Source organism: Lipophrys pholis (genome assembly GCF_963383615.2).
Source record: "Lipophrys pholis genome assembly, chromosome: 21".
Classification (NCBI taxonomy): domain Eukaryota; kingdom Metazoa; phylum Chordata; class Actinopteri; order Blenniiformes; family Blenniidae; genus Lipophrys; species Lipophrys pholis.
The window spans coordinates 17,495,278-17,635,736 of record NC_137649.1 but is presented as its reverse complement, the minus strand read 5'-3'; the positions used below and the strand labels follow the sequence as shown (position 1 = coordinate 17,635,736).

Sequence of the window (140,459 nt, the reverse complement as noted above, 5' to 3'; positions counted from 1 at the left end):
TTTGAAATGAATTGCAAATACTTGACTCTGACAAACACACCTGAACTCCTTAGCCTCTGCAGGTCATTTCCTTAACCTGCAACTGCAGAGAAAATGAGAAATCCAGAGAAATCCAATTCACTGACTGATTTTTCTTGACTTTCTTTTATGTGAGTCACAAAGCGACTTCCTTAAAGGAGCCCTTTCAGGTGCAGCCGGGACTTGAACCTGCACCTCCAAGAAGCAGGTCGTAAATCTGCCTCCCTCCCAACTCCTGACTCCCTCCTCGCTGCAGACGTCATTGTCAATCTGCTGCAACATATTGGCCTCCTTTCACTTAAAACAAGATTTATGATACATTTACGATAAAGCCCAGCTGGACTTCAAACATGAGCTGCGCCGAGGACAGCGTATATGACCGGGGCCTCCTGATCAATATAGCAGCTGGTCCATCAAGCAGCTTAACAGGGTCAGATAAATATGACCAACCAAGTACATGTGTAGTGTAACACCAGCTAAATCTGCTGTCATTTATACAGAGATCTAAATCTATTTCACCCAACGTGCCTCGAGTACTGCTGCATCCCTTTGAAGAAGCGTAAAATGCTCAGAGCTTTAAATGGCTGCATGTGCCTTCTTGTATTTTCCTCTCCTGGCAATCTGACGTGAAAATCTGAGGACATTGCTGTCCACATGAAAAATGATTTTAATTTGTTATTCGGAATATAGCTAATGGCTTAAGTAAATACAGAAACATTTTGGGCAAACAGGATTTGACTAATTGCTTTCAGTTACAAGACAACAACGCAAGTGCTTTGAACTTGTGGACAGCTGCAAATGGTACTTCTAATGGGAAAGTTAAGATCAGAAGTAAGACTAGAGCAAAAAAACCTGCTCACAAGCAGGGGACCAGGTAAGAAATCGAACCCCTAAAGGGACTGATGCGTGCAAAACATTACAAAGAAGTAAAATGCCAATTTACAGATAAAATGCCACTATTTTCTCCAAATGCATTCTGGGTAAAATGCATATTTACCCACGCAAGGGGGGGGCAAAGTGCATATTATAAAATGAGCAGCTGACATCAGAGCCGCATTCTTGCTTCATATTTAAAATGGCATTCTTCACATTCCACCGACAACAATAGATATCTCATGTCCGCTCTGACAATCAACCTGTTTACACTTCCTTGTCAGATCATGGTTTATTCATGAAAACTGGCCTGAATGGTGAGAACGGGAACTGTGGTTTATCCACACTGTCCCATCCAGTTTGCAAACAAGAACCTCTGGGAAGGCATCCGAGAAGTGGACGGAAAAACCACGTGAAGCGCACCAGAAAAAAAAACCCTCGTCCCCTCTCGGTCGAGGTAGCGAGTCCCCTTGCAAAGGGGAAGCAGAGTAGACATGAGCTTATACGCTCTCCTCAACTCCCGCGACGTGTCGAAGTCACAGACATGCAAACATCAAGGCCGTCGGGTGAAGGCCTGAACGTGAACTAGTCTGGACAGTTTCACCCTGCTGTGTTGCTGAAAGTATAGACCTTTGATGCGAACGTCTTAATAGATGCAAGGTCCCCAGCTTGAGGTTCAGAGAATCGGTCCAAATAGCTCCGGTATGACCCGCGCCAAAGCAGTTGGTTTGTTGCAGGCTCAAGTTGTTGCCTGGCATTGCATAAGAGTGTAGGAATACAATGCTTTTTCGGCACGGCATGTTATAAATAAAACCATAGAAAGCGTTTGTTGACAGCAGCTTAACTCACCCTCAGCTTCCCTGCTGGAGAGGTTTGTGGCTAGAGACATCGCGTGACATTGTGTATACATTTTTATAATCGGCGCCTTGCAAGTTCCCTCATTATCGTCTAAATAATGCAATTCCTAACTGCTTTTGACAAAATAAATAGTTCCCGGTAAGTGAACGAGCCACTCTGTGTTAAATCAAAATGTGAAATGTGTGTTTAGTGCAGCTACGGTAATAAAGCTAAAGATCACTGACAGTATTATGATAAGGTACATCTGGTGTGTATGATTTGTGCCAGCTGTGTAAAAAAAACAACATGCAACCCACATGACAGTTTCTTGTCGCCACAACGCGGCGAGCTGGTCGTTATCGGCTGCACTCACCTGTCCAGCCTCATATAAACCGCAGTTGTCGCATTTTTTATTGCTGTTTCATGCTAGCAGGACTGGGGACATATGGCTATAAAACGAGATAAGCGGCGTGATGTTCCACAATTATTGATTGGACATTTGACGCTGCGATGAAGGCAACCCTGGAATCACAATCAGCCAGGGCACAACGCAAACATATAAAGAGCAAATGGATATGGCACCCTGCAAAGCACACAGGCAGCAATGCCCAAAGAATCCGTCTTCAGTCGACTCATCAAAATCACAAAGAATCGCCAACATTGTAATGCCAACAAGTAACAGAATTAGCAGCTGAAGGCACATAGACACACGGGGTGAGCTGCGTGGCATACGGCCGACAGAGCCAATGCCATTGTGTCTCTGTGGACCCTTTAGAGACGCAACAGGTGTGTCAATATGACAAGCATTCAACAGATCCTTTGTGTCTACTTCATATAAACACTGAATAAATATAGATGCTCTCCGTTTTCACTCTCAGCAGTGCACAGCCACCGCATGAAAACAACAGATGAAATGCAAATACTCCGGGATCATGTGGAGGTCAAGGGAGAATCACAAAGAGAAAGGCATTAGAACTATTTACTCCATGGAAAAATTGGCTTTCATGTCTTTCTTTTTTTTTTTTTTTTTATGCATACTGGCATATACTTGCAAATCATTCAGATTACATCTTCTGCAAGTAGCCTTATGGCTATTGAATTAACATAAACAAGCAAAATTAAGAGTCTTACTATTTCAATTTAGTTATAAACAGATGTTTCAAAATAGAACAGGTGTTTTGTAATATTATATGCTACCTTTCAAAAATTCCATTATGATGAAGGAAAACATGTACTCAAGTATATGTTCATTTACAGGCTGCAAAGTGTTTTAGTGGTTAGTAGTCTCACTTTGTCGCAAGAAGGTCCTCATTTTGAGTCCAGTTTGAGGATGGAAGCGTTTCTATATGGAGTTTGCATGTTCTTTCTCTGCGTGGGTTTCATCAAAGTACTCCAGCTTCCCTCTCCAGTACAAAAAACATGCATTTCAGGTCAATTTGATTGACTTGCCTGTTGTGTGTGGTTGTCTCTGTGTTTCACCCTTTAATGGACTGATGAACTGCCTTCACCCGTAGTCAACTACAAACCCATGTTGGATAGAAGCAGTAGAACATATGCATGTATGCTATTTCCACTTTTACTCTCTTTATTTGAACAGATTCAGTGAGGGTTCATTTAATCTTGTTCACTTGTTTTAAAAGGTCCCTGCAATGTTTGTCTCTCAACTTCTCGCATGGCTTCATTTTACTAAATGTGATATTCCATTTGAAACATTAAACATGAAAGAAATAAAAGCAGGAAACTGGGAACAGATTTGTGAATCAGGAATTAGTTTGCTCTTCTCATTCCTCTCCAATAATTGTCAGAGGCGTCCTTAGATCAGCCTGAAAGTCCCTGTGTTTAATCAAAAAATGCATAATGAGCATGCTGGTGAACTTTAGTAATCATATGAATGTGACAAAAGATAAAAGAGTTTTACTAAGACAGAATTGTTCCCTTTCAATTTTTTGAAGGGTCTTTTTTACATTGTTCAAATGTGTACGTTAAAAAAAAATAATACTTACATCTATACTTCTAATTGCAGTACTCAGAGTTTTGTTTTATGTCTGCAGTAATCTGTTCATATCACATAGGCTTTGTGTTTTCGCACTGCATGTTTTGGTGGATTCCCAACGCTCGCTGCAACCTGGAAAATAATGTTGTTACATATACTGGAGGTCCCTTTTTCCCCAAAACGCACAACTAATGCCAGACAGAATGTAGATGAACAGGTTGGAGAAAGTTGGCTTGTCCCCTCCGCGAACAGACGACAGAAAACGGTGCGTCGGTCTGCCAGTCTCCCACCAGATGGTAAATGAGAGAGACACGGGCGATCGAATAACAAATACAACCAATCAGACGGTCAAAAACAAGCCAATGTATATAGGGGGAAACCGTATGGAAAGGCTTTTATTTGCCAAAAGAAACTACACAATGTAATTCTTCAAACATATTGTCTATATAGAACTCAATTGTTTCTTTAACTATTGATATTGTTTAAAAAGTAAATATAGTTGATTATTATTGTTATTACGTCAATTTAAGAAATGTTCTTTTCTTTTTGTGTTGTGGCGTTATTCATCCAGTGCATATATTTTTCTAAAGGAGGGGGTATTGTGATCCTATTATTCAGTTTCAAGCCATTAAATGAAACCTTCCACCTCCATCATGGGAACCTCGGGCCCGGTGTCATTGCTGTTGGCTCCTTAAGGCCAAGGGTAGAATAAAACAGCATTTACGGGCGCAGGGATAAAGAGGGGTGTAGGGGGGGGGGGGGGGGGGGGGGTAATTTGCATACAGCTGAATAGTTATAGCTCTAGACCCGCACATTACACCCGCATGAGGGCGAGAGTGGGACACGCGCCGCAACAATAGGAGGCACGCTGCCATTAACCGTAAAACGCATGGGTGGCCATGAAGGGGCACACGCCGCCAATGAGATGAAGCACACCCAAACCAATATGTTAGAATAAAACCTGAGCTTTGACACAACACTCCGTACTCATCGCGAAGTGTCTTTTTATTTCTTATTCTATCCAGCATATTTCAAATCATAGTCAAAATGTGTTGTTTTGATGTATTTGTTGTTTATTAGAACTGTATTATAGGTAAATCGTCAAGAAAGTGAAAATTTGATTCATCGGCAATTAAAAGAACTGAAAAGCTTTCCCCTGTAATCGCATTTCTGGTTTCATTGTTTGTGAAAGGTGCATCCCGGGGGAGACTCACATTTGATCCCACTGAGAGTGACGCGTCTGAGAGGACAGTGCGCACGGCTCCGACGCAGTAGTAAGGCTAATTAGGCGTGCAATTGAGTGGAACCGAGGACAAATGCGCACACGGAGGAAGACTGTAATTGATTTCCCCTTATATTCTTAAAGTTTCATCCCTCCTGCATTGTCCCTTCTTATCGTGTGGTTGTGCGTCAGGCGCATTGTGCGCTAAAAATAAGTCAACAGATGTTGGGGCTTGTTAATAATCGCCCAGTATCCATGGTGGTCAGTTATCCCAGTGCCAGTGGGTATTAAATCTGGATAATTGTTGTTGGGGTGGAAGAGAAGGTTGAATATGTAAAGTGGGCGTGGTCAGCAGAGTGAGTGACAGTTTATGTAATGAGCAGCGCAGTGGAAGTCTATATATCTGGGAGAAGGCACACTACGGTTCATTCACTAGTAATAAGACGAGTGATGAACATCCGTGGCGCACTGACGCACTGAGTTCAGCACCAAAACAAGCTCCGAGCCGCTCTCACACAGCGGAGTGACCATTGTGGAGTACAGTACCATGAGAGGAGAGGACGCCTGCTGACAGAAAGACGCACGGCTGTGGATATAGGTCTTCCCTCACCTTTGGATAACTTGGGAGATTGGAAACGCTTCCCCCGGACACTTTTGACGCACACCAACAAGGAGCTACTGGAAACTCCCGGGGAGTGGAGGATTTATGTGTGTTTTCAGAGATTTGATGTTTCATTTGTTTCTCCTCGGAGTGAATACTTCGGAATAAGAAGGTTTTACTGCCTTGTTGGTTGGTGACGCGGCTGCCCTGGAGAATCGAGAAGGATGGCAGCCTGGTTCACCTTTACCATCGCCTTCAGCACCACGTTGATATCACAGGTATGAAGGAGAATCTACATCTCCCTGGTGGTCCTGAAACTGAGGCGAAAGCAGATGGAGAATCAGTTATTTTATAGTTTTTTTTTTTTCTCTTTTAGCAGAATGATATAGCCGCACCACGTCTTCATAAATAATATCTCTTGTCTTTTAGGTATTTGGATCCGGAGTTTTTGAGCTCGATCTGCACGAATTTAAGAACCACAAAGGTCTGCTTGCAAATGGAAACGCGTGCAAACCCAACTGCAGGACTTATTTCAGAATTTGCTTGAAGAACTATCAGGCTGTGGTGTCGCCAGGTGACTGCATCTTTGGAAGTACAATGACACCGGTGCTGGGGACAAACTCTTTCAGCGCCAAGGGCAGTGGCACTTTTCCTAGACCGATTCAAATACCGTTCAACTTTGGATGGCCGGTAAGGGCGTCAGGCAAAAGGACATGCACTTTCATTTGTTTTTATGCCAGCGGCTCCGCTGTTAGGTTGTTTACAGATGGCTGCTATGCATTTTGGGAGCGCACCGGTTATTGGTCAGCGCGCTTCTAATCCACATCATTAGGTAATACTCTGCAGACAAACAGATTGGGCTGATGCGACGTAGTTCGTTTCAAAATCCAGAAGGCCACGGACTGATCAGAGTATTCTTTGATGCACGCATAAGTGATATTGAAACTCCACTTTTCAATGCGCAAAAAAGTCCATTAAATATTCCAGAAAAACGCGCAAAAATGTTCTCCCAACATCCAGAGCGCTCTTCAAAAGCAATACATGTCTTGAGTCCGATTAGTTGTATTAAGTGCCTGTCTTTTCTTTTCTTCTTAGGGGTCATTTTCATTAATAATTGAAGCCTGGCATTCACCTTATGGAAATCTACCTGTAGGTAAGTGGAACATTTTTTTTTTTTTTTTTTTTTTTTTTTTTTTACCACAGGAGGGAGCTCTGTACATTTTACACAGGAGACTCCAGGCAGTTTACCATGTATGCACGGTCTCTAAAAAACACACACCAAAAAATGGGGAAAATCTGAGATATTAAACGATTTTCAGACACACACCACTTCCCCCGTCACCCCCACATTAATTGTTCATACTTTCAGACAATTTTCACGCCTATTCATTCCTTTGTTATGAACTTCAGAACACCTTTTTCATTCTTATACCCAATACAATTGAACTTCCTCTAGTTTATTTTTGGCGTGGGAAAGAGCTGTGGGCTTTGGTGAGAATACGCAGTGCCTGCCAAAACCCCTGACTACATCTTCCTGTATTTTACACCTTACTCTGTTCCGCCCTTTGGAAGAGGGGACTGGGCCTGGGAATGTTTTTGCTGACGGAAAGAAAGAGGAAATTTCAACCTGAGTTTATCTTTCATCTAAACTGTATGGGATTTGATAAGGGATGCAGCTTGGTGCTGGGCAGATTAATAAACCAAAAGTAGTTGACTTTTGATCCCATAAGTCATTTACGATACAATTCTTTACATAATCGTCACAGAACATAAGCACTCGCTACAATAAATCTGATTTCCTCTTCCTTATTTTTTTCCTCCAGATACCAGCAACCCAGACCTTCTGATCAGCTTGTTTGCCATCCAAAGACAGCTGGGTGTAGGAGCTGAATGGTCTCAGTTCACACAAAATGAAAACCAGACAGAGCTGAAGTATTCCTACAGGTTCATCTGCAATGAAAGCTACTATGGAGAAAGTTGTTCCAAGAAATGCACACCGCGGGATGACCGATTCGGCCACTACACCTGCACCCGAGACGGGCAGTTATCCTGTCTGCCTGGCTGGAAGGGGAAATACTGTGAAGAACGTAAGCAGTCAGCTTCCAAAGAACTTCAAACCTTTCTGGCTCATTTTGTATAAATAGTCTGTTTTGGAGATGGTGGCCCCACTGTCTGAAATTGTTTCAAATATTTTCAGTGTGAGCTGGTGAGGTGGGTTTATCATGGTTGCATGCAGATGTTTGCAAATGTCCACTAAACAACCTGGTGGACAGGTCCCTACCTTAAGATAATTCTCTGACGCTCTCATATGTTTCCCGACAGTGGTCTTCATTTTTATCATTTGTGCCTAAAGAAGGTGATCAGTTTTGACAGGCAGAAATTGCAGATCTAACGAGGCACATTTGATCAAGCATAGGTCGTCCTCATTAAGGCGACAGATTGTTAAGTAGTATAACTAGACATGGCCTAACGATTTCTGGCAAGTGTGACGGGCGATTTTGGTGTGGGTTGCATTTCTCACAAATGTCATCATATAATTTGGAATTATATATTTCTGACTTGTAATTGGCTGCGGTCTTGCAAACACACTGGATATGGGTTTTGTGGGACAGACGGCTTAGCATGACAACAGACGCATTATACTTGAGCAAACCCCACTTGGCCAAATCAGAGAGCAACTCTTGCATGTTTTGGAAAGCTCTGAATGAGCCTATGAAGAGGCCCGATGCCATTTGGCTCCATAATACCAAGGGCCCCCTTTCACCAAAACAAATTAATCAAAGAGTAGATTGGAGAGTAATAGTTACCATGTGCTCGATATGTGACCACATGGGTGATGGCGGATCTGTCATCCATGTCACTTGGCGGTGAGAGAGAAATTGGCATGTGCTATTTTGACTGTGGCGCCAAATTCTAACCAGATGGGCTCACGTGTTGCAATTACAGACACATCAATCGCCACTGACTACAGAAAATATACATGAGAAAGACAGATTGAGCATCTTTCAGACGCCATAATTTCCCCCTTCTTACTCTCTCACGCCCATACGTCAGTTTAACCCTTTATAGGACACCCGTTAAAATACTTGACTAAATGGACTTTTACATCCCAGCGTGATGTTCAGGTACATTTCAAGACATTCTAGAACTTCTCATACCACCCATCTCAGTGTTTAACCCACCTGTGTGAGTTTGGAGGAAACAAGTAGTTGCCAAATATGGTCACTTGCTCCATAGAGGGTTAAAGGTGACTGCTCAATTGGGCTCTATTCATTCATTTACATACAATGTTTGTTTCAGGATGTGGATCTGCAAACACATAAACAAGAAACCTTGCACTTTCGCAAGCGATTCATATATATTCATGAATAATTGGATTTCTAAATCTGTATTTTTGTACCTCAGAAGCAGTGTAGCTGGTGCGCGTGACCAGTAACTTAATCTGGGGAAGGAGGGGCAGTGTGCGAGCATTGATAGGAGGAGCTCGAGTGACTGCACGCGCCAAGGTTAATCGTGGCATTATTATCTGCCACGCGCCATCAATGTTTAGTCCCCTCCATTGTCAGGCACGCAGTAGTGGCAGCTGCAAATATGGTTCTGGCAGACCACAAACAACAATAGTGACAGCTGTCTGCTATTGAGAGCAAGCATCTGTTCTGGACTAAACCGGCCGCTTACTGTCAGTCGGCTGATATGTTGTCCTGCGAATCAGTGTCATGGAAGAACCGGTACACTTAAAACACAGGACAAACAAACTCTCAGCCATTTTTTTTTTTTTTTTTTTAAACCCCTGTGAGGCAGCTGTGGGTGTGTCGGACAGGTTTAGATCACATGAAGGTTTCTGTGGAAAATTGAGACAGACTAAGACCTCACGTACTTCAACATACTTGGCTATTTCAAGAAAACGAAGCCTATGTAACCTTGGTTGTTCCTATAGAGGAAGAAGTGGTTGACTTATTTCAACCCTCTAAATGTGCTGGTCAACAATTCGCATGAACAAATTTAGTGTTGGAGGTCTTTACTATAAACCTCGTAAATGTAAATGGTTTGTTTAAAGTGTGTCGCCTCAATAGTCTGGTTATACTTAAAAAGAATATGGGTGTGCTGGGAAGAATTTGTGTTTTTTTTCTAAATAGTCTGGAAAGACTGTAGTTTAAAAAAAGATTCCAGGTGTGGTTTGGTGAACTCAGGTGTTACTTGACATGTTAAAGAACCCAGGTCTGGTTTTTGAGGAAGTTTAACAACATTTCAAACAGAAGAGTCCTGGTTTCTAACTTCAGAGTCTGTGTAGGATGTTAAAGAGTTAAAACAAATCAACAGTATTTTAACTCCTTATTTGATCATCATTGTTAACATGTTGATGTGCAACAGCACTAAAAGAACAACAGGCTTATTGTATGTTTGTCTTTTTCCTGTAGCTATCTGTCTGGAGGGCTGCAGCGAGAGGAACGGAAACTGCTCCAAACCCGGCGAGTGTGTGTAAGTATTAATAATAATTAAGAGGTGTTGAAATATGTGTTAGCTGTTGTGTAGGAAGGGATGCTTATGGGAACCGTTACAGCTCCTTTCACACGGACAGCCTCTGAAGTCATGCTGATGTAGGACTAAATCAGCTTCATCATCTGAGGATTCAAATCAGCTCTGTCCGTATATGATTCATTAAGAGAGGTCCAAGTTCACAAAGTCAACACAATCCCAGCCCGTACCCCTCTGCTGTTTTCCCTGAATCACTCACTGAGTTTTCGGCTTTTCATGTTCCCTCCTTGTCACTGGCCCATCTCGTTCACTCTCATTCACTCACCAGTGAGGGTAACATGCACATGCACTCTGCTGTGAGAAACTCCTCCCGAATTCTTATTTCGCCCTCTTTTTAGACACAAATCCATCATTCCCACCGCTAAAACAAACCCAAATTGAGGTCAAACCATCATGCATACCCAAAACAGTAAAGCTGCCCTCATGTGTTTTGCTCACTAAGCAAAGAAGAAGAAAAAAAAAAAAAAGGGTCTTAAATCCTGTAATCTCGTGGTTTGTTCAGGATGCAGCACACTGCGCTGAGAAATAGATATTCCAGACAAAGTTCAGAAAAACACTTCAGCCTATGGCTTACAGTCAAAAACTCTTAAAGCAAAAGTATTTATAGTGATTTATGATTACTGTGCTATATAGTGCTATTTCATCATTTAGACTTAATACTGGCTTGTTCTATCCTGAAGTCACTCTGTTCATGTGGTACAGAATATAGACAGTGTTTGCATTGTTATTTTTTTAAAAGCATACAATTAACTGTGTTCTGTGGATGATATATAAGTTAAGGAAAATTATATCTAATCATGTGTTTTCTACTTATTTTTGCAAGATATAATCTCTGGATGTATCGCCAACTTTACAACATTTCATATTTCTTTAAATGATAATTCAACAATTGTATTCAACTGTTTCACAGCAGCTAATATTGCTGTGTGCTACGATTGACCACAGATGTTCATATTTCTTATTAAACCTTGTACAATCTTGTAGTGTTCCTAACTGATCCCAGTCAGTCTGTTGGGATGTTCATTTCGAATATGTTTTAAAAGCTTTTTTTTCTCATCTCTCAGGTGCAGAGATGGTTGGCAGGGCACGTTCTGCGATGAGTGTAAGAAGTACCCGGCCTGCAAGCACGGCACCTGCCAGCTGCCGTGGCAGTGTAACTGCCAGGAGGGCTGGGGAGGCCTATTATGTGACCAAGGTACACCAGACAACTTGGACCACTGCTGCTGTCCCTTTTTAAAAGATCGTCTCATATTACTTGCTCACTGTTTTCATTTGAATTAACTTGAAAGCATTAGTGAATTGGGTTTCCTCTGAAGTGTTCTATTCATAGCTTTATACACATCCGGGGTAGACGGTCTCTCTCTTTTTTTTTTCTTTTCTTTTTTTTATCCTCCTGCAGGCACCCTGTAAACAAACACTCTTCTTTGTCCCCCACAGACCTGAACTTCTGCACCCATCACCATCCCTGCGTGAACGGCGCCACCTGCATGAACACGGGCCAGGGGAGCTATACGTGCACTTGTTTGCCAGGTTTCACAGGGGTCAACTGTGAGCTGGAGATGCAGGAGTGTGACAGCAACCCCTGCAGGAACGGAGGGATATGCACAGTAAGTCAAAAATTGCCTGGTTGTATTCACAATTCGCACTGTTGCTTTGATGTGCTCACTCATTTTTCCTCCCTTTCCTTCACACCCAGAATTTGGAGAGCGGCTACAAGTGCACATGTCCCCAAGACTTTGAGGGCTCCCACTGTGAGCACAGCCTGCTGACATGCGCCGACTCCCCCTGCTTTCACAGCGGCAAGTGCTGGGAGAAGGACAATGGCCGCAGCTACATGTGCGAGTGTCCCCGCGGCTTCACTGGACTCAACTGTGAGAAGAGAGTGGACAAGTGCACGTCGCTTCCCTGCGATAATGGTACGGTCTTCCTCTCCTCTTTGCCCCTCCACCTCCCACCTTTCTGAACTTCCCCTCGCTCTTTCTGACCCCCCCTTCTTCAAATTCCTGCAACTGGAAGCAGTGTGGAACAACAGGAATTGGTGGGAACTTGGTGTCTATTGTCCTCCATATAAACACTCGGCAGCTCAGAGCAGCAGCTTGTAAATGTCACCACAGCTTGCTGCGGTTGTTGATAAAAGGGGACAAATATCCAGCGCAGTTCAATTTCTGTCCTCCTGTAAACATGGAGGGCTTTGGGATTGTTCGGCGTCGGGAGAACAATGCACAGTCTTGCGGTTATTCTTTGGATTCGATGGAGATGTGTGAACTCGAAAGGCCTCGTGAGGACGGCTTGTGGAGATCGCGCGCTTGATGTTGAAATCTTCCTCTGTCTGGATGTGTTCACAAACTGTATTTGTTGACGCTTACTCTCCTCCTCCGTTGTAGGTGGTCTGTGCCTGATCCACGGCGGTGTCCGCATGTGCAGCTGCCGTGCAGGATTCACCGGCCAGCGCTGTGAAATCAACATCAACGAATGTGCCGGCAACCCGTGCCTCAACAGTGGCACCTGTCAGGACGGAATCACCGACTACACCTGCGTCTGTCCCGCCGGTTACAGCGGCCGCAACTGCGAGAAAGTCCTTGATGAGTGTTCTCTTCTGCCGTGCCTCAACGGTGGTCTCTGCACTGGAGGTGGCGGGCCTGGCAAGCCGCCGGCGACGTGCAACTGCCCATCTGGCTTCACTGGACCGCGGTGTGACTTTTTCGCCGCTGTCACCTCCTCTGTGGCCAATGGGGAGATTCAAGATGGCTTCCAGTGGGTGGCGATCTCTCTGGCCGTGGGGCTGGTGGCCCTGTTGGTGCTCCTGTGTATGGTGGGCTTGGCCTTGAGGCACATCCACAGGCAGGCCCAAAGGCAGAGAGGGGAAACAGAGACTATGAACAACTTGTCCAACGTGCAGAGGGACAACCTGATCCCAGCGTCGCAGCTGAAAAACACCAACCAGAAGATCAGCCTGGAAGTAGACTGTGATTCGGAGAAATCGAACTTTATCCATAAAAACTATCACTTGGACTCATACAACTCAAAATCAAAAGAGTTCAAGGATGAAAAGTCGCAAGAGGATAAAAGTCTTATTTATGACAAGTGTTTAGAAAATAAAATGCCCTTGAGTAGAATGTACAGGTGAGGACAAAGCTCATCATTCATTCATTTAACTCACATTTTTCACAAGTACACTCTTCTTGTTTTTATGTATACAAAAAATGTCTAAGCTATAAACAACTGTTTCTTTCATGCTCCCCTTCCCATGTGCTTCTCGTTTAAGTTAACAGAAAATGTGATTTGTGTTTGCAGTGAAAAGCCAGAGTGTAGGATATCTACGATATGTTCCTCAAGAGACTCCATGTACCAGTCGGTATTTGTAATAGCAGAGGAGAGGAGGGAATGCGTCATAGCAACAGAGGTAAGCCAAAAAAAAAAAATCACATCTTCATCAGCACTTCCTCCGATCCTCCGTTTGAAAAGCATTACCTTCTCCCAAGTGCACCATTCCTCATGAGAAATAAAACCCAACATTCATGACAAGGGAAGATGCTATTTGTGGAAATCTGCAGTGAAAGCTGGAGAAAGTCACGTTTTTTATATTATTGGTTTGTGTAAACTATGCGGGCTGTTCTTTGTCTTGGCCATTCAGCGGCCTAAAATGAGAACTTTGAATGATTCCTCGCACATGTTTGGCTGGGCTTGGTCTCAAAGGTGCTATGTTTTACTGCTGTGGCATTCAGAGGGAATTTCGAACCTGTTTACTTTCAAGCTAAACATCTATGCAATGCTAAAACATTTGGGATAGAAAAACTCAAAGAGTTGGGAGGGGTAATTTCTGTTTTAAATGATTTACATTGAACTAATCACTTTCTTTCCTTGCAGGTATAAAACTGTGAGGGGTCAGAAGGCCAGGAAGATTGAGGAAAAAGACACAATCATGGCAGAATATAATATTCTGGAGTGTTTACAAATGCTGAGAAGAGACTTGAGATCATCTTAGATGGTCACTGCTGCTCTGGGACACTTGAGAACTGGAGAGGGCAGAACAACCTCTGCTCTACAAAGAAAAAAAAGAAAAAAAAAAATACAACAAAACAAGAACAGAACTGAGAAACTATATGCGTTGACCGAGTGTTTGTATGCAAAACCTGTACAGTGAAGGACCTCTCTCAGTTGTGACAGTGGCTATTCGGACTGGCAAACGGACTGTCTACACGAGGTGTGAAAAGCCCACAGAGCATCGGTGGAACAAAAATTAACAATCTCAGCCATCTTGGACGGTGGTAGGAGCTGAACGTGGATCATTGCCCCTCGTACCCGACCCGGCCTTGTGTGATAATCATGAAGACTTTGACAGCCAACCAATCAGTAACAAAAGGTGCCTAAGATTTGACCATCCACCCCCACCCCCACCCCCACCGCCACCCCTCACACTCACTCCTGCCAGCTTCGCCTGCTATGCAAGACTCAGGGTCGAGATGAGTGAACTGACTCACCATCGCAATCCAACCTCACCAACGCTGAAGAGCTATGAATGTCTGAAAATGATTCTTCGACTGTCAGTCACATGAAAAAGACCGGTTGGACATGTCAATGCAAGGGTGAAGATTGTATGCAGTCCAAATTTCACTAGAAGCCTTAAAAGAGGGGGTTTGAATGCTAAATTTGTGCCCTTGTCTGTTCTTGGATCATTTGCACTACCAAAAAAAAAAAAAAAAAAAAAAAAAAAAGAAAGAAAGAAAAGGGAAAAAAAAAACAGCAGGGAGGAGACTTTAATCATTGGGGATTTGAAGAGAAAACCACAGGAGCGCAATATTCTGTGCCGTGCCAGATCCAAGAGAAAACAAAAGTGCGCATAGAAAGTTGTTTTTTTTTATGCAACACAACTGAGAAAAACAAAGAGACTCAAAACAAGAAGAGACTGTCACACCACTGCCTGCCTATAATAAATTTCAAAAGTACAGAACCAATAATGTAATTTTTTAAAAGTGATTATTTCCAGAGTTTAATTTAAATATGACACACTGCTCTTTATATGTTTTATAATATTATTTTGTATATAATGCATATTTATAAGGACCAAACTTCTGAAGAATAAAACTTCTTTGAAAACTGTTTGTCAGTAAATGAAAAAGAAAATTATTTCTGGTGGGTTTTCCTGGTTGTTTGTTGCACACGTGCTGTTGTTACACAGTCAGAATTTAGTTTTGATGGAATATTGTGTCTAATGTTTTGGACAAAGCCCCACTTGACTGTAGCATCTCTACCTCCAGTAATTCCTGGAAACGCTGTTGGCCCCAGTCACACACCCCTTGTTTTCTCTCTCTCTCTCTCTGGCCCTAAATTGGCTTGAAATTCAAATCCGTTTCCACGGATACCACCCCCTCAAGCTGAAAATGGTGAAACAAAGCCAGGCACGCGGGGCAAAGGGGAACGCCCCCAGCTCCCCCAACTCCCCCCTGTGCCTCCCAACTCCTCATAATACTCGCACAAGCATCCGTGCGCACGCACACACACACACACACACACACACACACACACACACACACACACACACACACACACACACACACACACACACACACACACACACACACACACACACACACACACACACACACACACACACACCGCCAAACCAAACAGATGCCGTGGGGGAAGCACAGAGCCGGTCTGCAAGTGCCATAAAAACAGCAGCATATGCCAGGCCTCTCGCCCCATGTACATGACCCACAGAGTGCACAGGCCTCCTCCCATAAAAATACACTCAGGCACTCGGCGGCTCCCAAACCGCCTGCCTGCCTGCCTCCCCTTCAGGGTTAAGAGCAATATTTCAATGCCCCGGTTCTGTACCACCCACTCTGGCTAACAAAGCTTTGGAGAGGAACTGGCACTACAGCCTCCAGTGGAGGAGAGAGTGAACCAGATGGGAGCGGTGGATCCGCTCAAAATCCACATAAATAAAAAACAAAAAGGTCTTTATTATAGTAAAGTTGCCCTGTCAGAGGGCTCTGATCAATCTTTTTGCCCTTTGGCTTCCTTGTCTTTTGGAAATGTGCTACTTTTATAGTGCATTTCCACACGTAAGATGCAATTAAATTTCTTTCTAGGATCATGAAATTTGTCATTTGCATTATCAAAATGTTTCTTGCCTCCAATTAACAGAAATCCTGCAACAGTCAACACCCCGTAATCAGCAGCAATCAACACTTGGCAAAGAATCTGGCTGGCTTTTCCCTCACACACATCCTGTCAGCCTGTTGACCTAGGTCTCCTCATCTCAGAGCCTGTGTGTGCATGTATGAGAAAAAAACAAAAAGTTTGGATAGGGGAGCTTCCAGCCTGGCTCAGGAAAAACATACACCTTATCACAATGATTAATCATCTGGTTAAAGGCCCTCGCGCTTTGGTCTGTTACCTGACCCAGCCTGACAGCACTTAAGAGTTTCTTCCCACTCTTGTTGGACTCACACCTATAAGCAAGACGCACACCCTCATTCGCACTTAATTGCACATGCTAAGCACTCTGCTCTTTGGCCTCTGGGTGTCCATAACATAGCCAGGCATTTTCATTGTGTTATAATCACAGCATCCTGTTTGTGACCCAGTGACATCAGTTCCTGCTTCCTCCCTGATTAAAAAATGCAGAACATGCCGGCGTAGGCCAACCACTTTTCTCACGCATCAAACTCCGCGTTCTGCACTTGTTGGCATGCATGACTTCGGTTTTCAGGAAACAACCTCAAAACAAGTGAAGATAAACACTTCAATCACCATTATTTATTATGATTCTGGGGGGGGGACGATGAATTGTAAATTACTATCACAGCTGCTGCCTTCCAGTTTGTCTTGATTTCTATGCACCATAGAACTTTTTTGACGCAACCTTTCTTTTTCATCCAAAAACTGCGCAGCTCAGTCAAAACCACGAAACTAAACCTTGTTGTTACTTTCTGTCAACTGCAACTCTTGTTCGCCTCCCATAATTTGGATTGACATAAAGAGACTAATGCATTTAAAAATGTAAGTGTGTTCACATATCAGATGCTGTTTGCTTTCCAGTAGCCTTGCCTCCCCCTGCCCTGCCCTCTCCTTATAGCTGTCTCATTAATTAACACTAGGTGTCAGTAAGCATCTCCAGTCTGCCTAAAAGCTATCTTTCCAAACTGTAATCCCTGCTACCATCAAGTTATTTAAGAGCAGCGCATTGTTTCGACATCCACGAAGCGACTTGCCCGTCTACATTGATATCAAAGTGATTTAAGCCACAAATCAACTGTAATAATAGTTTTCATAAATCCCCAGAAGACCCTTACATTTCTCTCGGGCTACAATTAACTTGTTTGGCAGGTATCACCACATACAGTAAGTGCTTTCCCACCCTGCACGATCCACTTTTAGATCCGACCCGTCACACTGATCTGGCCTTGAGCTCCTGACCCACAAACAAATGGGTATGCTGGCCTCAAAAACACTTCACAGCGACAGAAGTGATATATGCAGCGCCGACCCAAATCCCAGCCTTATCAGTAACGTTCTGTGTAGCGAAAAGAAAAACAGGGGCTGAAAAAGTTTTCTATCTGGACTAATTCAACATAGGTTTGTGACTTGATTAAGATTCTTGAATTGGCTTGACTCCAAAAGCCAAATACATATGATGCATTTGCAGGACATAACGTTTAAAGACATTCCGTTATGGAAGGCTTTGATTCTGTGTTGAGCCAGAGCAGATACTGGATACATGAAAGGCCGTGGCATAATGTGATGGAAGCCTGTGCATGATGCACCGTCGCTCAAAGGCATGGATCATGTGGTGCTTTAGACTTATGAGAAGCGGGTACAGTTGTCTGCCCTCTTATCAAGACCGATAATGCTACCTATTTATAGATAATCTATTTATTGAGCACAGATGAGCCTCTACTATTACAGCTTCAAATCTACCAAGAGGAGTTGGCATTTCTATATATTTATAAGTAGATAAGCAGTCCTTTCTGGTAATCTCTTTGACTATGTGCACCTTCATTCACTTTGCCTTTTCTTTCGTTACTTACTTCCCCCTCCGCCTTCTTTTTTTTTTTTTTCTAGAAAACTGTACCCCTTCAGAAGTTTGAAAACACTTGGTGCATCTCTGACCATCACACATTTGGCTGCCCAATTCTTTGTGAGTGTAAATAAAACAGCCCAATTGCTTGTGTTTACAAAACTGGAATAACTTCATATGTTTCCTGATCACAACAGGCCGACTTATTAGGATCGCTGTACATAGCGTGTCAAAGTAACCCTGCTGGTTAGCTTAATGCGGAAACACTCATAATCGTTTGGGTTTTTTTCTTTTGTTTTTCTTTAATTTGTGTTTGTTTGTTCGAGATAAAGATTCATACTTGTCATTTAAAATAAAGCAAAAACACAAAAACAAAAAAAAACCTGCATTTTGATTCAGCTTTATATTCCAGCTCACAGTGGGTCAGCAAAACACAAGATCAGCAATCAGTGACCTCTCCCTTAACCCGGGATCCCTGAGCTGTGGGATTAAAATTGATGCTTTGGATCATATAAACACCTACATTGTGATGATTCACTCCCTAAGTGGTCAGCTTGATTTCCACTACTGCAGTGTTAATTACCGTCAGAAAAACGCATCTGTGCTCTCACTTTCACCTAGAATGAATCTGTTGATTTGCTTTATGAATGATGTTATAGAGTGAAATGTTTGGCTCCTATTGGGTTTCCTCTCGTTATCTGATGCAACGTCTTGGTATGTTGCTTGGCTGTTGGTCCAGCTCTGAAACGCTGGTAGAAATTGCATCAGCCACCTTCATCCCGACACACATTAAGTGACTGACAACGCCGCCAACCAATCATACACTGAGTTGAACAGACGGGCAGTCTATTGTCCAATAAGGTTGAAAGACGATGGACCAATAATATACGAGTTTAAGGTTTAAATCACGCCTCATTTGGCGCACAAAAATCTGATTGGCTGGAAGGATGAGGCGGGTAATATCTTATAGAATTCTATTGGTCCAAAACACTACATTGGTCCCGCCTACCAGCTCCAGGCTGTATAAATACAAGAGCGTCGGTTCGCCATGTTATCGAGGAAACGCGATTCGGCGGAGACACACAACATCATACTACAACGCGTTTGTTTTTTTTTTTTATAAGGTAACATCACCGAAACCTCGATCGTTCTTATTAATCGTTTTAAATCCACACTATCTGTTCTCGGCTGGCGTAGCAGCTGGCCAGAGCTTTTGATTTTTTCCCCTCCCCCACTGACCGACCGGCCGAATCGGCTGCCATGGATTTTTAAGGCATAATGCGGCACCTGTAATGCAATGGCTATGCATCGTGCAAGGCAAAACCAACTGCGAAACTCCATCTTCGCAACTGCTAAGCAGTCGGGCTCGAGTACCGTCCGCGGTATACCCACGAGCCAGCCGGTACCACTGCTCCTGGACCGGAGGAAGCTAACGCTAGCCAGCTAGTCCTCGGCGCTAGTCGACAACGTATTGATCCATCATCGATTCATTTTAACGTCGTAAACAACTACCGATCCAAAATGAAACCTCAAGACATCATCGGCGGGAAGGCCAGCCTGTGGATCTTCGGGTACGGGTCACTGGTGTGGAGGCCCGACTTCAAGTACAAGAGGAGCAAGGTCGGCTACATTCAAGGCTACAAGAGACGTTTCTGGCACGGAGACAACTTCCACCGGGGAAACGACGAGTTGGTGAGATTAATGTTTTATTTTTGTTGCGTTGTAAAGCCTCATTATAGTGATGCTGAGTGTAGCCGTGTCAGGCGTTGCCCATGACGTGACCTATTTTTTTTATTTCCCCCTCGTCTGCAGCCCGGAAGAGTGGTGACGCTCATCGAGGAGGATGACGTAAGTGGAAAGCTTTTTTCTGATTGGCTCACGGACTCCCCGTTTGAGTTTCCATACCTGAGGACATTGGTTTGCAGTCATTAATGATCTTTCCTTCTCACAGGCGAGCACTTGGGGTGTGGCCTTCGAGGTGACGGGCTCGCAGATGGAGGAGTCTCTGGGCTACCTGAACGTGCGGGAGACCGCCTGCGGTGGCTACGCCACCAAGATGGTGGACTTCTTCCCTGATGGGGAGAGCCACGCCCCGGTTCAGGCCCTGGTGTACATCGCCACTCCTGACAACCCCCGTTACCTGGGGCCGGCCAGCCCAGAGGAGATCGGCGCCCAGATCGCCGTGAGCAGAGGGAAGACGGGCCACAACCTCGAGTACTTGCTCCGCCTGGCCGAGTTCATGAGGAGCAGCTGCCCGCACGTGGAGGACCACCACCTGTTCTCCATCGAGGCGGCAGCGCTGACCATGGTGTCCTATCTGTTGGCGGCTCAGTAGCTCGTACCCTTTTTTGTTTCACTCATAAATGAATGCAGTACAAATGAGGCTTTTATCTGTCATGTTTTGTGTTCAGTCGCTTTACAAACTCCCATCAAAGGTTTCTGTTTACACTAAGTCCAGCAGGAGTGGGCAAGAATAAAAAGGAAATGACTTGTCTTGGGAAACCACTATTCATGTAACGCGTTTGTATTAAAATGTTATCCAAGGAAAAAAAGTCTGTGGTTTAACGTTTTAAAAATGCATGAACAATTTTCGTTTGCACGGTTTCGATTCCGTCCACATCACTCAAAAGGAACGAGAGTGTTGTGCTGTTAAAAATGTGGTTGCTGCTGTGACATGTCCTCAAAGATCAAAACCTGTTTTTGGAAAAGTTGGTTGTGACAACTTCTTCATCTACTGTAATGTGAAACGCCAATAAAAATGAGTTAAAAGAAGCTGCTTTTGTTCTGATTTATTTTTAGCTCCAGATGTAAAATATTGTCTGACTCGAACATGGATGAATTAGAATTTCAAGCCGGTATAGGTACTGATTATACATACAATGAAACCACTTAAAGTACTGTAAGATCACACACTACCACATGTTTAGCACTTCCATAAATTGCATCAACAGTCCTACAATACATGGACTAGAACAAATCATAGTGTTTCTGTTATAAATACTACAGAAGCACCATTGTTCTCAAATGGCACAATTGCTTCATTTCAGATGTGGCTACTTGCACAGTAAAGGGTTAACTTAAGATTTGTACGCATACCACACATTTCAACCATACATGACTCGAGGCCTGTTTGAAACGAAGCAGGTTTGCTGAAAGAAGTTGTAAAGCCAGGTTCCTGCTGGGCAGCGACATCCTAAAGCTGTTTTTCACGCAGCAGGCCCCCGGAGTGCACATATACAAACATACATCGGACACGCCCAAACGGTGGCCGGAGCAGCTTGTACCTTGGACGGGGTTCAAGTGGAGAGCCGATCTAGGTGTACGGGCTTATATAACGGACGGGCTGGGAACAAAACCAAAAGCTGGGCGTCCTGTGTTCACAAGTATGCTGGAGAGGTCATGTCAGAGAGCAGCGATACAAACATGCTGCTGAGCCCGCTCATCTAGTGTGTGTGTTCAGGTCAAAATATAAATACATGAAGTATTTATTCAATCTACAAGGAGGGAATACAGACAGATGCGTCTTTTTTTTTTTTTTTGGGGGGACATTTCTGTTAATATAGTTCACCTCTTTTGAGCTGGTATTATGGAAAGTTGATTGAAACTAGCACCAGGAGTCTCATAGTGATCGGCAGCGCTGTTATCACAGCAACACAAACAACAAAACTGATTAATTTCAAGATATCTGTTGAACTTCAAACCTTTGGGCTGCGGGATTAAACCAGAAACGACATGCACACAGAAAGGATCCCAAACACACCTGAGCCACTGCTGTTCTTGCTGTAAGACAGAAACTACGACACTAAACACAGCATGTTTCTCTACCAGACATTCAGTTAAAATGTCATTTGAAAATGATCCAAGGGACATTTTAACTGAATAAAACTGCTTGTGAGTCTCGCGCCACCCGTCTCTACTAACTCTGTTGTTCTGAATATGTTTTTGAGATGTCTGTTTAAATGTCAGCAGGCGTATTTCTTCAATATTGAGACGCTCCAATAAAAGCGCTCCACAACATCTTCTGTGAAAAATGATCTCAAGAAGCAGAGACTTCGCTTCTGGAAGGACTACCGCTGAATTTTACAAATGTAATTTTAGATTGAAACAGGGACTACAAATGAAATTAGGACTGAATGTGACCCCGGGGGGAGCGCGGAGATGCTTTAAAAAACTCGATTGTAGTTTGGGATGTTGTCGAACGTCTTGCAGTAGATTGCTTTGGTGTTTTTAAATCAAGCAGGCCTGATTTGTGTCTTGAGGTGTTGGTCTCTGTGTGTGCGCTGGCTGGGGGTCGGCCCATCAGAAACAGTGGCACATGTGTTTGTGTTTAAGGTTATTCTGATTATAGTCATTCAAATTGTAAATCTTTCAACACATTTAAGGTGGAACATTTAATAATGAAGCAGCCACTACCATAATAAAAAGCTAAATATTTTGTGTTGCAGGCATAGATTTCATTTATGTTCGTTTGTTCTGTAATTTTTACTGGAACGGGCTGCATGGATACATACAATGACCACATCTGTTTTATTTTAATTTTTTTACTTCATTCAAGTTGGGGTTGCAGGGTGCTTATCTCAACTAACTTTGGGCAAAAGGCAGGACACACTGAATACCAATGACAGACAATAAAATGTAGTTGCATGCTTTAAATGCAATATTTAAACTAGCATCATGCAAAGATACCCCCAAAATACAAAAAGAAACAAATTTAGAGAAATAAATTGTGAGAACATCACAGAAGTAAATGCATGGAAATATTTCTGATTATATATAAAAAAAGAGGTAAAAATAAGAGATAACTGACATAAAGAAGATATGAGAAGAATCTCCTGAAATCAGTTAATTAGCGATATTCAGCTCGCTTTAACAGCTGAATTCACGTGTCCAACTGCTCTGTATTTTGTTTATTGCATTCTAACATTCTGTTTTCAATTTAAAAAAAATGATTGATAGCACGAGTGTCTGGTCCACGAATCAACCACTGAAAGCTCTGGTTCAAGTTGACAGCGTAAACAGTCCTCTTTGACCTCATCATGCTGTTTATGTTTTGACATCATGAGAACAAGATGACACCTGATAATCGATCAACAGTACGTTGCCACGTCAAACACAATGTTTGTCAGAGGGACGTGTCACCTGAGGCTCAGAGTGTCATCAGCAGGGTGAACAGCGATACAGAGAGGCTGGAAGAGTCACAGGAAGACAAAGCAATTGACGTAATTTGGCCACATCGCACACTGTTGACTGTTTTATCGTGAACAGCAAGAACCAGACGCTGAATACTACTCAACTCCAGGCAGGTTAAAGGAGGTGTGACTAACCCAAGTGTCACATCAGACCACTGCGAACTGTTTATATCAGCGTGGTCTGCGCGCGAGACGACACTGCAGTGATATTTAACCACATCACCAGGCACAGGCAAGTTCGTATATACAGGACCATTCAGACACAATGCAATTCACAGTGGTTTACAAGGCACGCGTTGATAAAATATATAAATCAGTAGGTTTATATAAAAATGAAATCTAATGTTTATTGGAAAGCCTGAACCAAAAGGAACTAAAAGCTGCTTCACCTTGTTTGCTTCTTGCTCAGGGAACATTTAGTGAAGCTCTTCCTGAGGACCTCAGGGGTCTGGGTGTTTCACGGGAGGTGTCCTCATGCATGGGTCGGGTGGAGGAATCAGAGGGTGTCTGTTCTGCTCTCTGATCAACGTTGATTGACATGGAAGAGAAATGACGGCAGCCGTCAAAGAGAAAGCTTATACAACAGCCAGCGTTATAAATAGAGAAGCTTTTGACGGAGGTGGGGTTACAGTGACCCCCTGAAACGACATGAGTAACATAATTAATCCAGTCATTGTGCCCCCGCATGAACAACAGGCCTATTTTTATCTTCATGGAGCACGGTGTTCCAGCGCATGGAGGTGGCATCATCAGGGAACGGCCGCTGGAGACTGGAGGGGACCTGAAACGGAGAGACATGCACTTTCTCCAGACCTGAATCCTAAAGAAAACCACCGGGATCAGCCGAGCCATCGTGTAGAAGCTTTTAAATCCAGAACCCTCAATGAACCTGCGGGCCGTCCTTCAAGAAGAGTGGGATGCCTCAGCAGAAAATAAGTCTGCTTGTGAACAGGATGAGACGTCGTCGTCAATCAGGGATTGATGCTCAGGGGCACATGGCACGTTATTGAGACGTCGCTATCTTCTGTTGTGGTATACCCACCACTGTGGTTGGTTTTTTTTCTTCTTTTTTTTTGTGTGATCCTCACCCTCCAAGAGTATTTTAGTGTGAGTGGTTTACTGGTAGCTCTCATTGCTGTTTCTACATTTTCAGGCATTTATTACATACGATAGAGAACACATTTCATATTCTGAATTACTATGCGACTTCCATGAGCTATACGAGCTTAAATTCTAACAAACAACACAAAAGAGACGTTAAATCTGTGTCTGAAGTCGAGAGAATGTGTTTTATATATATATATATATATATATATATATATATATATATATATATATATATATAAAAATAAGTTCTAAGTTTATTCATGTTTTTGTTCCATGGCTCAACACAAAGGAATCAAACAAAACTCTGATTTAGCACTCTTTTATTCCCAGTTGGCTCCTCCTGTTAGTAAAATGGCAAATGTATTTCTTCATATGTACATGTGACCTATAAAAATAGACAGGCAAATGAGGGAAAAGCCAGAGGAGACGTCGCTCTCATCATTATGTACATCGATATAGAACATCATATTTAAATCTCACTATGAACACAAAAACAAACCTGGAACAGATGTAGTGCTCAACTCAGGACGCTGATGCAAACCATAATTTCTTTTTTCTTTTCTTTCTCCTAAAACATCAATGACATCAAAGAGAACCACAGACTTCTCGTCACAGAGAAAAAGAACGATGGCTTCAGAAGTCACAATTGACACACTTTTATAGGTGAATACAGTTGCAATTGTCGCAAATTGCCCATTTTTTAAAAAATAAATCAAATAACTTACATAGTAAACAACCAAATAATCTGAGTCAATTCATATTTTTTTCTGTTAGCAGCATTGCTATATCAGCCAGTATCCCTCTCTCTCTCTCTCTCGCTCTCTTTTTGTTTTTCCAGAATGATCAATTTTGTATTAGTTTCCTCATTACGCAAAAAATATAAGTGACTTTCATCTGTACTGGGATAGATCTCTGGACAAAATCTTTCCAAAACATTTACATCCGTCAAGTTGGATTAGTCATTACAAAAATAGGAGCTTTAGTACAAAGACTGTCGACGTTGTTTGGTAACGTGCGGGGGCGAGAACGGCTCTGTACTTGTTCACCACCATTTGAATAAGCTATCGTACATATGTGAGGATCCATAACAACATGATGGGGGGTAAAGGAAGACATGGCTCAGTGCAGTTGACAGAAACCTCTCCGCTTCACCACCCCGGTGAACACAAGCGTTTAAAAGCCCTTTTTAGCTACACGTGTCCGCGCCGCGTCTTTGCCGTCATGTCACTGGGAGGCGGGCGAATCAAAGAGACTCCTGTTGCCGATAGAAAAGTACAGCTTCTCAAAAAGCACTTGGAAATCCAGACACTAAAAGCGGAAAATGTCCACTGACCCGGACACACTGAAATGAAACGGAAACAACGCAGGCTGGCTGAGACTGTCCTCGCTCTCCAGGAATACTGTACTCTCCATTTGTTACTATGGGCGAAGGTCGCGTGCATGTGTAGGATGTGCATCACCGGGCCCCGGGACCACCCGGGCCTTTGCCTTTCCTGGCTGTGGCGTGGCTGCCGTGGTGGTGGCTGTGTGCCAGCTGTTTGTGGGGAGTGGCGGTGGAGGGGCCTCCTTTGGCCTGCGGAGAGGAGCTCCTGCTGGGGTTGAAGGAGGGGGTGGAGCCGGAGCGGCCCAGCGACGGCTGAAGGGGGGCGGACGCAGGGAGGCCCGCTGGAAGGGAGCGGCAGAAACAAGGACAAGGTTAAGTTTTTCATATAACTGAAGATTTCTGGTCGATTCATAGATGTTGCTGACAGTGGGGCGTTTGTGTGTTATATCATATGCGGGGGCAAGTTATAAATATATTTCTTTTTGAACAAAATGTAAACACTGTGAAAAGTTAGAGAACCACGGGTCTAAGTTATACTGATTTATTTAAATGTAACCGTAAGACACTTTTTAACCATATAGTTTTATTTTCCTGTTTCCGTAGCTCCTATTTCAGTATAGCTAATTGTATTTTATTTACACATCTATTAATCTTAGTATTCTACCTCCTTGTTTATTTATTCTACTTTATTGTCGGTTTCATCTTTATGTCCACCGCCTCACCTTCTTACAGAACACATTGCACTTGACAAAGTGACAAAGCTCTTTGCACACAAATGCTTGAATAAAACATCTCGACTCTTTTATTTCTGAGTTTTTCCACTTAGATGTATACTCATAAAGTATTTTCACACCTTTAGAGACGCTGTAGCCGTAGGCAGCGTAGGCGGCTGCCGAGGCAGCGGCGGCACCTGCCATGGCTCCCGCCATCGCTGCAGCGCTGCCCGCTGTTGACTTCCGGCCTCGACCTTTCCCTCCAGATTTAGCCCCGCCCCCAGATCCTTTGGGCCGCCCACGACTGCGCCCGGACCTGCCTCTGCCCGCACTCATCGTGTCAGAGGCCGAGACACCTAAACACACGAGGACAGAAACAACGGTTATTTCTTCTTGATACGTGTACAAGCAGAGCAAACAGGCGTAACTCAGCTGCCTGAGGCACGTTGTGTTTGTCTTACGCCTTGAATAAATTCCTTCAAAGCTTCTGTGGTCATTTTACAGCGATGAAGAATTATTACACATTAGTCTTGACTCGTCATTCTCAGAAGTGCAGGCGCAGGCAAAAATTGAAATGCTGCTCTCATTTTCCGTGGCGTTTGCAGAAATAGCGCCAGTGTTTGGCTCAGCGGCTTTGTGCCGTGACCCTCCGGTAGCCTTCCCCCTCGCTCCGCTGCTCTGCATTCCCTTTACATGCCCTTTACTCGAAACGCTGTGGTATGTCCTTTTTCTCAAAAGGCAGATAAGCCTGCTCCGTCACCAACATCAAGACGCACAAGGCAAGACCTTCGTAAAACCCCAAACTTTTACCCCCCACTTCAGATTTTAACTCTCTCTTCCTCTCCATGTACAAGTTAACCAATCGGTCTCTGATTCAAAGCCTCCGATTCGTCCTGAAAATCTTTCATTAAAACGTCATCTGCCTCTCCAAAGGCACCGACGTCTCCTCAGTTTACAGGGCCTGGTTATCAGGGGCCATTAATAATCCCACTGGCAGCAGACTCTTAGCACGGCAGCCAAAATCTCAAATGGGTTCCAGTGGAGCAGCGCGTATTTAGGGGGATTACCTTATAGCAGCAAATCCAAAGTACAGCCATATAAGCAAAAACAACATATATTCGCCGTCTCTCTGGTTTCCAGAGTGCAGGACAAATATAAACCCCTCATAAATCTAAATGTACGAGCTAACAGGCTACTTGTCATGATGGACGCGGACCTATTAAAACACAAGTCGTGATAACAAAAATGAACAAAACAGGTCCGGCGTTTAGAAGCAGCCATGACCTCCGTGCATGTCACACTGATTTGTTTTTCTAACCAGCCTCTAACACGATAACACTGTCACATAGATAGCACGGGTTAGATTTGATTTGGCACATTTCAGGCTTCCCAAATGAAGGGCAGCCGCACGGCGAAGGCTATCTGCACCGGGGACGGGGGTGAGATAAGAGGCATGGTGGGTGGGTGCTTTGAAATATTACTATATTTTAAATATCTGAGATGTGCGGGTTTGAGTCAGTCCAAATATGGATGTATTTTATTGTTGCCTCACCGTTCATGTTGTCAGAGACCGATCCGGACACAGACGCGGGCGAGTTGGTGGCGCGGGACTGAGGCGTGGAGGAAACGGGATCGTCCACGATGACCAGCATGTCGCTGCTGCTCTCGTCGGCGTCGGCGTCGGGGGGCAACGAGCCGGGCTGCAGCTCACTGCTCAGGGAGATCTGGCCACGCACGGGAGCACACACAGACATACACACAGGCTGGGGGTCAGGAATCAGGCCGGTGCAGTCGGGGCAACCACAGAGGATGAGTACGGTGAAGGACGGATTTCACAGGGAAGAGAAAATACCACCACGGAAGGTTGAGAGGAGATAAATTCAGAGAAAAGATGGGAAATCAATGATAGACAACAGGAAGGAGAAGAATAAGCAAAAGGTGAGGGGTAAATAACCAAAAGACAAAATATTCAGTGAAGTCATATGACTAAATGCGAATGGGTAAGGGGATTTAAGAACACACGATGCAACGTCGGAGGCTGAAATTGAGAGTGCAGACACACTATTCTCCCTCCCTCGGTGTTTCCTCTGACCACACTCAGACAAACGGCCTCACCTCACTGAAAGGACTGGGCATGGCCGAGTCCATTTCAACGCTGATGAACGAGTCGTCTCCATCTGCAGACAGGTTCGAGTTGTCGGCCGAGGGCGCGTGTGAGATGACCAGGTTCACCTCCTTTTTCCTCTTGTTCTCCGACTCCTCGATCTTCTTCTGGAGTTTGGACACAGAGAAACGAAGGCAGGATGGTTGGTGTGGAGACATAAACAGCAAGAAGTAAGTCAGAGTTAAGATGGTGGCGGTGCTAAAGTCACTGAGTTTATTGAGTTATAAAGCCACATCAGTTTGGTTGACTGGCACTTAGTTATTGTTTCTATCCATCCAGCCATAATACAGCTTTTTCAAATTAGGATTATGTAGTCCATAAATTACTCAAAGTTCAGCTATTATTTAAAATTCAGCTATTCACATTTGTCGCAGAGTTGTGTCATATCATGCTTCTCTGGGTACACTAGCTTATATGCATTTGATGTTAATTTTTGAATCTAAATTGTTTGTAGAATGTGTTTGCTGTGTGATGGACTGGCGCCGGCGCCCACAGTCGGCTGGGATTGGTTTTAACCCTGCCTCCCCCCGCCTTAAACTGGAAGTGGAGTGTATGATGGATGGAGCTTTCTCACATGAGGATTATTCTTTTTAGTTATGCTTTGTCCAGGAAATATAGATGATTCTGGCATAGCTCCAGCTGAGGTGCTTCCTCCACATATTATCTGCCTGGATGCAGAAACGTCCACGTTTTTAATTTGTCCTCTTATCTACTCCTTTCTTTCTCAGAGTCCACAGTTGTTTCATTGTTCTTCTTTCTCTCACATACAGTCCACTTCCTATTGAGACGAATGCTGAGGTTTCAGCTGGCCTTGTTGTGTCGTACCTTCTCTGCGTACTTCTCCCTCTTCCTCTTGCGCTCCTTCACTTTGCTGCTTTCCTCCTGCAGCCTCTTCTCATCCTGTCGTTGACGCACTACAAGAAGAGACGGCATTCCCTTGTCAAAGCCCCCTTCCTTCATTCTTATGATGACAGTTTATTTTGTGCTTTGGTAAAACCTCGTTGTCTACACATGTTCACGCTCACGTTTCTTCTCCAGCTCATCATCATCCAACAGCAGGCTGACCACTTCTTTAGGCTTGAGTGTGTCTGGTTTGAAGTTGCCTCCTGAGATCACCACCCTTTGAATCTTTGAAGAAAATGAACAAACATGAGCCAACTCTTCATATTTGCATGACGAATACAATCCTTCAAGAGTTGATATAATACGAAGTGCTGTATGACTAAACAACTGAGGTTCTGCTAATACATAAAAGAAAAGGCTTGACATCCTTGTGTGTCAAAGAATACGAGCTGAATCTGTTTGCCGTATTAACCTTCACCACTCTGTGTGTGTAGTGAGAACGAATGCTATAGCTTCAGACCTCGCTCTTCTCCTTGGCCCGCTGCAGAATCCTCTCCTCGATGGTGCCCTGACAGATGAGGCGATAGACGGTGACTTGTTTGGTCTGTCCCAACCTGTGAGCTCTGTCCATGGCCTGCTGGTCCACGGTGGGGTTCCAGTCACAGTCATAGAAGATCACCTAGAAAAGAAATATGTTTATTTCCTTAATTTCTTTGTCCATTCATGTGTGACGGACCTGACTATGGAAAGGGCCTACTATGGAACAAAATATGCATTTGCTCAAGTGAAAAGGTGTCAGTCACTTTAAAATGCAGCTAATGTCAAACAAACAGAGCAACAGGGGCACAATTAAGCTGATAAACATTATCACTCAAACACACAGTGTGCATGCTTACTCTATGTTTAACAAACTGTATATACAATTAACCATGTTTTTGATTCAATATCTTCAGATATAATCGATTCAGACAAACTGGCTATTAAAAAATTTCTAAGGCAAAATAAATGTAGCGTCCTTACATACATACAGGAAATGTTACTCCTGGATACATTATTTTATTTTGCATCCACACAGTGTGTGTTTTTCCAGTGTGTTTGTGACTCACGGTGTCAGCAGCAGTCAGGTTAATGCCGAGCCCTCCGGCCCTCGTACTCAGCAGAAATACAAAGATATCCGTTCTGTGAAGAGGCAGCAGGAAACGAGTTGGAGGAGGACAGAGAGAGAGAGAGAGGGTGAGAGGGGGGCGCTTACAATCCAGAACATATCATTTACAACTGCTGTACATCAATTTCATGAAATCCAGTTGCAGTATACGCTCGGAACAATAAAGGAGTTCTAGCTTAAACCTGGCACAGTCAAACTTTGTGAGGGATTGCATAAGGAAATTAAATCCCAATGGTAAAGTCCCACACAATAAAGCCGCTTCAATAAACTTCAAAACCCTCTCTTCCTACAGCAAGTTAGTGGAATACCTCTGGCGCCTGAAAGCTATGCACTAATGCAAACCAGAGCAAATGAACTCACCAGAAAACACACTTACTTGGATATTTCTATATATACATGCAAGACAGAGTTATTCACCGATTGCTACAACATACAAAAATGCTGACTCGCATGTAAGTACTGGCAAAAGGGTGCATGCATGTCTTTACTGACCGGCTCTGGAAGTCAGCGACCATGTCTCTGCGCTCAGAAATCTTGGAGGATCCATCCAGGCGCATGTATGTGTGTTTGCGATAGACCATGTACTCCTGAAACAATATGACAAATCAATGAAGATCCCAACTCAGTAATAACAATTCAATAATGATTCAAGCACAAATAGTCAGGAAAGATGTATTTGGAAGATTTTTGGCAATACATCTTAAATAATCAAAAATCCTGATTATTTCCTTTTTAAATGACGCCACAACTAAACAGCATTTGTTTATCTTCATTCATTCTAGTTAGAGAGGAATGGTGCACTCTCGGTTTGAATAGTCACATACAGTAAGTGAGAAATATTACAGAGAACTGAACCTTTATTTATTTTTTTTACACCTTTAATAGATTTATTCAATAAATTGAGTAATATCTGGCAATAAAGTGATAAAAATACTACTTTAAATATTGAATTTGTCCTACTGAACCCTCTTGGACGCCAAAGTACTTCTCAGAATCTGCTGAGGTCACCAGCAACAACACACTGAATTTATCAAGTTCTCAAATATGCAGCTGTTTCTCCAAGGAGCAGAAAAAAAAACAAAGCAAGGGTACTTACAAAGCTCCAAAGGGTCAAGAAATATTCATCTTTAATGTAGAATTTCTTTTTGACAGCAACCCTGAGTCCAAAATATCAAACTCCCACACTACTAATGTGCATTTGTTGGAGCTAAAACCTCAATCCCTGCGCAGTGGGACATTGAGAAATACAGAAATCGATATTCTATTACCCCCAAAGTCTGCTAAGCTCCTCTGTGTGTGCGTTTGTTGTGCGTCTGAGAGGTCAGAGCAAAAGCAGCGGTGATGAGGTGATATGCTGACCTCTATTGAAGCACTTCCCCGAACCCTTGACCTCCTTAATGAACGCTGTCGGTACCGCTGAACCGATGAAGCAGGCACAATTACTGGTGCACATCACACCACATCACCTCGCTCGTCATTACCAATGATATCAATGATTTGACACGCTGTTTTCAGTGACCCCCCCCCGAACCCCCAGTCATGACACCGAGGCCTTGGTCCCAGCAGGGTCTGTCCTCCTGCCTCTCTGCGAATGCCTGGCTCAGTTCCCAACTGCCCCATCTGCTCCGAGTGAACACTACATTAGGGGCCATTAGCCCAGCTCCTGCCAAAATGCTGCTAACCTTGTTGGATTAGGTGTTGATATCTTTGCCAGCATGATGTTGCAGATATCGTTGCTCTGATCGAAGCCACATTCTTACAAAGCTACGCCTCACGAGAAAAGGATCGCCCGAGGAGTCGCCTCCTGTATGACCTCCGTGTTGTTTGTCCAAACCGGTCTGCAGCACAAACCGCCAGTGTGTTGGTGGTTTTCCAACATGGTGATAGCCACACTGTAACCTAAACCTGAACAGCTGGCAAGGCTCTCGCATATCCCGTTTCAGCCCGGGGTAACCGAAGGTGACAGTATGATACTGCTGCACTTTTTCACTCGTATTGTCGAGGGTTATAAATCAAAAAGGTATCCGTTCAGGTCAACCTGAATGGGCCAAATGTATACATCATAAACTGAGCTGAACTGTCAACAGCTCATTATAAAGCATATTTACCCCCAAAAATTAAAAATTAAAAAAATCCCAGTTAGCTGGTTACAATCATTGAGTCATGGAAGGAGAAGCACATGGGGAAAACACAAATGTGCTTAAAGGAATTTTCTGATTTTCTGCCTGATATTTTTGTCTCTACTCAATTTTGGAATTCTGATCTGACGACCAGGTGGCTCTCAAAAATCTAAACAGTGGGGAGCCTTTGATTTGAGAAGGCAGGCTGACAAATGCAGAGATTGGCAGTTTGGTTGCTGATGAAGGAAACACAATAAGTGATCAAAGTCTGTCTGGAATACAATAAATGCAATAAATAAGTTTTTTTTCTTTTTAGCTTAAGAACAGTGGATGTCATCAAGACAGATTTTCTCTATAAATCCATTAGGGTCTTTAGTGCCGTAATAAATACAACATGAACAAGATCTGGAAAAGCTAAGCCCAGACAAAAGAAGCACTCCACAAATTTAACAGGTCAAACCTTTCACAGATTTTGTGGGAGTAGAAGTACTATAATATATTTTTTTTTTTTTTCAAAACCCTCCAGGGGCTTCTGAGGAAGCTTAACAAAGCTTGATGAATCACCTGAAATCACTCAAACTCAAACACGTAGGTGTGGGATCAGGAGCTCAGTTTACCAACTCTCCATGGGGCTTTCATTATGTCTGCTTGAAGCAGGAGCCTTGAAGTCACAGCAGTCCCAGTCTCACACAGTCAAAGTTCAGATTGTTTAATCATGAGCCAAGGTGCTTATTGAGTATGTGCCTTATCACCGTTGATTAGAAGCTAAAGATTCTCAAGTGTTTGTAGTCATATTGTGGCAGAAATATATATATATATATATATAAAAAAAAACAATTAAACCTCACAATGACACAAAACAGCCTGCTTTGCACCGAATGATTACTTTATCTACTTCCATGCTGGCTCACGGAGAACAGGAGAAGCTGACAGGAACATTTAATCCCTTAATTCCTCCCCTTTAACAAAACATATGATTTCCCCCAATTCTGTAATCTAAGCCGCATACTTGAAGTACAGTAAAGTGCCATCTAAGCAGCCGCAGACACACAACTAGAGGGTAGTGATTTGGCGGTCCTGTTCCGCAATCCGCTGCTGCCAGCGAAAGCACAGAGTGTTATTTTTCTTCAGGCCACCCGAGCCTCGGCGATCCATCACCCAACAGCGTGATGTCACCAGAAGAACCGGCAGCCGACCGGCGACGAAAACAATGCAGCTAATGACAGAGATTAGCATCAGCCTTTGCTTCTCTCTCTCTCTCTCTCTCTCTTACTCATGGTTGCATTTGCTGGAAATCAATTCCGTCTGCAGGAGGTTTTGTTTTTTCACCCTCCCAGAGAGAAAGATAACGCGGTGGAGAAAAACTGAAGCCAGACTGGGAGAATGTATGATTTCACTCATGGCTGTCTTCAGACCTTTAGTCAGAGATGCTGACACACGCCCATCCTTCATTAGGTTATGAGGTCACCTACAAACAATGACTTCTGTAATACACAAGCTGCATTACCTCAACAGAGCAGGGGAACACCGTGAGAAGGCACAACTAATTAGAAAGGGTTAGAAGGAAATTAAGCCCGCCTATGGCCTTAAACACAAGTCATTCTCATTGTTAGCCAGACACACACGAAGCCCGTCCTTAAGCGCCAGGGCCAGGTCCATCTGCCATCAAAGAATCTGGCTGTGGAAACACCTTTTGCAGCATGTGAATGGGGAAGGAATTCCCAGTGACATCATGCCAGAGGCTTTTGGCTCCGACGTGATGTTTGCAACAAATATGGAAGCAACAATAGAGTGCTGCACACAAGAGTTGTCAACACACGTCAGAACTGCGGCAAATGTTTCGCTCAAACCCCGAGAGCTGCTGACCACAAATCAGCATGAAGCAAACCAAAAAGGTTGGAAAAATAAAGAATTGTGATGTTTCCCTAATTCTCTTATAACACCATAAATCTGCGTCGATTTGTTACCCCACCTTTTCAAGAAACAGGAATTTCACTGCTGCTCAGAGCATCGTCCTACGTGTAAATGTTGCATTTATACGTCTCCATCCATTTCCAACTAATTCTTTGTCTTTACCTTAATGCATTATTTCTTCCCCCCTTCAACCCCAAGGCCCTTGCCACTCCCAGCCCCCCCGTTTTTCCCTCCACCTCCCCGCTTTTCCTCACTACTTGCAGCCATCTCTCCCATCTGGCTGCCTCCCCTGCAGATGAGTCCCCTCTAATTAGTCGTGACCTGTTAATTAGCCGTCTAATGAGAGCACTAACAAGGGACAGGCAGGCTGATTAGAGGCACTGGAGCTCAATACCTCGCCTGTGGAAGGGGGCCCGTTACACTACTGGAACAACACGCCAGTGATAAATCTATAGAGATGCGCCTCAAGTTCAAGTCGTATGTCATCGTGACGTTATAGCATGCTTTAATTGCAGGAATCATTCATGTAACAGTGGATTTATGAACAGTCATAAGCAAATAAAGAAGCAGTATGTGTTCAAGGAGGGACATGAGTGACGGGGATAACTAGCTGAACAAGTTTGGTGAAGTGCGTCTGTGCATTTTTACCTCCAGCAAGTCTATCATGCGCGTCATTTGGGAGTAGATGAGGACTCTGTGTCCCTGGGCCTTGAGCCGACTCAACAGGATATCCAAGGTGTGGAGTTTGCCACTTTCGGTGATCAGGCTTTCCTTATCTGAAAAAACAAAACAAAACAAAGAACAAATGCTCAGACCTCTTGAATGGCGAAGACTTACGACTTCATGTTTTTTTCATTTCAAACAGTTGTGAAAAATCAGCACCTAATCCCAAAATAGCTTCTCCATGGTTGTGATACATCTTTCCTAAAGTAATATAAGTCTTTGCAAAAAAAAAAAAAAAAAAAAATGGGGGTATTGTCTATGCTGAGGACTCTGTCCCCAGAGTGGATCAGTCAGAGGATCAATCCTCCTAAATCTGTCCCTGATCCGCTGATTGTTTGAATAAAGCCTGTATCCGTATTGACTGCACTACTGATGAGAGCTGGAGAGAATGAACAAGCAGGAGAGAACAAGACCGAAAGAGAAATTGTGAGAAAATTCCCAATTTCACACAATAACACAAAGGAACACACGGGGCTGGCAGTTGGTCGTGGTCACGTTTCTGCCGACACCATGTCAGGTGTTCACTGGCCTTCAAAAGACTGGCCAAAGAGAGAAATCTGGAGGCCAGTCTGACTCTGTGTTTGTTGCTGAAGTGGTGCCCTCAGAGTCCAGCTGATGAGGAATTAACGTCATCTGCCACAATGGCAGAATGAGGAAATGGTAGAATGACCATCGACCCGGTGACAGACACACTATGGTGTTTGACCGAGGGGTCATGGCCCTGAGAGGGGAGAACCTAAGACCAGGTCCTGGGTCAGCTGACAGGGTCAAACCAGGGTTACAAGAGAGTCCCTTTGGGAGAGTCAGACTTGGCCGTCTTGCACTCAAGTTGTTCCACTTGTTCCCAAGCTCCTTTGTGCAGTGAAAACCGGGGCTTATAAATATTTCCCAGTCTGATTTCCTTGCTTTGTCAATGTAACGTAACCATCAGTGTTAAAATCACGTTCCATTAATTCAAAACACATGGCTCAAAATTTGAACTGAGGCTGCGTTGATACAATCGTATAACGTCCTGCCATATTTTTTTGTCAAATACTCATATGAAATAAAGACATGTGCTACGATAGATCATTTGGTGGCCCCACAAGAAAAACAAAACCGAGGGGATCTTTTTCAAATTTTGAGTAGCACGAGCATATGCTAATTTGTACTTAGACTGAACCCCGAACTCTGACCCTTTGGTAAAGCCCCCACCCCTTCGGGAAAAAAAAAAGAAGAAAAAAAAAGGTCAGGCCCTGTTGAGGTGTTAAGGAGGCAAAATGCTGGAGGGGGTTCTAGAATACAAGTCACTGTAAAGTGATGTCAACCTGTCAGCAAGATTCAGCATGGTGACATTTTATTATGTCTTTGCTTCTTGTGTCAGGACAAGACAACTGTTACTTGCTCTGTGCAATAAGCCAATATGAAGTAATATGAACTAAAAAACAACAACAGCCTTGCAGTGCAGTCAATAATAAAAGCAGAGTAAAAATGTTTGATGGAGAATAAAACAAAGAAGTTGTATTGGGACAGTGATAAAAGACATTCTCAACACAAAAAGCTAAAGAGAGCAGACTGCATCTGGAATTGGTCCAACTTAACACCGCATTTTTTGTAAGGATGGGTTATTATACATTGCTGAGGCTCATATCGGTGCTCTGGATGACCTGCAATTAACATTTCTTGAAAAGGGAGCAAATGAACTGAAAAGTAAAAGTAGCCAGGAGTCAGACAAGCTGCAGATTACATATGAACGGAGAAAATGATCCAGACAGAGTGGGGCAGACGGAGAGTGGATGGGGTCTGTGGTGGCTCCGGCTATAGTCAGAAGGTATTAGCCTCGTGGTGGTGTTGTGGTTTCCACCAGACAGGGGCCTCCTCACCACAGGTGCCAGTCTAACTAGCCCCGCTGCTCAGTCAAGGGCATCCACTAGCACTGCGGGCCATACTGCTAACCACGCGGATGCAAACCACCATTTGGCAAAGATGCAAATCCTCATATAAGGAAACATTGCTCAACCTCTGCCATTGATCTGTTTCTGCTTAGCAGATTACATTTAAGCTTCCAGACTCCGATGTTCTGTTTGAAGATGGGCTAAAGCCCTGATCTGACAATTTTTGAGGCCAAATGTGACTAAATGTCACATGTATTTAAACAAATTCTGAAGGGGCATAACCTGTCAATCTGAAAATCCCACATTAAGCAGCTGGATACTATTATTATTGTTTGTAGACATGAGTCATTCAGGGTAATCCTTTTGTTTATGCCTGGATTATGAACTGTACCATTGAATGTGAAGCTGCTTTGCTTCTTAAGAAAGCAACCTCCTGATGATTGACTACACTGGTGACATTTCGTAAAATCTGATCTTTTCATGCTGGCTCAAGAGATGATCTGATCACTAACATATTTAGTGCACAGAGGCATTAAACCTTCAGGGGAATCATCACTGTGGAACAAAATGTTAAATATTCAAAGAAAAGCAGATTGACACAGACTGAAAAAAAAGAGATAAAAATCACACCCTTGAAACCTTTAAACATCCTAAAACCAGGCAATGTGGCTTATGGAGAGGTGGCTGAGTTCAAAACATTTAGTGCTGCATGCAGAAAATCCCACTTTCTAAATATTGCTACCATGTCATATAAAGGGAAGCCAAGAAAATGAATAATTGCGATTTGGGAGGGCTTTGGTGGTCTGCTGTCCCAATCCAATGTAACACTTATGGCTTACATTATAAGCTACATGTGACTCCAGTGAGATGCCTGACCAACGGCCATTAATGTGAGCAAACGGGATGTACTAGCCATGCATGTAACATACATTATAGAGGGTTCAGACAGATTAAAATTAATGTGTCTATACATGCAACAAATCCACTGCAACGGCCTATAAGACTTAGAGTTTACAAGGTGATAACATTATAATGATAATGGCTTGAGATCGCCTTACACAAGAACAAAACAGAAAGACAGAGTAAAACATTATCTGCGTTACACATCATAGTTTGGCTTAAAATGCACCAAAAGAATAGAAATAACTTTCAAAGCAGGAACTGGCAAGATGATGCCTGTGTTAAGACCACACCCCAAAATACAAGCAAATCCCATGTGGTATCACACTACTCTGCTGTTGCTATGGATACACATATCAAGCTTCACCACCTGCCCTGCCCCCCCCCCCCCCCCCCTCATAGCGCCCCCCCCCCCACACGCCCTCCCTCGCTTCAATCCAATCCTGTCTAAAAGTGGTATTTACCCGACCAGCACGTCCTCACCTCCTCCTACCCGTACCGCCTGCTGGCAGATTAGGCTACAACCCCCTCCCCACACACACACACATACACCCTTTCTGATCCATACACAACAACCTCCATCACCCTCACCATCCTTTCCTTCACCACTACTGTAAACTCCCCCCAGCGCAAACCCACAACTTCACCCACACCCTCTCTCTCTCCCTCCCTTCCACTTTGTCCCCTGACGTTGTAATCCAATCCCTGTAGGGCCAGAGCCAGGGGCCTGACATGGTCCTGACCCAATTAGAGGCCTGCTGCCAGCTAATTAACCCCGGCCCAGCCCTGATGCCTGGCGCCTGATACTCCCAAACCAACTACGCCGCTAATTTCATTAATATGCTACTACAATCTTCTGTCCTATCCTGTCCCCCCTTCCCTTCTGCTGCTGCTGCTCCAGCCCAATGCCAAGAAAGAATTGGGCCAGAGGTGACGAGAAAAGAGGAACAGCAAGTCTGAGGAGTAAGAGTTGCTAAAGGAAGATGGATGGAGGGTTATGTGAGAAAGAGAGACAGATGGGGGGCCAGAGAACAGGTCGAATCAACGATCGAACCAAGCACCAGCCCCTCACTGTATAATGATACATTACACTGTGCAATCAATAAGTCAATGAGCAACACTTGTTCAGCACTGCTGATGATGGAAATATTAGCCTGACAGTGGTTTGCTGCTTCTGCACGTATCGGCAAAATGTGACTTAAACTTAATTTCCCCTTGCAGTGACAGCATCAGCACAGCTAACAGCCAGATGCCAGAGGGAGGTTTTGCCCTGTGCTAACTGGCACAAAACCAGAGAGACGAGCTGCCTTTTAAATCTCTATGAAGTTGTATAGATGCTATTCCAAAAATCCGTCCATATCAAGGGAAGATTATCTGCACTCTGGAGCTCTGGAAGGAGGCCAAATCCAAAAACACACATTCCCATAAACCCAGAATGTTTTCTGGGTGACTAAAATTGAGTGATGAACTGCACCAATGTATGTTGAGTGTGTGTGTGTGTGTGTGTGTGTGTGTGTGTGTGTGTGTGTGTGTGTGTGTGTGTGTGTGTGTGTGTGTGTGTGTGTGTGTGTGTGTGTGTGTGTGTGTGTGTGTTGTGTGTGTGTGTGTGTGTGTCTTTCTCTAAATAGAGCATGTTTGCAGATGTATCAGTCTCCACTCACGCAGGCAACAGGACTGGTTTCCTAAGCGAGTAAGAGACAGACAGTCTGATGAGGACCCAGAGTTTTTCAGGGGGAACCTCACCACACCACAGCAGCCCACTGTGAACTCTATCATTAAGATAGAATCCCGCGAGTTACTCTTGGCCAGCCACAACTTGAGGCACACTGCAGATGAAAGCTTGCAGGATGAGGACAGAGTGAACAAGATCTCACTTGGCTGCCATAGTTAAAGATCTGATCACAAAGGAATAATGTGGCTAATGTCTCCCCCTTCAGTCTGCTGTGGAAGTTTTAGGAAGGTCTTTTTATTTCCCCTTCTTGTGGATACATTAATAGCAATAATTTGGACGGGGAAATCGCCATCTCTGTACACACTTGGCTGGATGTTTTGTTTTTCTTTGCTAGCGAAAGAAATTCCGCAGACGGTCAGCGGTGCCAGTTCAATGCAGATTGAGAGGGGCAGAGTCAGAAAGTGATGTGGTGAGGCTGGCCGTCTGTGTTGTTTTATGCCTGTCTATCGGAGGGCTGGGGAGGCTTCCTGCCATTTTGCTGGAGAGCAAAGTTTCTTTGAAGAGGCAGGAAGGCAGAACTGCATTTCCCACAGTCTAATGTGAGCTACCAGGGCTCGGGCTCATTTGCCCTGGTCTCTCATAGACCGTTAGACACACTGGCACACACAAGCATTCAAATATACCACAAAAACTTGAGTACAGACACGTAAATACCAAACTCTTTACCGTGTCCCTGGTTGCAGTGACAGACAATTGTCAGTTCACAATGAAGCTAGAAAACGAGACAGCGGAGTCGCTGCTATAGTGAGAAGCCTGTCATTTTGTGGACGGGTTCCTTCTAATTACTTTAAGTGAGACAGGGGCCACACCAACAGCGAGTAGAGTTATTTCTGAGTTACGCTGGAATGTTTCACACGTGATCCTGCGGCACGCAAGAGAACTATTTATTTTGAAGAAAAGGAATCTGTCTCCAATTTGAATATAAAGGTTCTCACCACCACCTGCAACTCATATGGATCGGATGAACAAATCCACAAGGCTAGAAAAAGCCTTATAATTGGTTGATACTTTGGTTCTGTCATGGCCTGATGTCAACGGCTGGGTGACTGCATGGAGACAGCTCTGTGCTGATACATGAGGCTGTGATTCAACACAAAACTCATACCAATCTGCAGTCATATATTAAAAAAAATGAAAAGAAATTTTGCTTTGGAAACAAAGCACAAACCAGGTTTGACATTTACATATTTTGTATTGTAATTCATTTAAAATTTGGGATTTTGAAGCTTGCATATGAACAAAGAAGTATATTTTTGATCATGAAAGTGGGAATTGGGAAGATTATCGATACATCTGATCCCAGAAAATCCTACAACCAATTATGTTTGCACAACTGCCCTGCAGCAGCAGCAAAACTGTATTTACAAACGTATTGAATTGCAAAACACTCACTGTCGGTAACATGCTCAGCAGTTGTGTAACAGTTTAAATGTAATCCGTCACATCAGAAATGGCAACATCCAGCATGGATTCTGCTCTCTCCGTGATGACCACAGATGTCGGATGTTACGGAAGTGCAGCAACTTGTTATTAATGTTTACATCTGAATGTAGGTTGGTTAATTATTATTTTTTTGAATGAAAAACATCTTTCCTTCTGGGAAATTCCTCCTTCACATTAAAAAAGGCCAGAAATGTTACAGCCTCAATTGTTTTTTCCTCCTCTGGGCCAGAATCCTAATAAGTCGTCTGATTAGATTCTTCCATCGATATCAGTGGGCAGCCATACTCACGCCATGGTGCTCAAAACAAACAGTTATTCAGCTTTGCCATTTGTTCTTAAGGTGTGGGGCTGGGAGCGCGGAGGAGAGTGAGGGTGGGAAACTTCAGCTGAGCTACTGTACATATCTGAGCCTTGATGTGGCAACAATGTGTTCAGTGGAGGACGGGTGCCGGAGTGTTGGGTCACTTCCTTCCTACTGAGGCTGAGAAAGAAGTGGCAGACCAGACGGAGTGAGCGGCCGTGGCCAGATAGTGACTTCACAGCGGCACTCACGTTACTGTCCGTTAGGCAGAGAGACGGAGGTGAAGCTTGTCCTCCGTCTGGGCGTGAGGAAAGGCAACGGCTCAGAGCGTGGGAGAGTGTGAGCGGGGAGGTGAGAAACACCTCAGGGCCCGTGTGAGCGCGGCACAGAGCCCTGAATGGGCTCGACTGTACACAAACAACACACATACACACACTCACTCGCACACAGACGGACCATCTATTAGTGTTACCTAACTCAGCACTTGAACAATGACCAGTAGCTAAACTTCCTCGCTTTGTCTGCCTCCATATAACTTCACAAGAGCTTTCAAACTGTTCTCACACAGACACACAAATACTTGTTTTGTTTCTCACTTTTAAACACAAACACTCTCACAAGCACATGTATACACAAATGGGTGCAAGTAAAAAAAAAAAAAAGAAGAAAAAAATCTAGCATTGTCACACATCAAATTAAGTGTCTTGTTGAAAAGGAAGTAGTAGCAATTTAAATGATTGCAAATGTATACCCAGGTCATTCTAAGGAAAATCTGTACGTACTTAAAATATTAAAGAATTATAGCATTGAGGGCTTATCAAGCAAGGGCACGTGCATTAATATCCTTTGCCAGGAACCTGATTAAGCAAGAAATCCCCGACTTGGACAGTTTATCAGAGGTGCAGACGGTCAAGCAGGTCAGTGAGAACGGACATGTTGTGTGTAGAAAGGTAGTGACCTCTGTCAGCTTGGAAATCCATCTGTCTTTTGAACCCTGGAAACTAAACACCCTCCACATCGCTACAGCTGGTCCTACCCTCAACAAACCCAAGCTTTTCTGGGCAACAAACTCACATAATCAAAGGAAACTGACAGTCAGTTTTTTTTTGTGAGTTACCTTCTACAGAAGTCCCCTCAATCTATTGCATTGTAGGGAGACAAGTCACTTGACAGGGAGACTGGTGAATCTCCTTGTGTTTTTTTTCTGGATTCAAATAAGGGCCTTCTTGCAATGAATAAAAAGTGCCATCTACTGCACAGCTGTGTCACTTCGGAGGCCTTCAGTAAATGCAAAACGTTATGAGGTAGCGTTTTGGTCCCTGATATTTACCCCTCAATGGAAAGACTCACACAGGAACATGCATCCCTCACCTGGTATCCTTATGAAGGACCATCCATGGCGAGGGTAGAGGGCCATCACGCCGCCAGGGCATTGAGGGTGAAAGGCATTGGCTCTCGTGTTCCAGTCTGAGGCGAGTTCAGGTGAACCGTACAGGAAACACTTTCTGAAAATCATGCCCCCTCCGCTGCGTGTCACCCGCCACTCGTACTCGGCACTGCGGTCGTCACAATAACGCTCCATGGGAACTGCCGTCACCTAGGAAACCAAATGATACTATTGTGATAGAATAACGGAATTTGAGAACATCATGAACATCACACCGACATGGGTAAACATTTGCTTTGCACGTGGCTTTCAAAGAAACAATTACAACCATTGATGGCTTTATAGTAGAACGATCTGTGCTGCAGATGGAAGTTCACGGCATGATTTGGCTGAATCAGCAGGTTCTGCATCTGTGTGTGTGTGTGTGTGTAGGAGGGGGAGGCAAGAGGATGCCTAACAACTGGTGAATAGCCGGTGCAAAGAGCCCTTTTTTAGAGGCTCTGTTTGTTTTAAGTGCAGCTGGAAGCTGGAAGGCACTGATGTCAACACCACACACAGTCTCACACACACTATTCATAGATAAGAGATTCTCTTTGTTGGAGGCCCACAAAGGCATCGTCCATAGTGCTTCCTTCTTCCACTTCCACGACCACCCAAACACTTAACTGTCTTACATGTCCCGGTGTCCAACACTGGCTGTCCATGCAAGCCCACTAAAGGCTTGCATGAGAGCAAGAGATTTGTCTTGCTGATGCACATACCCTGGGTGTGGCCGCAAGCAGGAACTTGGGTGGCAGCGTGGGCTGGCAGGCTCGAACTACGCTGGTGGCAGAGCTTCTGCTGTGGATTGTCATGTCTGTGTGTCCCACCATGCCTGGCCTGGAGGCTGTGAACACCAAGTTCTAAAAAAAAAAAGAAGGAAAGCCACACACATACACATTAACATAGCTATCTCGATCCACATACTGTGTAAACCGTAAGCGGTGAAATGCTTTAAAAAGCTCAAATTTTCATAAACACCATCACTGTCATTACAGCGATTCCTGAACACATTCTTACTTTGAACTGCTGCAACGCGGGGAAACAAAAGAAAACTAAAAACCCACAAAATTATAGCCGAAGCATCGCAAAAGCGCACAAATTGGAGCATGCAGAGGTTACCGGGTCCACTGCTCATGGGTTCATAAGCAGCAAATTGAACTTGTTGTATTTCTCAAATATTATCTAACATTTCAGCTAAATGCTAAAACTATTAGGTAAAATGTACGATTAATCCAGCTTATATGGAATTTTTATTGCATACGTCACTGGATGAACTGGTTGTCTTACCGTGTAATCATATATTTGGGCACAAGACATGGAGTAGAAACACAAATATGGGCATACACCCGATGGATGACTTCAATATAGCAGGGTAGAGGCTTTAGAGATGTGCTGTGCATGATTGTAGTTACACAATGCCACCTAATGGCAAGAGGAGCAAAATAACATGTCATGCCAAAACCGCCACAGAAAGTAGAAATTTATGTTGTTCCATAAAAAAACAACAGGATTCTTGGCAGCAGAAAGGAAACATATTAGCTTTTCAAAACAATGGCCAAGTATTTCACCAAGTGAAGCAACAAATAGTCTGGTGTAACCACTGTGGATACACCAAAGGATCAACATGTTGTGTGTGAGGAAAAACGAGTTGTCATTTCGGAGAGCATCCATAAATCAAAAATGGTTAGATTATTGTTTTCTTAACAAACATTGAAGAGGATGTCTGAGCGGGAACCAGAGTAACATTTGGGAAACAGGAATGAAGAAAATATTGATGGATGTACATATATAACAATGTTATAAATGCACCATATTTATCAGACACTCATTGTATACTATATTTATAACATGACTAACACCTGCCTATCTTATAATATGATATGGACAAATAAAAAGAGAGTCGAGCCGAAGCAGTAACCTGCAGCAATGTGGGTAAAATTCAGGTCATAGCGGGAGGTGTTCAGACTTCTGCTTGCCTCAATTCTTCAACAGGACCAGCAGGAAAGCTGAACGCAATACTGACCACTCTATCAAGCACAGAGCCAGAGTGAGATGAGCCAAGCAGAGAGAAGTGGCACTGTGTGCCAGCCCCACGCAGCTTCAAAAAGAAAAATGAGGAGTTGAAAGAAGCTTGCAAAGAACTGTGGGAGTCTGGAGATCGGCACTCGCTCCCCAGGTGTCAGAAAGTTTCTGTTTCTCGCTCATATCTGAACATGTTTCTTAGATTTTTCTGCTTGCTCCTTTAAGCCGCTCTGGGGGGGGGAACCGAACATCTGAGACATCTGCGTGACGAGGCCAAGAGAGGAGGAAGAGGATGGAATTACGCTGTCAGCATTCACTTCTGAGTGTTCTCTACCCAAAAAAGGTAGAACTGGTGGAAGGTGGAAATGTGACACTGATGCATATCATGGCTGAACTGTTTGCTTGCTGAAATCCTTGATCAATGTGTTTCTGACACTTTTTTAAAAGAAGACTTCTTACAGTCCTGCAGCTGTTCCCCAGTAAAGAATATGTAGGCTGGTATCTATATGTTTGAACTGGCTCACACAGACCTATCTTTTCCAAGTTAACAATTCCCATATTGCAAAATTTAAATTCTTTAAAAAAAAAGAAAAATGCAAAAACTGATGATGCATAACCTTGGAGCACTTAGCTACAGAATCCAACACTTATGAAACCATGGGGGTGTAGCTAAACACAACAAACTTCTCAGACTGCTGAGCTACCAGGATATTTTGATGGATCAAGTCTAATTCGCTACTTCTTCCCAGATCTTACAAATAACCTCGAGCAACACACTGGTGCCATGTACCAATCCACACTGACTCCCAACTCCTGTTACCAATATCCTCAGAGCCAGCTTCTGGTTAGGATTCAAGTCTGTGCTGGAAGAACAGCAGATACTCAAACTGTTTCCATTGGACAGCAGGACAGAGAGACGTGACATGTGTCAGTCAAACAGCCTGATAAATGGAAAGAGGATTTGAAATCATGCCGATACAAAACAACTGATGTGACTTGTACCAATCCACAAAAAATGTTTCACCACAAGCAGTCGATATAGATAGAGCAGTTCCTTTACTGCAAAGATCAGGTGAAACCATGTTTGGTTGCTATTTGATGTGCTATATGTGTAAAACCCTTACAGAAAACATTTTGATCACAGATAATAAATTAAACTTTTGGTTTTGTCAGAATGCTCTTTACATTTATAGCAAAAGAACTACATATAGTGATACACTTGGCATAACTCAAACCAGTGTTCATTATTGTTGCCATAGGCCTAACTTCAATAATAGATTTTTTGGACAATTATTTGACTCAGATGAAGAGATAACCAAAGAGTTATGACAGTGACCTAAAACAAAACGTGGGAACAAGTATTCTTCATTAAATAAACCCCTTTATAATCATAAATCTTAAATTAGTGTTTAGTATTTAGAAGAGCAAACTAGTTAGTTGTCAACATGGGCTCCTGAAACACACCCACAGAGGGAAGTCAGTGTTATTAGGTAGCAGAGCTGCAGAGGGATTAGGTTCCACGCCATATCCCAGTGGACGAGGAGGAAGCCTGGGGCAAAGAGCACGATGCGTGGCAAAACGCTGACTGAAGCTCTGGGGGAAGTTTCAGCATCGTCAGCAGCACATGCCTCTTTAATGGAGCTTCTTGTGTCCTGTCACACGTTACTTTCTACAGCAGATGGCTCCCATTGTGCATGGCGCGTGTGCGAGTTTCGAAACTCCTCTTACCTGCAGGACAGGACTGTTGCGAATGTTGGGGAAGGCAGTGGGTCTGTTTAGCCACAGAATCAAATCCCTGTGAGACAGGCAAGTCGTCCTGGGCTGGGACTTCCCGCTGTCCCCCTCATTTGCTCCGTCTCGAGCAACTTCTTGGCCTTCTTCTTGAAGGTCAAACACGCGCTGGTGGTGGAGCCGGTATGCAGCTTTCAAGGACAGAAAAAGTGCTAACCATCTGTGGGAGAGAATCACATAAGACAGAAAAGGAAGGGGGAAAAAAAACAGTTGTGAAATGTTTTTATAATAATTTAGTCATTTCCATTACTGCCACTTAAAAGATTGTCACTATTGAGCTTTTATTGACTTGCTATGTCACACAATAGACAACAGAATCTTCTATATCTTTTATATACTGGCTACACCTTAATCCCTAACCTTAACCTTAATCTTAATCAATTTCTTTCAACACGACAAATAGAGATTATGAAAACTTGATACTCACCTCACTAAGGTGCCTTGGAGCATCTGATTGGACATTTCAGCTGGTGACACATCAATGAAACGCAAAAAGGAAAAACAGCTGCCTTTGTCACCACCTGAAAATACACATAATTTAGTTTAGAATTAAAGCAACAATATAAAAATTATCAAAATGACTTGAAAAAAAAAAAAAGAAAAGAAACAGAAGTACTGGAAAACGCAGGATTTTATGACAAGTTTTATGCATTTGCGCTCACCTTTCCTGTGAAAAAGAGACTGCTGGATGTGATTTGGGGAAAAGGGAGACAGCAGCACTTGAAGCAATCTGGAGGAGGACGTGAGGAGAAAAACCAGGTTACACCGCACAGCGTGACAAGCAGCAGGGCAGACGAAATTTGGGATCATAATCCAGTCCCGGTCCAACCCACAAACTTTTTACGATTATGGCTGCAATTGAAGTAATTGCCTTTTTTCGAGTCCCAAATCAAGCAAAAAGTCCACAAGGACAAACAATTTGTCGGGAAAACGACGTTTCGTACCTGCCAATGTTTACATTGTAACTTTATAAAGAAACTCAACCTTACTCAAAACACTGTCAGAGGAAATTTTAATGGATCTGTTTCCTGAGGATTTGGTGTATATATATTAGTGGATATCGAGTGTTTCTGTGAAGGTTTCTGAAGTGACTTACTTGTTCTTGGCCTGGTTGTTTGCGTGGATGAGGCCCTGGCGGTAGAGGAACTTGGACATGATGTAGGGCTTGAGGGACATGTGGAAAGGAGAGCGCGTCTCCTGACGCTCAAACAAGTCAGGGTGGTTGCACACCTACACACGATCACACACACACACGCACACAGAAAGCTGGAATGAGTAAAACGTAAAAAGAATGAGCCAGCATTACCTCTAAATGTATATGCTGCATCTGCCAATTCAATGTTTAACACATTTAGATATGAGGAAACTGTTGTGTCTCTCATTCTATAGTTATTTCTATGAGCTCAACGTGTAATCTCGTCATGTTTTTTTTTCCAAATGTTTTTCTGCAACTGTGGTACGGTTGTTTGTTTTTTGGCTTTTTAAAATGATAAAATAACACATTCTCATCACGTCTGGCTGGAGAAAGACACAAGTGGAATTGATTATCTAGGTTATCTAATCAATAATGGGTTTTAATTCAAAGATTCTAATGTGGTAAAAATGTATTGCTTGTACCTTCCTGAACTGCATGACCAGGTTCATGAGGGAGGAGGTGGTGCTGTGGGCCTGTTGGGCTGTGCCCATGGACGACTGCAGCAGATCCTCGATGGAAATCTTGTTCCTCAGAGCCTGGTAGAGCAACCTTTGCCGAGACGTCAGCTGGCAGTAGGTCAGGATCTCAATCTGTACAAGACAGGAACGCAATTACATCCCTGCACCTTGTAGCACACATACACAAGCAAACCCTCCGGAAAGAGAGTTCTGTTCTCACCATTATCTGCTTTCTCATGGCTGAGTGAAGATAGGCGTGTGACAGACCCAAGGGCCTGTTTTCTGTGAGATTCTATTTGCTGTATGGTCCTCTGAGAACACACAGTGTTTTCTAATGGACTGAACCAAGCATTAATTTATGGTTGTAGATCTCACTCCCAGTTTGACAAAACATTGTTAAAATAAACATCAATATGTTTTTTTTTTTTTTAAATCAAGTATCTCGTTTCAACAAAAGCAGTGGACATGAACGACGACGAAACAGCGAGCGAACCTCGTCGGTGAGAGTTTGCTTCAGTACGCTGGCTGAACAAGAGAATCCAACGAGAGTGAAGAAGTAAAGGAAGTGGGCTGGCAGGGCTTAATGTGGGTGCAAAGGAAAGTGAAAAAGACAGATGTGGGGGAGCGGTGAACTCTGCCATTCCTCTGACTCTGTGTATGGAGACTCCCACAGTGGATGAGTGAGTATGTGTGCGGCGCCTGTGACAGCTGGAGACCCCGAGCCCAACATCTGTCGAGAGGATCTGCCAGCACAAGCATTGCTCAGAGACTTATTATGACACTTATTATGTCACTGAGGCATACGTTGGTGTGGATGGAGGAAGGATTAACCAGAAGAGGAGAAAAGTGTGAAGACCTAGAGAAGGGACTGGTACTGTTTGCAAAAACAAACCCCACAGACTTTACATATAGATGCTTTTATGGAGAATTGAAATTAGCCTTTGCGGCTCGTGCTTCCTTCTTCTTGGTGCAGCCACAGGAGATCCTCTTTCTCTAATCCCTTTTGTCTCCGGTCCTGTATCCTTCCTCACACCAATAGATGTCATGTCCTCCCTCACTGCATCCATGAGTCTCCAAAATTGGATTTCCACTTTTCTTTATGTGCCATCATTTTATATACGGATATTATATCTCCTATAAACATGATTAAACCATCTCAACCACGTTTCTTTCACTTTGTCACCAAACTTAATCCTGTACAAGCTGGTCGCACGCCATGTTACCTTGTCTGAGAGCTCGTTTTCCACGTCCTTCTTGATCCTGCGCAGCATAAAAGGCTTGAGGATCATGTGCAATCGAGACAGCTGATCTGAAAAACATAACCTGAATGTCATATTTAGCAACAAAAAGTATCACACAGATTCTTCTGTGCAAACAAACTGATCATTCTGATAATATGATTGAATAATAAGTCTATTTGGCTGCTTATCTTTACAGCAAGTCATAGCACTATAGACATTTTTAGATTTCTTTCGTCCTTTCTGTAGCATCAGGGGGGACATCATCATAAAGTTTATTTACATAGCACATGGCAGAAAGAGTGTTACAAAGTGTTGTACGATAAAAACATGAAACACAGCAGGAGACAAAAGAGGCGAGTCAATCACTGAATTATCTAATATGATCAAAACGGAGAAAACAATGAACAGGGAAGCTGAGAGGAGCTCGTTTTTGTTGTACTCACTCTCGTCAATGGCGGACTTGTTTTCGGCGTGGCTCTCGATGTCCTTGGAGAACCACTCGTTAAACTCGTCATGGGAATCAAACAATGTCGGCATGATGAAGTGCAGCAGGGCCCACAGCTGAAAGACAGTACAAAAAAAAAAAAAACATGCAGTAGTTACGTTTCTCGCACCGACTCACACGAGTGTGCGAATCCAAACACACGCACGCACTATTCACCTCTGCCATTGTGTTCTGGATCGGCGTCCCGGTTAGCAGCAGTCTGTTTCGGCACTGGAACTGGAGGAGTATTTTCCACCGAACACTGTGAACACACACAAACAAGAGGCTGTGGTCTCACATAGCGCACACGGACATTTATCATCTTCATGCACTTTTATTCCAAAATAATCACACCATCTACTTTCACTGGGAAAGGGATCACAGACTGCCTGAACATGTTGTTAAGATTGAACGTTTTCAGAACATTTTCTGAGTGGACTTGTGGATTTTGGCCGATCTCCAATAGGAGCCAAAAAGCGATACATAATTATGCGGCTCTATGGGATGATAACGATACTTTTCCTGAATTTTTGTTGATTTTAAAAAATGATTTAAAGACTCATGACACTATTCTGCTTATTTCTAACTAATCAATGACAAACTGCATCCACTTAACATTCCTGAAAGCTCTTCTCACAAGCATAAAGTGCGATATGCCGTTTCAAACTTCCAAAAAAACTTCCACTGAAGAGAAAAACATATTTGTTTTTATCCTCTCTTGGACACAATGGGGTTATAACTGTCTAGTCTGGATAACAGTCCAGAGTTTTGTTAGTAGTTTTTCCTGAATGGTTTACTTATCTGATGAAGACTATGTCGCTGAATTGTATATTCTCTAATTTTGTGACAAATATCACAGGCCTGAGGCATGAAAAAACATCTTAAAGATGTGGGAAAGTTTTGTCATGGAAACCAAAATGTTCATGCTTCACTGTACCTGGTGCTGCTCTTTAGTGCCTGGGCCTCATCCAGAACCATATACTGCCACTTGACTCTCTGGAAGTACTTCACATCTTGGACCACCAGCTGGTAGCTCGTGATCACCACATGGAAAGGTGCGTTTTGCGTGTACAAGGTTTTCTATGTACGGGACGGAAAAAGACTAGAGATTAGAATGTGTTGGTGCTTTATCGACACATATTGTGAATTCATCGCGTCCTCATCTTACCTGGCTCCAAAATTTCCGGATCACTTTGCGATCGTGTGGATTCCCCCAATATGGTAACACCTGTTGGCCATAACAGCAAAGTAAAAAAAAAAAAAGAAGAAATGTTTTGTCATTAAATGTCTTTTTTTTCTCCCCAAAAGCTGCATGGCGATACTGACCAATGCAAAAAAAACAAAACAAAGATGTTCTCAGAGGAAAGACTTCAGCATAACATCATGTCTGAATCACTTGTTGATGTGTAATGTAACGTGAAAAATGTACAAATCATTACATCGCTCAACACATGCTGGTTTTCTATTGTTTTCAGTCGGTCTTGCTTTGAGCGTTCAGGAAGCTTATCTTCAAATTGTGTAATGGGGTCTTTTCACACCTCATTAGCAAAATAAACTGGAATTGATTTATTTCCAAACTGGCTGAGAAAATGGGAATAGCTGAGTGCTGAGCACAACAAAGAAGTATGCAAGCTACATTGTCGGTATGTGTATGTGAACTGCAGCATGGCTGACATATTGATGGGCTTGATAAATGATTGCAGCCCCCAAACAGTCGGTCAAAGACCAGTTGAGGCATGCAAAAAGATTTTTAGATGTTTCAGGACTGAATGAAGCAGAAAGAAAAGCTCACTCATGGAAAATGAGACAATACGGCCCCCTAGTGGAGCTTTTATGGCATGGATCATTCTTCATTTCAGCGTGCGAGAAAAAGAACACCAGAAAAACCAACCAACCATGATATATAAATGTATTCGCAGCCAGCGGTCTAACCTTGAATTTAGGCACAAAGCGGGTGAACTCCTGGTGCCAGTTGTTGAGCGTGGATGCTGGAGAGATGATTAGAAACGGACCCCAGATGTTATCTCTCTGTGAGAAAACAAAACAGCAAACACTGTAATACTGCCGGATCACGAGGTGAGACGCATCCAACTACCAGGAATACCGCATGAATCTTCTTATCTGTAATATTTGACTGATAATCTTACATTCCCTCTGAATTGCACTTACCGGTAGTTATGAGACCAAGACGTTTTAATCATTTAGGGCAAGCGACAGAAATTAAATGGAGGGAAAAATTGTGTTTTATCCATATTTTAGTGTTCATGTTCATTTCTGCAGCCTGCAAATTTGAGCGGCAAAGAAACATTCAGTCTGCCTGCCTCTTTAAAGCTTCTGCAAATTATAAACAAGTGAAGAAATGTGTGGCTCATTTTGACTTATATCTTATATCATTGGGATGGTCAGGAACATGCATTAATCGGATGGGCAGTAGAGCTGAACAGAAGTTCCTGTTTCTTTCAGCTTCAATCATTTAAGGGCTTTGGCATTGCCAGAGAGGATGTGACAATTTATTCATGGGTGTAGAAGACATCCTCAGCTCGGGTGCTCTTTCCAAATGCATGTTCCTTGGAAATGTAGGGCAGTTTAAAAGAAAGATAAAAAAGCTTTTCCAACAATCTGAAATGTACTGCCAAGAAGCATTATGGAAACACAGAACTCACACACCAAACACAAATTCTCTTGCTTTCTGTGCTGTCTGATTAAAACATGCTTGACAGAGTTGTTGTGTTCACTCTCTTTATATTCTCTATGCTACTGGTAAGTCTCAAATTGGGCACTTTTTCAGTAAAAAAATAAGAATGCAGGTGCACATGGAAGCTGCCTGATGAATGTTGTCACAAATCCACAATAAGAGAAGGTGGTGGAATATTGTGCAGATGGTTAATGGAACATTTATAAGTCTATGATCTCTGTCACCTCTGCAAGATGAGCCAACAAGGCAATACTCTGAACAGTCTTCCCCAGTCCCATTTCGTCGGCCAGGATTCCATTGATTCCCTGCAAAAACAAAAAAAACAACACAAATTAGTCGATACTTACTATAATGAAGACACAACATTTGGTCAGAAGAGCCTCTGATCTCTGGGACAATGGATGGCAGCTACCTGCTCGTAGAGGTTGGCCAGCCAGTTCATGCCTTTGAGCTGGTAACCCTTGAGTTTCCCGTTGAAGATAGTCGGCTGAGGAATGTCTTCGCCTGCGTGTATGGAAGGATTCGAAAGACTGTAGCTTTCTCCAAACCCGGAACCGCAACCACCACTTGACAGCAGCCCAGCGGCTGTGTGGAGAGATGCACTGCGACTGTCCTTAGCCTCCTCATCAAACATTCGAGTCTACGACACGAAAAGATTTAGAAGATTAGCCACAGTATGGACGAGTATCAGTGAGGGCGAGCTCACGTTTACTTACTCTCTCTTGATGAATCTGGTAGGCCTCCGTGGCATTCCTCAGGGCCTTGGATTTGTAATAGTCACTATCTGCAACAGCAAGACATTAAGATCATCAGGACAGAATTAATACTGATCTCTCTATGCAGCAACGTTTTGGTTCAAGTGTCACTTCACACATCTCATCTTACATTGTCAGTATCTTCCTTGATAGTTTTAAAGGAATGTACAAATATGAAGAATTCTGTTCTTTTAATTCTTTAAAAGGGAACTCAAAATACTTGAAAAACGTTTGCAAGCCTCTGAGCTTGCTGAACTGTCCAAACTTGATTAAGGCAGCAAAGTTATAAACATTGGTATGTAGCTTGTAATTATGGTAAAGTGTAGAACTGGCCATATATATTTCATTAATTATAACATTTAGATGACTGAAACATATTTCTCATTGGCGTTCCACAAGAGGCTATAAATTGTTTACACATCTCCCAAAATGTCCAGTCCTACATTGCCATATGTTATTTACAATGAAATGATGCTAAACATCAACCCAATATGTATTTTGTCAGTAATTTTATGGGTGCTGTAGTTAAAGATCATGTCACAATTCGTTATATTTGATCAGATGACTTTGGGAACTGCATGGAAGAGGGAGGTGCTTCAACAAGGCAAATGGGCAAAAATCATCAATGTTTGTGTTAATATAGCATATAACATTCTTTTTTAATTATTTACACACATTCTAAAAGTCCTACGTAATCATAAAGTGTCGCACAACAATTTTTCTATGATTTCTCCGATTGTTACTGATAGCATTGAAGACGGAGGAAGAATTGAGCAGGTTACTATCGTCACTTGCTTAGAGCTTTTCAGGTAATTGAAAATAATATCACACCACTAACACATTAAACTTGACTGAGCCGTTCATACCATAGTCCTCCTGCCCGATGTTGACCATCACTCCACCTCCAATGTCTATCTGTCTCTGGGCTGCAGTGTCTTCGAGCTTCCGCAGGATGTCCTCCTGAGCCGAATCTCCTCCCGGACCCGCGGCGCTCGCTTTACCACTCATGAAGTGAGCGTAGAGCTCCGTCTGAGTGATGAGGAAATTCAGCTTGCGTTGCTGCCGCTTGGCCTGCGAGAGAAGAAGAGAAACTCATGAGGAGAGCATCTCAGAGAATAAAGTGGAAATGCAGTCCTAATTAAAATGGCGTGGCGATTAGGAAAGCGTGCCTCTAACTGATCGCGTGATCGATTGTAGCAACAATTTGATAAGTCCCAGTTTGCGAGAGCTTCCATGCCACTGACCTCTCTCATCTCCTCGTCTAGTTTTCGTTGTTCCAGAGCTTCCTTCTCGGCCCTCTTCCTGTGCTCCTTTTCCACTTTGTCATACTTCTTCCAGTAGAGCATCATCTCTTTGGTAAGCCGCCGTGCACGTGGTAGCGTCTCCTTGCAGTTCTTCTGAGCCTGAATAGCTGCACGCCGGACTTCTCGCATGCACTGGTGAGCCAACTGGGGTAAAACACACGAGAAGTTAGACGTTAAAAGTTAAGAGCACAGTCGGAAGAAAACAAGAACGGTTCAGTTTCTTACCTTTTTAGCATTGGTCAGTACAAGGTTCTTAGCAGAAGTCTTCTGCTTAAAAGTCTGTCAAAAGGAAAAATCTGAATATGATACTGAACATCAAAGTAACACAAACCCAAAACTGTGAAAAAAACGAAAATGAGTGTGACCATTCCATTCCTGCACACCAACCTTGGGGATCTCTTTTTTGGCGATGGTGAGCCAGACCTTTCGTCGACGAGCATTCAGCTGCTCCACAGTGAGATGTTTCTTCTTCACCACGGGCAGAGGAGAATCGTGGGAAAACTTTGCAAAAATCTTGGTGATATAAGGCCGCTCCTCGTCCAGAAAGTCTCCCTCTCCCCGTTTTTTCTTCTTCTTCACTTTTTTCAGTTTGGCTGCAAGTAAACAAGTTGTTAAATCAGTATTGCTCTTTGTTAAACTCAGGTGATCACACTCTTTGTTTGTTTACCTTTAAATTTCTTCTCCTCTTTGATTTTCTTTTTCTTTGGGCCCAATAGATGACGTTGTTGCTCATAAAAGGGGTCATGAGTGGACAGAAGTCCGGTGCTATAGTGCTGATATTGGTGAAGCTTGAACAAACACACACACACACACACACACAAATATCTAAAATGCACACCATGGACACTCTGAAAAATCGTAGACATTGGCTGTGTTTGCTTGTGTGTCTTTGTACCTCTCGATCGGAGTAAAACTTGCTCTGATGCTGCCTGGTGTAACGATGCAGCCTCAGCATGTCATGCAGTTCCTCTCGAGACAAACTGAAGTCGGCGTCATCGGAGTCTGTATCCGAGTCTGTGGTGTCGTCGCTCAACAGGATACTCTGAAGGCCACGGAGGATGTTAAAGGAAGCAGAGGATGTGTGATATACAATAGTGTGTGTTAGCGGAGTGGGAAAACAACCCGGCCACACATTCAGAGTGGAATAAGGAGACAACTCAATAATACGGAGCAGCAATTATCAATGTATGTGCCATTTGTTTATTTGATAAAAGTATGAAGAAGAATGGAGAGGAATTCTCAGTGTACATACCTTGAGCCATTTCCTGTTCTTCTTAAGCTTGGCAAAATTATACAGGCTTGTTTTGTCTGACTTTTGGTCTATAGGACATGAGAAGAGAAAGAGCCATTACATAAATACACATAAACTACATATTTCAAGGTGAGATAAACAACACCAGTGAGGGTGTGCATGTAAAGCAATTTGTGAAGGACATAAATATAAGTGTTTCCAGTTTGTATCTTACCTTTACCTTGCAGGAGTATTCCGTTAAGGGGCTTGCTGTCCATCAAACCGTCCCCTTGCTCACATGATTCACTCTTCACTGTCAAAGCTGCATGCTGAGTGGAGGAGTCCAGAGATAACCCTGTCCCCAGTGCACCATCACTGTCATCGCTATCATCACTACTACAGGAGAAATATGAGGCCGTCAGATCGTCATTGTCACCATCAATGTGTCAATACATTTCTCTGGGTATTTCTGGAGCCATAAACTTCAGAGAGACAATACTGTATCGCAATAGACTATAAAATACTGCTGGGTATAATGTAAACTGATGGTAGGAAGACTATCAATGTATCCAGTATATTTTTAAATTCAATGGTAGATTTGTGAAAAAGCTGGATGATAATTTACATTTCCTTTGTTGTAGTTGATGACTCAGGAGTCACATAGTATATGCTGTCCTTTGTGTGTACCTGGTTATGTCACTGTTGAATACAGCAGCAGTCTGGCGCAGAAAGCTGTCCAACTTCAGGGACCGTTCTAAGCGCTGCAGGTAGAGAGGCTTGGCCAGGCCAGAGGTCCCCGATGCCCCAACCTCCGGCCGGCCACCCTGCCCTGACGCCATGCAGCTCAGACACCTCTGCCCAACAGGGCAGCACCTTTTACTTCAAAGTGAGAGGAGAAGAAGGAGAAAGAAATGAAATGGCGAGACAAGCTTTCCAGTTTGAATGTTTTTTAATCTAAATCAAAGCTTTGTACAACTTCTGGAAGTTCCCAAAAGTGGGTTCATAACCCATAAACACCACCTGTCTCTCAAAGTTTGTTAATGCAGTGGCTGGAAGATACTGTGGTGATTTTACTTCCCTAAATTACAGTATATATGGTGAACCTACCTTGTCAGTAAGAGATGACATCGTTCTTCATTACAAGATTAATGCTCAGACAAAGGTGGAAACCCTATAAAAGAAGATACCCAGTCAGATACTGCTTCATTAAAAACAAACTATTTAGGAGTCCAAATATATATATATTTTTAAATGTAGTATTTAAAGGATTTAGTTTAAATTGTTTGAAAGTATTTGAATGTCTGTGATTACATTTATATATATTAGGTGGATACATATTTGGTTTAACTGCCGAGTAAATGTGTTCGAATATGATTTTTTTCAGATTATTTACATATATTGATTTATTGGACTTGACTTTATATTAGTTCACTTCCTCACGCGACGAAATGGGGGCAGCAAATAAAATTTTAATCCTGTAACTTTTATTTATTTTAAAGAAATGAAGACCAACCGGTTGTTTCCGTTTTGTTTTTAAGTGTTTATTGTCGGTATGTTTGGTTTGCTAGCTCGTGCTGCTCGCTAACCTTCACAGCGCTGGCTGCACTGTAGCCTGCAGGCTAACGGCTGTTAGCCGCTTCCTCACTGATCGGGGATGTTAAAGGGTCAAGGAGCTGCCGTTTATTGACAGCTTTCGTGTTTACCACATCAAATGCATCGGGATTTATGGCCTTCTCCATTAACGTCCAGCTTTTATTGCCGGACAAGCACCCCCTTGGTGATTGTACACGTTAGCTGGCTAGCTCCGTGTACCCGGGCGTCCTGGCTGACACAGACGTCCTCTCACACCATTAATATGAAGTATTCAAATCGGCTCTGTCTCTTTAAGGCCGCCACCTCCCTGCCTAAACATTGTATTAAGATATGATATCTGTTTAATGGACATGCTTAAGCTCGTCTGCTGTCCCGGTGCAGCGGCTGCAAGGCCCCGCGCCCGCGTCTCTCGTACCCTCGCCGCGGACACGGGCCGAGGCTCGGCTGCCCGGCCAGCGTATGATCCCCATCTTTTAATTCTTTCTCCCTCCCGGCCATCTTCCCCATTGCTCCTTCGCCATAACAACCACCACGGAGTCTCTCACCTCGGCCCCGTGTCCCCCCTTCTCAGTCTCTCTCGTCGCTGCTGCCGACTCTCGGTTCTCTGACTCCAAAATGGCGGTTTGAGGCGCCGAGCGAGTCTGTGAGCTTTGAGTCGGCAGCAGCAGCGGAGAGGCGGCCACTTTCTGTTACTGAGAGCAGAGACACGACGCCATGGCGAGGGTACAGCATGGAGCAGGCCTTTTAATCAACCGCCGAGACAAGGACGCTCACTCCGCGATGCTTTTTTAACGCTTAACAGTGAGAATACACCCGGGCTCGACAATTTTCTTAGAAAACTAAGTGCAAGTCCACTATTAAGGCCGTTTTGGCGCGTTATTGCACAAATAATAAAAACATATCGATGAATTTCCGATGTTGATTGATTGCGTCTGGTCTCTGCGAAGATTACCGAGCTACGCATTACGTCACTAAAAGGGACTCTGTTTTAGGTAAAGTGAGGCAGCTGCACACCTACACACACATTTCCAGATTTTAGGGATTAACTAACAGTAATTACAAAAACTGCCTCATTTAAGCAGAGAATTCAGAATATCCACCAATAGGACAGTAGAAACGTCTGTGTGACATATTTTCATGGTGTGAGACTCACAAAACTGAGTGATCCAAATAATGAATTCACTTTGTATATTACCACTTCCACATTCTTGTTTAACTGCTCATGACTCCATCTGGCTTAAACTTATTAAAGTACTAGGGGCCGGTTGTGGCACAGTTGGTCGACTAGCCATCTCGCAGTTGGAAGGTTGCAGGTTCGATTTCCTATCTCTCCCTGTCCATATAAGGAAGTGCCCTTGAGCAAGACACTGAACCCCAAATTGCTCCAATGAATGGATTGAGCATCTTGCATGGCGGCCACCTCCATTGGTGTGTGTATGAATGTAATTAACATTGTAAAGCACTTTGGGGACCGCTCAAGCAGTGGAAAGCATGATAGAAATGAAATCTAGTTGCCATTTTACTGGTAATCAAGAAGATATTTGAATCCAAAGTACAACTAAATCTAGGTTCCCCTTATAAAATGTCTAACAAACTGATTCCCAGCTAATAATGGCTCAAGGCCAGGCAGGTCACCAGTCCATCACCGGGCAAACTCATTAACAGACGGTTGCACACGGCGACATCTCTGGGTGATTTTTATGGTCGCCAATTATCTTCAAATGCATATTTTTGGACTGTTAGGAAAGTGGAGTACCAGCAGAAAGACACCTGGCCCTGATTTGAACCCACACCCTTCTTGAAGAGGAGAGTGCTACTCACTCCACCGTCATGCAGCAGGCCAGACAACTATCACACTAAACAGACAGAGACAGAAAGTACATCAAAACTGTCGAGCTTTAATGGTTCACATTTCAACTGTAAAACATTGCATTTTCTGAAATAATAGTTTAACTTTCCATCTTGGATTAAGACAAACCTGAAAAGTAGGAACTGATCTGAGCACAGATAAAACCCATTATTATTGAATATTTAAGCGTGTGTAATGTTTTCTAATGAACCAAAGAAGTGCAGATATTTCATGAATTTTGTTTAGTGCAGCTCTATTCTATCAGGCCCATGTATGCGGTGTATGTAGAGTCCTGACTTGACTACATGCCCAAAGACTATTGCCCAGTGTCAATTCCTACTTAAAGTGCAATTATCATTCAATACGTTTAAAACACGACAAAATGAGTATCTTGTGGAGAAGTCAAGCTGAGAATGTGTACAACAGTAGGCACTCTACTAACAGACAAACAGAAGTCTGTATCCTCTGGATGCACGCACTTTAACATGTAGATAGCAGGCAGTTGTTCGTCTTCATTTCCCGCTGACATGAGAAAACTCAATCGTTCATAGCCAGCTGGATTTCTCCTCCTCAAATTTCTGTGGATCAATGAAGGGCTTGTCGATGGATTTGATCATCAGTTCGCCGCAGTACACGCACTCGGATGCGATCAGGTCGTCAATGTCCGATTTTATCTGCTCGCGGCTCGTTCCCGCGTTGCCTTTTCCCAAGCTTGTAGTGTCCCCTTCATCTTTTGTTGCTGCGCGGTGGCGCGATTTGGACGACTGCGCCGTTGCAGCCAGCTTTTTCTGAAGCTCCTCCAGACGACTCTGCTTGAAGGCCGACAGATGAGGGGTCACCTCCTGGACGTTGGTAGAGAATAAAGATAAAACGGGACTGTTATCACAATGACGCCGACGTGAAAAAGCAGTGTTATGTACACTCCCCTTAAATTACCTGGAACAAGCAGTCATAGTGAAACATGTGTCCACACAGGAACAGATAGAACGGCCTGTTGAGCAACGGGAAGTCACAAGAGGCGCACTTTTCCTGAGAATCCACGACACCATACTTGTTCCTCATTTCTTGAATGTCCTCTCTGATGCGTTTAGCGCTCTCTGTGGCCTCCTCCATTTCCTGCTTCAGTTCTTCAATGTGCTGGTTGTATTCTTCCAGAGAGCTGCAGATGGCCTCCTGAAAAAGCCAAAAAGAGATAACCTGCATTAATTTCAAGCAACTGACATGAAGAACCAACATTAACAATATGAGAGAGGCCGAAGGCGCTGCAGTCATGGAGATGTCAATACTAAAAGCCGACCCTTACAGACTGGTCCATTATACCTGCATTAGTTGAATAAAATTCATACTTTATTACTACTTTGGGGAAATTCCTTTTTTCTGCATTAAATAGTGACTTTCTTTTCCTGAATGGTAAACTTAAAAATTACAGACAACTGCAGTGATGTATTTCAAATTGTCCTAATAAATGATTCTAATTCCAATTCCAAATATAATACAGCCATTTTGATGCATGATCTGTAATTTACAATAGAATAGAACAAGCCAATCACTTCTTCTGCACACCTTGAAATGATCAATGGTGACAAAATCTGGAAAGAAGGGCAGGATGTCTTCAATTTTGAGCAAGTTGCAGCTGGACAAACAGTTCATGGCTTTCTTCACATCCTTTTCCTCCTGCACCACATGCCTGGCGATCTTCAGCCAGAGCTTTTTCCTCAGCTCCTCATCATCATCAGGCAGATCGGCACATAACTTGGCAAGATCAACATCCACCTACAATGGAGAAAACACACGGGACATTAGTGGCACTTACTAAATTCAGTCAACGGTTGAACATGAACATGTATTTCTGTGCACCACTGACACAAATATGCTATACGACTTACCTGAAGGGCAAGATCCACTGCTTCTTCATACAGCTCCATAATTCTATACACTAGGACGCACGCTCGGAGGTAGCCATGCTCTGCACACAACCTGAGGGCGTACTTCAAGTCATAATGGATCTCTGACGCATGTGTACCAGCCTGTTCCAGATACCACAGGAGAGAGTCGGGCTTGTATTTGGCATAAAGTGACAGCAAGTAGTTATGGATGGCCTCTTCTGTCACATTCAGCTCGTACACACAGAACTCCATGTAGCGGATGGTTTCATTGATTTGCTGGGTGCTGCCCATCTGACTGTAGTTCATCAGAGCTGGAATGAGCTTCTTTGGGTCCAGCTTTTTGCCCATTTGAATCCACGCATCCACCACTTTCTTGGGAATGTGCTGCATTAGGACTGGGGAGAACTTGTAAAACAGTTTTTCGTCACAGTGCTTGGCGAGGACGTCCAGAGCGGCGCTGTAGTCGTCATGCTGACAGTAGTGTGATATCACCCTTTCATAGTCCTGCATGACGACTGAAAAGTAAACCATGTCGTCCACGTTGCCGTGGCTGGCCAGCAGGTCATAGATGGTGCTGCGATTGTTGAACAGACACTCCTTGTTCTTGGAGCTGCTCATAAACTGGCGGAACTCATCCCGGGTTTCCTGGAAGATGAGGCTGTTGCCGTCACTCTCCAGCTGACCGAGGCGGTTCAGGTAGAGCTCTGCGAGCCAAGTGACCAGCAAAGTGATCTGTGTTCTCTCACTCGGTTTGAGGTTGTTCAGTTTCTTCAGTAAGAACTCCTTCAAGGCTTCCTCTTGTTTGGCTTCGATGAACTTGAGCGCTATTTCTTCAAAATAGTTCTGGGTCAGAGCGTAGCACTTGGCACTTTCAAGGTATCGCTTGTTCTGGAAGCAGTGCTCAGCCTCTTTGGCCAGCACCATGTCCATGCACTCGGGCCGGTCGCGGCAGTACTCCTTGGCGAGGTCAAATTTATTCATACTCATGTACATCTGCCAAACATCCCTGGCCTCGCGCTGGATGTGATACCGAAAAACAGCCTTTTCCGTGTAGATCCAAACCAAGCCACCGACCGGATCTTTGATCATCTTCTTCAGGGTGCCAAATTTGTCTGGGAACACGTCCTCATATACAACCTGTCCATTCAGAGTGCAGATGGCCTTGACTCTGTCATGAAGCAGCAGGAGGAGATGGAACTGTGTCAGCACTATGGAGATGGGCTTGTTGAGACTGAGGTCAATATCCGGGGTGTACTCCCACACCTGTTTCATTGTGAAAGAGGAGACATGAGCAGAGTAGGTCAAACTCTGAGAACATCAACAACTGTGTTTGGGAACATGGAAATAAGTTTACCTGCACGTCGCTCAGCAGAGAATCGGGCCTGACGTAGTCCAGCTGACCATATAGAACGCCATTCCCCATCATCCAGGCGAACGCTTTTGGAGAATTTCGCAGCTTTGAGGTGTAGAAGGTGATCTCACTGTATCCCATGTTGACTGGGAACTCCTGGAAACTTGGCAGCAGATCCTGGTTCTGATTGAAGATGGAGCTGAATCCTTGCTGTTCTGATCCCTCGGCCACTTTACCAACAAACTGAAACAGACGTTTTCTGGTAGTGGCTATAATAAAGTACTTGTTTTCCAGGCCACGCTCTATCTCCAAGCAGCACACCGGTGCAGGCTTGCCGTCTTCCTCCACAGAGTGGACCTACCACAGAAAACAATACTGTTATGGGTCTGTTCACAGCGGAGAGGCACGAATAGAATGATTGTGATAAATGAACTTTTTCTGACCTGTCTGAAGTACTGATCTGGATTGGTATTGAACAGGCTGCCCTCGGTTGCAGAGATCTCCGCCTCAAAGATGACGCCTTGGCTGGTTCCTACCAGAATTGGTCCTGTGTTGGTCTCGTTGCCCAGCAGCTTGTTCCAGCCCACACTCTCAATGAGGTGACCCCTCCAGCGGGACAGACTGCGAACCTTCTGGGTGTTTCTGTTGAGGTAGAGACACTCACTCGTGCTCAGGCTGATCAGCAGATGGGAGCCTGCAGAGGGAAAATGTGGAGGAGGTCATGGACGTTGTTGTTGATATCATAGTGATGACACGACTATAGTTATCGCATGAGCTGCATGGAAGAATTGAGAGCACAATTTAAGAAATTTGGGTTATCAATGCATTCTGTTTCTAATTAGCCATCGATTGAATTTTGTAAATGAACAGAGTTTTCACTTCATTAAATCATAAACATATACATTACTTCAATACAATGTTTATGAAACTTTTGAAGCACATACAACTTTCTCAATTTTAGCTGCTCACTAAAACATTTTATTGATAAATCCAAAGCAATACAGTGAACAAATGCATGTAAATAAAAAAATAACATTTTATCGGTGTGCAGGAGGAGACTAATTCATCCGTTGTTACGAAATGGGAAAGAGTTTTAAAACCAATTTACCACTGTTGCTCCTTCAGGATCAATCTTTTCATTTGCACTTGATATTCTTAAACATAAATAATCAAGGGGATTAAAAAAAAATAATAATTGAGTTGGATGTGTATGTAGGACATGTATAAGGGTTTTATTTAACTCACATTAAAATACTGACCTACAGAAATAGCATGAATCTAATATTGAAAAACATACCTACATGGCTTCTCGTAATATCCCTGTGCATTTGAAGAAGTATACTCATGAACCCACCAAATGCATAAAAGTAAATATCACCATGCATCTATCAAGCAAACCAACAATACGAAGAGAAGAAGTGTCTAATCAGCTATTCTTTTACATCACTGCATCTACATTCTAGACTTCAGTTGTCTCACTGGATGGCCTTCCTGCTGCAAACCAGGTTAAAGCACACATCTTTAACTACAACACAATAATACGATGGAAGATGGACTATATCTTATCCTTTATATATGGCATTTTTGAATATTTAAAAAAGACAAAAAATATATACTGTTGCTGCTCTCACCTGTAGGGTCCAAGAATAGTTTGTGCACTTTGCTGTCATCTTTCCTTCCTAAATCAGTCTGGTTGGGTTGATCTGGCTTGGCTAAATCAATCCTGCAAAAAGAGAACATTAAAAAACATATACTTTACTATCTGGTAATGGCTACAAACACTAGAGAAACAACGATCATGAACACAAACATGAGTGACGATCGACACAGTGCTTTTTGATGTATGCCATATTTGCCTGAGCAGGGTGTCTTTCCCCAGACTCATGCACAGCTGATTGTTGCAGACTGCCAGGTGGTTTATCCTCTCTGGTGGCGTGAAGTCGATCCTCTGCTTGTTGAATATCGGCTTCTCTTCCTCCAGTCTCACATTGACGAAGCCTTGGAAGAGATGAGAAGTTTGTTTGGACACCTGAGCTCCATCACGAACACACAGTGGTGTGGAGTGAGAGGAGGGCGACCTACCGGAGTGCGTGATCCCGATGTTGGTGGACGACAGGCGGCTGTGCTGCTGCACACTCTGTCTGATGTTCTGGGAGTCCTCATACTCATCCAGGATCGAAGCCATCGTTAAATGCACAGTAACTTACTTTGTAAAGAAACGAAAACAATCGCGATTTTTTTTTTTTAAAGCCCTCGATGATTCAGTCCTGAAGCAGCATGACAAATAAACTAGCAGCTATATCTCCAAAGAACGCTTTTTCCTTCCTCTGTCCAAACCGTAGAATAGTAAAGGCGCTACTGAATTTATATGCTGCCGCATAAACTTGGTAATGTACGAAATTTCAATCATTCGTGCGAAGTCACAGCAGCTAGCTTAGCTTCCTTGAACACGGCATAGGGTGTATCCTGAGTCAGGTGACACGCGGCTCACGTGACTCCCTCAGGTGCAGGGTTGTAGTCACCAGCAGGGGGCGCACTTCACCCACAATAACACTATATTGTGACGACGGATAAACAGGAAGATTTTCTTATAGTTCTATTAAAGTACAGAATATTTATTTTTCAAATCATTGGTAGGACTTGAATACAGTAGAATTTTTATCGATCTAATGACCTTAAATTATTTATTTGTTTCTTTCATTAAAGTGGAAGCAGAATTTGTACATTAATGCACTCTACATTTTCAAATCAACACCACCATGATTGGAGAGAAGCATATTTTTTTTGTATTTGTCTGTACTCAAAAAAAAAAGATGGCATGATTTCACATTCGGTTGATTTTCATCATCAAGACATTGATTATAGTGACAACAAAGCAAACCTAAAGTAGAAGTTCGCAGGCTATTACAAACTATCTATCTATCTATCTATCTATCTATCTATCTATCTATCTATCTATCTATCTATCATTGTGCATAACAGAGAAATAACTGTTTTTGAAGACTGTGATCGTTGAGTTTATTGGTCATGCAATGCCATTAAAAAAAACCAACAAATTAAAACAATAATATATGTCTAACAAAGAAACATCAATGACAACTTTTTTTATACTTGGGTAAGATTAATAGTGGGTGCATCTTAAATGCCATGATTCGTTGATTACAATCAATCTAACAAAACAACTCAGTCCAGTCTGCCTGTGGGAGTGTTTATGTAAATCTCAGCCTGTTGAGTTGAGTTGCGGTGGGAGCGTCCCGTGACCGTCCCGCCCCGCACTTGAGTGCCGTCAGTGCGAGACGCACATCCCCGCAGTTTGTGAAAAGACATAGGGAGAGACAGACAGAGAGACCTCCCGTCTGCCTCTCAGTATCTACTCAGCCGCAGCTTTCATGTTTTGCCCGACATGCCACCTCACATGGATTACTTTTACCACGAGTCCCGAGTCCCCTCCGCGTGCGCGCTGACCCCGGAGGATGAGCTCGACCCCGGGGCCATCAGCTGCATGCTGGTCGGGGACGGAGCCGTGGGCAAGACCAGCATGGTGGTCAGCTACACCACCAACGGATACCCCTCGGAGTACCAACAGACCGGCTTTGACGTCTTCTCCGGTGGGTCATTTTTTGGGGTTATTGAAAAGTGACCGAGTTATATTGCAGTGTGTGTGACGTGTTTTGACCCCTGCTGATGTTTTAAAACAGGTCATGTTCAAGTGGAAGGAGCCCCAGTCAAAGTTCAGCTCGTGGACACTGCTGGACAGGTAAGACCATAGTTTGTGTTTTTAACCTGGAAAAAAAAAAAACTTGCTGTTTTAACAATTTAATTTAGAGTCCCAAATTATTAACTTTCATTTCAATTTGACACGTCAAACTCACCACTGATGTCCATGTTGTTGACGTCATGAAGTTTGAAAATACAAGTCGTCGTCATTGCTCAATCATATATGTGACTCAGTAGCCGGATTTCATCATGAATGTAAATGGATGCTTATTCCTTGACACCTTAGTGAGTCACCGTCTTTCGCTCATTCTTCAGACATGAATTTGATTGACGCCGACTCTTGTTTTTGTCTCCACGCAGGAAGAGTTTGACAAATTCAGAGCCCTGTCCTATTCCCACGCGGACGTCTTCCTCCTGTGCTTCAGTATGGTCAACCCAACCTCGTTCCACAACATCACTAAAAAGTGGGTTCCGGAGATCCGGGCGTCGAACCCGTCCGCGCCCATCGTTCTCGTTGGGACTCAACTGGACTTGATGTTGGATGTGAACGTCCTCATCAATCTGGACCGATCGAATGTCAAACCGGTCCTGAGCTCGCGGGCCCGCAGCATGGCGGACAAGATCAGGGCCACAGATTACATAGAGTGTTCGTCCCTCACACAGAAGAACTTGAAGGAGGCGTTCGATGCCGCCATCTTCGCCGCCATTAAGAACAAAACGCGCAAGAACAAGAAGAGGAGGTTCTCAGACCGACGCACCAAAGCGTTCTCCAGATGCAGCTGGAAGAAATTATTTTGCTTCATCTGAACACAGACTGTCAACCCTGTGGGTTGGAACTTTTTAATTTATGAAACTATTGTTTCCCTTCATTTCCAACACATCAAATCTGTGTTTGCATCAGCGTGTTTGTCTACGGACACAATTTACAAAGTGAAACAAAGACGTGAAAAACTGAACAGTGGGAAGTCGCTCTCACGGTGGCTTCGGAGAGGATTCTGTTTGATTTCACCTTCTGGTCAGGCTTTACACACGACTATAGTTCTGTTTACACTATGTTCAATTGTTTGAATAGTCCAGAGTAACCTGAGACAATCCTGTCGGCACACTGTGCGCATGCTTCAAGTTTCAAGCGTCACTGAAACGAGACTTCAGCCACGAGAACAGGCTTCAAAAGTCGAGTGAAGCTCATCACGGGAACTGGCTGAGCACAGCTGCAGAATGGGGGGGAAAAAACTCCACATTTGCATGCTTGGTGTTGCCACCAACTGCTGCCCGTGTTGTAAGGTGAGGAGAAACAGAAAGCGCCCCGTCTGTGTTTTGAGCAGATGGGCGTCAGTCGCCGGGTGCATCGGTCTATTTATATCCGACAGACGTGCGTCCAGGTTGCGATCCGAGGTGCCGCATTCATACCTGAGTGTCAGAAGTTTCCCGGGCTGGTTTGGTTGGGTATTTCGTGAAGTAAACCCCCGTGACGCCTACATGACTTTTTGTCATTTCAAAATGAGAAATGTGTGTTTGTGACAAATGAGAAGAGCACTTTAAAAACAAATCTCTCTTGTTTGAGGTGGAAAGTTGCAGCAGAGTGGTAACCTTTGGCTTTTTGTTCCCCGTCTCTCATTAATCTGCATCTGTAAAAGCAAGGCACTGCAGGAGTCTCCACTTGGCAGATCCTCCTCCCACCACCACCAACTCACGGGGGCTTTCCTCTTCTCCCTTCTTTTGTTTCTGAGTTCAATATGCTCCCGATCACCTCAGGAGTCCTCCTGTGTGTGTGCGGGAGGACGCGTAACAGCCTTCCTGTGAATGACAGTGTAAGAAAATGCAAAACGCCTTGACAGCTGACATCTTTTGCACTCCAGTGTCTTATTGTCTGGGTGCACAATAACCAAGGCTTTACTATGCTTCTTGTGGAAGTAACTTATATTCAAATCTGTTTGTTAAACAGGATTTTGTTTTGTTTTTGTCAAATGGATGTTTATGAAATATCAAAGTGCTACATATTTTGGTTGTGTTGCATATTTAATGTCGCCAGCCTCAAACCAGCCTTCTCCTCTGATCTGTTTGGCTTTTTTTATTTGGCAAAGTGATGTGATGCGAATAAATGAAGTGCAACTAACTGCTTCATTGTTGTGTATGTTTTAATACCCGCAGTGGTTCGACTGTAGAGTTAACCATTTTATCACTTCCAATAGTGCAAAAAAAACCAACTGTAAACGGCACACTTTTTCAATGTAGAACATCTGAACAGGCATCATCAAACACACCAGGTACATTTCTTAAAGCACCTCTGTTTACACATATAAGTAACCCTCGGCCTCCTGCGGTTCTTTGGGAGGACCAGCTCTATTGCCGTCCACGTGACTGCTGATGGCATTTGGCCCATGCTGTGACTGATTGCCCAGTGCAATTGTGGCTGGGGACACAGGACGGTGGCATTCCCAGCAGGACGCCTGAGAAAAACTCTGAGAATTTGCTGAATTGGTGGGCTTTGTTTATGTGTACCAGGACTCAATAAACAGGTGAAGTTGGCAGGGGAAGACAAGCGGAGGCGAGCCACAAAACAATCGTCAGACCTGACAGCTCACCGGCGCGTTTGTTTAAAACAGGGTGGATGAGTCACGGATAAATGAGATCAAAAACACAACGTCACCCCGATTCATCAGAGAATCTGTCGGCCATTAGTCATTGTCTCAGGGCCCCGGCTTGACCGTCTGTTTTCAGTGGCTCAAAGCGGAACATGTTACGTCTCCTGTCTGCTGACCCCGAATGAAGAGGTCACATTCGGCACTGTTTTGTCATTTGACGCCTTGACCCAGGTGGACGTTAGATGAAGTCAGATTTAGCTTCCGGTGCCAGTTGCTACTAGCCGTGACCTTTCTGAACAGATGTTGGCCTGACATTCCTGGAAGACACCAAAATACTCGGAACACATTATTATTACATGTTAACGCTCATTAAAACTATTCCGTACAAAATCTGTTGGTTCTTTACAACGTGGTCCATCAATATCTCCTGTAAAATATAGCACCCTTTCTAAATACACAGTGGGTCAAATAACTGTATGTAATGTTAAAGCACATGTTTACAATAAAAACTCTCAACACTGATTCCGATAAACTTGTCTGAAATGAGAATATCTTCTTAATCCAAAAGTTGTTCGCCATCAAGAGCCCTGTCTGAGGAAATAAGGGTTGCACGATACAACCCCTTCAATATCCTTGTATTCACTTTATTGGTTGATTGATTGATTACATCTATATTCCATACCACTTCATTCTTTTAAGGGTCACGGGTTCCTGGAACTAATTCCAGCAGAGTGCGGGGAAAGGAATGGTTCACCCTTCACAGCTCAGCACAAGGCAAACACAAAGAAATAGACAATCTCAAACATTCGCACTGATGGGCTTTTAGGATTACCAATTAAACTCGTATTTTTGGGCTGCGGGATAAAACTGCAGTACTCAAAGAAAACATGCAAACTCCACTCGGGCAATTTTGAACCGACTAGTGTGAAAGACTGACAAGCAGCTGAGCCAGTGTCCATGCAGAAAACGTCAGACATTCATGTTTTTAGCTTTAAACACTCTAAAAAGTTAATATTTACTCTTTGTGGAGAGAAATCGTGATACAGACTGACGAGGAGCTGAGGCAGTGTCGGAACGTGAAGCAGTTTAAACAGGCACGTGGCGTTCTCCAGGTACAGGGACAAAGAAGGGTGGAACATGCATTAGCAGCTTATACATTCTGTTTATTTATGTTTGCTGATTTTGTTTGGTGCATTGTAGATATCATTGTTCTGTTTAATTACTGTGACATCTAATCATTTCACCTCAGCGTTGATTGGGGACAATTTCTATATTTCCAGAGAACAATGTCAACAGTGCCTTGACCTCATGGACTATTGACCTAACTCACCGACAGGCTGCAGTACGCAAGGTTCCACAGCTGCATCTCAGATGAGGTGGTTGGAAATACATAGACATCCACCACCACTCTCAGACAGCCTCCAGAAGTTGGGGTTTATGGAAGTCATCACCTCTTTTGCTGACTGGTGTGATCGGAACAATCTCCAGATCAATGCCAGTAAAGACAAAGGAGCTGGAGATAAGAATTCACACCGGTGAACATCCATGGTTTGGATATTGAGACAGTGGACACTGGGTTTTCACCTTAATAACAAACTGACTTGGACAAAAAATAGAGACGCCCTTTAGAAGAGGAGCCAAAATCAACTTCACCTGTTGAGGAGGCTGAAGTCTGCGGAAGTCTGTTAAGAACAGTTTATGATATCGTGGACACATCTGCTGTCTTCTATGCGGTGGTCTGCTGGAGCTTATCAGACAGAGAGACAGGAGCAGGCTGAACAGACTGGTCAGCAAAGCCAGCTCTGTTCTGGAGAGATAGGAGAGGAAATTATGTGTTTTTTTTCTTCATAAGTGAGAGAGTCCAAATCCATTTTATGAAATTCCCCTTTGATTAAGTTGAAAGCAGCAGATAAAAAAAAACATCACTGCTTTTACCTCCAATTACACCTGCAAAGATAATGTGCAAGAAAAAAAAAAAAAAAAAGATCCTATTCGTAACAAGTCTGATCATGTGATTATTTATGTTTGTTGCTCCAGCAGACTGGCTGCAGCACCGTAAGCGTGTTCCCAGACGGTGTTCACAGGGCGCATTGTTGTCCTCGTTGATATTTTTTCGTAGAAAAATGAGATCAATAGGACCTCAAAGCTGTAATTAAACAAAAAACATCCACAAACACTTATTTAACTCTGTTATTCATCTGTGTTTGAAGGTGTGGTAGGGCTCTTTTGAAATGTAATCAGTCCATTCAGGTTGGCTCAATCTGTGGCATGACTTTACACTCGCTGTGTTCGCGGATTGAAAAAGTGAAGGAACCGGCAGCTGCAGGTCAGGAACGTTGTGGTCAGTTTATGTCAAGTCGTGGCACCGAGGCTCAACTGATAACTGAAAAGCACAAAGATATGAATGTCGTTATTTTTTATTTTTTTTTTATTTATAGATCTTTTTCAGTTTTTGTCAATACTAAATGGCCCAGCACAATCCCCTACAGGTTGTGCAGTTGTGCTCTAATTGAGCAACTTTGAAGGCCACGTTGGACAGGTTTTATGTTCCCAGGAATAGAGTGAACTGTTGCTCCTCCTCTCTTTTCCTTCTCATGGTTAGTCATCGATGTTTCTCATCTCCGCACTGAGGGCTGGTCCTCCTCCCAGGGTCCCCTGCTCCTCGCAATTGTGTCAGGAGTTGTCATCCAGCTCGTCCTCTGGCTCCAGGCCAGTTTCACTCTTGCCAGGTTTCACTGTTGTCAAAAGGCTGGCAAGGAGGCCTGGGAATCAGCAGGTGCACCGACAGGTCTACCTGGCCCAGGACAAAGCCGATTGGCTCACGGCTGCTCCTTCTCGGCCGTCCAAATTGGCAGTTTGAACAGTTGTGCTTTGGGGAAGCGCAGCAACTTTTTCACACAGAACAAAAAAACGATCTGTTTTGATTTTCTTCCCCTCTTTTGTTCTTCTTATTGAAGGCACTGTTCTTCCCAGAATTTTAAAAAGGTGTGTGTGTGTGTGTGTGTGTGTGTGTGTGTGTGTGTGTGTGTGTGTGTGTGTGTGTGTGTGTGTGTGTGTGTGTGTGTGTGTGTGTGTGTGTGTGTGTGTGTGTGTGTAAACAATTACACCCGAAAGTAAATTTCACAAAACGTTTATTTTCATATTCAACGAAACACAACTGAAACATGGTAATATGATACATTAAGTAATACAATTTCTTTACATATCTATTTGCCATGTATTTCATTAAAAACATAACAACCTGTCACTCATATTAGCTGTGCAGATCAATGGATTAAAAGAAAAAAAGACCTCCTATTAATGTTGTCAAAACATAAACTGTCAGTTTCGACATGAAGCAAAGCCAACGTGAATTGTCCCAGTTCCCGACAGTGGCTTTGCCTGGAGGCAACAACGCTTACTCCTCTCTCACAGTCGACAGAGAGTATGCGCCATAAATCTGCTGATCTTGTCATGCACGCAGTAGAAAACACAGGGTGTCTAAAAGGAAAACAGCGGATGAAACAATTGCTCAATTTGCATGACAGCTGTACACAAAGATTTAATCAATACATGAGCCACCCAGCTGGTTATCGGACACTAATTCCTTTAACCTCGATCCACACTCGTCATTCATGAGATGATGACTTCACAATGATAATCCATGATCACACATATCTGAACCAGTGCTAATCTGAAGAACTCCCAACTTTTGAGATTAGACTCATTAAAGTTTAACAAACAAATCTTGCCTCAAGGTTTTTTTTTTTTTTACAAAGCTGATAACCAAACGTCTGCCTTGACTATCTGATCTGGGCACCGAAGATAGTGAAGCAGTTGAGAAACAATCAAGTAAACCCTGTTTCATGAAATGAAGAGCGACTCAGTGGCATCTAATGTTTATTACATCAGTAGCCAACAAGTTCCACCAGCAGGGACTTTGAAGGTCTTTAGTTATTAATGACTTTTATTACTAACTAACTAACTAGCTAACTAACTAACTAACTAGCTAACTAACTAACTAACTAACTAACTAACTAACTAACTAACTAACTAACTAACTAACTAACTAACTAACTAACTAACTGCCCAGCTTCACTGATTGACTCTGATATGAACTAATTTATAAGTAAAAACAATCAATGATGTAATTAGCCAGGCAAAGTTTAAGAGTAGTTTCACATTATAATATATAATATTATATTCTATATTCTATATTCTATATTCTATATTCTATATTCTATATTCTATATTCTATATTCTATATTGTGGTTGCAGTTTCTTGCACGCATCTTTTTTACTTGCTCAACAATTGAAATTTTTCAAAAAGTATTTTTTTGTCATTATTCACAATTGATTATTTTTATATAGCATCTTAATAATTATTTTGTTCTGGAAATCACTGATGTGTTCAAGTAGACACAGGCGTAGTACAATTGGAAGACTGCACAATGGCTTATTCATGTCACAGTCTTACCAGCAATGACCAGTGAAGGCCTTTATTGTCTTTCCAAAACAGTGAATGAAGGACATCTTCACACGTCTATATGATCAGGGCTCGTCTGATGTGAGAAGTCTGGTGTATTGGAAGCGAGATGTGTCTTGTAACACGTCCCAACGTCATTATCAAGCGCGAGACTCTGTTGTTGAGACCAAAGGTTCTTTGAAATGATTTTCTATTCAAGAGCTTTAGTTGATGGTAGACGTGAGTTCCTCCAAGAGTAACGGGATCGAGGAAAAGCGAGACTGTTGTTACTGATATCTTCCGATACGTACACAATTCAGTTATCTAGAGATTATATGTTTAACGTTGGGATCACATGAAAGCATATACACGCTACAAAAAACACATGAGCAGGAGACTTGTTATGAATTATGAGCAGGTCACAGTTTTTCACTTGAAATTCTGACAGTGGCAGTTACCCATGTTTGAGAGAGGAAAAAAAAAAAGACTTTCTTTTGCATATGGAAAGTGTGCGCTTTGATTGGATATGAGTTTGTATATTGGGTGTGTCCATGTCTGGGAATCAAGGGGGTGAGGTGTTCTCACAGAGGCGTAAGGGGGGGTGAGAACAGGAGGGAGGCTGGGGGTGTTGTAACATCCAGACGACATACACGACGCGGCAATGAAGCAACCCTCATTGTCCCGGGCACGCTCTCCTCTCCTCTGCACGTGCACACATGCATGCGCACCTACAGATACACAGCTGAACAAAAAAGGAAATGTGAGAAAACACACAACAGGTGTACAAAAAAAAGTAAGTGTACATCCACCGCTGTTAGAAAAGCTGAGATCGATCAACAAAAACACGATAATAAAACGCGACAATAGACATTGTACGTTTCAGTCACCTTTCCGGGAGAGCAATAGGCTGTGTCCGAACTTGTTCAGCAGAGAGTGACTTGATGACATCTGATTACTCACAGCCAGGTTTGAAGCGGCTTACTCAGCCTGTTTGTGTCACCAGCATAACAGGAGAGAGCCTACGTGGCTGCTGCATCTCCAGCACATAAAGAAAAGAGATTAAAAAAGGCTTTAATAAGATTTAGCGTTTGCAAACGCCAGTATATTTCTCAGTGGCCGTGTATAAGTAATCCGATTCAAGTCACACACGTCATATAAACATGTCTATCTGGCTAGATTGGTCCTATCTGATTGAAATTACAATCGTATATGAGGAGGTGGTGCAATCCTGTTTATGATTCGATCGGATTACATTTAAACAGCACATTGGATTGCATCCTTCAGTTGAATAAACGCCCGTAGGAGTGTTACGCAACAACACTCCATGACATTTTCACGCAGGGTTCAACGAACGCAAAATCACCCCAACCAGCCTGATTAGTCTGGGAAAAGACTTACAGACTTCTATATAAAGCCGGTTGTAAGACTACGTGTGCATGTCATAAATAAACAACCTCACAGTGCGAAACATTATGTGACTTGATCTACTGACTGAATTCACTCATAATCATTTTATTGTTGTGGCAGTATTCCATGTGTTTGTGCAAAGTAACTTTAAGTGGATGCTGAATGTTTATTTTTTTTTTATTAAGCCATAAAGGAAATAATGGCAGCTGCACTGTGATATAGTTTTTTTTGTGTTAAGTTTGGGTTTTAATCTGGCTCCTGGATAAAATTGGTACAGAAGATGGAGGGAAATGTGAGACCTCCCACTGACTGATGAAATGTGGTAAAACCATGAAAAGTATCCCTCACTCCTCTTTTAGCTGTTTGAGCCATCGTCCACATTTGAATGGTTCATTTGATGAGATTGTTGTGTTTTGAGAAGTTACAAGAGCAAAAGAGCATTCAGGTGCTGGTTCCCACTGTTTTTGTATAAACGAGACTTTTGGGTCTGTAGTATGGATGTGTCATGCTTACATGATGCAACAGAAACTTGCTGCAGGGCTTTCCAGAGACAAGCTTCATGAGACTGTCTTGTGCAATGGATATTTTTAGTCATTTGGTGAAAAGTTTTTAGCAGGATGTTCTTTAAACTTAAAGCAAGAATTAGTAGACACCAGACATTACAGTTGCTGCTATCTTTTGACATCTATTTGAATAAATCTGAATCACCCAAAAAAAAACCTCTTATCTCATCAATCATCTTGGCTGTGTGTTTAGTACTCACCCACTCATCCTGTCTATTGTCTCTTTAGTGATGTCATTTTGCATGTGCAGACGCCATGGGGGGTATTCCGACACAAGTGACACGACGTCTTCCTAATTTGCATCTTTGCGACATTGATTACAGAGTAGCCTGCCTCTTCCCTCACACATCTACAGTATCTATGCATGCCAGTGTTTTTTTTGTCACGCATGAGCTCTGTCATTACGGTTGCTCAGTGTTGAAGTATCAACAGACAATTACATGAGGAGTCCAGTCAATCATTCAAATGAACTAATAAATGGTATCATTATGATTACACAACATGGTCGGGTTGTTTGAAGTCTTCTGCCTATTCAATCTACCTTCTTGAATTATACAATCTCATTTTAAACCAACACGTATTCATAAGTTGTCCCACTTTAATTTAATGTTTATTTGCATGAAACTATAGTCACAGACAGTGCGGCACCACTGAAACTAAAGAACGTGAGAGGTTGTCGTCACGCAGTAATGAAACATGACTTAGATGGCAGCAGTGTAGAATACGGACAATCGCACGACTAAGCTTGTGCCAATTAAAAGTGCAAAACGTTCCCATCTTGGCCTGAATGGGTCTGTTAAGACCTGCGTTTCCACACACACACACACACACACACACACACACACACACACACACACACACACACACACACACACACACACACACACACACACACACACACACACACACACACACACACACACACACACACACACACACACACCAGCGACAGGTGTTTAACTCTATTCAAAAGAGACAAACAGACAAAAACGGATGTGTGTTTGCAGGTAGCTGGCTGCTGTCTGCTCCCCTGACAGACCAGTAGAGCAGGCTCCGGGCTCTCTTATCTGCTGCCACCTGGTTTGACTGGTAGTTTGCCTGACTTACCTCACGTTGAGCAGGTGACGCTGCAGGGGAGTAGCTTGTAAAGAGTCAAGTGCATTTGATAAATCTTCTTTATTTTCTTTTTTTTTTTTTTTTTTTTAAAAAGGAGTTATTTGCATTTAAAATGTGAGGTAAATTAGAGGATGAATCTGATTGTTACTGTGCAAAAAAGGTTTAACATTGACTCATGATAACAGAACTGTTAAGCTTTTATAGGGTTGAGAATTATCAATTTAATTCCCAGCCAATATAGTGCACAAGTATAAATCATGTGACACGTCTGTGTACTGATCGCACATATTTTGCCATTTACAGCTGAAAAACTATCGAGACTGATACTATTATGTGCTTTTTATGTGCTTGTATATTTAATGAAAAGTTAAAAGCATGAATCATGAGAGGGTATTGTGGTTAAACCCAAACAAACAGCGGCAGATTTTCAAGTGTTTGCATGCTATATAATTGTGTTTCTGATCGTTATCAATGTATGTTCAAAAGTTGGAGAGAACCCGTAAGAAAGGGAGGTTACCAGATACGGTCCGTTTCCCAGTAAAAGATTAAGATCAGAAAGCAGACTGCGCTGACTGAAGCTTGGGTAGATATGTTTTAAAATCCCCGCTCACAGCCAGTCAAATGATGGAAATAAAGCCGCTCTGGACTTTTCTGGTGAATGAAGACAAAAAAAATGATATCACTTTGGTGGAAGCTGTTCATAAAGCACCATTAGTTTCCTGGAATGACTTCACACAAACAGGTGATCGCCACTGATGACCGTGCCGGAGTAATTCACTGCTGCTGAGTCGTTTTAAGACGCCATTCATGTTTTGGATGAGGACAAACACTACTGGAGACACACCCTGCTTCAGTTCATTCACAATGGAGCTGCAGCTGCATCATTCTAACAGACGACGAGCTTTCAGTCAACTTTTTTTGTTTATCGCCCGGCAAAGATTTGTGGTGTCACTGAAGAATAAAATCAGGACTGGTCAATGATAAATGGAGGAAAGAGAAGTGGTCAGAGAGCGTTCAGTCCCTTTCGTCAGTGGATTGACGTGTCTGTCAATGTGATCTAAAGGCACCAGTGTGTTCAATAAGGACTTCTGCATTACAATGCTTTGTGGGCAGGCAAGACTCAATGAATAAGTCTGTCAATAATAGTTTTTACTGTTATCTCTTAGTAGTAAGTCATTATTTGAATGTGAAGTCCATGTTTTGGCATTGCAATTCTACTTTCTTTTGTAGAGATCAGACAGAAAGCCTCTCATGTAATCATAATGCTTCATTTTTAACATCATGCAAATGCACACCTGTCTCACAGCAAAATACACTTCCATATCGTTTGATAGCAACCAGTAACCCCCTCCCCCTCTGGAGCGACCTGCTTTTCTGTCTTTCCAGTTTTGTGTATTTTCCTCTCTTGTAGATTCAAATCCAAACAGATCTCGTGTTACTTCTGCCCCTTTAGACGAGCAGGCAAAGTGGATAAACTGATGCATTTCAAACAATACCGTCACGGTTTCTTCCTTCAGCACCTGTCAGCCGGGAACCCAACGCACCAGAATCACAAAGGAAGAACGCAACGTCACCTTGAAGAAAGGCGTCATATGACACGCCTTTACTTTACTAGACTGCATTGTTGTTTTGTTATTACAGTTGTAATATGGGAAAGCGAGAAAGCATTGGCATAGAAAGAGCTGGTGAAATAGTTCCCAGAAATTAATTCGCATTCACTTTATGAGATGTGGGGTTTAGCCTATGACAATAAAAATACATTCAAAAGGCCACATTTCAAATTAAAGTTCAATTGTGATTTTTGACCTAATTTAGTTTTGGCCACATTTTCTGATATGTCAGATACTTTCCATGTGGGCACTAGATGGAGATTTGTGTTCTCAAATTGGCCCTTTTTGTAAATATTTAGTTGAACTCAGTTTAATATTTTAGGGACATTTGATGCATTGTCTTTGTCTGGTTGTGATTTATTTATGGATAACATTGTTGTGGTTGCCTTGCTTTGTTTGATAATACTTTAGTCCTTTCAGACAATGACCACAGTGTTTAATGTCATGTGATAAATACATTTTCTAAATACAAAATACACAAACTCAAGTTTGTCCCTGTGTTTGCCTCAACTTTAAACCTAACAAACAGAGAGTGAGAAAGTAACTAAAAACAACTACAGTGCTTAATTAACATTTTATACACAAAAACCTTAAATGCTGAGCTACACAGATTGATTATTTATGAAGTAAATAATAGGGCAGCCCACTGTCGACTTATCTACACAGATGTGAGTGTCGGAATAGCTCAAGACTTGCGAGACGGGGATATTGAAATGTACCTTTAACATGCCTCACTGCCTCCGTGTGAGTTTGAATGTGTGTTTACTCCACAGGTGGTGAAGGAGCGACTACCCTCCTCAGGGGGTCTACTATCCCACCTCGTCCCATAAAACACGAGGTTCCCGCTCCCCTATAGAAAAACACATTCACTTCCATAGATTGGACATAAAAATTACAACTTAAACTTAATCAAAGCATTATTCTTGTTTCCTGATAAATGTTGTTGACATCCACAGGAAATAAAACAAAAAAACCACATCATTGGACAATTACATCCTTATTTCAAACAATAGTAATTAAAAGTCCACACCTCTGAGTGAAGAGAGCCCTGCTGTGTTTTCACACTGACAGGGCTTAAACCTACCTGTGGGGGTTTGCAGCTCCTGCTTTATGAGGCCTATTCAGAAGCTGTCAGGAGCCACTAGCCACTCCCTGCCCCCCCCCCCCCCCCTCCGGCCTGTTAATGGCCGTTTCACACCTCCAGGAGGGGCTATTATCCTGTCAGAGGACTCTTCTTCACAGCAGTGGAAGCTTTGCTCCTGAAAATCACACCCTTCTGCTTGTTTTGTTGACCTGTGGAGTTCACACACGGGTCTGAGCGGAGGCTCCAGATGCAGGGGATGGATAGAAACAAGGCCTAAATGGGAGGGGAGGGGGGCAGCAAAGTGTGGTGCTCAACATGAGGGACAACCGAGAATTAATTGGCTGTTAGGTTGTCATTATACAGTCAGCCTTCGGAAAATCAGGTCATCGTGTGTATCTGAGGCCATAACACTCTATTACTCAAGAGTAGTTCAGACAAGTGATTTTGTACTGAGGAGGTCATTCTGAAACGGACTCTTCACTCCCTGTAATCATCACCACTGGTCTGCCAAGCGAACCTAGAAGGCATTCCTGAAAACAGGTCCAGTGCATCAACCCTCGAGATATACCGAGAACTGAAGTGGAAAGATGATTAAGACTAGAAGATATGCCTCTCACGTTTATACGTCCATCGTTAATCTCCCCAATGAACTTTCAAAAGTTTTTTTTGACGCAATGTTATGCTTAACGCAACCGTTCTGTTCAGATTGTCTATTACATGAGAGGATCTTTATTGGATCTCAACTGACTTGTGGACACTGTTTGCAACAGCTTCATGAGGAGTGTCGCCCCCTACTGGGAGAAACAAGTACAATTCCTCATAGACAAACATCTTGTTCATGCTGCTGTTAAACCTTTAGGGGCAACAGGTCAGCATGTTTCGTTGGTCTAGCTCAGCCAACACACAATAAACAAAGCACAAAGTACATCGTGGACAGGTGCAAAAAAAAAAAAAAGTACTGACGCTATGTTTTATCAAATACTTTTTATTGAAATAACAAGAATTATATATTTTTTTTTCCGCAAATAGAAACAACACATTTAGTTAAAATAGAAACAATGACAAACACATAAGTTACAAAAACACATATACTTAAATGTTTTTATGGTTTAATACAATACTGGTAATTTTTTTTGTGGGGTTAAACAAGTAATATAACACCAGAGATGAGAATTAAGTTGCTACACAACAAAATACATTTTTTATCGATTTTGGTCTTTAGGAAATTAAATCAATTTTGAATAAATACAAAAACACAGTGTTGCTGGCTTTTTTTTTTAAAATAATGTGTCATATGTTTTATCTTACAGTAGAAAGTTGTTTGCAAAGCCTACATTGTACGTCATCGACTGAGAACCCCACATGTCAGCAAGGTTATAAAAGAATCTTGATTTTTTTTTTTGCTCTACAGGTCAGCAATGCAAATGATGATAAACATTGTTTTATTAATAAATGGAAGCCAACTTTTTGTGGATGTGGGACTGGAGATGGTGATGGTGGCTCCCAGAAAAAAAAACCCCACATGTGCTCAGAAAGGTTAACAACTTGACTTAAAGCTGAGCTATACACCCTGCCAGGCCAGAACACTAACCACTACACCACTGTGTCACCCTAATACCTTCATTTCAATGACTAAACTGCTGTTGTTACAACTAGTTTTGTGTTTATGGAACACTGTAACAACAGTGTAAAAAGAAAGTTAAAGTTAGTTAAGTTAAAGTTAGAATACTTAAACTCAAAAGGAGACATTTTAGGTGATTTAAAACATCCAGTGTTACAGGAATTCAAACTTTTGTAGGACTTGCATGTGTCATTGGCACTTGGAGAGAATCTCCTGACAGCTTTTGTATACTTTCTCCAAACAATTGAGCCTCGGCTTTGAACTCTGGGGAAGAAAAAAAGAAAAGAAAAAGAGATGATGTTCATTAGATTCAGGTTTTCAGGAGCAACTCGCCCGTCGCGTTGCTTCCTGAAAGATGCAAACATGAATCCTCACCTGAAACAAGGGCACAACGCTGGACACGGCATTCACTTCTGATGGGTCCTTCAACAGTATGCAAAGGTAGAAGATGATTTGATGCTAAAATAAAAACAAAGAAAGATAAGGCATCACTCAAAAAAGCACACACGACCAACAAATCAACTGCAGAGTCAACGTACCATGTAAATAGCCTCGTTGATGACAATGTCTTTGATCTTGCTCATCTCGATGAAGGTGGTGACCTCGCGTCCTGAGGCGTAACTGGACGACACCTGGATGCCCAGAGAGCCGATAACCAGGAGCGACTCGTGGTCCACCTTCACAAAGTGAATGTACAGCATCATCCCCAGGAGGGTGATGAGAATGGCGCCGGACAGGACAGCCGTGTTCTGAAAAAGAAGCCGGAAAAAAGATTCTTCGAAAAGTCCTGACATGCTTGTATCCTTCATTCAATTTCAGTGAAGAAAGCATTACTTTATAAATAATTATGACAACAGCAAATCAAAAATATATATTAGTTATGGTGACGTGAAGATTATACAACATTATAATATTTCAATCACTATCAGATTTCAGAACAAACCTCATTGTATTTATTAACCTAAACCCCAATAATATGAACCAAACACATAAAGTAATGGAAATTAAGTTTGGTAGAAGATTTATCTCTCGTTTGGTTTGGTTGCTGTGACGATAAAAGCAGGACTGCTCATCTCACAATTGCACGTTACTTACATTTGTGGTGTTTCAGGTGTAATCAGGTGTTTCAGTGGTCTTAAGTGTGTTACCAAGAGAAGAACGATTCTTACAAAAAAAAGCAATAATCTACCAAACACAGGTTGTGCTGACAAAGAACGTTTCCATTCAGTCAGAATCAGTAATGATCATACTTTACAAATTATTTGTTCTTTCAAGTCTGGAGGAGGGTGTTTTGTTTCTTTTCCTTGAACAACAGTTAAAACTGTTTTATTTTGTTTGTTTTTAATAAAGCAGAGCATGAAAAGCATTACGTTGCCATCTAACATGCACAACTTATCATTACACTCCTTGGATCAACAAATTCCAACACTTTGATATCAGTATATACAGTAGGGATGGCTCCTGGTTCTTTTGAAACACATGATTCGAATACAGTATCTAAAAGTAGATAACACTCATTTCAATAGGCGCTTTATAGCTAGAGATTAGAACAGTACATGTGACATTGTAATATCCCAAACTGAATGCAATGTCAAGTCTTAAATACTGATAGTGTGCTTCATTATCTCTTCTATAGGCTTTATGTAAAATCTGAATTTCTTTCTTGTCTCATATGATTTAGTGAAGATGCATAAAACTCAACAAAACCCAAACAAAGGTCTCGCTCCTGAGATCATAAGAATAAGGTCAAAAGGGTCAAAACTATAGGAATTGATATATCATGCATGCATTCAGTTTGGTGTCTATTATGATGTTCGATACATTTAATGCAAATAGTGGTGATCTTTGAGATTGCTATGGTATTTCTCCTTTAAAAACACATTTATTAGTAGTTATTTTTTACCGTTTTTGTGAGAGTGAGTGTGATGATCGGTATCACGAATAGCAGTGTGTCATAAAATGTATCTGAAAAAAACATGACTCTAGTAATCATTGACTTGTCATGATAAAGATAAGTGTATCTCACCTCTGTGAAGAAGAACACGATGTAAGCAAACAGCCACACGCAGCAGGTGTACGCCATCACCTTACCGATGGAGACTTTAGGGGAGCTCACGGTGAACTCGCTGCAGAAGCTAGAGTGTTTCTGGCAGTCCAGAGAGATGGCTTTGCCACCGATGTCACTGTATATATCGTCCTCCATCGTGTGTGCACCGAAAACGATGTGAAATGGGAAGAAAAGGCGAGCATGTAGAATACAGTTAGCCTCGAGCTAACGTAGGAGAGCGACAGCAGAGGTCAGCGGCTTGCGATTATAATAGTTGAAAAAAAAAGAAGAAGATACAATCACCGTTAAAGATGAAATGACATATGTACATCCGGGCTACAAAACAAATTTTTAAAAAAGCATATAAAACTAAACTTTTAATATAGAGACTTGCAGCACCAAGTACCAACAACACTCGATAGTCCCTTGGGGTGGTTAGTAAATCACACCGGAGTGTCCCGGTTACAGGGAGTTTCCCTAAGTGCTTTTGACTCAGTACGTGATAAGTGTGTTAGATGTGACGAGTAGCTGAAGCAATCACGACAACAAGACATGGTTAAAAGGAATATGATACATTAAATACATTTAACAAGCAGTGTACCTATATCAGTTGTCCCCCCCTTTACTGTGTGTTCGGTGTACGCCGGTGTGACATTCAAGTGAATGCTCGAGCAGCTGGAAAGAACAAAGCATTATGGGTGATGGCTGTCGATATTTCATGTTCGTTAAGTTACGTTTTTTATATCACTCCATAAAGATTAACTTTAAAAATTAAACGAAAAATAATATAAAATACGGATATAAATATCAGTCGCTGTGTGTGTTAAGAGGACATAAAAACGACTGGTCTGACTCGTAAGGACTTCATTTCCCAGAATGCTTCGCGGTTGGAGATGACCCTTAACCTCTGGATAAAAACAAGCCGATCAGCTGATGTAAAAGCGACAACATCTCCAGGGTTCCGACACAAAATAACCCAGATAACTTTGTCAGCAGCGTCAGATATATGTACGGTTGTACAGTACAGAGTCTCGTTTTGGATCGTGACGAGGCGGCGTTCAGCTTAGTCGTCGTTCGGCGGACTGGTAGCATCTGCTCGGTTAGTGGACTGAAATGAGGTTGTTTGTTTCTTGAGGAGTGTGTCTCTTTGTGTAGCTGCTGTGAGCTAACGTCAGGCTGTTACTTAACTTCCACTATGACTAGCGCATCGGGCTACTTTTGAGTGGAATCTTAATTGCTATAAATAACTTACTATAATTACAAATATATACAGGGCAGCGAATGGTAGCTAACGAGGACTTGTAACAAATTACTACCTGAGCCTGTGTACTTGACATCATCTTTAATACTTGTTTTGCTTTAGAGACAGTTCTGTGACTAAGTAGTATCAAGGTGCCCAGTTGATGTGATTTCGATAGATTTGCTCCTGAGTGAAACTGAGCCAAAGGAGTTAAATGACATCTGGTCAGAGATATTTACCTCGCCGTGCCATAACTTGGTGTCCTGCCTTGCACTTAATTTCGCAATCCCACTTTAGCTACTGTTACTCTCGAGCAGCAGGTGTTGTGTCGGCAGGTCTGACATGAGTGGTCAGGGATCGGCTGTAGATAAAGGTATGAACACAGTCCTAGTGTGCCAGGAGAGCTACGCCTGCGGGGGTTCAGATGAGGCGGCGTTTGAATGCGATGAATGCGGCAGTCTGCAGTGTGGCCGCTGCGAGCTGGAGCTGCATCGCCAGGAGCGGATGAGGAATCACGACCGGGTCCGGATCGCGCCGGGCCACGTTCCTTTCTGTGACTCGTGTAAAGGTGACAGCAGCTGCTCTGTCAGGCTCAGAGCGGTGGTGCGCTGCCAGGGTTGTAAGATAAACCTGTGTTTGGATTGCCAGAAACGCACCCATGGTGGAGTCAACAAGAGGAAGCACCCACTGACACTTTATCCCCCTGCCAAAGCTCCTCAGGAGAACAGTGTAGGTGCTGGGGAGGCAGAGATGGAGATCTTTAAAGCCAAGCTGGAGAAGGTGTGCAGCTTCCTGTTAGTGGATGAGAAGGAGGAGATGCAGGTATGATGCCAGAGAAAGCACACTTCAACATTTGAGACCTAAATTCTTATTTCTGGTGTGCTTGTCTTTCAAGACAAGAATGAAGGGTGGCATAACTTGCACGAGTCCTCACGGAAGGATTTAGGACATGTTGTAATTATTTTGATGTTATTGTGTGGATTCTCAGGTAAAGGACGAGGAGGACTTTGTCAACAGATTGGGCTGTAGACCAGATGAACTCCTGAAGGTCGTCTCCATCTTTGGAAACACTGGGGAGGGAAAATCCCACACCCTCAACCACACCTTCTTTCTCGGAAGAGAAGTTTTCAAGACGTCTCCCACTCAAGAGTCCTGTACTGTAGGAGTTTGGGCAGCTATGGACCCTCTTCATTGGGTTGTAGTCATCGACACAGAGGGCCTGCTTGGAGCTGGTACGTGACAAGCCATTATTATAAAAAAAAAAAAAAAAATGTAGTCAAGGTGGCTTTTTTATTTCTCTAAATCACCATATTTTCATCCATCAGGAGCCAATCAGGGTCAGCGTACCCGCCTGCTCCTCAAGGTCCTCGCTATTTCCGATGTTGTCATCTATCGAACGCACGCTGACCGTCTCCATGATGATCTCTTCAAGTTCCTTGGTGATGCATCAGATGCCTACATCAAACACTTCACGAGGGAGTTGAAGGCGACCACTACCCGCTGTGGTCTGGATGTCCCGCTGTCCACCCTTGGCCCTGCTGTGATTATCTTTCACGAAACGGTTCACACCAAGCTGCTTGGCTCAGGTACATCAAAGAAGTCTGTACTTACTTTAGGAAGTTACTAACCAAGACTTTATAGTTTTGTTGAGTTGTCTTCATGTGATTCATTGTGTCCATTTTGTCTGCTACATGTTACCCCAAATGAAGACAAACCATCTCAATCAGCCGACCGCCTGCTACAGGAGCGTTTCAGAAAGCTGGGACTATTTCCTGAAGCGTTCAGCTCCGTTCAGTACCGTGGGACTCGCACGTACAACCCTCCTACAGACTTCAGCGGGTTGCTGCGCAACCTGGAGCAACAGCTGGACAACAATACCACTCGCTCACCTCGTTCTGCGAGTGTCATCTTCAAAGCTCTACAGGTGGCAATGCTTATTTGTAATATGCAGGTATGGATTGTTTTATACATTTTGGAACGTCATTCAGATCTTCTCCCACCTCTTTTTCATTCAGGCCCTGAGCGAACGCTTTAGCGGGGATATTCAAGATGAGCACATGACGAGCAACTCCTTTTTTCCTGATGAGTACTTTACCTGCTCCTGCATCTGCCTCAGCTGTGGGTATGTATCTATGTGCAGAACAGAAACTTGCCTTCACATCAACCAAAAAATAAATACAGCAGGGCATCTGTAGACGTTAAAGAATCAAATGGTTCACAATTAAATACCCACTTTTTGTGGGAATCCTTGTGCTAAACCTGTTAGTGACACATCAGTTTTTATAGCAGAACTACTGCTTTACTAGTTGAGGTGGAACATGATGATATAATGGGAAAATTTTACTCACATAAACTCTTAAAAACATGTAGGAACCACCAAATAACTTACAAATGCAGTTTCTCTTGATTTTAGGTCAGAGTTATCATGATAGCCAAATAAAAGATGATACTGTCAAAGCAAAGCTGATGTCAAGTGGTCACATTATTATGTGCGCTCCCTCTTTCAGGTCCGGCTGTAAGAGAAGCATGAATCACTTGAAGGAAGGACTTGACCACGAAGCCAAACATCGCTGTCGCTACTCTGCACAGTACGACAACCGCATCTATACTTGCAAGGCAAGTGCAAAACGCCCTGCACATGGAGAGGTGCGTCTCTTTGACGGGGTTCTGAGTGTCTGTGTTGGACTCCACAGGCCTGCTATGAGGGAGGAAAGGAGGTAATAGTGGTTCCCAAAACGACGGCCTCGTCTGACTCACCGTGGTTTGGCTTGGCTATCTACGCCTGGTCTGGGTGAGTCCAGCTTCTGCTGCCACAAAAAATGTAATATGCTCCCATTAAGTGAGATGAAAAACTAAGCGACAATACAAGATGTCGAGCACTACTTGTCCATGTGACACCTTTGCCCCTGTCTCCATGGTGGTACCGAAACTGTGATCTTTTTGTCTTTGTACAGATATGTTATTGAGTGTCCCAACTGCGCAGTGATCTACAGAAGCAGGCAGTACTGGTATGGAAACCAGGATCCAGTGGAAACAGTGGTCAGAACTGAGATCCAGCACATCTGGCCAGGGGTACAAGATAAATACATTCTTTTTGAATCAATTAAAGAAATGTGGAGGCCAAGATTTTGGTGGTTTTTAGTCAAAAGAATGAAGTCACATTGAAAGCGGCAAGCCTTTACAGTGCAGTTTGTTCTTAAAGGAAAGAAGCATGTTGATGAGTGTGTACTACAACATTTATGAATGCTGTCAAAATGAAATATTGCCTTGTCCGATGTTAGTCAGTGAAAACGGTGACTTGCACTTGCATAAATTCTCTTTAATTGATCTGAAATCTGTTGTTCTCTTCTTCACAGTCGGATGGTTTTTTGAAGGACAACAACAATGCTGCACAAAGGCTGTTGGATGGAGTCAAATACATTTCTCAGTCTGTCTCTGAACTGAGTGTGAAGCCTGCCAAAGCTGTAACCTCCTGGCTCACAGACCAGATTGCCCCTGCCTACTGGAAACCCAACTCCCTCATCATGGTACAGGACTTTACTGGAAGTGTAGAATAACACAAGCACATAAAGTGCTAGTCTCAATGTCAGGAAACCCAAAGTGTCAGTGTCTATAATATTGTGTTTATTGGATCCATCAACCAAAGGATGTAGGGGGAACATTTTATTGTCCTACATATGTATTTCATTGAAAGTAAAGTCTGATTTCACTGTGTTGTAGAAATGCCATAAATGTGGTGAGGAGTTCCAGCCGAATTACACTAAGCACCACTGCCGTGCCTGTGGGGAGGGTTTCTGTGACGCCTGCTCCTCCAAAACCCGGCCAGTCCCAGAGAGAGGCTGGGGCCTCGCTGCAGTTAGAGTCTGCGACGCCTGTTTCCACAACAGGGAAATCCCAACCGGTACACAAATTAGTCCCTATATGTGAATTCAACATGCAGCAGCAATCATTTTCACAGCAAACTGTGAATTGTCTGATTTGATCTGTGCGTGTTGTAGAGTTGCTGGACGCCGCCTTGGAGGAGGAGGGAGGCACTCTGATAGCGCGGAAAGTTGGAGAGGCCGTTCAGAACACGATAGGAGCCGTCGTCGGTGCCATCGACATACCACTTGGTGAGCCCGAGATCTTTCTCTTGTTGAATTCGTGTGAATAGAGACCTGCAGACACGCATCCACCTACCAACATGACGAAGCGGCACAGGGGAGCGACAGGACACGAATAAATGACTCACCAGAAGTGTGTGGGCCCCACATCAGCAACTCAAGAGAGTGGAATACAACGGTACATCTTCCCCGAGTAGAATCAGTTCGGTGTCCCAGTAGAAGCAGCACAGGCAGGTGAAATAGACATACGAGCAGCCACTGGATGTGTGTGGAGATAGTGGAGTCCGGTGGTCCAGCACAGACTCTGGACTGTTAAAGCCTCCGAGGTTCTACGCTCCGGATCGCCAACTCTTGTAGTGCTTTGTTGCGTTTGTCAGCTCTTCCACTTCGCATCGGCCGGTGCGTCAGAAAAGTCACCACAGGGAGAACTGGCTTTTTGATCCTTCGATGTCAGATCTTCCTATCATTGTGCAGCAGAATTCACCAAGCGTTGGGTTGTTCACCCACTAATAGGGAACGTGGGCTTTGATTAGACCGTCGTGAGACAGGTTAATTTTACCCTACTGGTTTGTTGTTGCCATAGGGGTGGATCAGGGCACTTAAGATTGCTTTTTTAAGTTTTCTTGTCTTGTACCAAACATTTGGATAGTTGAGTGTTTAGTGCAGTTTTGCAACACATCTTCACGACACTTTCCAGTCTGTTTTGAGTGCGAGTGACCCGTGCCAACAGATATAGGAATATGTCAGGAGAGATACAATGAAACATGATCAGAATTAATAAATTCTATTTTATACAAGAAAAAGTGGTTGGCTTTCGTACACGGAGAGAATGTCAGTTTGATGCTGAGGTGCTCTTGTACAACCTTTACAAGTTGGTTGGTTAAGATTTCATGAGAGATCAAGTTCTACCTGAAATCTGTCTGTTGTTTTCAGGAAATGGTTGCATCACTGATAAAACACAATTGGTTACCAACCGCAGACAGTTAACCCTCAACGTTTATCTTTGGTTGACTTGGCTGTGTCTTTCAATCTGTTTGTCCAGGTCTCGTGAAGGACGCGGCTCGCCCGGCCTACTGGGTCCCGGACCAGGACATCCACTCCTGCTGCGAGTGCCAAAGGGAGTTCACCCCGCGTCTCTCCATCCATCACTGCCGTGCCTGTGGACAGGGCGTGTGCGACGACTGCTCCCAGGAGCGCCGCTCCGTGCCGTCCCGCGGCTGGGATCATCCCGTGAGGGTCTGCAACGGTTGCAATCAGAAGCCCGGGGAGCTCTAGCAGCAGGGGAAGCGCGGGGATGGTTTAATAACCGCCGTAAAAACTGGAAGCGACATTTTGAGTCTGGCTTAAGAGGCTTAACTATAAAGAGTTTTCTTGCTGCTTTGAGACTATGGCAGGATAGACACTTTATTTTTTGTTTTTTTTAAAGCTGGTCTCGTGTCACTTCAGTCCCTTTATTCTAGTTCACTTTAATATGCGTATAATTTACACTGTGAAGAGTCCCAGTCGGAGTGAGACTTGAATATCTAGAAGATGAAACAACGGAGATGATGAAAGCGAGTGTTACGGCTGAATAACAGCTGAGTGCAGGTAATTCTACGTGCCCCTTTGGAACCAATATACTAATGCACAAGAAACCCCTGACCCTTTGACAATCCTCCCAGATGTGACATACTTGTATTATATGCACCTTTTCATCTGAGTTGGGGTACGTGTCAAAACCTCTTTCAGGTGCAAGTACTGACTGATTTTATACTGATGCAATATCAGGGAACGATAATTCCCCTCCTTTAAATGGTTCTTAAGTCATATTCTTCCTATTCAGTCCAGATTGTGATTTTTGGCTTCAAGAATAAAATCCCAGAACAATCAGAAGCCACTTCATTAGCATTGAGATGCATTCCAACTTATATAATAATTACTTAGTAATTGCTACTTACATAATCCCTTGATCCTTTGTGGTTGTGTGCACGCTTGAATGGGCAGATGATTTAAGAACAGCCTTAATAATGCTGTCCAGAGTAAGTGTTTTAAATTTTACTCAAAATATACATATATGGGGGAAAAAAGTTTACTTTATTAGGGATTTTTCTTTTTTTAAATTGCCACATGTCTTTAAATGTCAAAACTACTATATATTAACAGGCGTAGTGTGACTGAAGTAGGAGTCATTGGAACAGCTTTTCTAGAGTGGCTGGCTCACAGTAGCGAAAGATTTCAAACCATCTTTGAGGCTGGGCCCTCGAAACAGGAGAGAATTCAACCAAGCGTGTTTCTGTCAATTCAAAACTGCAGAGCTTTGAAATAAGCTGCGGCGTCAGGTCAGTTGTGTTTGAGGCTGCTGGTAACAGTAGTCAGATTTTCTGTTGACCGTATTTGTCTGACATGAATTGGAACGTTCATGTCAACGATCAAAATATCAGACTTTGACTCGGACCAGGACAATGTCATCACTGCTCCAGTCTGATCTACGAATATGAATCTCACATGAAACCAATCACTATCCTGTGTTCGTATACGGTATGTATTAAACTGCAAAAACGCAAGCAACATGAGTGTATGAGTCATTCCGGAAAACGTACAAATGAGTTTTCTGTGTTTATTAAATCTTCATTATCAGAACTGGGATTTAATGGGAATTAGAAAAACTGATGATTTATAAAAAAAAAAACCCACAGTACTGCCCTTTGAAAAGCGAATCAGCAATTGCTTATGATTAATAAAAATAAAAATCATGTCTCCAGTAAGTGCACTTCTGTTCAAAAGGGACGCATGATGTAATTGTAAAAGTGTGTGGATGATAATGAACAAAAGAATATTCCCCTGAGAATAAAGGTAGCTTCTTGTAGATGGACCGTGTGTATACTGGCTGATGGGTTGAATCAACTTTCATGTGGGAAATGTTTTAATCATTCCCCTCGGAGCCGGCCCTCGGCTCTCCTCCTTCCTGGTAGTCAGTGTTGTACGGGAAGTAGTAGAGGTCGTGTTTGACGGCCATGAGCAGCCCGGGGAGCCCCCTGCAGCCGCCCAGGTTAGAGGAGAAGACCACGCTTGGGATCGAGTCGTTTGCGACCGGGTGAGGAGACGGGATGGTTCGTAGGAGGTGGCCGTCCTTCAAGCTCCATAATCTCGTGTAGCAATCTTGACCCACTGTGGAAAAGCCAGCGAGGGAAACAGTCAGACTCCGGCAAGAGAAGCCTTTTTGATAGGACTCGTACAACTGTCGATTCTCTGGTACCTGCCAGCAGGAGACCTTCACGCTCATTGACGTGGATGGGAAGGTAGGCGTGCTCGTTGTGATGACCCTGGTACTCCTGCACTGGCTTGGATCCTCGCACATCCCACAGCTTGATCTGCACATGAAAAAAGAACGCATACTATGACGTTGCGAGAATAGTTTGAATTTCTGAACCTTCACTTTGTTGATTCACCTTTAATACGGCTCAAAGTACTTCACGAGGAAACAAAAATGATTAAAGATTAGGGACTAAGAAGAGAAAGTTGAAATGATTTTAGTTGCTTTTTAAAAATAACCGATGGTGTTCTGGTAAATATTGAAATGATTGCCTGATCCAGTTTGTCATGTTTCATTCATTGATTGATGGATTGATTATGAGTTGAATGTTACTTTTGCACTTTCATCCATCATCTCAGGAGCAAAACAATTTACTCTTAAACGTTCATGCTTCAAGAAATAAGCTGACCTGGCCCAGCATGTCGGCAGCCAGCAGGTAGTTCTCATCTTGCAGGACGCGCACAGAAGTGATGGCCGACTCCTGGTGGAAGCGAGTGGCCTTCCAGCTCTGATCCCTGCGGCCGCGCTGCCGCAGGTCCATGCTGAATATCTCCCCCGATCGGCAGCCGTTAAACAGGACGGGGACCTGCAGACGTTAAAAGTGCTTTTAGTTCCTCGAACTCTGTGCTCTTCTTTACCAATGACCTCTTAACTAAACAGAACATACGAAGAGGTTTCTGAAGTGAAGAATAACTCACCCTAAGGGCAAACTGCTGAGCCAAGACATCGCTGCCGACACTGTAAGTCTGTGTTCGGCCCGTTTCTGCATCTTTTATAATGACCCTGCGAGAGAGGCCTGCCCACACGTGCACAAATACATCATTTTAGAGCAATGAACAGTTTCACTACTTGGATGAATTTTGACATTGAGGCTGTAGATATTGGTACAAAATGTGTATTGAGGGAGTCCTTCTGCCATCTTTTCCAAGATAACTTCAACTTTCAATATCTGGTGGTTCCTTAAGTATTACGGTGTGTTTTTGATGCTACTGAGAAGCTTGTGTTTTAAATCTAGTCTGTGACCGTACAGCAGAAATCCTGTGAGCCGCTGTAAAAACCAGTATGCAAAGCCTTGTTTGTCTGCTTTCTGATAGCTTTTAAACTTTCTAGAAATCATGAACAGTGTAGGAATTATTATTATTGAGAATCCCGTCAGTGGTGATGGGATAAAACGGTCAAAGATTTCCTAATTACCATAATATTATCAGTGACCTCATGCTTATTCCGCTTGAACACGTGGCTTGATTAGAATGAAACTGACCAGTGCTGAAAGTCTTGTCAAACTGAGGGTTGAGACACCAGGCACACGACCAAGCTGTGGAGATCTTGAAGCTGCAGAGCATCCCAGGCTGATCTGAGGGGAGAGGGTGTGGATATAAATAAGAGGATAAGTAATAAAATGAGAAGTCTGATTACAGTCGGCAAACAAATGAAAACACTACCAACCCACTAATGGCTCAGCATTTACAGAGAATCATGTTCATGCTGATAAAGTTGCTTTTAAAAGACGTCTTAAGAACAACAGCCTTCTGAGGATTTCGGCAGTAAGACCACAAAACCTTTGAAACTATGTTTAAGCACTTTGCTTTAGCTGACCTGAAGCAATGAACTGCACAATGGGTCTTACAAGCAGTGTGACGAGCGGGACAAACCTGGGTTGGAGTTGCTAAAAAGGGAAGCAGGAAGCAAACTGACGCAGCCAGGAGTGTCTGCCACTCCCACCAGACAGAGCCTGACAGCCACTTCAGTCAAGGAACAATCAATCTATGGGAACGCTTGTAAAAACAAAAAAAACAATCTGCATATGGAAAACTGTCGGGGGCTTTTTTGTTTTTTTTAGAAACAACCGCAAATCCTACTGTTGATTTAGTTGCTGTCAGGTTCGTGATTTACAGCTCTAAACAAGCTGAGGAAGGATACAAAACATGAGAATCGGGATAGTTGACCGAGGCCCAGCAGATTGAATTCACCTAGAAGAACACACAAGCAGAGTAAAGCTGTTAAAATCATGGACAGACAAATAGTTGAACATTGCCAGCGTAGTGCACAAGGTGAAGTGTCGGCCACCTTGCGATTGGTGAAATACAGGTTGTCGCACATTTCCACCGACAGAGAGCCTCGACTGCTGCTGCTGAAGTTCATGATGCCGTACTTGCAGCCACCGTGATAGACGTCGTTTACAGTAAACACCCGCTCACACGCCGAATCCCCCTAAAGTCAGAAGAGAAGTCAACAAAACAGTTCTACACAACAGCAGGTGCGGCGAAACAACACGTGTTAAACTACAACTGATATTGAGAATAAATGCGTAAGCTTATGCGTGTAAAATATCTGTTCTCACCACTATGAGTCTGAAGTTGTCAGTGTTCGGGCTGCTGTTGTCGGTGCTCTGGATCTCTAGTTTGTGGCGTCTCATCCCACCGACTTTCACCTCATGGATGAGCCTGAAAACAACAGTAATGATCGTCCACAAACAATGTACTTCATATAACAACTGACACATGTTTTTTATGATATTCCTTCTTCTTTTTCCCTCGAGGATGAACAGAAATCACCTGGCCTAATAAACGAGTCGAGTCCATACACTGAGGTCAGGCAGGATATTTTGACAACATTGTTTTCTTCTGTTTTCATGACCACTTACAATCCAATGTCAAAATTGATTAACATCATTATTAGGGGACTGCAACGCTCCGATAAAACAACCCCAATACACACACTGTGAACATACAGAACTCATTAGCACTGAAGTTGGTCTTTCTTTTGCTGAGGTTGTTTCTTGTAATGCATGACAGCTGTGGGTTTTGAACTGAAGTGTCAGGATACAAGGAAAACAGTTTCAACTACACACGAGCATGCAGTACCTGCAGTAGGAGTTCTCGGGTAACAGGCCAAGGTGTCTTTTTTGCAGCAGCAGTGAGGCGTTTAGTCCGGTTCGTGGTGCTTTCTAGAACAGAAGACGACAGCTGTTCCATCAGAAGAAACTAGATGCTGAAATGAATGAAGCAAAACCTTTGCTGCATTGAAATAAAGCAAACAAAAACGTTGGCATTAATTTGTGTAATTTGGTGTAGATGAAGATGTGAGGGTGACTTTTCTTGTGTGTTTCTCAACATCAGGTAGACCTTTTATCCTCTCAGAACGGTGAGATGTGAAGTTATTACAGTTTCCCCTTTACCCAAAATGACTTTCTATGACTTGAACACTAACAAACAGCAGAATGCTGTGAAATAAAGAGGGATGGCAAAACTTACTTTCCTGGGCTTTTCATCCTCCTCGAGCATTTTGTTTCTCTTTTTCTCTCTTTCCTTCTCCTGCAGCTGCTCTCTGGTCAGTGGGTTACAGTTGTTGTGTCCAGGCAAAAGGCGAAAGTACCGGTTTTTCTCAGGGTCAAAGTAAAAGCCTGGCAGCTCTGGCAGAAAGAATGTGACCAAAATTGAGTCCACAACATTGATCTCAGTTTTAAATGGAATGGAATCATTTTTGTGTGTTCAGTAGGCAATACAATGAAGTACAAATGACCTTTAAGTGTATTCATCTAACTGTTGCAAAGAGAAAATGAGTCCATGTTCAATTTCTGTGTTATCAAGGTTTATGGTTCTGAAGTTAGCAGCTGGAGGAGCAGTGGTGCCTAATACTGACCTGGTGCAGCACTGCTTGATTTAGAGGCAGATGAGGAAGATGGGGCAGTTGAGGAAGATGAGGGAGGAGGGGGAAGAGATGCAGCAGAAGACGGGTTATGATGTCTCCTTTGAGATGTTCTATGGGACGGCCCTGCATCATCGTGTCCATACCTGTGATCCAAAAAAGAACACTCAAGGTAAGTGACCTCGATTAGTAACAGAAACACTGTCCTTCAAGAATAAGACCAGACTGCAGAGGATCGTGAAGGAGAGCAGTAAAATAACTGGGGTAATTCTACCGGACTTTTCTCACCTTTGCAAGGTGAGATTGCTGACTAAAGTCAGGTGGGCTTTTGTTATTGTCCGTATTGCTTTTCATTCAGCTATATAAACTCCTCAGTAAGAATGAGGGACGATAAAGCACTCTTGAACTTAAACTCATCTACAGTACTGTGCAAAACAAATAGGCATTATTTCATTTTGCCGCATGGTGATGCAGTGGTTAGTGCTCTTGCTTCATAGCAAGAAGGTGTGTGTGGTTGTCTGTCTCTGTGTGTTTGCCCTGTGATGGACTAGCAACCTGTCCAGGGTATATCCTGCCCTCTCCCATAGTGAGCTGGCTCCAGTGCGCCGCAATCTCGTACAGGGTAAAAGTGGTTTTGAAGGTGGATGGATAACTTCTTTTTTAAAATCAAATAGCAAAAGGCAAGGTGAATGAACAGAGGGAAGGTCCGTATGTGGTGACCGTTCGCCTTCCGCACTGCATTTGTCCTCCTTCGTACTCTGCAGGGACGATGTTCCAAACAGGATTTAAATGATCGCTGCCAGCACACACAGACATTTACACTAACAGATATAAAAAAGAAAGCCAGTGTCATTTCTTAAGACAGCATACTCCCTGCTCTCTTTCTAAAGAAGTAGGACAAACAGACTGATGCACAGCTTCTACCCCCCCCCCCCATGTTGTAACATCCGTCACCCCCAGTATCCAACATTCTTCTGACTGGACTGACATAGCCTGTGATAGACACTAACAGCCTGCATGTGTTTGTGTCAGTGTTTGTTAAAACAGCCCCACTCCTTGTATATTATATTTAAAAGCAACGACAATGAAGGACTTCCTCTCAGACCACAGACTAAATCCACGCAACTGAAACAGAGCCTGGTGTATGTTTTAAGCACTATATTGTGTGGGTACTTGTTGAACCTACCACTGATCGTCCCGTGCTGATCTCTGCCTGGAGCCTCTGTACCATCCCTGGCGTTGGCCAGCACCTTGTCGCCTGTGCGGTCGTTGTCCTTCTCGCCAGTTCCACTTCCTCATTCCGTCTTTAAGTTCAGATCACGTTGTCTTTCTGTCTTTCATCCACTTCGCTGAAGTGTGTTTACGTCTCGGCTCACTTAGCAACTTAGCTTTAGCACTCTGCGGCTAATGTTAGCTACACATCTTCAGGAGCATGTATTCTATTTATGCTTTCCGTTTAACACGAGTAACAAAGGCTTAACGGGCCCCCCCCAAAAAACCCATTTAAAACTTTATTATCGACTTGAACTGATACTAAAGAGTATAGTTAAAATATCCAAACCTCGTGAGGTACCTGCAGTACAAATAGTTGCTGCACCGTTGTCCCGCCTACAGGAGCCGCTCATTGGTCAATGCGAAACCACATTTCGTGACGTAGCACACGTTCATTTGTTGTCTTCTTCAAGAGCAGCGTAAAATATTCGTGTAAATATTGAATATTGGCGAATTATTATTATTTTTTAATAAAATAACATCGAAACAAAATGTCAATACGTTTATCACCTGCTGTTTGAATGAAAAAGAGAAATAAATAATCTACATTAATCTGAGTGTCCATTAAAACCCCCCAAAACCATGACCAATTGGTATGAAACACTTAGCTCTGCTTATAATGAAAGAACTGAAGCCAAATTAGGTTTATGTGTAATTATATGACAGTCTGGGGTCTGGGAAGGTAATTCTGACAGATTAACTGAAGCCACGCCTAATGTCTCAATGCTGGGGTTGTATTGGCAGGCAGCTCAGTGCACAGGAGCGCATTGGCTGTTGTGTTTTTTTTCATAGGGGTCTCAAAACTACGCTGAGATTTGGAATATTACGTTACAGTCCTGCTGGAAAATGGCGACTGTCATTCATAATCCATTAAAATCGTAAGTCATTTTCCTTTGTATAATTACCGTCGCGGTGTATTTGATTGTGCCATTGCGAATTAAGTGCATGTGGAGTTGAACGCGCTTTTGGAAAGGAAACACTAATCAAACACCTTTCAATTGCACTCGGACACTGTATCTTCAGGTATCGCTACGCTTTCGCCGTGTTGTTAAGTGGTAACAATTAAAGCGCAGGAGAGCGCACGGTGTGCAGAGAAAACGTCTCCGGTTCCGCGCGTAAATCTCACCACATTCACATTTGTGCGATAGGTTTCGCTCAACCACAAAAGTTGTCAACAATCGAGTTTGGAAATACGCGTGTGAGAAGTTTGCACGCGGTGCTCTTTGTCAGTTTCGACCCCGTCGATTTGCGTGGATATTTTTCATGCAAGTAGTGCCACAAAGCGCGCATTGAACGCGCGCTGCTGCTGCGCGTCTGTCAAATTCGTGTACACAATGCACAGCAGGTTATTGTGTGTGATGTTATAAAATGACCCCGATTCATACACGTTAGATGAAACGTACAGACACATTTCTACTTTAAATCCTTACTGTACGATCGACACATAAATATATATCCAGTATAATAGCTGATCCCCTGCTGTTAATTCTGCAATGGGATCTTAATGGAATCGAGATGGGATTACTTGATTAAACATTTATTTCAGAACATGTTCCAGGATGTGTTTTCATTTTCATGTTGCCTGACGTCAGATTTTACCATCCGCTATGTGAAATGTGCAGTGTTTCAGTTATTTCAACAATTGTTTGCGCAAAGGAACATGCTTTTATTATGATGATGCTCATCTTACACATCAGACTGATAAATAAGGCAAATAGCACGTACAATTTCGAACTCTTTTAATTTTCAGTATATTTTTTCTATGTGTATTTTCATTTTCTTCTTAACATTACATCAAGCATCCATCAGCGGAGCATCCATGATATTGGTTTTTGTGCCAATATGATTAGAAATACTACTTCAGCATTAAAAAATATGGTTTTTCCTTTAGTCCACAGTGCTTTTAAAGCTCTCATTTTGAAAAAGCCTTTGTTGACTGCACACACACACAAAAATCTTACAGTACAGCTACACTTGATGGAGAAAGGGATTTAAGCCGCTGTATATCAAAACAGATTAGGCTGGAGAGAATGTAGGTATATGTGTTTGCCTTTGTGTGTCTGCTGCTGTGCATGTAGAGCAGCAGATTAGGAGTGTCCCAGTATTTTTCCTGGGTCCATCTGTTAAGAGAGAGGTGCATATAAAGAAAGGCAGACTGATGCTGGGACAGAGGGAGGGATAGAAGGAGTCCCATCTGCCCTTCACGTGCAGCAGGGGCTTTCTCAGTCAGACCCCCTCTCATATCTCCGGAAAGGGAAAACAATGTGCATGTGTATCAACTGAATGCAACACTCTACTCTCCAAAACAGGCACATACTGTATGCATGTGCATGAACCCAGAACAGAATAAGAAAAGTAAAACAAGAGAGAATTGTAATGAAAACTGTATGATAAAATACCGTAGGAATGCAAGAGCCAATATCGTGTAACAGATGACTTGCAGCCATGGGAATAAGTGTTGTGGTCTACTTTCCACTAGGCTCAGTTGTTTGAATCCACTATGTTTGAAACAATAGGCCTGACTTCTCATCTGTCCTCAGGATGTGGCCGGTAAATCATATGCACTCAATAAGGGCATGGTAATAATCTAACCCTGCTCTGCTGCCAGTGCTCAGCTCTGAAAGATGAATTATAACTATCAGCACCTGGCAGTAAATACGTCTGGCTTTCTGGTCCTATTTGCTCATGTTGGCCAGGCATATTTACTTTAATGATTTAAAACTCATTTTTGCAAAGACTTCTTTGTGATTGAAACCTGGGGGGGGGGGGGGTTGTGCGATGGGACCTAATGAGAAGCTGACATGAGAGGTATTCAAATAAGCGTTTGCAATTCATATGCAGAGACGTGCTTAATATGTTACACGCCCACTTACCTTCTTTCCTATCATGAGGTTTGAGTTCATGTTGAATGAGAGCTCAGGTGGGAAATGGTTTGCTTGTGTTTGCACAAGGATGAGGAAGACGTGGGCTGAGATTAGGGGGAATGTAAAGGAGATGCGGAGAAGGGGGGGTGGGAGGGGGGTCTATTGATGTATTTGAGGTTGTGTGTTTCAATCATGTGTTTGTTGCAGACGTACATAGACGTGCACCCCTCCCCCAATTTGTGTGTCAGTGAGCATGAGTGAATGATGGAGGTGGGTTGGGGGGGGTGAAGGAGGAGTGTCTGTCTGGCTGCTTCTAGGCCGACTGCATACGTTTATACTCCAGCTTCAACACAGCAGCGAACCCTGGCCTTTGTCTGTCTCAGCCTGAAGAATGGGAATGTCCGGGAATGGTTTCCAGGCATGGGGAATTAAATGGCCAGGAACATTTTTTTTTTCTTTTTAAACGCAAAGCTCCATGCAGTGATCAATCTTATTTTCCATTCTGCACATGGAAGTGGCACAGTGTTCCTTTATTTACTGATGCTGATGTGCACTCCTTGCATTTGAAGCGTAGATAGATAAGCATATATGTCATTCATCTATAAAACATGATCTTGTGCAGGGTTTTGGTTTTTTTGCTGTTCTTGCTGACTTGAAATGAGTTATTGCCAGCCCCCCTGTCTGCAGCTTTTACTCCTTCACCCCCCCCCCCCCCCCCCCCTCTCCACCAGTTCAACAACAGCAAGAGGATCTGAATCAGGGTTTCCCCTCCGCAGCACCCTTTCCTCTTCAGCTGCATGCTCTACCTCTCTCCTTCCCCCTTGTTTTGGGCTGCACTCTGCACCTTTCACTTTTATACCCTTTTGTGTGTCTGTTTGTGCACAGACAAGGGTGTGTGTGTGAGTGCGCTCGTGCGTACACACACCCGTGTGTTTGAGAGAAAATGAGTGTGACAGGGTTTGAAAGGGAACACGTGTGCCCCAGGACATATCGACCCCCCCCCCCCCCCTCCTTCTTCACTATCCTCCCATTCTGCCTCCTGGGCCCCTCCTCCTTCTCCTCCTTTTTCGTCTAACCCCGCTCTGCTTCATGCTCAGCCTACAAAGTGCCACAAATGACGCCTATCAGTACCCACATGCTGTTACCCTTCCCCTGCGCTTCCTCTCAGGCCTCTCTACTTAATCCGAGCCGAAGCCAAGCAGCATCTCTCTTTTCAATCTTATGTCAAATATCTCATCAAACCCCAGAATTCTATGACACTTACATTTCCTTCTGAGATGTTTGTATTTGCAGCTGGCTGATCTACAGGCTTTGTCAGAAAAGAAGCATCTGTGGGAAGTCCTTCATGTCATCCAGATTGCTGCTTGGAGAAAGACTGAATTGTTTATACTGTTTTCCATTACTTCGTGCTCAGCGGTCACAATGAGGTCATACAGTCAACATCAAAACAAGCGGTCAAAATGTTGCATTTAATCTGTAGTCTCTAGAGAAAACTCTTCTGATTTCAATATGAATCGTATATTTCTGCTAGAGCTGCACGGTGGAGTTTTAGTTAAGTGCTCTCGTCTCGTGTTCCCAGTTTTACTTCAAGTCGGGGGGGCCCTTTTGTGTGAAGTTTGTGCATTTTCCTAGTGTGCATGTCAGTTTTCTCCAGGCACTTCATCTTCTTTTACTCCAGCTACATGCTTTTGAGGTTAATTGGTGTGTCTTGTAGGAATAAATGTGAGTGTGTGACTGTCTCCCTGTAAATACCACAAGGTGTCACTGGCCAAGACAATACATTGCAAAAGAAGCATTAATAGAACTACTGCAAGAGAGAGAGACCCCATAATATTGTGCAGTTTTTCAAAACACTCAATATGATTGACTACAATAAGGGATATAATTTAGATTTAAAGTTCATGCTATTGTGTCTCTCCATTGTTGAGAATGTGCAAGTGTCATATTTATTTTTCATTTATTTCAAAAATGTAATGAAAATAACGACTTTGAAAATGGGGCATTTCCGTGTTTGTCCAAAAGGTTTAAAATGAACAAATCTTTAGCCATATTAAATGAATTATGGTGCTGTTATGGTAAAAAGAAGAAAGGAAAGGAGAAAGTGTAAAGTGTTTAATCAAAGTGCGAACACAATACGGATAGTTTTACCATATGATTCTTTTTGGTGGAAAAATGCCAGTAATTGCAGCAACAGAGAGCAAAATTTAACAGTTGCTTAGTTAAACTCCACACTCACTAACCCCCACATGCCAGCTCCCAGACACGCGCTCTACTCAAAGCCAAGTTACTCTAATTAGTGGCATCACTTTGTGGTGAGCCATGTGAAACTAAATTATATCTTGGGTTTTGTGCACCTAAAACATTGTGGTTCACTGACATGTACCAGGTGTAATCTAAGTTGAATTCCCAAAATACTCACCCTAAAAATAATATACAGTTTGTAGTGTCTTCTTTTATTTGTTGTATAGTTTGTGTGTGTGTGGCGCGTGGAAAAACAAAACAAATAGATAAATATGTTCTCGAAAGAGCCCTCACCTTTACTTTTAGCTGATGAAGAATGAAAAAAAAGCTTTTAGGTTAAGGACGTAACAGAAAGTGCTTTTCAGTTTTGTTTTATCAGGTTTTATTTAACACGATAAAGAAAGATAACCATGACTGATGCAGGTGATTGGAGTGAGGAAGAGGAGACAGGAGACAGAGGAGACTGGAAGATCAGATATAAAATGCCACAACATGTCTGTCTGCCAAAAAGTCTCAGACAGGAACTAAATATGACATTTTAATAGCTCGGCTGTGATGGACTAAAAAGAAGCGGGTATTCTGGATATCTGAGAAGACATCACTTTTAAGTGTTTATGCTTGAAAAAGGGCACCGTTTTACATTTAATCAATCAGCCATTTCTTTTCAACCTGTTTCACTTGTCAGAATTAACTTTACTCAACTGGAAGGAAAAAGTAGGGAGGCAAAAGATTAAAAAAAAAATAACACTGGTTTATGCTTCCACTTGTGGGCCTTAGTGATTAATTATTCTCCTGGGTAAGGAGTAAGAGGAAGGCCTGTGAATTATGGACAGAGAGCCAAAAGGTGTGAACCTGATAGATTATGGATTCATGGCATAATGAAGAAATATATGTTTGAATATTGAAGATGTTTTTTTGTGGGTTTTTCTTTTAACTAAATTGAAGTACTTGAAGTTCAAAGCAAATGAGGTTAGCCTTTCACACTGTGATGGTGTTTTCTTTTGATAAATGATTCATAAACAGCTGTATGAATAATGGCAAAAGAAACAAAAAACAGGGCTAATGATGGGACTGAAATGCTGTGACCCTCCTCTCCTCTCCTCTCCTCTCCTCTCCTCTCCTCTCCTCTCCTCTCCTCTCTTGAGCTGATAAAATGCTCTTATTCCCATCATAGCCTCATTTTGCAGTCCTGTGATTAACTATTGCACACAGAGCTCCTCTGTACTAGTATGGGAGCAATTCAGACACACACACACACACACACACACACAGATGCAGGCACACACACACACACACACACACACACACACACACACACACACACACACACACACACACACACACACACACACACACACACGCACACACACACACACACACACACACATGCACGCACGCAGCAACTGCAGATTCCATCAGTATCCAGGAAGCTGTTGTCCAACAGGAATGCGTTCCCCCTTGCCCGACATGCAAAGCTCAACTTATGTAAGCTCCATCAATGAGATCAGACGAACAGTCAACTAATGGGTACAAACAGGAGCACAGTACCATTTCCCATGGTTGCCTCCATGGCCTTGTTGGTGCAGAAGACATTCTTGCCATGCACCGGTGGTCTTCGAGACACTCGTATCGACCGTTTCTTTACTCTCGCGTAATGAATACGGCGCACAGACCAATGCACGGCGAACAGGGAGGCACAAACACGCACTTATGTAAGAGTTTATAAAGCTGCTCGGGGACGTTATGCAGACGCTTTGTTGTTGGAAGTGGGACAGACGCATACATGCAATACAGGATGACACAGGGACGGGAAGAAAATGAGGAAAGAAAGATGAGGACAAATGCCTGCAGGTCCACACACATACACACGCATACATACACGCTCCAGTTCAAGCAACAAATAGTGACAGCAGAGATAGGACTCTACCTCTGGGAATGTGAGTTATGTGACAGGAAGTCTCTTCTGGAGATTTGGCTTTGGCTGGATTAATACGACTCCCGGTCTGTAAAAACACGTGTTACCAAAAAGCACCAGCTGCATTTTTCATTTCTGTAGGTCTCTTGGCAAAAACCTCTGCGAGCACTGCCACATGCATTTCAGCGCAGACATTATACATTACCCTCTGGCCCTAAAGGTGCACGCAGAGACAACAGTTGCTGTCGCTCTGCTGCTGTTCTAACCACTGTGAGGATTGGATAGCCGGGTTGTGTATCATAGAATAAAATGGCTTTAAGTGTCAGGACTTACAACCGGGATTTGAACCCAGGCTCTTACCAAGTCAAAAGTAGATTTGAGTGTCAATTAAAGAAAAACAACAGCAGTTTTGAAAGGAACTAGCTTGGTTCAGCCCTTGAGTACAAACGGGCCAACCCAATATCTCCTAATGCCTCTAAGGAGTTTCACAATGAACAATTTTTTTTTTTTATCCAGATGCTGTGAGTTTCACCTGGCTGGCTTTTACTTTGAAGAGGCGACTCTCTCTGAGATCATTCTGAAGTCATTTGTGCTCCACTGGAGATCAGATTAATGCAATGCTGCTGCAGAGCCCTGTGGCATTAGAAAGAAAATACAGCATCACATACATTTAACCAAACCTTGTCACAGACTAGTGAGGAATAGTTTTCTGAAAAAATACAATTTGCTTACAAGAAGGCTAAACTAAACTGAGAAATTGTTTCTATTCAGAAATATTTGTAAGTTATGATGAAACAAACCTATGATTTTGGTCAGTTTTGTTTGGAAATAACACATTTTGTTATCATTACATGTGTGTTAATCTTTGAACAACGCCTCAGAGTGAGTTTCCTTCATTTCCAAATGTTCATACAGTTGAGCTTTTAAAGAATTAACAGGGATATAATCCTTTGTAAGAGTCACGCTATCATGTGAGTTTAAGAACAGAGGAAACTACTTCAGTATTAAAAAGTAATGTAGAAGTTAGATGGAGAAATTAAACTCCTCCTCAAATGCCCCCCCCCCCCCCCCACCCTCCTTCTTCCTCCTTCAAATTGGGAACCATTCTTCATGCCTCTTCTCTTGTGGATTTACTCTCCACCCCTTTTCCTCCTTCATCCTGTACATGCCCTACCTGTTTCACTCCCCTGTTGCTCAACCTCTCACTCCCTCACCCTTCCCCCTACCCTTATGATACTCCATCCACTCTCTGCTCCCGCCATCTCCAAACACTGCACATCTTTGTGAGATTCAGTATGACCAGAGTGCCGGTCTTTGTCCAGCCTGGCATTCTTTACATATCTGTGTGGAGTATCTGGAGACCGCCCAGTCAGGGAAAGAGACGGGTGATGGGCAGGGAAACACATAAACAGAGAATGAGACATGATCCTATTGCTTTGGGTGAACTGCAGCCCCTCTGGTATTTAGAAAGAAGTAAAACATGTTCAGCCTTTTTATCACTGAAGAAATGCTTCACAACAAGAATGTCCCCCTTTCAGTATGTCTCATTTGCAAGGGCTTTTAATCTTTTGTAAAAGTGAGCTAATCTGAGGTTGTTTTGACTGCTTCCAATGACCTAAGCTGCAAAATCCTGCCTCCGGAATGAGACCGCTGAGATTATATACGGCTCGCTTCCTGATTTATGCCACCTTGTCAGTTGACAGCGTGTGTGTGTGTGTGTGTGTGTGTGTGTGTGTGTGTGTGTGTGTGTGTGTGTGTGTGTGTGTGTGTGTGTGTGTGTGTGTGTGTGTGTGTGTGTGTGTGTGTGTGCGCGACTGTGTGCTCCCCATTTGTCACACGGGCTTCGATCGGCTGCCCGCGCTCATCTATCAGTTTGTTAGGATGAAGCAATTCTCCTATTCTTACGATTCATCATCATCATTTCCTGTAGGGTTTGCCCACATTGTTCTCATATTGTATTGGCATTTTCTTTTCAGCTCAGCAGCTTTCATGCTGCCATTTGATTTATGCAACGACATCAGACTTTAAACAAGGGTCGGGGTTGAAACGTGGGGAGTTTGTGTTTTCCAGAGAGGATTTCAAGATCATGTCAAATTATTGCCCCACTTGTATTTGTTTTTGGTATTAACACTCCAACAAACATTAGAAACAGCGCAAAAACTGTGCTTGGTAGATTATTTCCTAGTTGTAATAACACTTCTTGCCAAAAAATATGATATCTTCATTTGTGAGATGATTGACGTGCACGGTATTGCGGGTTGCATTAGTTCAAGTGTTGAATTAGTGAAACAGTTGTTGCAGAATTAAATAACAATTCGGACGCATTATATTCAAATCACAACCGTTTTAGTTCTGGTGCGTCCCACAGTTTCCTTGCCATTGTCTCTGACCTTCCGTATGATCATTTTCCCGTCCTCTATCTGTGCTCAGGCTTGGGGATCAATTCTACAAGGAAGCCATTGAACATTGTCGTAACTACAATGCCCGACTCTGTGCCGAACGCAGCGTGCGCATGCCCTTCCTGGACTCGCAGACCGGCGTGGCCCAAAACAACTGCTACATCTGGATGGAAAAACGCCACCGTCAGCCAGGTGAGAAACACGGCAAGGGCTGAGAAACCCTACTGAACACAGCTGACAAACATTTTAGGAGACTGTGGCTATTTAGCTTAGTGCAGTTGGCCTGGAGTGGAGAGAAAAAGCCAGATGGTGCTCATATTTGACAAAATAGACCAATTTAGCATGTTGCATATCTTTCATATTGGTGTACATAAGATTTATTCATCAAAGGTATTGGAGTTGTTTCCATATTTATGAATGAAAAACTGTGAATTTAACAGAAATGGAATAATTGCAGCACTATTCCCATGCTATTTTGGTTAGAAGTCTTCTTCACCGTGTTTTGATTTTTTAAAAAGAGGACTATTGTACTGGCTTCTGGATGCTTAAATGATACTTGAAGGTTCCTCAAATGCCTTATGAGTTTTACATGTTCAAATTACACCTCTTATTGTATAGTTATAAGTAGAACATTCAGTTAGGGCTCTTTAATCTCTCTCTTCTATTACGTAGTATTATTGAGCAAATGAACAAATAAACAATGCGACATAATGTTCTGAATCCATATCCACCAACACATAAGTATTTTACTTTCAGTATACTCTCGCCTTTTTCTTCAGTTCCTTCGAACTGTAACATTTGTGCTTTGACATTCTGTGAGCAGATTAGAAGCAGTCCTGCTCCGAGCCTCTATGGCAAGCTGTTTGAACATTTATTCCATATCCTTAAATGCTCAAACGGCTTCTCACAAGCCTCCGGGGCCTGCTCTGTGTTTGTGATAGCAGTGGAGCAAGGCAACAAAGTCACATTGTTTTCAGTGCAGAGTTCCTGTCACTTAAAATGCATGGTGAACAGTTATTTGAAAAACAGGATATTTTCATAAATTTAAATAAAAAAAAATAAAAAAAAGGCTGTTTGTGCTGGACAATATGGGAAAAGCAGATGTTTGGTCAACATACCGTATTCTAAACTGGAAGTTAGCGTCACCTTGGTTCTTCAAAGTCAGGAACTACTCAGTTTCCGAAACACTGCAGTAGGTGGAAACTACAGACGGATGTGAAATAAAAGTGAAACGGCACAGTTGCAGCTGGTAAAATATGCAAGTACAAATCCCAATGCACAAAGCATTTAACATCATATACTCAAGTGTTTATTTATTCGTCGTATTGAGATCACAATGCTCAACAACATTACTGCTTCTCACAGGTTTAACTAATATTGTGTGGCTCCGTTACTGAGTCCTTAATGAACATACAAGCGAAAGGAGCAAAATACTAATTATTGACTAGTATTTTGCACAGGTTTGTTTTTTACCAGGCTCTATTTTTAGCCTGTTTACTGCTTCCTTTTGCAACTTCCACTGTCATTGTGGCTACTTTCTAAGCCAGATGCTCTTCATGCCGCAACTGAAAATCTACCTGTTTAAAAACATTATATGATTTTTTTAGAATTACAGAGTAATTTTTTTATAGATGTTATGAGCTCGGTTGGAAACCAGAGTTGACTTCAGAAAGTCACTTTGGGACATATTAAGTACTGTCATTTTACAAGCTGCCTAGTTTTCCCTTTGAACCCAACCACGTCCTTTGCTTCCCTTTGCATTAAAGTTAAGCAAAACTAAGCCAACAAGGTGCTGGTTAGTGCCTTACACGCACCGCATGGACCTGATACTGGTATTGATCCTTCCAAGCCCCCCAAAAAAAGGAGGATATAGTAAATAACAACATTTAGAAAATGGTCCGTTATTGCAAGCATTCATTAGATATGAAGGACAAACTCTCTGAATATCATTCCTCAATAAAAAAAAAAAAAAAAGCCTGCCATCCCTTCCTCTGTATATTTTATGAGCTACCACTCGCTGATTTATCCTGAAACAAGCAGTCAGAATGCGTTATGCACATCTGGTTTGTCTGTACAGCCGGAGGGAACAATCCGCTCTTTACCGAGAGCTGGACACAAATAGCCTGCACTCCATCTTGTATGCAAAGCCCTTCAGGCCACACCCTATACTTTGTGGCAGACCTAACACACATTATATGCATTTATTCTGGGCTTATCCCTGCCCCCTCCCTCTTTTGATTTTTTTTCTTTTTTTCTCTGCTCATGCAGACATAAAAACTCCCCTTTCCCCTCATCGTTGTCTTCTCCCAAGCTAATGATGGAATATGATTAAAGGCCACGGCACTCACTGCAACCGAGTAAACGTACATTTTGTGATTATCCAGAATATTGACATGTCTTCTGTCCCGATGACGTGCAAAGTTGACATTGTTTCCCTGGAGACATCAGAATCCAGCTGATGAGGGATAAACGGGAACCCGGCCATAAGTGCAGGATTTCTCTGAACATATAGGTACCATAAGCTCGTGCTCAGCTAAAATCAGATCATTAGGTGTCAGGAAATCTGGAAAACAATTGAGGCCTCTGTGTCAGTGTGTGCGTGCGTATAAGGGGCTGATTGCATGGTTGTTAAAAGTCATCCTGTATGCCTGTGTGTCTTTCCATATTTTATACATGTGTGTATGTGTATGTGTCTGTGTCCAGGTCAAGCAGCAGGACAGATGTATACCTACCCTTCTCGATGCTGGAGAAAGAAGAGGCGACTCCACCCACCCCTGGATCCACAGCTCCGTCTGTGCGAGCTTCGACTCGGTGAGACAAACAACACAGACACACACAGACAGCCCAGCGTCACAAACACAGCAGACACAGCAGTATCGATCCACAGTTGCACAATAAAAGTCACTGCAACTAATGCATCTTTTTTTTTTTTCCCTTTTCAACTTTTAAGTTTCCAGTTGTCTACTTGTGGCTCTGATATATGTGTTTTGTTTGGGGCTGTTGTGTAGCAGCACAGAGCTTAATGCTCACTATCTGGCCATCTGGCTCTGGTTAGCCAGTCTCTCTCTCGCCAGGTCTCCAGGTTCATTCTCTTCCTTGAATCAATGCCCCTTCTCACTGTTCTGTGGCTGTAGACACGCACACACACACACACACACACACACACACACACACACACACACACACACACACACACACACACACACATGACTCCTGCTCCCCGCTGCAGCACAGAAGCACCCTGACTGGGCCTCTATAATCATTTGTCCATGAGGCATTACAATGTAAGTGAGTCTTATGAGGTGGATTGTGTGCTTTTTTTTTTTTTTTAAGTGTATGCATACAGTATGTGTGTCATAGGGGGTGGTTTTAGGAAAAGAATGCCCCAGGAACTTGATAAGGGCGAGAAATATAAGCTGGTCTTTGTTTCTGCTTTTGGACTCTATTGTTTCCTTTTCACTGTCTTCCAGATGCAATATAATACTGCCGAGTTTTCCTGCTAAGACCAATTCCACTTTAAACAGATGGGGTTGGGTCCCTTGAAAAATAGGCAACTATCGAATCTACTAGAAAGCGAAAGGCGGAACAAAAAATTAAGCAGTCGACCAAAGTTAAAAAGGCTGAAAGTGAAAAAGAAAAGAACTGCTCAGATTTGTTTTTCAGACCTCCAATTGTGCAGTTTGGCCTAGATATCTATCATTGAATGACAGAGGAATGTGAATTCTGTCCTCTCTGGCTTCAGTAAATGCTTTATGTTTATTTAATGCTTCCTGAATAGAGAGGTTTGTCTCCATGTGGGTGCGCTCAAGCTGTGCCACAAGGTTACACTGAAAGAATCTGATGCCACGATTGGATTCCTTGTTTTCATAGACCTTTCGCTTTTTTTTTTTCCATGTTCCAGTTCACTTCAGGAGCTGCTTGTCAGAAGCCATTTTGCTTTCCTCAGCATGTTAAAGCTGCTTGTTGCAGTTGCATTAAATTCAAGATAAAGGAAAGAGACATATGCATGTTTTAGAGAGTCACCTATGTTTGCCCTTGTTGAATAAGAAGAGGTAAAGGACTCACAATAAACACATTTTGAAAATAACAGATGATCAGCTGAGTCGTGAGTCTACGTTTGATGACGATGAAGTATCTTTCTCTGAAAGGTGAACTTTAAAACTACAGATTCTTAGCTTAAGTCCATATTATTGTGAATATTAAAACACAAACTGAGAAGGTTAATCACTAAAAACAAAAGTATGACATCACCAGTGTTGTATTTTTGTTTTTAACATGCTGAGTAATTCCTATTGGAAATGTTTTCAATTCATTAGACTTTTTAGCAAGTTTAAAAAACAAAACACAAACATCCACTTCCACAAACAGAGATACCTGTGGGGAAGAAACAGAGGAAGCACTGAGAGGAGAGAGCACAGGCTACAGGAGAGACAGAATATTAGTGATATCTGGTGACTAAGGAATGCATGGCGTGTGGCAAAAGGAGAGAAGCTCAGTGGAATGAAGAAGGTCTCCCAGCAGCCTGAACCTATAGCAGCTCAACTAGAAAATGGTTCCTCATGAAAGAAACCTGATATCTGGAAACTCTGATTCTACTTTAAACTCTAAGCAGATTCTACTTTATCCACTAAGCAGCACGCTATGAACAATGAGACAAACTCTAGGTTTGATGCAGCCTGGTTGTTATGAGCTTTATTTGTTATAAAAAAAAAAAAAAAAAGAATTTCAAATGCTATTCTAGAAAAACAGAAGAACAAAAAAACTGTCAAAGAAAACATGGGGCATTTCATGGGTGTGAAAGGAGAGGATACACAGGGGAGCAATGTAAATGAAGGTGGGATTCAGTGCACAGAGCAAAAAGACTGACAAAGTACAGAAGTCAAAGCCACAAAGAAATGAGGGGAGGAAGAGGAGGAGGAGGAAGAGGCTGCTCTGTATTCAGTAAGTTTCCTCTGTTCTCTGCGGACGTGCTGCTGCTCGCTGCCTTTCTTATCTCATCTGCGCTTTCATTCTGTTTTCATCCTGGTAGTAGAGTTCAAAGGGGAGGAAAGAGAGTGAGAGCTGCAGCCTGTTCATCTCTGCGGAAATGAAAAGAGGAGAACAGAAGTATGAAATAGATAAAGAATTCAAAATAACAAGTAAAAATGTATCAAAATTTCTATATTGCTTTACACCTGACAGGATGTTTGCTTTTGCTGAGGTTGAATCTGTTTTTCCTGACTTTCCCCTTTTTCCCATATTACCCATGGAGGGGAAACATTTATACAATGTCCACACTGTGGCTGATAACTTGGCTCTGCTTTGGCTGCTTTGGCAGAGTCAAATTATGGTAATTATGTCTAAATTACTGGGCCGCTCATGAAAAACCGAGACTTCTGAAATTACTTTCTTGATAGAGGAACTGCAAAAACCCATATGCTCAGAGTTTTAGCCATAAAAGTAGGCCGACTTGTCATGAGCAAGCTCAGTAATCTGCAGTCCGGAGGTGATGTCAGATAGTCACTTACTGCCTCTTTGTTTTCTGCAAGGTTTTAAAAGCATGTGTTTCATTTATGAGGTAGCATTTAAGCATTTCATCATGGGTGTTAAATGTAGGTGTTACTCTGTCAGCAGCAACCAGGATTACACACACAACTGCATTGGAAAGTAGAGCAGCTCAATTAACAACGTAATGCAGAATCATATGACGCAATTAGGCACGGTTTAAAACAAGGTTTCTGCATGATTGTTCTCATGTTTTTTATTCTTCAGGTGTATCAAAGAGCAAAAGCGTCCTAGGTTTGTGCAGTGCCAGTGTGAAAGTAGTTCATTTCCAGGTATTTTCATTGTCCAACTTCAGCAGCGTCTGTTTGATTTGAACAATCTTAAGCTCTGCGATTCACAAGCTTTTGAAAAGTTCACATTCGGCTTGCGGTATACAGAGACAAACACACACACACACACACACACACACACACACACACACACACACACACACACACACACACACACACACACACACACACACACACACACACACACACACACACACACACACACACACACCTCAAGTGCTCTTTTTTTCTTTCTTTCTGTTACTTTCTCTCGTTTCCTCTCTTTAGAAGCAGAGCTGGCCCCCAAGCGCGAGGGACCACCAGGGGAGGCCACAGCCTTGGAGGCCCTGCTGAGGGGCGACAGTCTGCTGGAGAAAAAAAACAGCATCACCAAGGACGAGGAGACATTGCTTGAAATACAGGTATGTATATATATATATATATATATATATACTGTACATATGCATATTAGTTATATGGAAACACTTGCATCAAACTGTATTGAATATTGTTTAGAGCCTAATTGGTTGGAAAGTTGTCACATAATATCAGAACTAAACATAGTATACTGATATCCATCCATCCATGTTGCATCCCTGCTTTATCAAGCCAGGGCCAGTAAGCTGCAGCATATCCCAGCATATGACCATCACTACGCTAAAACTGTGAGGCACATATACTAGGAAATTGAGAATACACTTAAGGCCCATTCTATATGAGTTTTCAAGTGAAAATGGGAAACGTTTGTCGCGTTTTAACTGTTTTTCTACACAACTGCGTCATTCAGAATCACTGAAAACAACTCTTTTTTTTAAAACTATGCCGTTTCCAGTCGATCGCTGCCATGTAAACAGGGCTTTTGTGAGCACCGTCCCAGTCTTTGAATAATATAAATTTCTTAGCATTTTCGATTTATTTATTTTCTGTTAAAACTAAATTTAAAATGAATCACTAAATCTTTATAGCTTTTTATACCTTTTATCCATCATTGGGAAAAGCAGGGTAAACATGGAAAGATGAAGAGTCATGCGTACCTATAGGCAATCTAGAGTCCCAGATTCACCTTTAACACATGTTTTTGGACTGTATGAGGAAATCTGACTACCCATGTATTCACAGGGACAACATACAACGTCCTTTTATTAATCGACACCTCAGTTCCACATGTCCTCCAAAAGAATCAGAAAGTGAATCTTGATTCTCTTGCCACTGATCATTCCAAGCCTAAACTTGAACCTTATGAATTCCTACTGTGAGGCAAGAGTGCTAACCACTACACCACTGTAGTGGCCCGATACCTTCGCGTAATTGTATTTTTCTTTCTTCAGAGAGTCCTGGAGGCAGAAGAAAATGGGGACAGCTACCACGACGAGGACGATTTTGAAGTTGATACTCCGAAGAGAAAGAACAGAAACAGAGGCAAAGTGAGTGTCAAACACCAAAACCAGAGTTTTTGTGTGAATGAGAAGAAAAAAAAAACTAATTACCATAGAATTCATGAAAGTGTGTAATTAAAGACATATTCATTGTTGTGTTCCCTCCCAGAACAGAGGATCAAGTCGTAGAAGGACGGAACCTGTTAACATGGACGACCAGGATAAACCTTATGTCTGTGACAGTAAGGCAAAACTCACTTTCCTCTGTTTACAGTGCCAGGCTGTGATCAGTGTCCTCAGTTTGTTCTTTGCCTGGTGTCCCCCAAGCCGTAGAGTTTCCTGAAAGGGAAGGAACTCTTCAGTTTTGATGGTTAGGCGAGGATAAAGTATTTTTCTTTCATCTTCCAGTGACAGCCTTCTCTCTGTCTGTTCCTCTGCAGTCCTCTGCAGCATGAAGAAAGAGTTTGCTGTAATTTCAGCCCTGACTAGCATGCCACTTATGTACTTGGACAGAATCCAATAAGAATGGATTGCCATGGGGATGTGATAGAGATGCTAGACGACTGAGCCGCCAACAAACCGATCTCATCCTCATTTTGTGTCTCGATCTGTCTTTTTCCGTTATTGTTTGCTTTTTGTGTCTTCTCTGTTCCAGATAGATACAAACAAAAGTTTAACTCAAAAAAGACTGAAGAAGGTATCTGCACCTATCGCCATCTTGTCTTTTTAGGGGGAAATATATCATTTTGTCTTTCTGCAAACAGGGCGCCTGTTGTTGGAATGGCTTGGCTGAATGCAAACTCTTTGGATCTGTGCAATGCTTTAGATGCTTGGTGCTATTCCAGGAATACAGCGCAAGCACTGCATGACACTAACGCTACGCTACGTGCCTCCATGCTTGCTCGCACCGCAAAGCATGCGCCGGATGACGCTTAAGCGGCAGTTCAGCTAACACGGCAGTGAGACGTGCATGTCCCGTAGGCCACTCTGTGGTGTGATTCTCATGTGTAGCCATTGTAGAAGTGTTTCTACCGAGAGGGCTTTCGCTGTTCATCTTTCAGAAGTATAACTCGACACTTATTGAATCAAAATAAGCTGCTTTTCTGTGGGGGTTTGACAAAAGTGACAGCTACAATAATGCGCCGGTGAGCTGTGTGATGGAGAACTTCTATAATGGCTACAGCTCTGTGTGCTCTCTGTAAGAAGTACTTAAATTAAACCGAAGCAAGACAAGAGTTTCTTCTCCTGAGCACGCATTTGTTCCTTTTAGTTTCTTTTACATTGTGACCGCTGTGATTTTACTGTGTCAATAGGAGTGGTTGTTACTCAAGATTTCCTCATGAAATAGAAATAGGCTGGTGAATAGTTTTAGACAATTACAATGCCCGATTTTACGTTCTGCTGTGTGTCTCTTGTATCGTCTTGATCAGTTATATTTTAATTCATTCCCACTTGCTGTCAAACATGAAGGAGATCATTTAACGTACAGTAGTAATTTGAGCTTCTCAACAAGAAAATCAATGATTCCTGTGTCAAACGATTTGCGTGACCGTGATGGACGTGTGCTGCTTTATCTGTAGTCTGTGGAAAGCGCTACAAGAACCGGCCTGGCCTGAGCTACCATTACACCCACACTCACCTGGCAGAGGAAGAGGGTGAGGAAGAGAAGGAGGCTGAGATGACTCCATCTCCTCCACAGAGCTCCGACAACCACAAGCGTAAGATCTTGTCCTTTTTAATCATTAATGTATAGCCTATAATGATGCTGGCTCCAGGGTGCAATTTTCAGTGAGAATGGAGTGGTGAAATGATACTAATACATTTGATACATGTGAGTGATAGACATTGAAATATATTCTTTTTAGATAACATTTATTACATTACTGTCTTCATGTAATGACTATTTTTTAAGGTTCACTTCATCCGTCGATTGTAAGTTCTTCAGCCAAATGCAAACATCTACATCGTATCCTATGGTTTTCCTCACAAATGAGACTCCACACCATGACATTGTCCTATTAAGTATAAGCCCAGCTGACCTCAAACTGTCCAAAACATGGTTGCGGCTTGTGTTATACAGTACCTCCTTTTACATGTTCATATTCTTGCTCACAGCCCAGAAGGGCCCAGACGGCTCCATTATCCCCAATGACTACTGTGACTTCTGCCTGGGAGACCAGGACTCCAACAGAAAAACAGGGCAGGCGGAGGAGCTGGTGTCCTGCTCTGACTGTGGACGTTCTGGTGAGTGCCCAGTTGCTGCAACATGTTACTGTCTCTGCGTTAGGTGGCGACGTCTTCTTTCCAGTCAAGATGCCACTTCAGAAAGGTGGTAGAATACAGATGTGACATGCGTGTATTTATTCACTTTCAACACCACTCATATGAATTGTCACAGCATTGCTAAGAGAACTACGTCAACCAGCAGGTTCGTTTAGCTTCATCCAACTACTAACAATAATTTTGGTTTTCATTTGAGGTTTTTTGCACATTATTCAAAAACTTTAGAGAGCTGCTGGAAGGAGTTGGATACTTTAAAGAGCCGGAAAAGCATTTATTAATTTTTTTGAATCCTTGATTTTTAAATTAGACTATTTCACAAACTTATTTTTATCAAAAGTATTATGTGAAGTAAGTGGATGGCAGCGAACCCAGCCAAATGTCACACAACTCGAACCCCATATGACTGTGGACAAGGTAAGTGGGAAACGTTGCATGGAGTTGTATCGGGGTCCTCACACCTGTAAAGAAACAACGGTATTGTAAGAAGATTCCATTAAAAACAAACCAAATGAAATCAGAACAAAAGTCTGCCAGACTGATACTATACTTTGTGTCTATTACTCATCTCATTTTTCTGTTTTTCTTTACTTCTTTTTTTATCCGCAGCCTTGTTTTTGTGTTCTCTGCTTTCCGACAGTGTTTTTACCATGTTTCTGAAATTGCTATAAATGTATTGAAGTTTTTGTATCAAACATACACTCACAAAATAATCACAGAGAGTATTCTTTGGAATTATTAACATGTAATGGGATCTTTAAAGTCTAAACATCAGCCAGATGCTGTAAAACCTAAACCATGCTGTGTCTTTAGCTCATCTGATGGATGTTATCGGATATGTTTGGCGTTGAATCAAGAAAACATCCAGGTTGCTTCCATGTGTTTTCAATGGGTTTTCAATGAGCCTCGCACATCATAAGACTTCCAGACTTCCAGTTTCCCATGTGAATCTATGACATTACTTCATAGAATCTGCTGCTTGCTTCCATCTTGCATGCTTCTCCATGTCTGCCTCGTCCCATCAGTTAAGGACCTCTGCCTTTAGACGACATGCCTTCACTCTTTTGTTGCTCGGTTTTCATGCATCACCGTACGGAACAACTGCCTGTTTGTTTTATTTTTTATTTTTTTCACCCTCCCCCTTTTTTTCTCTGCGCACTTGCCAAAAAAAACGCATCAACGGGAAATCTCAGCAGAGCATTCTCCTGAATCACCAGCAGTCAGATCACAGGGAGTTCAGTTGAGCGAGATGTTTTGGATTGACTGTGTCTGTGTTGCTCTGACGCTGATGTTTTCATGGTAGCTGGAAGAGGAGGAGTGAAGAAGGATGGGAGGAAGCCGACTGCTCTCGAAGAGTTGTTCGGCGACGCGTCAGACAGCGAGGCCTCCACGTTTCATGGCTTCGAAGATGCGGAGCTGGAAGACATTTGGTTATCAGACAGCTGATGATGGGACGTCCTGGTGGCGAGAAGGGTCATTCTCTCATTAAAGGTTATTATCGAGGGAACCAAAACTTTGAAGACACGTCATGGACTGAAGGGACTCATCCTGAAGACATTTCTAAAGAGTCAACTGACTATTTTTATCCTGTGGAGGAGGTTTTTTTTTTTTTTTTTTGTTTATACATGAAGTTTCTTCTTGGATGTTCTTTGGATACAGCGATTTATTTTTTCTATTGGACTCAAAGACTTTAATGCTTAATAATATTAAATTTGTCCTCATCAATAATAAACAGAGATATTCTGCCTGCGTCAGAGAATCAAGCTCACAGACTAAACACAGCTGCCACATTTCAGTTGTGTCTGGACTGGAAAGGCACATTGCACAGTGGACCACAAAATAAGGAGCAACAACCAAAACGTTTCCCCTAACAAATAAAGGCATGACAGGGGAAGCGATGTTTGAGTCACCCCACTGGCTCCGAGCCGAGAGGTAAGAGCCAGTCGCCACTCCATTGCGCCTCTCTGTCTGTCTGGATGACTTTTATCCAGAGTTGCTGGAGAGAAATGCTCATCGTGTCGCCTGCTGTCCGTGAACAACAATTCAAGTTAATGTGTTAAAACTGCCACAACCGATTTCCTCTCAACTGTAATCCCTGCAAGCAGCAGCTTGACCATCTCGGCTTTCTAATTGTGCTCCTCTCCCATTTGTTTTTATTCACTCATTTGAGGCTGATCAGTGTTTTTTGGCTTCTTTCCACACATGAGTCGTTGATTGTGGCTCATTCACGGCTCATTGACTTCCCATTGATGTCAATACTGGGATAACTGTGGTGACAGCGCTGTGTTGCTGTTGTACACATGAAATAGAAGAAGATAATGTTGCGTCTTTACCTCAATATAAGTGTCATTTTGTGTTGCCACAGTTTTTAGATCGTATATAACCGCTTATTATATACGTGTTTGCTATTGTTGTGTGTCAATTTGTATACGCATATATATATAATTGTGGTTGAGATTTGTGTGTCTCTACAGAAGGTTATTTGTGTATACTTTGACTTGTAGATTAGAAAACCTCCACAGATTTGTAGGCGTCTACCTCGAAAGTCATGTTAGTACTCATATTTGCAATGCAAAGTCTGCCTATTTAGTTAGATACGTGTGCGCCAGTCCATAAACTACAAATATGTCTGGGACCTGTAATTGTCCTCTCTTCACCGCCACCTCAGGGAGGTCTTTGTTGCTATTTCTTTGCCATTCTACAGATTGGTCTGTAACTTAGGGTTTTGTATTCCCTTGATGTTGACTGGCAGGCTCACTCTGGTCAGGCATCATACGGTTTCTCCTGAGCGACACAACCTTCATAACACTAAACACAACTATAGTCAGAAATAGCTTTGTGATGTCAAACGTAACATGAAACCTGATTTGACAAAAAGGTTTCTGACAAGACTGAGACCAAAGTGTCCCGGACACGTCAATACACCCTCGTGAACAAAATCCAGCAAACTGAGACGTGTGTCTGGGGTGAAAGTGAAGGCAGAGACATTTATCGAAGGCACACATACCAACCACATTACACGTCTAAATAGTATAATAAACGTATGAGTGAAATCACACACTTGACATTCAAATGCAAATGGGACATTCAAATCTGGACATGCACATCACAATTTGTGCAGGCACGGCTGTGATTATACGCCAACGAACATCCTCACAGACACACAAATGTTATTGTGCGCACACAAATCTACATTTACATAAACAAATTGAGATGTACACACTCATGCATTTCGCTATATGACCAGGGCAATGACTTTGGCCCTTGGAAAGAAGGAATTCAAATGGAGGCTGAAATGGTTTGGGGAATAAATGCTTCCTGACAAGTGGGAATATTTCCGAAAAAACATGTTTCCTGAGATATTATTAATAAGCTTGCAGCATTTAAACCGTCGCAGGATGAACTGTGTTAAAGATCTCCCACCTCGTCTCTTCACAGGACACCCTACCTGTCTGCAGTTCACAGACAACATGATGCAGGCAGTGAGGACGTACCAGTGGCAGTGCATCGAGTGCAAGTCCTGCAGTCTGTGCGGCACCTCAGAGAATGATGTACGTATCAGACAAAGAGGTCTTGTTTGGTCCTTCACATCATGTCAGTGCTCACTTTGGATTAGCCCGGGAACCAACCAGCAAAAAGAAACCATAAAAAATGTTTATCTGTTGTTGCTCAATTAAAGAGCCGATCTGTTTTTGTCATGCAGATTTAATTCAGTTAGTTTTTTTATCTTCCTCTTCATCATTATGTGGATTTTAATGACAATGAGCTTTTCTACTTTTCTATATTAGTAGAATTTGTTTTTGTCATATAGGACGTCAATTCTGGTTTTTCTGTTTAAAACGACGTCTCAATTTCTTTTGACATTAAATCCAAAATAGAGATCTTCCTGTCAAAGCAGAGAGAAATGTAATTACAATGAATTCAGATCAGATGTTAATGTCTTATCCACTGATGTCAAATGAAACCGATCAATATTTCAGAATAACTCAAACTCGGATATCCCACCATGATCATTTCTCACAGTGGTTAGTGTATTTCCTAGTTTGAATGAGTTACAACCAGACCTGCTTCTTTAGAATAATTAGATATGAAAGAAACTCGGTGTAACAGACACAGAAGGTGCTCCACTGTCCGCTTCGGTCAAAAGGTTCCAAAAAAGACAATTCCTGTACATTGAAATTAGACGTTTGCATAATAAGTGATGAATCATGATTAATTATTGTGAGAATTGCGACTTACTAAGTTTTTTGATCTGTGAGTTTTTGATGTTAAGACCAAAGTTGTTCAGGCAAGTATTTTCATTATGCCTGTCACACCTCACATGATTCTGATACGTTCACTGTACTTTGTATTGTCCCGTACTGTTCGTTTAGGACCAGCTGCTGTTCTGCGACGACTGCGACAGAGGATACCACATGTACTGCCTGAAACCTCCGATGAACCAGCCTCCCGAAGGTACCACAGCGCAGAGGTTTTATTAAACATCGCTGCACTGACACTATATACACATGTCGCGCTCTGTAAGTGTGAGGATGACTACAGACGAAGGCTATATATGGAAGAAGCAAAGATTTGAGCCTCTGTCTTTCTCTCTGCAGGGAGCTGGAGCTGCCACTTGTGTCTGGACTTGTTGAAAGACAAGGCCTCGGCTTACGGAGAGGCCTAATGAGACCCTGGAAAGACCTCTACACACACACACACACACACACACACACACTCCACACGTATATATGTTTCTACATTAACTCTTTGCCATCAGCAGAGACTTTTTCTCTGAGACCCTCAAACACTCGCGGACACTTTCACCCATGCTCCAGTGCATTAACAGGCTCAGGGCAGTTTCCTGTGTGAGGCACAGACATCCACTACCTCTCATAAAGCCGCGCAACACTAAAAACACATGCAAATGTCATTAGTGTGAAATCCTGGCGGTAAGTCGGCGAACAGCAGGTTTGCCATTCAGTCATTTCTCTACCTCACCATTTAGCAGACGGCAAAAAAAATTCTAAAAAAAATATGTAAAAAAAAAAAAAAAAAAAGCCAAAGCGAGACTGATATCGGCCAACACTGTGTGATACACGTGTATGTGTTACACGTTTGTTTTAAAACACATCCACACCTTGATTGGAAATCATCCAAGTGTGATTATTAAGGTGCAACACTTTCCCCTTCTTTAGTTCTCGTAAGATTTCCAGCGAGAGAAAGCGAGCGAGTTTGACTGATGTTTGTTTGAGTTTCTCCGTGCCGCTCTGCTCCTCTCCTGTGTTTAGACTTTACAGTGACATTCCTTCTTTATATCTGGACAGACTCCGTGTTAGTTATGCCATCTTTCAAAGGTTTTTGTCAAGCCCTGTGAAATTTATCGCCACTGTTAAAAGGAAATGGGACTATAAAGTAGGCCTGGCTATCATTTCCTTTGTAGCGTGGTGTAATTTTTCCTCCGTGCCTGTGTATTTTTCCATATCCTAGTCAGGGTACGATTTGCAGGGAGGGATTTGGGGGTTTGTAGTCCCTCTCATCTGGTCTACTTATAATCCCCTCTGCTGAATTACTTTTGGGTAGGGGATCAAATTCATCTCCCTGCAGTCATTATAGGTACTTCACCAGCAGACTGATCCAAAAAAAACATGAAATAAATGTCTTAAAGGCAAACTCCTGCCTCACACTCTTTTCGCCATCAGCAAATTATAGCAAAAGGTGCATCTGTAAAATTTATGTTCTTACATCTTGTTTCGACTGTATTCCATCATTATATTTATTACGTTCAGTTTTCTTATAGAATTCATTCTAAATCATTCTGTTTTGATATTTTCTTTTTACACTTTAATGTATTTTTATCTGCCCCCCCCCCCCCCCCCGTGCATCTGTCAAAAACATCCCATCTTCTGTTTTCTTTACAAATCGAACCATAATCCTAATTCACCGTCATGCTCAGTGTAACAAAATGAATCATTAGTACATGAAAAAAGAGGAAAGCCAGTTAATGTTGTCAGTCACACCTGTTTTTTAATCTAATCTGCTCTGGAAATTGTCTCTAGTTCCGATGATTATTTAAAAAACATGATTATTTAATGTATTAAATTACTCATTACACATTCATGCAATACCTCAGTACTCCAGGAGAGGGCCCCATACCACAGTTTGGGAACCACTATTGTAAAACACCCATTGCTACCCATCTCAATCCTTCATGCGAGTCTCTTTGGCACACACCTGAGGAAGCAGTATTATTTTGCTGTGTTTTCCCCTTAAAGTTTCTTTATGAACATAAGCTGGACAGTTGGCCATTTTAATTGATTAATTATATTTTTTATAGAGAAGGAGGTTGATATGTTTGAGAGGTTTGGTGGAAAACCAAATTCTAAAATGTTTGAAAATCCATTAATGTAACGCATAATTTTGTTTGCTTAACTTGTTACTTACTCATCAAACTTCATAAAGGGGTTTGAGCCTAAAAAGAAGCTCAGGTGACACAAACAGAACACCTTAGATTACACAACGTGTGCGAGTCTTGATAAAATGTCCCGTTCCGCATTTATGTTTTGCTATTGTGAATTTGTATTTGATATTGCTTTTTCATCGACAATCATTTTGCCTGTAGCATAGATACATTCTGTAAATAACACACAAGGGTTTTGTTGTGCTTTTTTTCTATGGTGGGTATAATGGCTCTGCGCCTTACTTTGAAATTCATGTCTTTTTTTTTTTTTATTTGATGCCTGTTGTGTGTTGTATTTGTTAAGGTAAATGTTACAATTTATGTTGAAAATAAAAACACGTCTATGATTCTTGTTTTCCTGCATTTAATATAAATACAAGAAGGTTTTCAGATATCGCTCTTAAAAAATGTTTTTATTCAAAAGTCAGAAAGAATACTATCACAAAACTGTAGTGACACTAAATGTTTAAAGGACTACATTGAAATATTGTATTTCGTATTATTTGAAATAGGCATGATATGTCTATTAGGTTAGCCATGACTTTCCTTTTCTGTTTTTTTTTTTTAAGTTGCTTTGTGTGGATGTTCCCTCAAATCTGTGTATTAATATATTTGACACTGTGTTCAAAGAGTGGCCCACAGAGTTTTTTGCATGTTCCTCCGGTCCCTGGGTGCATTTTCTCCCGGTATTCTTGATTCCTGTAAAACTTGATGCCTGAGTTTACCTTAAACCATCTGAGGTTATTAACTTAAAACAAAATAAAACTTATGCTATTGATGTGAACTTCACTTTTCCATTGAGGAATTCAAGATTAAAACTCATTCACTCTTAAGTAATTTAAACTCTTTTGCAGTTTCTCTTGAATTTAACTCAAATATTTTAATAAAAACTAATAAAATAAAGTTAGATTTACTGAAAAGCATACTCTTTATACACATGCCATTATTCAATTTGAATTTACTTAGTTTATTTCCATTAAAGCATGTTGTTACATTGGTGGTCCAGTCTGAAAAGGCTGATGTATTACACCTTATTAGCACTAGGGGGCACTGCACGAATGAAGGATCTCCCCTGATAGTTTATTGGATACTTTGACATAAGTCAGTATTTCAGATGACAGCTGGTTAAACAATCTGTATTCAAAAGGAAAAGTACCATTAAATATAAATTCTTTAACTTGACAGGAAGCTGTGTTGCACTGTCAAAATAAAGGAATGCGAGTTAAAAATGTCAAAAGCATTATCTTTCTATACAAACTCTGCACAGACATTCCTTCAGAGAGTCTAAATTTTACACAACTGTTCATGACCCTTGATGAGGAATAGTCACAAAGTTACATGGAGGAAAAGTAAGGGTAACTAGTACTTCAGTCAACACTAAAACTGAAACAGGTCGAAATTGACCGATAACATAGTACAAGGATCAACCTGGCTTTTTCACTGATTTGAATGGATTTACACAGTATGGGTCAAAATAATCACTAACATAATCAATTACATTTTTTTCAACATAATACAAGGGTTAACATCATACATCTAAATGAGTTTTAACCATCCACACCATGTAAACGTTGTATTCAGTTCATTAACATCTATTGTTGTTTATTAGCAACAATCAATTGTTGTCAGTAGTATGAAACGACAAAATACTGATTATTAACAGCCACTGTGATGGAACTGTATTCTTGATATATAAAGCAGTTATTCTACAAGTTGAATCCGTTTCATTGGTCTTTATGCAGAATAAAGTGTGGCTGGTTCTCTCTTTTCTCCAGTAACCTCAAGAAACTGAACGTGGTGTCCAGTCTAAGTCCGGCTTTGTCTGTCGGCACATGTATTGAATGTGATAATGAGTGACAAGCTCTTTGATGTACCAGAACAAACTAAGTGAAGGCGAAGGCACCGTGACCTGGAAGTTGCAAAAGCAAATGTTTGGTTATCCTTTTTGAACCAAACGTCACATAACAGCATGTGTGCAGCAGGATCATGCACAACGTTGCCATGTGAGTAAAGTGACTGCCAACATTACCTTCATCAAAACAGAACTGCGGTAGCACAGTGTTATTCTGAATTTCTTACAACAATATTGGCTATTATTTTTTTAACGTGTGTTCTGGTTATCGTGTTATTTCACAACACTTCTGAATATTAGTTACCGAAAATGTAAGCCAATATAAAAAATATATATATATTATTTATATGATGGTTCAAACTAATGCTTGATATATTCTTTGTAAATGAATAAGGTTCATTCAAGAAGATAAGAGAGTAAAAGTCTGTATCATCAGTTTGTTGTGCAGTCTTTAGTGTTATATTGTTGCAAGCCATGTTACCAAAGTTTCAGAACATTTGTCCTTGATTACAGTTACAAGTTGAATCTTTAAAAAGTGGTTGAATAAAACTGGGCCTTCTAGAATTTGGGATGAATAGCACCAGGTGCCTGTCTGTCTGAGGAAAGTAGAAAAAAAATCCTCCAGAGGGTGAAACACTTTTAGGAGGCACCATGACTATGCAGCATATTCTTGAATAACGTACTATGGTTATTCAGATACTAAGACTGATTAGAAGTACGAAACTGATTACTTCCACTTTAACAGTTCTACTTGCCCTTTACAATCATATGAAAATTATATGAAACAATTTCCACAAAAAGGTGAATGATGACAAACATAGTGGAGGTTTCTTTATTGTTTACTGGCACAGAATTGTATAAGACAAGGTGAAAAGACACACATGGATCAGAAGCAGGTGTACTATTGAACCACATCAATTTGAAATGATGACAAGTATGTGACACGTCGCAAAAGGAGACAGTGACAGCCACTATCAAAGAAGAGACGCCGTTTAACTGTTTATGAGTGTTTCTCTCAGCAGCTTGTTGTCATCTCAGTGATGATGGTCAAGAAAGTGCCTGTGGCGAATCCGGGGTTCAGCAGAAGCTGCTGCAGCATTTCTCTGCCCTTCTCTCTTGTGCCTACAGAGCACATGGCACGTTTCCACATATTCACCAGCGTTCCACCTGGGAGATGACACGGATATCAATAAATTATCACACATTGGATCATTGAATTGTATTATATTTGTGTGTGTGTGTGTGTATGTGTGTGTGTGTGTGTGTGTGTGTGTGTGTGTGTGTGTGTGTGTGTGTGTGTGTGTGTGTGTGTGTGTGTGTGTGTGTGTGTGTGTGTGTGTGTGTGTGTGTGCTGGTATATCTATACTTATGGGGACTTATACATGTTCACACAGTTAAGTAGTGAGAACGGCAAACATTACAGGGACCAAAAGTCAAATCAGAGTCAAATTCAAGTGTCTGTAAAGCTTTTTAGGTGGTATGTTCTTTTATTTCCCCACAAAGACACCGTCACACACATTTTTCTCACTAAATAGTGTGTTTACCTTTTCCTATGAGAATTTGTGTGCGTGTGTCTTACCAAGGACCGTGTTGATACTGTTCATCCAGGAGAAGGTACTTAGTGTGTGGTTCTCCTCGGTAGAAAGATCCGCAATGTCAGGTGGATTATCGCCCTCCTACAGGTGCATAGAAGACCAGAATGAGAGGAATTCAAACGGTAGAGAGGCTGTAGAAATGCAACCCCGAACTTAGGAATGTGAAAAGGATTATTTACCTGAAGAATTCGACTGGGCAGTGGAGCAATAAACATGGCAGCATTCTCCAGGTTGGACAGGAAATGCGCCGCTGATACATACTCGGCTGAGTTCATCCAGCTGGTGGCGAAAGAAATCTCCACAGAGGAATAGGAGCTCTGCCTGAAGGAGAGAAAAGGACAGGTTCACCAGAGAGTTCAGCATTTTAGGAAATATTATTTTCTATAATTGTTTTAAACTACAGCTATATGTATTATAATCAGTTCCTGCAATGCAATCTTCTGAAATCCCACACACTGATCCTTTAAGCCCCTAGTCTGGACATAGGTCAAGAGGTCAACTCCGTACTTGGCTTGGCATGCTGCAGAAGCATAAATTGAGGCCATTTGGGCATCCCAGAACTGCCCAAGGATGAGGTCTTTCTTCTCGTTGTCAGGAAGAGGAGAGTCAGTTGAAGCCTTGAGACCCTTTGAACACAAGTATTGACAGCTTAGCATTAAACAATGTGGTTCAAGTCTTCTGGCTGCCTATTGGTGGATTTCTATTGTTTCCCACACCCACTTGGAAGTATCAGGTAAAATGTGGCCTTGGGTCAGCGCCATGCGGAAAAAAAATGAGCGGATCATCTTCTATGTAATCAGTTAAATCCCCCCTTTACAACTGTGTCTATTGAGTTTTAAATACCTGATAGAAGGTATCCCACTTTGCCGTGGCATCAGGGTACTTAGTTGAGCAGTCAGCATAGGTAGTACAGTACTCCTCGAAACCTGCGGGTTTCTGCATCTCAACCTGGAAGATTCATCATTATAGACATCCTCATTATCATTAAAACTAATGACTTATGTAGCACCAGCAGACAGAATTCTTCCCAATCTTCTTCTGCTTTTTTTATTGTATTTTTCTCTCCAAAAACAGTCTAAAGTTTAATCCGACTGCACACGTACCTGAACTCCATCTCCCAGGAAGCCCTGCTGTGCGGCAGACAGAAATGGTATAACAGAGGTATAGTAGTTCTCGCCTGGAGATGAGAGAAAAAAAATAAAAAATAAAATATATATATAATTTTTTGGTTTGTTTGTTTGTTTTTGTTTTTTTCAATGGGTGCTGCATGCGTGTGTATATGTTTGTTGTTGATTTGTCATACTTACAGGCCCACCAGCTATTAGGAGAAACACACATGGGGTCCTCTGATGGCACCCCACAGGTTGTTTGACCAGTTGGATCAGCCAGACGAGCTACAGAAATGTATTTTGGATTTTTGAAATACAAAGAATAAAAATATGATTAAGTGGATATGAGTCTGACAATAATAATTACTGTCCGTCTCCTCCCCCACATGTTTACAGAAGTATTACTGCTTTGAAAAAAAGAATTCCCACCTGAGTTTAGTAGCCAAGAAAGCTGCAGTGGCAATCCCCACATCGGACTGTCTGTTGGATTTGAGCCCATGCTTCCCATGAAGGGATCTGTTGAAGCGATCATCAGCCGGTACAAACTCATGCGGTGAAGGTAGAGCCATGGGTTTGGATTTACCGTCTCACCCTGCTTCGGAATTTCACCCACTTGGCTAAATGTTTGTGCCCAAAGGAAGGGGATGCCATTCTCCAAGACCACAGCACAGCTACCGAGGGTGGCTGCACAAGCCAGGAGAAGGCCGAGGACTGCCGGTCGCAGCATAGCTGATTCACTGGATCTGCAGGGAACAACCGAGCCAAGTACGTGTACTGGACTGAAGGCTGAGCAGAGATGGACTGGTTATATACACTCACACACACACACAGACGCACATGCACACGTACTTGCACATGCACATGCACATGCACGCACACATGCACACGCGCACACATAATGACCTTTGATTGATTGGACCTTCTTTGACAGGCAGATAAGAGAATGTGTACACATACAAGCCAATAAGCCCATATTGGAAAAATGCACAAAGTGGAATACAGTAAAAATAAGGAGGGCTGCTAAAAAAACAACAACAACAAATTAAAACAAAAATAGGGATAAAGTAACTTCAAAAGTGTGAACCCATCAACATCTTAAACCTGATCAACATCTTAGCAAAAATATAAAACAAAAAAGCCCTTTTTTGGACTGTTACTGTCCTACACACAATACAGGATACTGTTACAATTATTGACCAATATTGTTTGATGATGATATCATTAAACAAATGAGTCAAGGTTTTGACACAAAAATCTCATCTATTGTTAAATTAGAAAAAAACAAAGATGGAAATGTGCCCTATCAAAACATGACTAGAACATTAGTGCTATAAACCTATAGCATAAGCTGCACATTTAAACAGGTGGGACGTGTTGGGTGAATGCCTAGGAGGACACCACTACTCAAAGAAAGACAAAAAAAAAAGGTAAATACAAATGTTGACATAAACCGCCATAGATAAGCCATGGCCTTTCTGGAATAGTGTTCTATAGACATATGAAGCCTGCGTTAGTGATGCAACAATGATTCCTTCATTAGCAGCAATAATATGGATAGTAATAGGAATAATAATAAGTAAAAGACCCACAGAAAAACCAGAGAGACTCCTTGTATGGGATGAATAATAATGAAATCTGATGAGTACTTATCTATTTTGGATGCCCAAAAAGTGCTGTCCAACACTGGGTTGAGGGTGCAGGTCTTGGACAATGACCCCAAACACATGAAGAGACAGAACAAATGATTAAGTAGGAAAAACCCCTGAGCCTGAATTCAGTTCAACTGAAAACATTTTTTGATTAGAATGTATCCGTTTATAAAAGTAGCTCCACAGTCTTAAAGCTTCAACACATTGTAGGACATTTCTTGTGGTAATAGCGCTTTATCCTCACAGTTCAATTCCAGGTTGGGACCATTTTTGTGGGGTGATGTCTCCCTGTCCCAGTGTGACATTATTGACTATTTTAATGGATTTCGTTCACAATACAAATATATGCTTATTAGGGTGATGTGGGGATCTCGCCTGCCTCTTTGCTCTATGATAGAAGCGTACCGATGGATGTAATGGAAGCATGTTAGAAACTACCAACATGTTGGTATAAAATGAATTGTGACCAAATATCCTGCCCCGAAATGTAAGAGAAGTGACCCAATAACTATGGACCAGGGTACAAATCTGTCCAGGTTTCATACTTTTTCTCAACAACTCTTGTTGTGTGACACTGATCGAGTCTCATGTCGATGTAAGAACTTTAAATAAGTCACCATGTGGCCACATGCACTATATCGACTCCCCCTGCTCCATTCTGCACACTTTCTGTTTCGTTAGTATTTTCATTATAGTGATTCTAGAAGCATTTGCACAGCCACACCCATAAATAAAAAGAAATAACCCCTCCGTTATCCAGCCATTCCTCTCAACCGATGGTGCATGCCCAAAAACGAACTCATGAAGCGTTGCAGACTATTCTCAGGATAAGATGAGCTGTGACACAAGAATCTACTGACCCCACGTGAACCTTGATGTCCTCACTCCAGATATCCACCAATGCACCTGTCGTTGTCGTTGTCGTTGTCGTCGTTGTCGTTGTCGTCGTCGTCGTCGTCGTTGTTGTTGTTGTTGTTGTTGTTGTGTTATCTCTTTCAGTTTAAGACAATTAGCATCTGCTGTCTACTGCCGAACAACACTTTTTTAAAAAAAATTTTTATTAACTGTATTTGAGTCTTAGTGGCAAAATTAAAAAACAACAAAAACTCTTTAGTCTGGAACCATGACCTTTGCACTCAGAACTGCCTCACCACCACTGTCCCATGATCCACACGACCTCTGCCCGGTCTCTTCCCACAAGGTTTAAAATCAATGTGTGTCTATTTGACGTTCTCTTGGGTTTCTATTTGCTTTACTTGTGTCTGTAAAGTTCCGTGGGTTCACCACTCGCAGGAAAGGTTCTTAATTGGTGCAACGTGACCTGGGTGACAGTGCTCAGGCTGCCACCCCCACGACCCGGAAGTGGTTAAGTGGGAGAAGATGGATGGATGGATGTGTCTGTAAAGTAGTGGTTTTCTATCTCCTGGGACCTTTGGCCTCCTGCAACCTCTCTTCACCTCCTCCTCCTCTCTTTTTTTGGGGTTGTTTCAGTCCTTTTTTTTTTTTTTTTTGTGGACTCTGCACATATTTCTGGCTGTTTTGTTTTTTCTTTGCATGTCTTTGGAGTCTTTTTCGTTACTTTTGATCTTTGTCTATTTCTTGTTATCTTGCTGTCGCTGTCTGCATGTGTTTCTTAATAGCTTGCATTTTCTGACGGAACATTTAGTGGTTTTTTTTAATAACCATTTCATTTTTTTTTTTATATTCAGATGCATGCCCTTCTCTGAGTATTACTTCTTAACATTGTGTAGAAGATACAGAGCCCTCACTGCGGGCTGAATCGCATGAGTAATTCATTTTGTTCTTATCTCAGTCAGAATCCTAAATGCCTGCAATGTTTTACATGAATGTGTTGTTGATCTTGATGGTATTTTAATTGGTTGTGTATGAATCTTGTTCAACCTTCAGTATGTGGCCTGTGCAGTGGGACTATTCGGGGTTTGTGTGAAGTGTTGGGTACTGTTCTGTGTGGACTGTGAAAGTTTTCCCTCTGCTTGTTTTGTTTTTATTTTATTTATTTAGGCACCCCAGTTTCCTCTCACAGTCCAAAACATATGCTTGAATGTGAATTATTGTAAATGTGTGCTGTAGATTTGAATGTACGCGACTGTCTGTCTCTGTGTTTCAGTCTTGCGATCGACGGTCATCCTGTCCAAGGTGAATCATGCTTTTGGCCATAGTCAGCTGGAATTGGCTTCAGAACTCTGCAACAACCCAAACTGTGGCGCTATCAAACATGGATGGATGGATGGATGGATGGATGGATGGATGAATTCCAAGACAAATAAAGGGGACAATGTTATCTTATCTTTACATAGATGGGTTGCATCATTGTTTCTGGCAATTTGAATATCCTGGAATTGTTTTATGTATTCTTTTTTTTTTTTTGTTATTCAATTGGTTAGATGTCATTGTAGAGGTGCTAAATAGAACTCATGAGTCGATGCCACAGACTGTTCATCTGCATCCAGTATCTTGCTTTGTAAGTGTAGCCTAAGGGATAAATAATATGGTCTTTATCAAATTTTATTAACTGTAATCCAGCACATTTTTTTAGTGCTGTCTCCACTTCCACATATAATAGTAGGTTCTTTCCCCCCCCCCCCCCCCCCCCCCCCCCCCATTTCTTTTTTCCTATTATTCAATTCAAACAGTAAAACCTTCATATTTTTGGGTTAGTTAGGCATAAAAATAAACATTTCTATATTTTTTTGTAAGGTTTTACGTCATTATTTCAGCTCATAAGTCATGAAAATCAAAATGTTAAAAACACAGTATAAGATGAGATTTCTACCTATTTATATTAGGTTATAACCATCAACCATCCCAATTAGATGAATGTAGACTTTTCACCATTTGTTTTGAGTCACGATGACCATTTTTACCATTGTGGCTACTTTTTATTTATTTATTTATATTTAGACAGACCTCCTTCTAACACTTTTTTCTCTTAGGTTTTTTTTTTTTTTTTTTTTTTTTTTTTTAGCAATTGTAGGAGATTGTTGCCTTTAAAAAATACAAATAAAAAACCAAAAACTTTTTTGCCATTTTAGCCAGGAGGGTCTTTTTGAAAATAAGCCAGGTATGCAAATAAAATTATAAAGTGAAAAATGTTCTACATATAACTTTCGGAAGGCTTTAGAAAGCCAATACAGAGGAATTTAGGAGCCAGACCCCTAGATTAGATTTATTAGAATTGATTTGTGCAGTTTTTGTCATACATATTTTGTATTTCAATTTAGTTTAAATGTATTCGAGTACACTTTATGCATCAGTGGCTGTACCTTTCACTACCATTTCCACTTCTGCAAATGAGTGATCATGATGACATTATTAGTAGTATTGGCCTGTTTTCTGTTCCTCTGCAGAATGATCTTGCCCTCTGCGCGGCGCAGCGCATCATGTGACGGAGGAGTGGCTCAGTATCAGGAAACAACAGCGGCTGCAAATCGCTCTCTCAAAAAAAAAAAAGGTAACGTTCAAACTTTTAAACACAGCAAACATGTACTTTTATCCACCATCCGAAGTTAGCGCATTGACACGATGAACTCTTCCTCAGGATGTCAGTGAGCTTGTTAGAGAGTTTCAGCTCCTGTAAACAGAGAGGCTCGCTCCATGAAAGTGCGCCGCGACTTTGGTTGGAATTATTGACTTTTGCGCTCGCTACATGTTTGGATGAGGAGTTGTGGGGGAAAAAAAAGGTTTTAAACGGATAAAAATGCGTATGTCATTCGTGACTGGTGGTCATTTGTTGCGGTTACTTTCTTGTCATTCGGTAACTCCTGTGATTTCCGCATTTTTTCCCCCACCAGTTGGCACAAATACGCACGGCAGACGTTCGGGTTTACAACAGGTCTGATTATAATAGGCATGATTAACTGTCATTCTGTACAAATGATTAAATAACAACCCCTAATTCATGGATAGATGTGTGTAGTGGCAGGTGATGATGTTTTGCATATGTGGGCTTGCTTTCATTTCTCTTGTGAGTTTGCGCAGGAAGTCTGCATGACTGGTTTGTAGTCAATCCTGACCCAGCCCTGCTGGTTCTTAAGCTGTAAATAAGGGGGGGGGGGGGGGGGGAAATGCCTCATGTGTCCAGTGTTGGGATAGGCTGAAAAAAAAACACTAAATCTGTAATAGTGTAGTGATGATTATGGCATCTTTCATAACATATTTTGGAGTATCTATTTAGTATGGAGCGCATAGTTGTGATGCTGAGAAGTTTGCAATAAAACATTATTGTAACAAAGCATTTTAAACGAGATTAGAAAACTGAAAAGAGTAATAGTTTCAGTTGGTTGAACCTCTTTTGGCAGCGACGGTAACCTAAACCAGCTTCTTCAGCAGCTGCTGAACATTGTGCAGAACAGTTGGAACAAATATTCCTAACATGACTAAATCAGCCTCTTTGAGGACAGTCATGTAACGATGGACCGGAGGATAACTAAGCTCATACAGGTCACTGTGTGACATCTTCTATGCAAATCAGGAATTCTGATGGACAATCCCTTTTTTTGGTTAAGCGTATGGTTCGTATAAGCTGATTCTTCTTATAAACAGCACGTGCAAAGGTTGAAGTGTTTTTAAGTAAAAGTGGCTCTGCGGATGGCTCGATTATAATTTCATTGATTGGACTTGAGGTTTGTTAACTCCTGACTCCAATTGCCAGTCGATGGTGTCAACATCATTTTAGTCAAGAGGCCCACATACAGCTCAATTTCAACTTTAGCTGGGAAAATTGAAGCATAATAATGTAAATGTTTTTGGTCTACTAATATTGCTTCCTTCTGAAGTATTTGATAAATTATTATTGTTATTCTACAAAACCTTACGAAATTGGACATTTTAAAGATGCCATTGTGTCATTTTTAGCAATGTATTCTTGTACAAAATATAGTGAAATGTGGCTCATTTTGACAAACCTTCATCCATTTTCATAGCAGCACTGTGAATGTCAAAGCACATTTAAAAGCTAGGTTTAAAAACATGGCAATAGGATAATTGTTTGTGGCATTGTGTTCAGTGTGCCTGCCTGTTGTTGTAACCCGTCACAATTTGTGACAAGCCAATACTGAAATAAATGACCCCGCTAAAGTGTTCTGAAAAAAGCTACGTCCCTAAATCAGTGATGTTTGCCTGGATGCCCAGAGGCATTTTCACATGCAAGTCATGAGACCGGTGATCTAACCACACTAACTATAGTAATTACATTTTAGTGTGCGTCATGAATGGCTGTGAATGGAGTGACAGACCGTGTTTTTGTGTCTCCTCACAGCTCTCATCATGGCCTACCATGCCGGGTCTCCGGAGGAGCCCAACGTGTTGGTCAACAACATCAGTGCTAACATCCAGAGACTCACTCTACTGAGTAATACACACAACACACCACCCACTTGATGGAGTCCACTGTGTGAAACATGTCTTGAGATGCTTCAATCCAAATAAACGACCGATAAGTGCTTTCCTGTGCTTTCAGCCTCTGAGCTTCAAAGGGCCGTGTCTCTGCTGGGAACGGAGCAGGACAGCAGCCAGCTACTACACACACTGTGAGTAATCGGGGCCCAATCATTATGTTATTTATCTTTTCTGACTGCAAGTACTACATCCCCTCTCAGTGATGGTAATTCTCTGCAATACACCCCCCCAACCCACCCCCCCACCAAAAAAATTTAAAAAAGTAAAACCTCATGGTGATGTGTTTTGACTCCAGTCAGCAGAAACAGCAACAAGGCAACCAGCTGGCTAAAGAGACTGACCGGCTGATCAAAGCGTTCAGCGCACTTCCTGTTGGCCTTGACCAGGTACTGCGCTCCCTGTTCCTGTCGTCACTATCAGTCAAACCCCTTTCCTCATACATGGACCACACGAGACTAATTACATGACCAATACCGCAGCCTCAACATGCACTTAGGTGATATTTTGACCATATTTTATTTTATTTTTTTCAGAGGCAGAGAAAGCTGCAGAAAGAACGTCTGCTGAATGAGTTCTCCGCCGCCCTGAACAGCTTCCAGACAACGCAGCGACAAGCGGCCAATAAGGAGAAGGATTTTGTGGCTAGAGTCAGAGCCAACTCCAGGGTGTTGGTGAGTAACAGCCGGCATCATCCAGATAGATCAGCAGATAGATCAGCAGATAGATCAGCAGATAGATCAGCAGATAGATCAGCAGATAGATCAGCAGATAGATCAGCAGGTAGATCAGCAGGTAGATCAGCCGATCAGCGGCTCCACCAGACCACCACAGGGTAAACAGAGCGAGAGAGAGAGAGAGAGAGAGACATACATGCACATAGTTATAGGCAATTTCACAGTCACATATTGACCTCAAACACATGTGTTTGAACTGTGACAAGAATTTGGAGTACTTAGAGAAAACAAGCCCTCATCCATACAAAGGGAGAACATGCAAACCCCTCATAATAAGGCCCAATAGGCCTGAATGCCCGCTATGAGGTCATAACATGAACTAAAAAGTTTCATTTGTGATAAATATGACCTCCTTTTGGAAAACAAAGTCGCATCTGATCCTCTGAAATGGTATTTAGATTTTTCTTAAGTGAAACGGTGAAATATTTCAGTTGATGTATAATATAACTAAAGTGTATCAGCTTCAACCAAGATAAGGGAAAAAAACCAACTAAAAATGGCCATTTTATTGTGTATATTGTGCTTTTGTTAGACCACCAATATGTTACACAATATTTATCTGCTACTGTTGCTGCTCCATTCCAGTTCCTTGTATATATTTCCATACTTGTCTATTCATGGGGATTCACAAGACACAGTGGAGCTACATACACCAGCCTGGAATACAATCTCCAAAATGAAAGCATAGCAGTTGTCTTAAATGCATTATGTATACACATTTTTATTGATTCTTAACTTATATTGACCCCTCACAGGCTGTCGAGGACAGTCAAAGGTCCTCACGTGGCTAAATAGACTGTGCAAAGCAGAGGTTACTGGACTGCAAAAGAAAACAAGGAACAGCAGAGAAAGCAAGATAAATGAGATAACAATCAATGTAGTGCAAACTTTAGGGCAGATCAGAAATCTGTAATGTTTATATGCTTAATAACATTACAAATTTTTTCCCGCTAAAGCACAATTTGTTCCTTTGAATTGTTGCTCATCTGTGGAGATAACCATTTCCATTCAATATTGTTTCTATTATTATAAAACTGTGCATTTGCAGTGCAATCGTCCTTCTTTCTTTTTAAGTGGTAACATCATCAGATGCCAGTATTTCACATGATCCCATAGCTGCGCCTTTTAATTGTGACCGTTTTTTGACTGACTCCCAAATGACAAGCCGATTGCTTGGCAACTCTGCTCCCTCACCACTTATCTCAGAAACCTCTCTGTATCTGCTGCGTCCATGCTGATAAGCAGGAACTGTGACTTTTCTCTTGGAAAAAGCTGGACAGGAACATATCTTTGCTGTCAAAAGAAAAACAAGAAAAAAAAAAACTAGCTGCCGGTTTTGTTTGCTGTCATACGTTCATTTTGACTGTTCAGCATACACTGAATCAAATTCTATTTAATGAGGCGCACAGATGGTATAACACCCATACCTACCGAATCATTGCTGTGCCTGTATGTAAAAAAAAAAAAAAAAAGGTTTTCTTCTGCTTGACATTATTAAAAATACAGATGTAAATATCTTTAACAGGGAGGTCAAGCTGAAGACCGCTTAGAACATCAAGCTCCCCCGTTTTTGAGGTGAGCCCACTGTTTGTGATCATGAACATCCTTCCTCATCTATACACAAACATATATACACACACTTACTTTTTTTGTGTCCTCATGTCCCTGCAGTGATTCTCAAGTGCAGGCCCAGGCTGAGGCCATCACTGAGGAGGACCTGAGGCTGATCCAGGAGAGAGAGTCCGCCATCATACAGTTAGAGGTATTAATATGAATCGGATGGCCCACGGTTGTGCTCATGTGTGGCTCCAAGGCTGTGTGTCATTGCAAAGTCACAAGCACAAAGACTGCCGCATTTTTATATGAACTGACACTCTTCATGTTTTTTTTTAATCAGTCTGATATCACGGACATAAATGACATCTTCAAGGATCTGGGAATGATGGTCCATGAGCAGGGAGACATGATAGGTGAGGTTTTATCACTATATCTTTAACTGTCTTAAGGCTTTCTATCTACATGGAATCTATCCAGACATAAAAACAACTTAAGAGACTTTGTATTTGGACATTCTGTATTTCACTTGATTCTTTCAATTGACTTTCAAACTCAAGGGAACATCTATAAAAAAATATGTTTGTTTTTTTAAAATTATATACGTAGTTTGCTTTTCTATAAAGCTGGATGTGATGTGATCCTGGTTTCTCCCACGTGCATTTCCTCGGTTGCCAATGCATTTAATCACAGCCTCATATCTTTTTCAGTGATAATCATGGTTAAAAAAAATAAAAAATCCCCATAGTGAAAAATATTTGTAATTTTCGTGGTTGTTGTAACGACATTATGTTTTGGATGGAAAAAAAAATTCTATCTATTTTTCAGTCCTGGAATACGTCTAAAAGGAGTTTTTACTCCGTTCAAAAAGTTGTACTTTCCCTCCCAGCTGTTATTGGTTTAGGGCTGGGTGAACAAGAATATGCAGAGTAGTGAAATACGAGCTCCACTGCCTGCTCTTTTTAATGCCGCATCTACATTCTTCCTATGTGTTTCTCACACAGACAGTATAGAAGCTAATGTGGAGAATGCAGACGTGCACGTCCAGAATGCCACACAGCAGCTTGCACGAGCCGCAGACTACCAGGTGAAGTATGATATGGAGTAAAGAGGAGGAGGAGGAGGAGGAGGAGGAGGAGGAGGAGGAGGAGGAGACTCGGTTGTACAAGTGTTGGAAGCTTATAACGCGTGAATGAGCAAAGCAGTGTTTTCTGCAGTCGGGTCCCTTCAGGCTTCTCTTACAAAATGCTTGACTGCTCATCTTTTGCGCATGACCTGACTTATTCAAATTTAACCAAATCAACACTAGTTTCACTTTTGTTTTTTTGTTTTTTTTCTTTTTGTGTACTTCTATTGTTTTGCATCAAAAATGACCCGCTCCCACAAAGTGTAATGGTCTGAGTTTTCAGTTATTCCGACATGGAAAGACTGCATTTTATTGGTGGATACCATCTTTTTGTACAAACAAGCTCTGGGCATGCTTTAAGTACAGCAATGCTTCGACACTATTCTTTATCAAAATATAGCACGTGTATAGCCTATGATTGTAATAGAAATGTAGAGGAAATGAATTTAAATTATTTACAAAGGATGCGATGGGATTCTGGTTGGGAGTGTGAGTCACTCAACACCAGCATCCATCAGAATCTGCATGTAGTATTTTATGCAGTTCATTTATTCCAACTTTATTCTTCTTCCTCCTTCAGCGGAGCTCCCGGAAGAAGATGTGCATCATTATGATAGCGTTGGCTATAGCTTGCGTTGTAATCGGACTTATCATCTGGGGATCAGTCAAACAATGAGGGTTTCTTCTGACCTCCACGTCTCCCGTTTGACCGTCGACCTGCACAAATCATCAATCACCTCTTCTGTCGTCCTCTTTTTCCGAATCCCACGTCATGAGAGAGATCAAGGAGATTGTTTTGTCTTTGATTATAATCTGTTGTCAATATTACTGGAAGCTCTGGACATCCTTCACTGTTGAATGAAAGTAGCACAGGTAGTGTTTTTTGATATTGTTATTGTCAGTTTTAACATGATCTGTGTTTGAAGGAGGCACTTCATGCTCGACTGGTTGTTTAGATGAAGGAGGAAACGCAATTGCCGCATCACTGTCCTCAGTGGCAGTCGTGACAATGTTGAGTCACTCCTTTTTTAAGCTGAGCTTCAATATTGAATGTGCAGCACAGACGAAGCTCCGGGGAGCAGCATGTGTGCAGGTGAATGTGAAGGTTGATCAGTCTTTTGCTCATTATGTTACAGCCGATTTCTTTGTCCATCATGTCAAAACTGACAAATCCGCTCGACTGCAAAGAAACAAAATGCAGACTGTAAGATACATTCATTTTTAAAAGCATTTGATAAATCATGAGCTGCCTTCTCTTCATGTTTGTATTCTCATTATCAATGAAGAACTTCTGTTTCTCTTAAAAAGTGCATTTAAGACATGAAATTACACTCCAGCTGTCAATCATTACAGATGTCGGAATTAAAAGTTGATGAAGTGATGTTTATTTCAGTTTGTGAAGAACCAACTTTTTATTGTACCGACGCAATCATGACATAAATAATCAAATACGCGGACAAGACGGTGAAAGAGTTTAGTGTTTCTTTTATTCCCTCTTTGAGAAGACCTGACATCAGAGATGGCGGCGGGTATTCTTGCTGGTTAAACTTCGTTAGAGATTGATTGTGTTGATGGGGAGGGTCCATCGAGCCAATGAGGCAAATCGATTTGAAAGCTGTGTGTCAATCATTTGTGTAACAGGACACAGCTTTTTGTGATAAAGGAGCTACTGTACTGGTGATATTATTATGCTTGCACTGTCACAGCCTACAAAGAATCCAGAAGAGAAACCAAAACATACTAACACAACGCACAGTTAGGAGGATAATCAGTATTGCTCATTGAAGCAAACACTAATACTGCTTTTGACAAAAATGCTTTGACGCAGATGTGAAACGATCACGTGTATGTTTTTGATACTGAGACCTAATTGTTTGCTACTTGCTGAATAAATTGCTGAAACAGAAGGAAAGAAAAGAGCTTTGGCTGGAGTTTTTTTTGTTCACCTTCAGGGAAGTTATATTGTTGCTCTACTTCGATATAGAAGATTCAGCTTAAAACGTAAAAGTAGTAAAAAATTGCTTGAATTTGAATAGTGTATTCGCACGCACACTCTGAGTGAACATGCAACAGAAGCTCGACTTGATAAAGTAGGGTTTGTTTTTGTTTTTTTTGCACGTTCTACTTTTGCCTTTGTGGGGTTTTTCTAAATATTCTGGGTTCAAATGATTCATTTTACATCTCACCTGCAAATGCAGTGAGTCATCTCCTTGTTTATTGTGTCGACTGAAGGAAAAAAACATCCACGGGAGAATGACCTCAGCGGGCAGACAGGAGTTAGCTCTTACATGTCACAGCAGACAGCTCAGGCGTTGGATGGCGATGTGGAAGTAACACACTGCCGTGACGCAGAAGGCAAGTTTCCTTGGCAGAGCGAGCGAGATGTGGGGGAACTTAGTTGGACTCAGGCTTGCGAGGAATGGGTTGAACCCAACGTCAGTGGGACAGCAGGTATTTTTGGGCTGCTTACACACAGAAAGTGACAGGCTGCTGCAAAGAGCAGAGCAGGATTTTCCCTCCCGACAGAGATGCCACTGTGGTGGAGGAAAGTTTGACCAGGTGAAAAGTGGATGCAGGAAGAAAGAATGGCGTGTTCATTTCTCGGGCGGGGAGACATTGAATATTAAGGATGCTTTTCGGATAACAACTCATTATTATACAGTGTCTGAAATCACAAGAATAGAGGTTGAACTCTGCCTAACTTCTCAAGGTGTCCTCATTTTAATAGCTCGATATGCCTGAGGCACAGGGAAGGTTTCTGCATGAGCAGAAAAAAAGCAACAGGAATTTGACTAACCAGGTGTTAACATGGATTTTTTTTTTTCTCCTTCGCTCAGCCATTAAAAGTCTGCTATGATGGGAATTACTCAGGAAAAAACTCATCTGTGCAAACGATGAGCACACTGAACTCAAATTTGTTGGTGCGTCATTGGAATATGAATTAGAAGGGGAGAAAAAAAAACAAGTTGCTCTTGTTTTTGCTCTCTATTAGTAAGTTGCAGTTTTTAATAAAAGCTGACACTTTAAGTGCTGGCTTCTTTTTTGCCTCCCAGAAATTCTATGTTGAAAAAAAATTGTTTGAGCAGCTTAAATGACATTACATGTTGCCAACAAATGACAACAATAATTCAAAGTCTCAGAGGAACACTGTGTGTTGGACTTCTCCGCATCATGTTGAGTGGCTTTGGAAAGGTAGATTGAACAAAAGCAATTAAAAAGTCAATTGGAGATCCAAGTCCATTCTTGTCTCTGAATCAAACATATGAGATGTTTGTGTAGTATTTTTTTTTTACTGTATTTTCTGTATTGATAAAAGGAAAGCGACACAAAACCTAGAGTGTGAATATCTCCCTATTCGCTCTGTGATGGACTGGTGACCTGTTCAGGGTGTATCCTGCCATGGATGGATGAACGGATGGATGGATGGATGGATGGATCACTACA

The 140,459-nt window shown here is 42.3% G+C and overlaps 11 protein-coding genes across 15 annotated transcripts; 6 read left to right on the top strand and 5 right to left on the bottom strand.

Moving 5' to 3' along the window:
- Nucleotides 1–5,368: 5,368 nt before the first annotated feature.
- dll4 (delta-like 4) lies at nt 5,369–14,956 on the top strand. The gene is made up of 11 exons (XM_080490222.1): nt 5,369–5,822; nt 5,974–6,234; nt 6,640–6,697; nt 7,368–7,631; nt 9,963–10,023; nt 11,145–11,275; nt 11,518–11,687; nt 11,777–11,996; nt 12,465–13,203; nt 13,375–13,483; nt 13,948–14,956. The coding sequence occupies exons 1-11, from the start codon at nt 5,769–5,771 to the stop codon at nt 13,951–13,953; spliced, it is 2,073 nt and encodes a 690-aa protein (XP_080346348.1). The 5' UTR covers nt 5,369–5,768; the 3' UTR covers nt 13,954–14,956.
- A 4,160-nt stretch (nt 14,957–19,116) lies between these two features.
- chac1 (ChaC, cation transport regulator homolog 1 (E. coli)) lies at nt 19,117–20,882 on the top strand. The gene is made up of 3 exons (XM_080490395.1): nt 19,117–19,798; nt 19,919–19,954; nt 20,058–20,882. Exons 1-3 carry the CDS (start codon nt 19,628–19,630, stop codon nt 20,439–20,441), a joined length of 591 nt encoding a protein of 196 aa, XP_080346521.1. The 5' UTR covers nt 19,117–19,627; the 3' UTR covers nt 20,442–20,882.
- A 3,823-nt stretch (nt 20,883–24,705) lies between these two features.
- Nucleotides 24,706–58,510, bottom strand: ino80 (INO80 complex ATPase subunit). Of its 2 annotated transcripts, none has more exons than XM_080490416.1 (37): nt 58,362–58,510; nt 57,331–57,394; nt 56,911–57,102; nt 56,459–56,619; nt 56,245–56,312; nt 55,888–56,034; nt 55,660–55,780; nt 55,380–55,585; nt 55,218–55,271; nt 54,933–55,136; nt 54,555–54,759; nt 53,650–53,717; nt 53,346–53,573; nt 53,158–53,238; nt 52,171–52,266; nt 51,407–51,466; nt 51,176–51,318; nt 50,416–50,500; nt 50,198–50,315; nt 49,737–49,822; nt 48,478–48,645; nt 47,957–48,090; nt 47,523–47,590; nt 47,288–47,381; nt 46,798–47,020; nt 43,767–43,907; nt 42,990–43,215; nt 35,294–35,421; nt 31,104–31,198; nt 30,553–30,625; nt 29,967–30,125; nt 29,629–29,731; nt 29,429–29,517; nt 28,555–28,710; nt 27,992–28,163; nt 26,580–26,795; nt 24,706–26,067 (listed from the first exon to the last, which is right to left on the bottom strand). In XM_080490416.1, the coding sequence occupies exons 3-37, from the start codon at nt 57,060–57,062 to the stop codon at nt 25,859–25,861; spliced, it is 4,737 nt and encodes a 1,578-aa protein (XP_080346542.1). In that variant the 5' UTR covers nt 57,063–57,102; nt 57,331–57,394; nt 58,362–58,510; the 3' UTR covers nt 24,706–25,858. The 2 variants fall into 2 exon arrangements, with proteins under 2 accessions (XP_080346542.1, XP_080346543.1); XM_080490417.1 differs by having other exon boundaries at nt 28,555–28,707.
- A 1,183-nt stretch (nt 58,511–59,693) lies between these two features.
- On the bottom strand, nt 59,694–65,379 carry vps18 (VPS18 core subunit of CORVET and HOPS complexes). Its single transcript, XM_080490225.1, has 9 exons — nt 64,985–65,379; nt 64,759–64,900; nt 64,534–64,625; nt 63,346–63,596; nt 62,906–63,259; nt 61,552–62,814; nt 61,229–61,438; nt 60,602–60,838; nt 59,694–60,507 (listed from the first exon to the last, which is right to left on the bottom strand). The coding sequence occupies exons 1-9, from the start codon at nt 65,085–65,087 to the stop codon at nt 60,211–60,213; spliced, it is 2,949 nt and encodes a 982-aa protein (XP_080346351.1). The 5' UTR covers nt 65,088–65,379; the 3' UTR covers nt 59,694–60,210.
- Nucleotides 65,380–66,176: 797 nt separating this feature from the next.
- Nucleotides 66,177–69,733, top strand: rhov (ras homolog family member V). Its single transcript, XM_080490323.1, has 3 exons — nt 66,177–66,510; nt 66,601–66,659; nt 66,980–69,733. The coding sequence occupies exons 1-3, from the start codon at nt 66,306–66,308 to the stop codon at nt 67,424–67,426; spliced, it is 711 nt and encodes a 236-aa protein (XP_080346449.1). The 5' UTR covers nt 66,177–66,305; the 3' UTR covers nt 67,427–69,733.
- A 10,668-nt stretch (nt 69,734–80,401) lies between these two features.
- pigh (phosphatidylinositol glycan anchor biosynthesis, class H) lies at nt 80,402–83,769 on the bottom strand. The gene is made up of 4 exons (XM_080490363.1): nt 83,076–83,769; nt 81,589–81,798; nt 81,425–81,508; nt 80,402–81,313 (listed from the first exon to the last, which is right to left on the bottom strand). Exons 1-4 carry the CDS (start codon nt 83,250–83,252, stop codon nt 81,239–81,241), a joined length of 546 nt encoding a protein of 181 aa, XP_080346489.1. The 5' UTR covers nt 83,253–83,769; the 3' UTR covers nt 80,402–81,238.
- Nucleotides 83,770–84,009: 240 nt separating this feature from the next.
- Nucleotides 84,010–91,181, top strand: zfyve1 (zinc finger, FYVE domain containing 1). Of its 2 annotated transcripts, XM_080490361.1 has the most exons (13): nt 84,021–84,904; nt 84,985–85,158; nt 85,325–85,568; nt 85,662–85,922; nt 86,046–86,260; nt 86,352–86,458; nt 86,844–86,952; nt 87,030–87,127; nt 87,291–87,408; nt 87,693–87,863; nt 88,057–88,237; nt 88,335–88,448; nt 89,482–91,181. In XM_080490361.1, exons 2-13 carry the CDS (start codon nt 85,087–85,089, stop codon nt 89,712–89,714), a joined length of 1,923 nt encoding a protein of 640 aa, XP_080346487.1. In that variant the 5' UTR covers nt 84,021–84,904; nt 84,985–85,086; the 3' UTR covers nt 89,715–91,181. The 2 variants fall into 2 exon arrangements, with proteins under 2 accessions (XP_080346486.1, XP_080346487.1); XM_080490360.1 differs by having other exon boundaries at nt 84,010–85,158.
- On the bottom strand, nt 90,495–97,005 carry wdr21 (WD repeat domain 21). Its single transcript, XM_080490362.1, has 13 exons — nt 96,566–97,005; nt 95,374–95,525; nt 94,986–95,143; nt 94,596–94,678; nt 94,073–94,175; nt 93,799–93,942; nt 93,652–93,701; nt 93,384–93,463; nt 92,993–93,085; nt 92,430–92,527; nt 92,141–92,317; nt 91,675–91,789; nt 90,495–91,586 (listed from the first exon to the last, which is right to left on the bottom strand). The coding sequence occupies exons 1-13, from the start codon at nt 96,676–96,678 to the stop codon at nt 91,342–91,344; spliced, it is 1,611 nt and encodes a 536-aa protein (XP_080346488.1). The 5' UTR covers nt 96,679–97,005; the 3' UTR covers nt 90,495–91,341.
- A 397-nt stretch (nt 97,006–97,402) lies between these two features.
- dpf3 (double PHD fingers 3) lies at nt 97,403–120,546 on the top strand. 2 transcript variants are annotated; one of them, XM_080491011.1, is made up of 12 exons: nt 97,403–97,529; nt 106,102–106,262; nt 108,774–108,881; nt 112,172–112,305; nt 113,212–113,307; nt 113,429–113,501; nt 113,915–113,956; nt 114,840–114,977; nt 115,375–115,503; nt 118,978–119,090; nt 119,913–119,994; nt 120,138–120,546. In XM_080491011.1, the coding sequence occupies exons 1-12, from the start codon at nt 97,498–97,500 to the stop codon at nt 120,203–120,205; spliced, it is 1,176 nt and encodes a 391-aa protein (XP_080347137.1). In that variant the 5' UTR covers nt 97,403–97,497; the 3' UTR covers nt 120,206–120,546. The 2 variants fall into 2 exon arrangements, with proteins under 2 accessions (XP_080347137.1, XP_080347138.1); XM_080491012.1 differs by lacking the exon at nt 113,915–113,956 and having other exon boundaries at nt 120,138–120,534.
- Nucleotides 120,547–124,264: 3,718 nt separating this feature from the next.
- LOC308126084 (protein LEG1 homolog) lies at nt 124,265–127,721 on the bottom strand. The gene is made up of 8 exons (XM_080490189.1): nt 126,964–127,721; nt 126,733–126,819; nt 126,529–126,602; nt 126,269–126,373; nt 125,933–126,051; nt 125,605–125,746; nt 125,410–125,506; nt 124,265–124,997 (listed from the first exon to the last, which is right to left on the bottom strand). The coding sequence occupies exons 1-8, from the start codon at nt 127,259–127,261 to the stop codon at nt 124,846–124,848; spliced, it is 1,074 nt and encodes a 357-aa protein (XP_080346315.1). The 5' UTR covers nt 127,262–127,721; the 3' UTR covers nt 124,265–124,845.
- Nucleotides 127,722–131,553: 3,832 nt separating this feature from the next.
- On the top strand, nt 131,554–138,924 carry stx7l (syntaxin 7-like). Of its 2 annotated transcripts, none has more exons than XM_080490526.1 (10): nt 131,554–131,655; nt 133,462–133,554; nt 133,663–133,732; nt 133,897–133,987; nt 134,135–134,272; nt 135,861–135,910; nt 136,007–136,097; nt 136,233–136,305; nt 136,894–136,976; nt 137,596–138,924. In XM_080490526.1, exons 2-10 carry the CDS (start codon nt 133,470–133,472, stop codon nt 137,689–137,691), a joined length of 777 nt encoding a protein of 258 aa, XP_080346652.1. In that variant the 5' UTR covers nt 131,554–131,655; nt 133,462–133,469; the 3' UTR covers nt 137,692–138,924. The 2 variants fall into 2 exon arrangements, with proteins under 2 accessions (XP_080346652.1, XP_080346653.1); XM_080490527.1 differs by lacking the exon at nt 131,554–131,655 and adding an exon at nt 131,658–132,036.
- The last annotated feature ends 1,535 nt before the right edge of the window (nt 138,925–140,459 follow it).

Coding starts and splice junctions, on each gene's coding strand:
- dll4 (XM_080490222.1), top strand. CDS start 5,769: ATGGCAGCCTGGTTCACCTTTACCATCGCCTTCAGCACCACGTTGATA. Junction 6,698..7,367: donor TTATGGAAATCTACCTGTAG/GTAAGTGGAACA, acceptor TTTTTCCTCCAG/ATACCAGCAACCCAGACCTT. Junction 11,997..12,464: donor GTCGCTTCCCTGCGATAATG/GTACGGTCTTCC, acceptor CCTCCGTTGTAG/GTGGTCTGTGCCTGATCCAC.
- chac1 (XM_080490395.1), top strand. CDS start 19,628: ATGAAACCTCAAGACATCATCGGCGGGAAGGCCAGCCTGTGGATCTTC. Junction 19,799..19,918: donor ACCGGGGAAACGACGAGTTG/GTGAGATTAATG, acceptor CCTCGTCTGCAG/CCCGGAAGAGTGGTGACGCT. Junction 19,955..20,057: donor CGCTCATCGAGGAGGATGAC/GTAAGTGGAAAG, acceptor TCCTTCTCACAG/GCGAGCACTTGGGGTGTGGC.
- ino80 (XM_080490416.1), bottom strand. CDS start 57,062: ATGGCGTCAGGGCAGGGTGGCCGGCCGGAGGTTGGGGCATCGGGGACC. Junction 56,620..56,910: donor TTCAACAGTGACATAACCAG/GTACACACAAAG, acceptor TTTCTCCTGTAG/TAGTGATGATAGCGATGACA. Junction 30,126..30,552: donor ACCTGACTGCTGCTGACACC/GTGAGTCACAAA, acceptor TTTCTTTTCTAG/GTGATCTTCTATGACTGTGA.
- vps18 (XM_080490225.1), bottom strand. CDS start 65,087: ATGGCTTCGATCCTGGATGAGTATGAGGACTCCCAGAACATCAGACAG. Junction 64,626..64,758: donor GGGAAAGACACCCTGCTCAG/GCAAATATGGCA, acceptor CTCTTTTTGCAG/GATTGATTTAGCCAAGCCAG. Junction 60,839..61,228: donor TCACCATTGATCATTTCAAG/GTGTGCAGAAGA, acceptor TGGCTTTTTCAG/GAGGCCATCTGCAGCTCTCT.
- rhov (XM_080490323.1), top strand. CDS start 66,306: ATGCCACCTCACATGGATTACTTTTACCACGAGTCCCGAGTCCCCTCC. Junction 66,511..66,600: donor CGGCTTTGACGTCTTCTCCG/GTGGGTCATTTT, acceptor GTTTTAAAACAG/GTCATGTTCAAGTGGAAGGA. Junction 66,660..66,979: donor TCGTGGACACTGCTGGACAG/GTAAGACCATAG, acceptor GTCTCCACGCAG/GAAGAGTTTGACAAATTCAG.
- pigh (XM_080490363.1), bottom strand. CDS start 83,252: ATGGAGGACGATATATACAGTGACATCGGTGGCAAAGCCATCTCTCTG. Junction 81,799..83,075: donor TCGTGTTCTTCTTCACAGAG/GTGAGATACACT, acceptor CTTCTTTTTCAG/AACACGGCTGTCCTGTCCGG. Junction 81,509..81,588: donor TCAACGAGGCTATTTACATG/GTACGTTGACTC, acceptor TTTTTATTTTAG/CATCAAATCATCTTCTACCT.
- zfyve1 (XM_080490360.1), top strand. CDS start 84,679: ATGAGTGGTCAGGGATCGGCTGTAGATAAAGGTATGAACACAGTCCTA. Junction 86,261..86,351: donor TCATCTTCAAAGCTCTACAG/GTGGCAATGCTT, acceptor TTTTTCATTCAG/GCCCTGAGCGAACGCTTTAG. Junction 87,409..87,692: donor TCCAGCACATCTGGCCAGGG/GTACAAGATAAA, acceptor TCTTCTTCACAG/TCGGATGGTTTTTTGAAGGA.
- wdr21 (XM_080490362.1), bottom strand. CDS start 96,678: ATGAGGAAGTGGAACTGGCGAGAAGGACAACGACCGCACAGGCGACAA. Junction 93,943..94,072: donor ACAACTTCAGACTCATAGTG/GTGAGAACAGAT, acceptor TTCTGACTTTAG/GGGGATTCGGCGTGTGAGCG. Junction 93,464..93,651: donor TATCCCGATTCTCATGTTTT/GTATCCTTCCTC, acceptor AGTGGCTGTCAG/GCTCTGTCTGGTGGGAGTGG.
- dpf3 (XM_080491011.1), top strand. CDS start 97,498: ATGGCGACTGTCATTCATAATCCATTAAAATC. Junction 108,882..112,171: donor TCTGTGCGAGCTTCGACTCG/GTGAGACAAACA, acceptor TCCTCTCTTTAG/AAGCAGAGCTGGCCCCCAAG. Junction 113,957..114,839: donor CTCAAAAAAGACTGAAGAAG/GTATCTGCACCT, acceptor CTTTATCTGTAG/TCTGTGGAAAGCGCTACAAG.
- LOC308126084 (XM_080490189.1), bottom strand. CDS start 127,261: ATGCTGCGACCGGCAGTCCTCGGCCTTCTCCTGGCTTGTGCAGCCACC. Junction 126,374..126,528: donor TCCTGGGAGATGGAGTTCAG/GTACGTGTGCAG, acceptor TGAATCTTCCAG/GTTGAGATGCAGAAACCCGC. Junction 126,052..126,268: donor AGTGGGATACCTTCTATCAG/GTATTTAAAACT, acceptor TTGTGTTCAAAG/GGTCTCAAGGCTTCAACTGA.
- stx7l (XM_080490526.1), top strand. CDS start 133,470: ATGGCCTACCATGCCGGGTCTCCGGAGGAGCCCAACGTGTTGGTCAAC. Junction 134,273..135,860: donor GAGCCAACTCCAGGGTGTTG/GTGAGTAACAGC, acceptor TATCTTTAACAG/GGAGGTCAAGCTGAAGACCG. Junction 136,977..137,595: donor CACGAGCCGCAGACTACCAG/GTGAAGTATGAT, acceptor TTCCTCCTTCAG/CGGAGCTCCCGGAAGAAGAT.